The sequence below is a fragment of the Leptodactylus fuscus genome, chromosome 7 (assembly GCF_031893055.1).
Source record: "Leptodactylus fuscus isolate aLepFus1 chromosome 7, aLepFus1.hap2, whole genome shotgun sequence".
NCBI lineage: Eukaryota > Metazoa > Chordata > Amphibia > Anura > Leptodactylidae > Leptodactylus > Leptodactylus fuscus.
Window position 1 is genome coordinate 58,496,128 of NC_134271.1, and position 104,930 is coordinate 58,601,057.

Consider the following 104,930-nt stretch of genomic DNA (forward strand, 5'->3'; position numbering starts at 1 on the left):
AGCTACCCCAATGTTCCAGAGCTACTGGTGAAAGTGCGGCGCATGTGCGCCCACTTTCGCAAGTCGACAGTAGCCGCTGCTAGCTTAAAATCTCTCCAGCAACGCCTGCATGTGCCACAACACCGGCTTTTGTGCGACGTCCCCACACGCTGGAACTCAACGTTTCAGATGTTGAATAGAGTGGTTGAGCAGCAGAGACCTTTGATGGAATACCAGCTACAAAACCCTAGGGTGCCACAAAGTCAGCTGCCTCAGTTTCACATCCATGAGTGGCCATGGATGAGAGACCTTTGTGACATCCTACGGGTCTTTGAGGAGTCCACAAGGAGGGTGAGCTCTGAGGATGCGATGGTGAGCCTTACAATCCCGCTCTTGTGTGTTCTGAGAGAATCCCTGATTGACATCAGGGATAACTCAGATCACACAGAGGAGTTAGGGATAGCATCCGATCCGTCACAGCTGGAGAGTAGGTCCACACATCTGTCCGCTTCACTGCGTTTAATGGAGGAGGAGGAGGAGGAGGAGGAGGAGGAGGAAGAAGAGTTGTCCGATGATGTGATGGTGATACAGGAGGCTTCCGGGCAACTTCGAATCGTCCCATTGTTGCAGCGCGGATGGGTAGACATGGAGGATGAGGAGGAAATGGAGATTGAACTTTCCGGTGGGGCCAGAGGAGTCATGCCAACTAACACTGTGGCAGACATGGCTGAGTTCATGTTGGGGTGCTTTACAACCGACAAGCGTATTGTCAAAATCATGGAGGACAACCAGTACTGGATCTTTGCTATCCTTGACCCCCGGTATAAAAACAACATCTCGTCTTTTATTCCGGTAGAGGGGAGGGCCAATCGCATCAATGCTTGCCACAGGCAATTGGTGCAGAATATGATGGAGATGTTTCCAGCATGTGACAGTGGCGGCAGGGAGGGCAGTTCCTCCAGTAGGCAACCAAGTTCTCACCGGTCCACACAAACGAGGGGCACACTGTCTAAGGTCTGGGACACCTTGATGGCACCCCCTCGCCAAAGTGCCGCCACGGAGGGTCCTAGTGTCACCAGGCGTGAGAAGTATAGGCGCATGTTGCGGGAATACCTTTCTGACCACAGCCCTGTCCTCTCCGACCCCTCTGCGCCCTACACGTATTGGGTGTCGAAGTTGGACCTGTGGCTTGAACTTGCCCTATATGCCTTGGAGGTGCTGTCCTGTCCTGCCGCCAGCGTCCTATCTGAGAGGGTGTTCAGTGCAGCCGGTGGCATCATCACTGACAAGCGCACCCGTCTGTCAGCTGAGAGTGCCGACCGGCTCACTTTGATAAAAATGAACCACCACTGGATAGAGCCTTCATTTTTGTGCCCACCTGTGTAAAGCACCCCAACATGAAACTCCATGTCTGTACTCAACCTCTCCAATTCCTCCGCATCCTCATACTCATCCACCATAAGCGTTGCACAATTCTGCTAATACTAGGCTCCCTCCAACATGATTTCCCCCAACTCTGCTGGTTAGAGGCTCCCTCCACCCTGATTTCCACCAACTCTGCTGGTTAGAGGCTCCCTCCACCCTGCTTTCCCACAACTCTGCTGGTTAGAGGCTCCTTCCACCATGAATTTGCCCAAACTGGGCTGTTTAGAGGCTCCCTCCACCATGAATTGGTCCAAACTGGGCTGGTTAGAGGCTCCCTCCACCATTAATTGGTCCAAACTGGGCTGGTTAGAGGCTCCCTCCACCATGAATTTGCCCAAACTGGGCTGTTTAGAGGCTCCCTCCACCATGAATTTGCCCAAACTGGGCTGTTTAGAGGCTCCCTCCACCATGAATTTGCCCAAACTGGGCTGGTTAGAGGCTCCCTCCACCATGAATTGGTCCAAACTGGGGTTTTTAGAGGCTCCCTCCACCATGAATTGGTCCAAACTGGGGTGGTTAGAGGCTCCCTCCACCATTAATTGGTCCAAACTGGGCTGGTTAGAGGCTCCCTCCACCATTAATTGGTCCAAACTGGGCTGGTTAGAGGCTCCCTCCACCATGAATTTGCCCAAACTGGGCTGTTTAGAGGCTCCCTCCACCATGAATTTGCCCAAACTGGGCTGGTTAGAGGCTCCCTCCACCATGAATTGGTCCAAACTGGGGTTTTTAGAGGCTCCCTCCACCATGAATTGGTCCAAACTTGGCTGTTTAGAGGCTCCCTCCACCATGAATTGGTCCAAACTGGGGTGGTTAGAGGCTCCCTCCACCATTAATTGGTCCAAACTGGGCTGGTTAGAGGCTCCCTCCACCATTAATTGGTCCAAACTGGGCTGGTTAGAGGCTCCCTCCACCATGAATTTGCCCAAACTGGGCTGTTTAGAGGCTCCCTCCACCATGAATTTGCCCAAACTGGGCTGGTTAGAGGCTCCCTCCACCATGAATTGGTCCAAACTGGGGTTTTTAGAGGCTCCCTCCACCATGAATTGGTCCAAACTGGGGTGGTTAGAGGCTCCCTCCACCATTAATTGGTCCAAACTGGGCTGGTTAGAGGCTCCCTCCACCATTAATTGGTCCAAACTGGGCTGGTTAGAGGCTCCCTCCACCATGAATTTGCCCAAACTGGGCTGTTTAGAGGCTCCCTCCACCATGAATTTGCCCAAACTGGGCTGGTTAGAGGCTCCCTCCACCATGAATTGGTCCAAACTGGGGTTTTTAGAGGCTCCCTCCACCATGAATTGGTCCAAACTGGGGTTTTTAGAGGCTCCCTCCACCATGAATTGGTCCAAACTGGGGTGGTTAGAGGCTCCCTCCACCATTAATTGGTCCAAACTGGGCTGGTTAGAGGCTCCCTCCACCATTAATTGGTCCAAACTGGGCTGGTTAGAGGCTCCCTCCACCATGAATTTGCCCAAACTGGGCTGTTTAGAGGCTCCCTCCACCATGAATTTGCCCAAACTGGGCTGGTTAGAGGCTCCCTCCACCATGAATTGGTCCAAACTGGGGTTTTTAGAGGCTCCCTCCACCATGAATTGGTCCAAACTGGGGTGGTTAGAGGCTCCCTCCACCATTAATTGGTCCAAACTGGGCTGGTTAGAGGCTCCCTCCACCATTAATTGGTCCAAACTGGGCTGGTTAGAGGCTCCCTCCACCATGAATTTGCCCAAACTGGGCTGTTTAGAGGCTCCCTCCACCATGAATTTGCCCAAACTGGGCTGGTTAGAGGCTCCCTCCACCATGAATTGGTCCAAACTGGGGTTTTTAGAGGCTCCCTCCACCATGAATTGGTCCAAACTGGGGTTTTTAGAGGCTCCCTCCACCATGAATTGGTCCAAACTGGGGTGGTTAGAGGCTCCCTCCACCATTAATTGGTCCAAACTGGGCTGGTTAGAGGCTCCCTCCACCATTAATTGGTCCAAACTGGGCTGGTTAGAGGCTCCCTCCACCATGAATTTGCCCAAACTGGGCTGTTTAGAGGCTCCCTCCACCATGAATTTGCCCAAACTGGGCTGGTTAGAGGCTCCCTCCACCATGAATTGGTCCAAACTGGGGTTTTTAGAGGCTCCCTCCACCATGAATTGGTCCAAACTGGGGTGGTTAGAGGCTCCCTCCACCATTAATTGGTCCAAACTGGGCTGGTTAGAGGCTCCCTCCACCATGAATTGGTCCAAACTGGGGTTTTTAGAGGCTCCCTCCACCATGAATTGGTCCAAACTTGGCTGTTTAGAGGCTCCCTCCACCATTAATTGGTCCAAACTGGGCTGGTTAGAGGCTCCCTCCACCATGAATTGGTCCAAACTGGGTTTTTTAGAGGCTCCCTCCACCATGAATTTGCCCAAACTGGGCTGTTTAGAGGCTCCCTCCACCATGAATTGGTCCAAACTGGGTTTTTTAGAGGCTCCCTCCACCATGAATTGGTCCAAACTTGGCTGTTTAGAGGCTCCCTCCACCATTAATTGGTCCAAACTGGGCTGGTTAGAGGCTCCCTCCACCATGAATTGGTCCAAACTGGGTTTTTTAGAGGCTCCCTCCACCATGAATTTGCCCAAACTGGGCTGTTTAGAGGCTCCCTCCACCATGAATTGGTCCAAACTGGGTTTTTTAGAGGCTCCCTCCACCATGAATTGGTCCAAACTGGGCTGGTTAGAGGCTCCCTCCACCATGAATTGGTCCAAACTGGGGTGGTTAGAGGCTCCCTCCACCATTAATTGGTCCAAACTGGGCTGGTTAGAGGCTCCCTCCACCATTAATTGGTCCAAACTGGGCTGGTTAGAGGCTCCCTCCACCATGAATTTGCCCAAACTGGGCTGGTTAGAGGCTCCCTCCACCATGAATTGGTCCAAACTGGGTTTTTTAGAGGCTCCCTCCACCATGAATTTGCCCAAACTGGGCTGGTTAGAGGCTCCCTCCACCATGAATTGGTCCAAACTGGGGTTTTTAGAGGCTCCCTCCACCATGAATTTGCCCAAACTCTGCTGGTTAGAGGCTCAATCCACCCTGATTTTCAAAACAAATGTTGGTGCCAACCTCAACTTACTACAAGGGCCAAATTCACTGCTGGTGACAAGCTCTCCTCACTGCAAGTGCCAAATACACATGTTTCAAGGTGTTTTCCTACTGTCAGAGAGGTGGTATTGAGTGTGTAAAGTGTGTAGTTGTTAGGCTGTGATGTTGGGGTAATAGAGGGTCTTTGGTGTGTTAGATGCCCCCAGACATGCTTCCCCTGCTGTCCCAGTGTCATTCCAGAGGTGTTGGCATCATTTCCTGGGGTGTCATAGTGGACTTGGTGACCCTCCAGACACGGATTTGGGTTTCCCCCTTAACGAGTATCTGTTCCCCATAGACTATAATGGGGTTCGAAACCCGTTCGAACACACGAACATTGAGCGGCTGTTCGAATCGAATTTCGAACCTCGAACATTTTAGTGTTCGCTCATCTCTACTAATTAATAAAGAGGCTCTGGACACTTCACAAATCAGGTACATGCCCATGCACCAGAATGGAAATCTATGTTAGTTAGAAACTAGCGTAGATTTTCTGTATAAATCAAGCCATAAAACTGGTGATCAGATTTTGTCCTGGCCCCTCAGTATCCATCTCACTCCGCTCAAATTTGTGGAAAATGGTGAGCAAGGCACAGAATATGGAACGTGTGCACATTTGGTGCAATAAAGGACCTCGTGCCAAATATGTGTCATGTTATCACCCATCAATGCCACAAATACTGATAAATTTCCCCAATGGTTAAATAGGTATCTGTGTAATTTAAAAGGGTATTTTCTTCTCCAGGATCATATTTAAATGTATAGCTTAAAGGGGTTGTCTGGACAAAAATTTTATATTTTAAATTGGCCAGGGGAGGGGAAAATACATGTAAAAAGAAAATCATACAGTACTCCTTTCCTTGGCGCTCCAGGGCCTCGCATTGCGGTCCAGTCCTTATTACACAGAACCCGGTATCACATCGGCACATTACACAGAACAGGGTATCACATCAGTATATTACACAGAACCGGGTATCACATCAGTATATTACACAGAACCAGGTATCATATTAGTATATTACACAGAATCGGGTATCACATTAGTACATAACACAGAACCGGGTATCACATCATCTTATTACACAGAACCCGGTATCACATCAGCACATTACACCGAACCGGGTATCACATCAGCACATTACAAAGAACCGGGTATCACATCAACACATTACACAGAAACGGGTATCATATTAGTATATGACACAGAACCAGGTATCACATCATCTTATTACACAGAACCGGGTATCATTAGTATATTACACAGAATCGGGTATCATTAGTATATTACACAGAATCGGGTATCACATTAGTATATTACACAGAACCAGGTATCACATTAGTATATTACACAGAATCGGGTATCACATTAGTATATTACACAGATCCAGGTATCATTTTAGTATATTACACAGAATCAGTTATCACATTAGTACATAACACAGAACCGGGTATCACATCATCTTATTATACAGAACCAGGCTTATACTGTGGTTAATAAAATAGACATGGTACTGTACAGAGGTCAGTACAACCCACACATACATAACCTTTCTTACTTCCCCCGATGAAGTGCACATTTCCTACTTCAGGATAGCCCCATCATGTCTTTTCTCTTGTCCCTATCAGCCAACATGACTCCACCTCTCATTTCTGGTCCCCATCATGGTATCCCTGTCAATAATGGTCCTCAGTCTGGTCCCCCAGCATTGTAACCCTTTAACTCATGGTTTCTCAGCATGGTCCCCCTCTCATTCCTAGTCCTCAGTGTGATATCCCTTCACATATTGTTCCTCAGCATGGTTCTCCTCCTATACCCCAGCATGATTAACCATCTTATTCTTGGTTGCTAGCATAGCCCAACATGGCTCCCTTTTCATTTTCTACTACATTGCTGACCTTGGCCATACTTGCAAGCATTTCATAGGCCAAAATCTGAACTTTAAAGCCCATCTGGGAATGCCTCAACAGTGACCATTTTAGTGTGGGATATACATAAAATCCATTCCTTTTTATGACCCAGTTCCCAAGATTGTCCTGACAAAACTGGAATTGTTGGCATGTATGCTGGGCACCTCAGTGGCAGATTGCATTGACTATGACATGGGCTCTCTTCTCCAGTGTGATGCTGGCTATTATGGAAGTGCAAACAGCACTTTTCTCTCTGCATGATTCGTATGGAAACCGAGTGGAAACCACAAGGACCCCATTTTCAGTCTATGGGGTCTGTGTGGTTTCTTAGCTAACTGCTTTTTAATGCATATAGGTTCCCATTCACGGGGTCCCCAAGTGGACTCCCCAAACAGAATGCCGAACACAGATGTGAACCAGGCCTTACTGTATGAATTTGAACATAATGTGTCTATTTTACTACAGTACCTATCAAATGCCAGTCACTTGCTTATCAGACCGTAAGAGAAGTGACGGTCACATTATCCCCCTTCCTCATAAACATTAAGGCCAGGATCGCAGAGGTGAAAGTGAGAAGAAATTTGACATAGCCTTCCACCTCTGATTCCTCTTCATATTCTGGCCCTGCGCATTACGCAGTGGAAAGCTGAAGCAGATTTGGCTTTTGGCTGAGGCTTTACTCGCTGATTAGCCCCAGACACAATAGAGTTATTCAGACTGAGCCTCATGCTGCAGTTTTTGCGACTGAATAAACCCTGAAATATTCAGGAAGATCAAGCATGGTGTCATGGGCCCAATTCCTACATTAACCTAAGCCTAATAAAACTATATCTACCATATAAATAACTAAATAATCATAAATGAATGACACAACCCAAATTTTGGATAAATAAGGCCGCAATGTTTATTAAGGGTTAAATTTCCAAATATTAATTTGGTAATCAATCAAATTAATAATCAATAAATATAATAACCAAATATCAATAATGAATAACCAAATAGATAAGATATAACCAAGTTAACCATAACCAATCATACCAGAATCACCAATTAACCTAGTCCACCTAGCATTAGCTGGGTGACCATTTCCCTCTAACAAAGCATCGCGACAGTTCATAAAGTTTATACAAAAAAGGGGGCTGGGTGGGCGGGAGCTCAGAAGTTTTAAAGCTTCTTTTGCTGACTGCTGGACCACGGCGAAATCCCTCTTATTTATATTTGAATTTCCCGCCATTTCAGACCAACGGACCAATCAGCTGATTCTTCTTTTCACATCTGCCCGGAGATAGAAGCTTCCAGAAGGTTGAGACCACTAGCCACGCAGACCACAGGGGTAGCCCCTTGGTAAGTACCATCTTGAAACCTGAGGAGAAAAAAGGGGGGAGAAAGGCGCAGAATCTATCCCAGGAAATAACAAAATTACCTCAAAATTATTAATTAAAAATTACCCCGTCCTCTAGGGCCATGACACCATGTGTACCCCAAGCTAACAGCTCCGGGGGCCCTTTTTTCAGGATGCTTGAAAAAATGGGAGGCAGATTCTGGCTGGAATTCGCAGCTGATTCTGAGGCAGAATTTGCCTTCAAATCATCTTCATCATCAGTCATGAATATACCCTAACAGTCACACAGTCCTACCCTATAAGCACTAACAGTTATGGTGCCCTACCCTATAAGCACTAACAGCCATGGTTACCTACCCTATAAGCACTAACAGTTATGGCTACCTACCCTATAAGCACTAACAGTCATGGTGCCCTACCCTATAAGCACTAACAGCCATGGTTGCCCTACCCTATAAGCACTAACAGTCAAGGTGCCCTACCCTATAAGCACTAACAGTCATGGTGCCCTATCCTATAAACACTAACAGTCATGGTGCCTACCCTATAAGCACTAACAGCCATGGTTACCTACCCTATAAGCACTAACAGTCATGGTGCCCTACCCTATAAGCACTAACAGCCATGGTTACCTACCCTATAAACACTAAAAGTCATGGTGCCCTATCCTATAAGCACTAACAGCCATGGTTACCTACCCTATAAGCACTAACAGTCATGGTGCCCTACCCTATAAGCACTAACAGTCATGGTGCCCTATCCTATAAACACTAACAGTCATGGTGCCCTACCCTATAAGCACTAACAGCCATGGTTGCCCTACCCTATAATCACGAACAGTCAAGGTGCCCTACCCTATAAGCACTAACAGTCATGGTGCCCTATCCTATAAACACTAACAGTCATGGTGCCCTACCCTATAAGCACTAACAGCCATGGTTGCCCTACCCTATAAGCATGAACAGTCATGGTGCCCTATCCTATAAACACTAACAGTCATGGTGCCCTGCCCTATAAGCACTAACAGTTATGGTGCCCTACCCTATAAGCACTAACAGCCATGGTTACCTACCCTATAAGAACTAACAGTCATGGTGCCCTACCCTATAAGCACTAACAGTCATGGTGCCCTATCCTATAAACACTAACAGCCATGGTTACCTACCCTATAAGCACTAACAGTCATGGTACCCCTATAATCACTAACAGTCATGGTTACCTACCCTATAAGCACTAACAGTCATGGTGCCCTACCCTATAAGCACTAACAGTCATGGTGCCCTACCCTATAAGCACTAACAGCCATGGTGCCCTATCCTATAAGCACTAACAGCCATGGTTACCTACCCTATAAGCACTAACAGCCATGGTGCCCTACCCTATAAGCACTAACAGTCATGGTGCCCTACCCTATAAGCACTAACAGTCATGGTGCCCTACCCTATAAGCACTAACAGTCATGGTGCCCTACCCTATAAGCACTATCAGTCATGGTGCCCAATCCTATAAGCACTAACAGTCATGGTGCCCTATCTTATAAGCACTAACAGTCATGGTGCCCTATCCTATAAGCAATAACAGTTATGGTTACCTACCCTATAAGCACTAACAGTCATGGTGCCCTACCCTATAAGCACTAACAGCCATGATACCCTACCCTATAAGCACTAACAGTCATGGTGCCCTACCCTATAAGCACTAACAGCCATGGTTGCCCTACCCTATAAGCACTAACAGTCATGGTGCCCTATCCTATAAGCACTAACAGTCATGGTGCCCTATCCTATAAGCACTAACAGCCATGGTTACCTACCCTATAAGCACTAACAGCCAAGGTACCCTACCCTATAAGCACTAACAGTCATGGTGCCCTATCCTATAAGCACTAACAGCCATGGTTACCTACCCTATAAACACTAACAGCCATGGTGCCCTACCCTATAAGCACTACCAGTCATGGTGCCCTACCCTATAAGCACTAACAGTCATAGTGCCCTACCCTATAAGCACTAACAGCCATGGTTACCTACCCTATAAGCACTAACAGTCATGGTGCCCTACCCTATAAGCACTAACAGTCATGGTGCCCTACCCTATAAGCACTACCAGTCATGGTGCCCTACCCTATAAGCACTAACAGTCATGGTGCCCTACCCTATAAGCACTAACAGCCATGGTTACCTACCCTATAAGCACTAACAGTCATGGTACCCCTATAAGCACTAACAGTCATGGTTACCTACCCTATAAGCACTAACAGTCATGGTGCCCTACCCTATAAGCACTAACAGTCATGGTGCCCTACCCTATAAGCACTAACAGCCATGGTGCCCTATCCTATATGCACTAACAGCCATGGTTACCTACCCTATAAGCACTATCAGTCATGGTGCCCTATCCTATAAGCACTAACAGTCATGGTGCCCTATCTTATAAGCACTAACAGTCATGGTGCCCTACCCTATAAGCACTAACAGTCATGGTGCCCTACCCTATAAGCACTAACAGCCATGATACCCTACCCTATAAGCACTAACAGTCATGGTGCCCTACCCTATAAGCACTAACAGTCATGGTGCCCTACCCTATAAGCACTAACAATCATGGTGCCCTATCCTATAAGCACTAACAGCCATGGTTACCTACCCTATAAGCACTAACAGCCATGGTTACCTACCCTATAAGCACTATCAGTCATGGTGCCCTATCCTATAAGCACTAACAGTCATGGTGCCCTATCTTATAAGCACTAACAGTCATGGTGCCCTACCCTATAAGCACTACCAGTCATCGTGCCCTACCCTATAAGCACTACCAGTCATAGTGCCCTACCCTATAAGCACTAACAGTCATGGTGCCCTACCCTATAAGCACTAACAGCCATGGTTACCTACCCTATAAGCACTAACAGTCATGGTGCCCTACTTTATAAGCACTACCAGTCATGGTGCCCTACCCTATAAGCACTAACAGTCATGGTGCCCTACCCTATAAGCACTAACAGCCATGGTACCTTACCCTATAAGCACTAACAATCATGGTGCCCTACCCTATAAGCACTAACAGTCATGGTGCCCTATCCTATAAGCACTAACAGCCATGGTGCCCTACCCTATAAGCAATAACAGTTATGGTTACCTACCCTATAAGCACTAACAGCCATGGTGCCCTACCCTATAAGCACTAACAGCCATGGTACCCTACCCTATAAGCACTAACAGTCACAGAAACACAAGAAAAGATGTTCTAGTAGTTATGTGTTATGGAAAATATTTAATAATTAAAAAAAAAAACAATTAAGTATGTACTAAAACAGAAATATTAAGAGATCCGGCGTGATCAATTACAGAAATATAAGGGATTATTATTGTGCATCTGTTGTCCTGTCCATACTGTCCACTGCAGTGGCGTATCTAGGAATGGCAGGGCCGCGTGACAAACTTTTAACATGGCCCCCCCCTCGACTGACGCCAAAGCCCTCGACCAACTGACCCCTACCCCCCCCCCCCCGCACATTTCTGCGCACACAATAATGCCCCATAGTGACCCCTGCACACAGTATTATGCCCCATAGTGGCTCCTGCACACAGTATTATGCCCCATAGTGGCCCCTGCACACAGTATTATGCCCCATAGTGGCCCCTGCACACAGTATTATGCCCCATAGTGACCCTTACACACAGTATTATGCCCCATAGTGCCCCTGCACACAGTATTATGCCCCATAGTGCCCCCTGCACACAGTATTATGCCCCATAGTGACCCTTACTCACAGTATTATGCCCCATAGTAGCCCCTGCACACAGTATTATGCCCCATAGTGGCCCCTGCACACAGTATTATGCCCCATAGTGGCCCCTGCACACAGTATTATGCCCCATAGTGACCCTTACACACAGTATTATGCTCCATTGTGGACACCCATGAACAATTATTACACTCTGGGGTCTTGTCAGACCCCAGAGTATAATAATCGGAGACCCAGGGGGGATAAAAACATAAAAAAATACTGTTACTTAAATACCTCACGGCCCCTGCCGCATTCTCCACCGCTGTCGGCCATCTTCTGAGATGCCATGTGACCGGGGGGCCTGCGTCGGGACACATATGGACACAGTTCCCAGTCATGTGACTTCACGCAAATAGGCCCAAAGCATGCCCAGAGTGTGGAGAGGTAAGTAACACTGTTTTTTATGTTCCGTTACCTCTTCTGGGCCTCCGATCATTATACTTGGGGGTCCGAATAGACCCCTGAGTATAATAGTGCTTGTGGGTCCCGCAGTGTCACTTACCGATCCCGGCCCCTGCCAGGATCGGTAAATAAGTAGGGTCCGTTACTGGCTGGAGTAACTCCAACTGGTAATGGCCTATTAAAAAAACAAAAATGCAGCAGTAGCGGATGTCGCCGGGCCCCCAATGTCCCGAGCCCTGTGGCAGCTGCTACTCCTACTACCCCCGTAGTTACGCCACTGATCCACTGTATATTGTTGCAACTAACCAGCCAAAAAGCTCAACAGATCAGTCTCGTCCATCTTGGCCTCTCAGTAGACAGTCAAACTAGATGTTCTTAATAGTAATGAGACTATCTCACTCCCAGCTAACTCTGCAATGATATCTTGCAAGCTTCAACTAGAGGTCCAATAAGCATCACCAATTGCTTTATAGATTTAATTACATATAATTAAATCCATTACTATATGGAACTACTCACTTCTATATTATCTATGCCTTCCTTCTTCTCTAGACATAATGTGATCAAGTACCTTAAATAACTGACAGCTATTCCTCCTGATCCCCCATACACATGCATACAAAGACTGACCAGGCATACATTTGTTCTGAATGAAGGATGGGAGTAAAATGTCACTATACCCATTGGCATTAGATTACCTTCCCTGAAAGCAAAAGAATCAGGCATGTAAAACTGATCATGCCAAATGCTTCTTCCCCCAACATTATCTGTAGGGAATAAATCCTATTTACTGGATAGTTGTTTCTATGCCACTGTTACTCTAATGTGTATCAGTACAGAAAGGCTTGGCAGAAATCAAAGGGAACCTAACATGTAATAATGATATAACAAATAATTATTTTATAGTTTGGTTTTTTTTCTTACACCCCATATGTAACCTCCAAATCTCTGAAGCCATTAGCTCTAGTTCTGTATGTGGTAATGCATCAGGAATTATGGTGAAAAGAAGACCCGTAAACAATCACACCCACCATTCTCAGAGGAGAGCTGGCCGAGTTACCATGCATTTTGGTTTAATGTTGCACATCTCCAACCACCTGTCTGTAACCAGGTTAGACATCAAGTCCAGATAATTTTAGAGGTTGCTTGGACAATAATTCTACCAATCACAATATATCACTATGAAATCTATACCGCTGACTAATGGATAAAATAGGATGAAACCAAAGTATCTGCCACATGAAAGCAGGAAGAAGCCAACAGCTTTGTGGATAGAAACTCTGCCATAGAAATACAACAAATAATTTCAAGAACTACCACATTACCACATACCACTGCCACGTTGGCAGAAAATGCTGTTCTCTATTTGTTCAGGGTACGTGCACTCTAATGCAGAACAAGGTTTGACCTACAGCAATGCAGCTGGGGTGCTGGGAGCAGGGAGATGAAAAGGCCGCAAGCTCGGGGAAGCCCAAGGTTGGATAAGCTAAGATGCCCCCCTGTGAGAAGCCCTGTGTTCACACCCCAGACGCTTCATTATCATCATTAAAAGTGCAACCGAGTTTTTAGGCTGGGGATTAGGTGTGAGAAGGAAGGGGGTGGGGGGGCAGAGGGTTCTCCAGATGGCACTGGGCCAAAACAGAAGGGGCCCAGTCACAGTGGAGTTAATTTGTTAACTCATTCCCAACCAAAGCCTGTCAAAAATCAGATCAAAAACCATAGCTGAACAAAAATATGGTTTGTAAGCTTTACAAGGTCATGGCTATTTGTTATTAGTTGTTATTATTATTATTATTATTATTATTATTAATAACCACTTTTCTTGACTATAAAAATTAGCAAAATATATCAGTGGCATAACATAACTAAAATAACTTTATTATTTGTATAGTATTATTAATAGAATAATATCGATAGAATTATTAAATATTATCTAACATAAAGGAGGATATTTTATAAGATTATATTTTTCATCATTAAATGTATTGAGTAATATTTGTTCATAATAAACAAATGAGATATTTATCCACATATTAGTGCAAATTATTACTATTATTATTTTGATTAAACTTTTTCTTTTTTATTACAAAGTATAACAAATACAGCACAGAAGTGAATAGGTAAAGATTTTCTTACTAAAATCATGCAATATTTTAGCAATTTGCTGCTATCTAAATTTTGTATGACAAAGATTGTATGACACTGTGCCCATATATATATATATATATATATATATATATATATATATATATATATAAACAAAAAACAATCCGGTCTGTCAGCACCTTGTATAGATGGAAAATGAAGCAGTACACCACATATCGGTCCACACTGGGACCTTTCTCAAGTGCAAATAGTATTATATATATATATATATATATATATATATATATATATATTTATTTCTTTCAAGGTCTATTTCAAGGTTTCCAACTGTATAAAATGAATAATGCATCTCGTATACCGTATACCTCATATACCAGTTCCAGCACAGCACGGCAAACCTTATAGTGGGCCTTTTGATTGTAAGCTCATATAAGCTCTTTCCCAGCTTGTCTTCGACTGCTATATATTATAATGGAGTAATTCTTATAATTCCCCTGTAAGTAATTCTGACTTAGTACAGCGCTACAGGAGACGACGGAGCTATAGCAATCAATAATAATAAATAGTAATGTGTATAGTCTATATGAGTGAGGCTGAGGCCCTTCTGTCAGATGCAGGGTTTAGAGTGAATGAATTGAAGAGGGAGGGGTACTGTGGAGACACTGCAGATGGCTACGACCTATAAGTGCATCTAGGGATAAAGCCACGGACTGGGGGGGGGGGGAGGGTTGGAGGACACTTAGGCCGGACATCTGCTCGGAGAGTAAGCTTAGCTGCCGAGTTGAACTGTTAAAAAAATCCTACATTAACCCAGGACTTCGGATACATTTTGTGTAGAATTCTTTAACTATAAAACAGTATTTCTAGAGTCAATACCAGTATACATAACCAAAATCTAGATTTTTCTGAGATACCTGGAATTTTTTTCCTTCACGTGATTATTTTGAGCAATCTCAGGTATTAGTAATTATTCCTAAAAAAAAACCCTCCATAGACGAATCATCTACATTTGGATGGAATATTGATGTTGCTCTTGCAATACCACGTTGTAATACTGTAATGACGGTGATGATAGCTGGCTGCAATCGCTGTGTGTAAATCCACCCAAAGACATTACTATAATTCAGGACTGAACAGACATCATTAAAGCTGATCCTGTGTCAATGTAATCCGGTCCCCCCCCAAGGAGGCAAGACAACAGTGCACCAGATCACACTTGCTGCTTAAAAGCAAGTCTATCGTATTGTCTCATTTCACAGTCAATGAATAATAACACCCCGCACCCACAAAGAATATAATAAAAAAAAAAAACTTGACAACTGCCCTAACTCCCCCCCTCCCGCTCTAGAGACTTGAGGACAGATGGCATGTAAAGCGAGGACAAGCGATGCAGAGAGTGACAGCTGTCAGTGAGGTTACACTGACACACGTCACCTCGCTGTCCTGGGCTTATGTTAGTTCACTGAGATGCTCAGCCCTGGACAAATACAGCAGAGAGAGTGACAGCTGTAGGGCTGCCTATATGCCCCCTGTTGGCCAGAAGAGCTGATAATCCATTCTGATCACTGTACAAAAGTACCGAGAGATAGGGGAAGCAAAATATTTAGAATTTTTTTCCAACAAACAGTATATTTTAATGGGGTGGTATCATTTTTATATCTAAGGTAGAAATAGCCGGGTATAATCCAGTCTGCGGCCAGTTACAGGCTCAACATGTCATGTGACCTCACATGCCCGTCTGAGCCACAAAAAATGTGATGGGTCAGAGATTCCACTGAAGCTCCAGACTCATTCACAAATTTCTGTAAAATGCAATAAAAACTTAAAAATATTACATTGTAGACATTATCTAAATAATTCCTCCCACTAGAATATGTCTTTGTTCAGGAAAAACCATTATGGTTTACAATATTTTTCATGCTATTTAAATTCAATGCAGAACTTACCCAAAAAGGAAGTCTATCACCTCCCCCAAGCATATCAATTTTCCACCAATTTACTGAGAATATTATACAGTAGTAATCTACAACATACCATTACTATACCTTTGTCACTTTTGTAGGTTTGGAGAAAGACAGCTTTGGAGCTTCATGTAAATGAGTAAGCACTGGAAGCACTGCTCTTGCTGCTTAAAGGAGTATTCACATCTCAAGGATTTTATCTAAACTGGTAGCTTATGCAAATTGAAGACTATTCCTAAATATATTGCTTTGGAAATGTTGCTTTGTTTGCCTGCTAAGTGAACTTATTCCTCCCATTGCTTACACATCGTTACCATAACTACAGACTTGTGTGACATGTGATGTCACGGCTCTGCTCTGGCAGGACAATCAATTCAGCTAATTGCAGTTTCTCATAAAACCTGGTCTGTTATCGCTCTATATAAACACACAGTTAACAATGGGTCCCTTCTCTACAAGCATTTGCATATTATCTGATCTTCATAAGTACAGTCCTATGAAAAAGTTTGGGCACCCCTATTAATCTTAATCATTTTTAGTTCTAAATATTTTGGTATTTGCTACAGCCATTTCAGTTTGATATATCTAATAACTGATGGACACAGTAATATTTCAGGATTGAAATGAGGTTTATTGTACTAACAGAAAATGTGCAATATGCATTAAACCAAAATTTGACCGGTGCAAAAGTATGGGCACCTCAACAGAAAAGTGACATTAATATTTAGTAGATCCTCCTTTTGCAAAGATAACAGCCTCTAGTCGCTTCCTGTAGCTTTTAATCAGTTCCTGGATCCTGGATAAAGGTATTTTGGACAAACAATTCGCGTTCAGTTCAGTTTGATGGTCGCCGAGCATGGACAGCCCGCTTCAAATCATCCCACAGATGTTCAATGATATTCAGGTCTGGGGACTGGGATGGCCATTCCAGAACATTGTCATTGTTCCTCTGCATGAATGCCTGAGTTGATTTGGAGCAGTGTTTTGGATCATTGTCTTGCTGAAATATCCATCCCCGGCGTAACTTCAACTTCGTCACTGATTCTTGAACATTATTCTCAAGAATCTGCTGATACTGAGTGGAATCCATGCGACCCTCAACTTTACCAAGATTCCCGATGCCGGCATTGGCTACACAGCCCCAAAGCATGATGGAACCTCCACCAAATTTTACAGTGGGTAGCAAGTGTTTTTCTTGGAATGCTGTTTCTTTTTGGACGCCATGCATAACGCCTTTTTGTATGACCAAACAACTCAATCTTTGTTTCCAAAATGAAGTTGGCTTCTCCAAATGTGCTTTTGCATACCTCAGGCAACTCTATTTGTGGCGTGCTTGCAGAAACGGCTTCTTTCTCATCACTCTCCCATACAGCTTCTCCTTGTGCAAAGTGCGCTGTATTGTTACCGATGCACAGTGACACCATCTGCAGCAAGATGATGCTGCAGCTCTTTGGAGGTGGTCTGTGGATTGTCCTTGACTGTTCTCACCATTCTTCTTCTCTGCCTTTCTGATATTTTTCTTGGCCTGCCACTTCTAGGCTTAACAAGAACTGTCCCTGTGGTCTTCCATTTCCTTACTATGTTCCTCACAGTGGAAACTGACAGGTTAAATCTCTGAGACAACGTTTTGTATCCTTCCCCTGAACAACTATGTTGAACAATCTTTGTTTTCAGATCATTTGAGAGCGGGCTGCCCATGTTCGGCGACCATCAAACTTAACTGAACTTGAATTGTTTTGTAGAAAGAAATGGTCCAAAATACCTTCATCCAGGATTAAAAGCTACAGGAAGCGACTAGAGGCTGTTATCTTTGCAAAAGGAGGATGTACTAAATATTAATGTCACTTTTCTGTTGAGGTGCCCATATTTTTGCACCGGTCAAATTTTGGTTTAATGCATATTGCGCATTTTCTGTTAGTACAATAAACCTCATTTCAATCCTGAAATATTACTGTGTCCATCAGTTATTAGATATATCAAACTGAAATGGCTGCTGCAAACACCAAAATATTTAGAACTAAAAATGATTAAGATTAATAGGGGTGCCCAAACTTTTTCATAGGACTGTATTGTGATACTTCATAGTGTCCTGTTCAGCAGGAGGGGTAGAAATAGAGGAAGTGAGAAGAAGAGACAGCAGGCAAACTGCTGAAACACTGAGATGGGAAAACTCTTTCAAGGAGAATGGGTGATGTCATAACAATGGGAGGATCAACTCTCACTGCACAGAGTGGCTCAGGCAGGAGATGTTAGAGGTCTGAGTTGTAAGAACAGTGTTCCAAGGAGCTGAAGGTCCGCCCCCAGTGCACCAACTGCCTCATTTGCATAAGACTGAAAAGTTGTTTTTCTGAAAATGTGATATACATAAGAGAAGTATATTGTTTATCACTGTAATTTGTATTTTATCACTGTAATCTGACTGTTAAAGAGGACCTTGCGCTGAATTCAGTGCACTATCTACTTTCACATTCTGTGCCCCGGGTGAAGAGCTATCAGTGCTGGTACCGTAGCTCTTCACTGTCCGAAGGGCATTTCTGACAGTCAGTCATGAACGCCCTTCCTCACAGCAGCGTCTATAGCATTGTACTGTGAGAGCAGTGAGGACAGATGGCATGAAAATTCCGCTAGTGGGAATAAAAAGCTAGCGGCACCCATTGAAGTCAATGGGAGGCTTTTTTTTCAGCGCTGAAAATTCAGCGTCAAATAAAGCGCCATTTTCCTCCGTGTGAATGTACCCTTAGGGTATCTTCACACTGAGTTTTTTGCAGGCTGGAAAAATCTTCTTCAGGACTAGGAAACTTTTTAACTTTTTTTGACCCATTTTTTATATGATGCGTTTTTTGCCGCATTTGTTTGATGCGTTTTTTTGTTTTTTTTGCTCCAGCACGCTGTAGGGACCTGGAAACCACACTTAAAAATGCTAGTGGTTTTCGTTGTGGTTTTTTCTATAAATGAATAAAATATAAATAAAATGAGTTGCCTTTTTTTCCGCCTCCATTGATTTCACTGGATTTTTCAAGTTGGAATGCACCTGAATACAGGTCTTGTCGCTACTAAATCTGTTACTGACTCCTATTGAAATGAATGGAAGGTGTTTTTTGAGCTAGGTTTTGAGGCAGATTCCGCCTCAAAATCCTCCTGCAAAAATCTTAGTGTAAAGCTAAAGGGGTTATACCATGAGGCAAGAATGGGAGATCCTTTCTCCTGATGAATATTGAGCCTGACTGCAGACAGGCTGAATGTGGTCACTACATGTGGTGGACCATTGAAATGAATGGGACAACCAGAGATAGCTGAGGGTTTTACTTCGGCTGTCTCCAGTGCCCTCATTGAAATGAATGGTGGGAGCGCCGTCCACCATCAATCACGCCTAAATGTGCGGTTGGGGGTGGGGGGTTGGAAAGAACCCTCTGTTCTTGGGATCGGTGGGTCAGGTATCTATCCTCTATACTGTGGAAAGAGGATAAATACTTTTTGTGGCATTTCCTCTTTAAGGCAGAAGACTTCGAAGTACAAGCTTGACAGTGGTGCGTTTACATAAAGAACTGACAAAAAACGCATTATATAGGGAATAATATCTGTATAATTCAATAAATATGCATTTATGTATAAGCAAGGGCAGCTGTCCATTACTCCAGTTCTTCCTTGCCTGTACTAGACGGCATGTAAGGGATTGTATTCATCGTTCTCTTGTGATCTAGCAGAGAAATTAACATCCTGTTGAAGCATTTGTTAGAGAGCGATGAGCTCTGTGAAGATCATCTTGTTCTTGACTAATCCATTGCTGCAATGCCATAGACCCACACACTGTTCCTACCCAGCTTGCCTGTGTAAGACTATCTTATACATTTAACATTACATTTGCAACTTGTTTTATCGCATCGACAGGAAGCAAATTACAAATATAACACCAAAAACCAAAATAGGTGGAAGGATGTAAGGTTGGAAAGTCTGCAGATGTTTTGCTTGGCAGCTCACACCCTGTTGATTTCGGGGAATCCCTGAAATAAAACTGAAGGTTATTCACAAAGCAGACACACCTCAGCTTCAGGCTGCTGCATGGGGTCTTAGGTGTTGTTTGGCTAGAACGGATGTGTACTGTAAGTTGTACCCCACCTCTACACACATCGTATCTGCCTCTGTACTGCGTCTGCAGGTTTTATGGTTTGCAAAGAATTCTAAGATAAGGAAAAGAATTGCAGAATTAACATATGAAGATATTGCATATGAGGTCTTTAGAAGCAGAAACGTTGCATTTCAGTTACTGACCTCATCTACGCTATGGTCATTTTTTTTTGTCTGTAAAAATGTAACTGAGTACTGAGCTTTTATGCAAACAGTTATTAGTTATAGTTATTATTATAAAACCAGATTAAGATTTTGTGCTCATGGACTCATGAGACAATCTAGTTTCCTCCACCCATGTTCTATAATTTATAGATGATTTCTGTATAAATGAGACAGGAATGGACTGTTGTGAATGAAGCTGTACAATTACAAAAGAGTTACTTTTACGGTGCAGCCCAGGTTACTCTAGATCTGTATAGTAATGTGGCTGCATAATACAAAGTGATGATGATGGGTCATATTAGATGAAAACGCATAACCAATGCAAGAGATATATATCTGAGATATGGCAAGATTATTACAGACTGGTATACACTGTGATCATATGTTATATCCCTCTGTCTTAAAGGAGATGCAGCCACAGTAATGGTACCCAGGAAAACAGGCCAAAATATCAGCCCAAATGCAATATTTATTATTCCTCCCATATTTGTTACACAAATTGCAACTGATTTACACATTTTTGTCCCATCTGACTGTGCAGATAATATCTGGAAAACCTTCTGCACCCCTCAATAAGAGTATTGTGGAATGTAGGCCTGTTCCATTGGCATACTACAGAGAACAAGAATCAAACAAGCTTTATTGGCACATCCAAATAGATAATTGGCATTGCCAAAGCTAGTAAAGTGTGTGTGTGTGTGTGTGTGTGGGGGGGGGGGGGGGGGGGGGGGTTGGGAGAGTTGGGGTTGGGGGGAGAGTGTTGGGTATGGGGGGGTGATTTGGGGTATAACAGTCCTTGGGGTCTCATCTTCCTCTTAGTTGGTGACGGCTGTATGGGGGTGGGTGATTTGGTGTATAACAGTCCGTGGGGTCTCATCTTCCTTTTAGTTGGTGATGGCTGTATGGTGGTGGTGGTGGGGTGATTTGGTGTATAACAGTCTGTGGGGTCTCATCTTCCTCTTAGTTGGTGACAGCTGGACACGTATTGGGCAGCAATCTCCACAGTGGCTCCTCTTCTTCCAGTAGGATGTAGAGTTTCCTCTTCTCATCTGCAGATGTGAATTCTGGGATATGGGCAGAGAGTCTTTGGAAGTAGACGGCCCTCACAGCTGAGTATTTGGTGCAGTGTAGCTCTGCCCGGCATTCCATGTTGGAGGTGCTGCAATGGACATGGAGGAGGTACTTGCAGAACTCCAGGTGGAAGGTCTCTGTTGGTCTGGAATACCACTTTGACTGGTCTGGGTAGGTGGCTGGGCCCCAAACTTCACTGCCATAGAGAAGGATCGGAGCGATGACTGCGTAGAATATCTTCAGCTAGACCCTCACCGATGGTTTGAGGAGGTACAGTTGTCTTCTGATGGCGTAGAAGGTTCTGCAGGCTTTTGCTTTCAGGGTTTCTATTGCTGCTTTGAAGCTTCCTGATTGGCTGAGCTCCAGCCCCAGGTAGGTGTAGCTGTTGGTTTTCTCCAGTGTGGAGCCGTTCAGTGTGATTTGTGGGGTGGGGGCTTTGTTGTGGCCCTTCCTCTGAAATACCATGACTTTGGTCTTCTTGTGGTTGATGGGTAGAGCCCATGTGCTGCTGAATTTTTTCAGCACTGACAGGCTTTCTTGGAGGTCTTTCTCGGTGGGGGACAGGAGTAGGAGGTCGTCGGCGTATAGAGAACTGTTAGTAAATACACCTCTCTCAAATGCTGTTCCAGGTTGCATGTCTTGACTTCAATTCTATCTCCAATTTTTGACAACCCCATAGAAGTGAATGGCTCAGTTGCTCGTCACAGCTCCATTTAAGCAGACCCCGCAGGGGTACTTGCCATCCCCCATTTCCTTGATCCCTGGAAATCCCAGTGCTTGGACCCAGAGCAGTAAGACACTGATTCCCTCATCTATGCATTAGGGATAAATGACTAAAGGGGAAAATCTCTTTTAAAAATGGGAGCAGCGTCTATCACTGTTTTGGGGGCACTTGCTATAATAGTTTGGGTGTTGTTACTGTATGTACGGTTGGCCCTTTTGCAAAGGCTGGTAAAGTGCCCTGAAAAGACATCAAAACATGCTGTATATCATTTACACCTGCTCCCTTCTGTGCCACCCAAAAGTTGTAAGGCATACATACATACCATGCACATAACCATTTTCTAGCATACTGCAAATATTAAAACCGCAATGTAAGTCTTGAAAATGTTGAAGGGTGACCTGCGTAGGCTCCATCTATATTGTTGAAACAAGATTGCTAAATTCCACAGCCTGCGTCTCTTACAGAAACAGACTTTAAAGAGGAGTGTATCACACCCACACCATAAAGAAGAAACCTAAAGATGGGCTCATGTTTGGTGGAGGGGGGGGGGGGATGCAGTTTTTGTCATTTCTAAAAGGGTTAATGTCAACCTGTCACATGAATGTAACAAAAATACAGTCCTCAGGGACTTCACTCTACAGTCAACTAGAGGGGGGCACCAATTACGGGTTAACACCCACTCCAGAGACCAGGACAACTTGTCAATGTTCAGTGGCGAGTGGGCAATTATCACGATCCCTAGACAGCAATGCCCACAGGCTGGAGAGAGGGGGGAACAGTGTGATTGAGGAGTAAGTATTAAAAAAAACCAGCCCCAAAACTAGACATAAGGAAACCAGTTGTACCTACCAAAATCTAGCTCTTTGGCACAGGTGCTTGTGGCATATTAGTAAGGATTATATATGAAAACGGATTTAATGACGAAGTGAAACACTTACTAATAGCGTAATAGAGAGTCAAGAATAAATGAAGATTACAAAGACATTAATGCTAACATTTCGGAATTATTTTGGCATGGCAAAAAAGTCTGAGAATAGACTATTACTTTTAGTAACACAAAACCCCTTTTTCCACAAAAAAATGTAATTTCAGAATTTAATAATCAGAATCTGATTCTGGCACAGTTGGAATTTTATTTCTCGCCCCCACCATTCATGAGCAATCAATGCTGTTATTTTTGGTGTCTGATATACTATTTGGGCTCTGTACTGTCAAGAAGGCAATGTCAGGCAGGAGCTGGCAAGGGAAAACAAAAAAAGAAAAAGAAAAAAAGTGCACTGAAATTTAAGTTTTATTAATAGTCATTAAAAGCTAGCTATCCATATGATAAAAATGGTAGAAAAAGGGCTAAACTGTGTGTGTGACAAACAGGCTGCTATACTAAACTAGTGGTTTAGGAAATATCTTAGGTACTAGGTAACCTCCTATCACTTTGGTGAATCCATTGCCTAGATACTAGTTAGCATGATTCCCTAGAAGGAGACCCCCTTTCACCCATAGAACTCTTTCCCCTTTCCTCTTTCACCCATAGAACTCCAATACACCACACAAACTACTAGCACTGAGTCCAATACAGCAGACCCAGTGCTACATGCAGCTGTAGTCAAGACAGAGTAGACTGACACATAGGCCTAAACTACTCCGCCTAATGCGTTTCCCCGGCTATTCCATATCATCAGAGGCATTGGATGGTTAACTAAAGGCCCCCCAGCGTACCCAATTCATGGGTTAACACCAGAAAACAAAAAAGATGTACTATATGTGTTGAGCGCTTGGTCGGCTGTGATGTTTAGCCACACTAAGGGTGGGACCCGCCAGGACCTGCCCTTTCACAGTGACAGCCGCCTTACCTGTGAGCGTGCATATTAAATCGCTCCTGCCCACAGGTCCTAGCGCAGACTAATCACCGCCGTTCCACCACGGACGTGCCTCAAAAAAGCCACGCCCCCACAGCTGACAGGAATAGCGATGTCATAGGGAAGTGCCGATATGTGGCTACCTCCCCCAATACATGAGACGCCGCGCTGCGTCTCTGTGGTAACAGCAGACAAACATCACAGATATATATAAGGTCCGTAAAAAGACCAAAATCCATGAACAATGGCTAACAAAAACCAAGGTAAGTATGCCAGATAAACCTGCAGAACACATGAGAACCAATGAAACAAATACCTCTGGCGTAAGAATCTTAAGTATATAAATATTAATATATAAAATTCTTACTAAAATACAGATATGAGATATGATTAAATCTACATTGTTGATTGCTGTAACTCTGAATATGGCCTAGTAACAGGAGTAGTTAGAACAGGCCATACAGCATTACCGTATTTGTTTTGTTACATGCTCTATTAGTCCGATTCGAGCCACTAGATGGCAGCACAATCTTCATATGGATATTCCAATAATTCCTGTAATACAGAAATAAAACAAAGAATATTTTTCTGTTTACAGAAAGTCATTAATAATAATATTTGTATTCAGTATAGTTGTTCTAATCAATCCAAAAGTACATTAAAAATACAAGTTGACTACCTCTTGAATTCAGGCAAGATTGTGTTTTAATGGGATGTGTTATCACCAACTACTGTACATTAAGAATCTTGTTGTTTTTCTCAACAGCACCAATATGCTTGTTTTTGTAAGGCCTTCCAGATAGATGGCTCCTACTAGTCTGAACAATGCAAAATATATTTACAACCAGGTTCTGACCTTGAATTTTTTAATTTTCTTTTTTTTTTTTAAAAGAGGATTATTATTTCTCACATTACTGATGTAACAAATACATAACGGTTTCTCCTTCAGTATTATTGAAAAGTGAATGTTGTAATGACCTTTAGATTCTAGCTTTAACTTTATGTACAGTGTATGCTACTTTTAGTTGTCGCGCTTCTATTCACCTGTACTTTGGTCCTTGTGCTGTTTCTGTGCACAATAGACTGCACATAAACTCAACATATTGCAATTCACAAAGCCATTTTTAACACATAAACCTATTGTCTGTGTAAAAAAAAAATTACAGCATGCACTATTTTAGTCTGTATTCTTGATGGCAAGGACTTGGAGACCATGAGAGTCAATTGTCTCTCATCGACTCTGGTCTGTCTCCTCCGTGGACATACACGCTGCACACACATATGAAAAATCATCCTTTTGTTGCAGATATAACACAGATGATTTTCTTTCATACACTTGTGTGAACCTGGCCTTAGCAGTCTAACACTTTCTACTAAAGACCCTTTATAAAAAAAAAAAAAAATCACTTTTCAGTTAAGGCACCACGTTGCAGAAGCACAGCTTTTTTTGCTGCAGATTTTGTAGTGGTTTTTTGAGCCAAAGCCAAGAAAGGCTACAAGATGAATGGGAGATATGTATAAAGTACTTATGTACTTCTACCTTTTGCTCAATCCACTCCTGGCTTTGGCTCAAAAAAACGCAACAAAATCTGCAACAAAAAAAGCTGTGTTTCCGCAATGTGGGGCCTTAGTCTCCAGTAGTTATTTCCATTTAAATAGTCATATAATGACTTGATTTTTGCATGACAAGCTGTACCTCAAAATAGTACCATTTATTATTTTGTAAAATGTACTGGGAAGCAGTACGCAGTACCGCCTTTTTCTTAAGTCTTTTTTTTTTACGGTTTTCACTCTGCAGTAAACGCAGTACAGAATCAGAATTCAAGAGAATAGTCAAAGGGTAAGCCAGAGGTCAGAAATACAATAGTAGCAGAAGAGGAGCTTAGCAGGGACAAAGTCATAATAGCCAGCAAGCCTATGAGGGCCGATCTCCAGTATATAGAAAGCCCAAGACCCGCCCTAGGCTTGATTGGAAGACAGGCTGTCAATTACACAGGCAAGGCCAGAATTAATTATTTGATGGACATAGGAAACATGGTGCATGAGATCAGTGTGGTGGAAATTCAATTACAGAGATAGATAGAGGAGTGTTCACACAGTGCAACGAAAAACACTAAGCAAGGAATCAAACTGAACTTGCCTCCTCCGCCTCAATGTGTGAACAGAGGGTGGCGCAGAGACCCGAACAGGCAGAGACGTCACAGTAACTATTGATCGCACCCTGGGATGGGGGGATTTCTTTCAGCGCTGAAATTCAGCACCAAATTCAGCGCCATTTTCCTCTGTGTGAATGGACACACTGCAAACTGGTGAGAGCCCAGTTTGAACTGTTGTCTTTACTTTGCTGTGTGTTGACCATGTGGCTGAAGCAAGCCACAAATACTGTTAGAATATTTGCTGTGTAGTTAGTAGCTCAGACGAGCAGGATTTCTGTTATTGTTTTGCCTGAAGTTAAGGCTTATTTTGTTTTGCTGTTTTTTTGCAAAATAAACATACAGGGTAAATCCTGTTTGCACCTGAATTTGTGAGTTTGTATCTGACTCTCTGGGTCCGCTGCTATCACTGAGCCTTTCCTCCTACAGTATCCACATATCTCATTTGCTCAATCCAACTTCCCCAGCTGTTTTACGTCCCATACTAATATAAGACAATCAATCCACCGCTTTTCTCCATTAATTGCACTAGGTACAGACGCTAACAACACGTCACTTGCTATATACAATGCTCTTAAAATATTATTTTGGTAGCTCCATCAATTTTTGACTCTACAAATTGGTTATCCCTATTACTTCTGCCCAATATGTCTTCAATAGTTCCATAATAGATGAATCATATCCCCAGAGCCAACAAGACATTTTGGGCAATGACCTGCATTACTCAGACGCATCATAATAATCTGTGTGGGGTATTTAGGATCGGTCATCAATACCAGATGGTGGAGCTGCAGCTGGACCTGCACAGTGTGGAGTTGGAAGTAGACATCACATCTCTGTACATTTAGTAGGGGTTGTGCAGCATTAGTGCAAATCAGAAACTGAGCAGCAGTACCATAGCATGGCCGCTATACAGTGTACAGAGCTGCCTGCTTCTGACTCTTTTGATGGCTACTATCTGAAATGGATTTACTTATCCTAAGAATAGACCATCAAAATCTAGTGTTTAATGCTTTAAAGACGCAGGGTAGCCTGCACATGAAGCGACTTTTTTTCATATTTTCCTTCCTCCACAGCAACATTTACAACTTTTTTATCTTTCTGTTGACGTAGCTATGTGAGGGCTTATTCTCTGTGTGATGAGTGGTACTTTCATTTGGCACCATTTAGGGGTACAGATGATATATTAACCTTTTTGGGGGATCCATGTAAACCCCCCCACACACACAAATTCTAGCATTACTTTTTGCATTTTGTTCAGCTTTCACTCTGCTTTAGAAATGACATGGCAACTTTGTCTGGCGAGTCATTATGATTATGAAGATACTATTTTAATAATGTTTTTATTATGTTTTACCACATTTACCAGTAAAATATAATTTTTCGAAAATGACGCCCATAACTTTGTTGCTGTTTAATTGGCAGAGCTATACGAGGGCTCTTGATTTGTGGGGCAAGTTGTAGTTTTTATTAGTACTAACTTCTGGTGTGACTTTTTGATGACTTTTTATTGCCATTTTTGAGGTGGTCAATATAATTTGCACATTGCAGTATATTTTTTTTACAGCTTTCACCATACAGGATTAAGTGACGCTATTGTTGGATAGTGCAGACTCAGGGTGCCTTCACACGGAGTTACACTCTGTGCATTTTGTGCGTATTTTTGCGCGCGTTAAAAAAAAGCCATTGAACTCAATGGCTAACTACATTTTACACATGTATTTTTACACGTGTAAAATGGACAAAATGCACGGAGCGTAACTCCGTGTGAAGGCACCCTTACACGTACATGAGATAGTTAACATGTTTGTTTACTTTACGTGTTTTGGAAAGTAAAAGTTTTTTTAAAAAATAATTTGTATTAGGGCTAGTTCACACGTGGGCAAAGGGGCGGATTTTGACAGCGGATTTCGCTTCAAAATCCGCCCCTTTACAATGGTAGTCTATGTAGACCGCCGGGCTTTTTTTTCCCGCTAGCGGCGGGCTGCCGCTAGCGGAGAAAAGAAGCGACCTGCCCTATCTTCAGGCAGAAGCCATGCGGCCGGTAGCTCTCTACTATGTCGGCTCATTCATTTGAGCCGACAGCGGAGGGGAAAGCTGCGACCGCGATGGTCGCGGAAGGCGGGTTTTGAAAAGAGAGAGACACGGCTCGCCGCGGCTCTCTCGGTGTCAAAACCCGCGCGGGCAGTTCACGTGTGAACTGACCCTTACCAGTTTTTTTTTATTATTACTTTCTTTTTAAACTTATTTTTTATGCTTTTTTTCCTGTCCCACAAGGGGACTTAAATCTGGAATCTGCTAAGCTTCTGTGCAATGTACATCGCATTACAGTATACTGGACATAGGCTTCCTATGCACAATAGTGATAGGGAGCCAGGAGGTTGAGCAACAGCCTCCCTTGACCATGCATTTTCATCAGGGTATCCAAGGCTCGAAAGGAGGAGCAATTGTGCACTCCGACTACCCAGATTCTGTGATCTATTGATCATGATATGTGAGAGGTTAAAGAGGACCTTTCATCAGATTGGGCACAGGCGGTTCTATATACTGCTGGAAAGCTGACAGTGTGCTGAATTCAGCGCACTGTCGGCTTTCACGATCTGTGCCCCGGGTAAAGCGCTATCGGTCCCGTTACCGTAGCACTTTAGTGTCAGAAGGGCATTCCTGACAGTTAGCCAGGGACGTCCTTCTGCCCAGCAGTGCCTATCGCGCTTTACTGTGTGAGCGGGGAGGAACGCCCCCTCCCTCTGCTCACACAGCTCGTCCATAGACGAGTTTCTCCCCGCTCCACAGTACAGCGCGATAGGCGCTGCTGGCCAGAAGGGCGTCCCTGGCTAAGTGTCAGAAACGCCCTTCTGACTGTAAAGCGCTACTTTACCGGGACCGATAGCGCTTTACACTGGGCACAGATCGGGAAAGCCAACAGTGCGCTGAATTCAGCGCACTGTCAGCTTTCCAGCAGTATATAAAACTGCATGCGCCCGATCTGATGAAAGGTCCTCTTTAAACCACCAGATTTGGGGTATTTTCTGGCTGCTAGACCTGTGCAATATGGTCTGACGTCATGCTGCAGGCGTAGCTCCTGTTTCTGCAGCATGAAAGTGCCATACTATTACAGCATTGAACATTGACTATACACCAAGCGCAATGTAATAGTATGGGGCAGAGCAGGTAAGGGTTACATTCCAGTTTGAGATGCTGCATGCCTTAACACTATCATGACTTACTGCAAAAACTTCATGTGATCTCACAAGATTGCTGAGATACTTGGGTTGGTCTTGGTGTGAGGTGGATGAAACCATTATTGTGGATACATGGTGAAGAAAGTAATCATTCCAAAAATAGGAGTTTGAGTCCTGTACTAGGTTTCAGCAAATAAATGTAACCATTTGTATACTGAAATGCTATACAATATTACAGTATACTTTCTGTATCAATTCCGCAGTTGTCTGTCTCTTCTTGCTGTGATTGTTTATTTCAAGTGGATAAAAATCAGTCCATGGTCATGTGATAGTCCATGATCATGTGATAGACAGTCCATGATAGAAAGTACATGGTCATGTGATATACCGTCCATGATAGAAAGTACATGGTCATGTGATAGACCATCCATGATAGCCAGTCTATGGTCTTGCGATAGACAGTCTATGGTCATGTGATAGACACATAGGTGCACAGCTCGTTACAAGACAGTTGTCTGATTACTCTGCTGTGGTGTACATGAAAATGGGGCTCTGAAGATGAATGACTGATCAGGTTGGTTACCAATTTACTGCTGTCAGGCTCCCTTTAAATCTATCTAAAAGCCATGCTTTGTTGCCCATAGCAGGCGATCACAGCACAACTTTCATTTTGTATTTTGAGCCTGAGAAATGAAAGCTGCATTGTGATTGGTTGCCATGGGCAACTACAACAAGGTCGCTTTTAGATATTTTAAGAAATCTTACTCAATATGTTGTCCATAGCAATCGGTCACATGCATCTTTAATTTCTTATTATGCTTTCCAAATATGAAAGTAGTTCTGTGGTTGCTATGGTAAATATAAACAACTATTCTTTACTGCATTGGTGGGGAACCAACACCCGGCACCACCACTGATCAGCTGTTTACGGTACATTGGCAATCTTCATAACCCTGAAGCAGACAGAACAGCTGCCTATTTCTATGGAGGTTCATGGCTCTTCATATATTCAGCGCTCCTCTTCTGGAATCTATGCTAGCTTGCACTGGTTGCAAATAAGATATTTATATGTCGTTGAATAATATATATGAGAAAAATATCCCAATCCCAACTGTGCTTTCAACCAGCGATATCTCTGGAAATAGTATAACTGCATATGACACCAGAAGCACGTTTCTACATTTTATAATGCTGAGATATAACTGTTTGACGCAATTCCCTCTCCATTATTTTCTCTTCTTTACAAACAAATCCATACACAGTGAGAAGAAGGGGACAGCTCTCAATAGAGATGCAACGGAAAGAGCATAGAAATGCAGGATTTCACAGAAAGGAGTCAAAATTTGTTAATAAAGTATATTGCGAAATGCAATAATGACACAAATACTGCCAGAAAAACAAGTTGTTCAAAAGTTTAGTTATACTTTAAAATCCTGGAAAACCTCCAGAATACACTCCTAGGGGCATAATTATTATTTAGCGTATGCCAGGTATATAGGCACAATACTTGGGTTTGCAACTTTTAAATGTCAGTTGTGACAATAGTTGTTACAAATTGGCATTCTTGTGTCCCCCAATCGTGAAAGTGGTATAGTAGCTGCGCTACTTTTAAGATCATTTACACCAGTATGCTGGCACAAATAATCACTAAAAGCTACACTAGCCTTTAGTGGGCCTAGATTCCAGGATAGGGGCACAGCCCACCGGAGGTGCTGCTGCTTTGATGAAAAGGCTGATGTGTGTAAATGAGTCAGCTCTTCCACCAGTGCCACGGATAGGAATATTTTTGTTCTATGTGTCAGTCTTGCTAAATATGCCTCATAGTACTTACTCATCTACTGTATGAGAAAATACTTAGGCAACATTGAGCTTGAGTGATATTTGTAAGATCCATAGCTTCCGATATCTTGTAGTGTGTACTTCTTCAACCATCAACTTCTCTACAATGAAAGAGTGAGGACTATTGTTGGATCCATGGCTAAATTGTCCCATCTGTTGGATCTTAGCGTTACCATAGATTAAATTAAAAATGGGGTTGGAATATTTCTTTTAATACTGAAAAGGGGTGGACAGTCATCCTTTCTGCAACCAAACACAAACCATTAAAAATCCATGAGTTGTCTCCATGGCAGCCATTAAGTGTCCCTAAAAACTGTCACTTGTTTTTTAACAGCAGCTGTATTCTACCTTCCTCCTACCAATGTGTCACAGCAGTTGTGAATACAAGAGGTGTATCGTGTTGGTCTTGCAGAGAGCGGTAGATGGTAGTAGTGGTAGTTTGTATCAGTCTTGGGAAAATCATTGCAGCTGTTCTACCACCTAATGTTATCAGCATAAGGGCTGGCGTGTATACTTATGCAATGTTTACATAAGGAAGACAGTAATCGAAAGCTACAGGTAGGTGACACAATCATCCGTGCTGAGATAATAACACCACACATATTTTTGTGTGCCAACACATGGCGCAGCTGCTATCGGAAGAGGCAGATGTGCCCGACATGTTCTGTGTGCCAAGTAGATTGTCATCTTAAAAAGCTGTGCGCTGTGCCAAGTGCTTGCTCATCTGCTGCTGACACATGCTATGGTACTCACACGGTTTCCTCTTCCCAACCTGGTTTCCACATTGTTACACATGTCAGAGGCTGGGAAAACCCTGGCATCCCCACAGGGAGCAGCTGGAGTTGGGGAGCCTTGCAGAATTCTAGTTTCAGTCTATAGTTCAATATCATGATGTATTAAAGTTATTTTTGTGTATGGTTTCCATCCAAAAGAAAGTGCCTATTACTAAACTTTACTGAATTAAAATGGATATAAACCCGCAAAATTCCCTTCACAGGATCTCACTTACTCTTGAATAATTCTTGAATAATTCTGGTAGAGTGGTACATTGAGACCATGGCTCTAATCAGTTTTTAGCAACATACCATCAGCATTCCCATTGACTCTTACGTTTCATTGTACAATAGCATGCTTGCAAATCAACCAGTTTCCTAAAGACAATTCCTACTGGTAGATCCAACTTCGATTGGTGGGATCTGTTGTAGCGTACGGGGGTTCCTCAAGTTGTTAAAATGGCCTCAGAATACAATATTTTCAGGATACAATGGTCTTGCTGAACTACTAGAACTTGATAAATAATTTCAATAAAGAGAAAAAAAGTCTAATATTGCTCACCCTTTCCAAACGAACAAGGTACACCATCCAATGCCTCCGGGACTGAGGACCAAGGTAATTCCTGTTCCAACTTGTAGTAAATAATAGAAGGATCTGCAACACTTGTCCGGTAAATTAAAATCCAGTGATTTTATTCATAACTTTTTCTTTAAAAAAAATTCACGACAAACACTCCATAAAGGTAGAAAAAACACACAAAGGATAGTGGGACAGGACAATATAAAAACCGCTGTCAGTAACGCATAACTGTAGCTAAAGCACCAATGTTGCACCAATGTTGCAGATCCTTCTATTATTTACTACAAGTTGGTACTAGAACTTGAATCTGGGCTCAGCATAAAACGCTTGGCTAAACGTGCCAACACATCAGCATGGTCATTTCACTGGCAAAGCCCTTGTATTACTTAAGTGTGTGCACTGGCTCTCTGACTAACATGAAGTCACTCCTTTGGACACCATACAAGAATTGCTCCATGTTATTTTTCAGGTGCTCCTGTCACTAACATAGATGGTGATTTACGGCTTCTCTTTCGGTCTTTTACATGTAAAGATTTGCTATATCTATAATAATCTGATGCTTTTTATTTCATCTTAAGTTTACAGATTTTTGGGTCTTCAGAACCAGTTTTGACTTTTCTCTATATACTCAAGTTACTATGTTTGAACTTACAATTTTCGTTCCTGAAACAATTATTATTGTAACTTGGAGCTTCCAAGATCCTTGGCTGTTTACTCTGGAAGTAGACATTACATTGAACATGTTGGATTGATCTTATTATTACCTTTGCTTCTCATTCATTCCCATTGCCTCCAGTGAAATTAGAATGCACATTTGCTGAGTTGAACTTGCAAGCTAATGGTAGAATTCACATATATCTGTGGTTTATTTATTAATCTTTTACTTGTTTTTAAGATTTCTATATACATGAATATATATATTTTTATCATATATTCTTGAGTGTTCTTATAACGTTTTGTATTTTTATATATTATTTTTTTATTTTGATTATATGTATTTTTATGATTCTGTACATGCATTTATATATCTTGCAAATATATATATATACATATATATATATATATATATATTTATGTTATGCCAATTCATGAACTTTAAGTCACAATGAGTAGTTTTATCTCTGAATATCAATTTATCAGATGAAAGCCCATGCAATATTTTTTTATATACCGTATTTTCCGCACATAAAATCCTACGATTTCCTCAGAAATCGAAAGTGCGCCTTATAGTCCGGTGCGCCTTATATATGGATGGATGCGGCGGCACGCGAGGAGTTAAGCGGCGGCCGCCGGCAAAGTCTGCGAATAGTATTCGCTCATCTCTAACTTCAATTGTAACTTCTTACAATTGAAGTTAGAGATGAGTGAATACTATTCGATTGGCACGCTCCCATTGCAATGTATGGAAGCGGCACGCAGACTTTGCCGGCGGCCGCCGCTTAACTGCTCGCGTGCCGAGCGCTTCCATTCATTTCAATGGAAGCGTGCCATTGAAATGAATAGAAGCGGTTGGCACGCGGCGGGTTAAGCGTACGCCGGCAAAGTCTGCGTGCCGCCGCTTTCAATCACATATAAGGCGCACCGGACAGCGCTGCACCTTATAGTCCGGTGTGCCTTATATATGAACCTAGACAGGACTATAAGGCGCTCATGGGTAATGTGCCTTATAGTCCAGTGCGCCTTATAGTCCGCAAAATACGGTATATTGCTGATTATTTATCCATCTATTTATACAAGAGTATCTTCAAATGGTTGTTTCCTCTAAGAATCTCTCCCCTTCAGGATCTCTTTATGTGTTTGTATATCCATAGTAGAGCATCTCATATATAGGAGACTGAGTATTTGATAACACCAATGGCCCGTATTAACTGCATCCTGTATGCGCTACCAGATAGAGAGATCGCACGCTCTCCAAGCCAGACAGTGAATACATGGATAAGTGCGCAAATGACTATACATACGTGTGGTGCTCTCCATACTATACCGATACGGGACTTCCCTTGCACAGGTGCAGTCCTAAAGAGACCACGCCGAAATGGGAAAATGGCAAGTTCATTCACAGATAAGTGAGCCACTATCCCAACTATCTAGGTAGCATAGAAGAAAATGTAAATATAAATAAGATATTTATTGTATGACATGTATTATGCTTATTTTATCCTAGAATATATTGTTATTTTTGCTCTGCACTTGGCCCTTCCCTGGGGGAGTTCCCCAAACTGGCCAGTTGGTATATATACCTGGGGGGCTCAACAACACATATGCAGTCATCCTCTTACTTTTTACACTTGAAAATGAGGATGAAATGCGTTGTGTGCTACGTTGGATATTTTTATTCTGGATGTCAATAAATAATATCCTTAACCAGTTTGTGCACACAGAGTTTTTTCAGAGTTTTAAGTGAGTCATTCTTTTGATCACTGACAACAGTATATAGCTGGACAGCTGATGACGTGGATGCCTCTGCTGCCACCCTCATAAGGTGTATTTAGTTGTTGAGGTTTTCACAACCACATATTATTAACCATATTTACCTTGCCCATACGGGTTTTACGCTATGTGCTGCTTGTTTTTATCTCTAAGTAAATAGCATATCAGGCACCAAAAATAACTGTATTAATTGCTCAGGAATGGTGAGAGGTAGAGAAAAAATTCCAACTGTGCCAGAATCAGGTGAGCAGCACCTAATAACTAGAGTTGGTGGAGATGATGAAAAGTCCTCTTTAAACATCACTGAGTGTTGGGGCCATTATATTATATGTGGGGTCACTGTGGAGTGGCATTTTATTATATTACTATATGTGAGGGTCATTAGTTGACATGAGGAGGTAGTATGAGAACGATTATATTACATGTTGGGCCATTATACTACTGTTGGAGCACCTAGGAGGTCATTACATTGCTAAAGACTCCAAACAAGGCCTTATTTTAATAACAATTCTAAATGACCACTACTTTGGGGGTACTCGGTTGGAATATTTTCTCAGTACGTAGTACTTTGCTTAAAAAGGTTGAGAAATACTGGTCCAGAGCATCAGCCCTAGTGATCTTGTAAGTGAGGTCTTCAACCCATGGAGGTCCATTTCTTCTACCCACAAAAACCTAGAAACAAGAAAACAACCCATTTAACACTACTTTAATTTTTTGAGTCCGAGTTAAAACAAACAAAAAATAAAGATCTTAACCAGAGGAAAGTCTAGAATTCCATATGACACCCATAAATGTAACACCCGTGAATGTGACAGCCTTGCGGCAACAGTGAAGGTTGTCCACGTATTTTAAATATTCCGCTTATCAGACTTCCCCCATTTGTCACACAACCTGCACCCGCATGTCCCCCTATTTATGACACACAGCCTGCACTCCCATGTCCCCCTATTTTTCACACCAAGCCTGCACCCCCCATCATTGCCTCCAGCCCATACAGGTTGTACCCCATGTGCCCTATTTCTTACATAGCCTACACCCCCAGATCCCGCTCTTGCTCACACACAGTCTATACCCACATGCCCCCCTCTTGCTCATACACAGTCTGCACCCCCAGATCCCCCTGTTGCTCACACACAGCCTGCACCCTAATATCCCCTATTTCACACACAGCCTGCGCCCCCATGTCTCCCTCACACATCGGCTCTCCGCTCCCAGCAGTTGACTCTTGCTGTTTACACCGCACTGACCTGTACACTCCAGAATAGCTCCGCCCACGCAAGAGTCTGATCACATGGTCATGACGTCATCAGAGGTCCTTTAGCCGACTAGGAAATAACTTCTAGCACAAGGTTAGCGCGTCTTCAGTGTTGTGTGTGTGGAGGACTGGTCGGGTGTTGAGCTCACACTGACAGGCTACAGGCTGTGTCTGCTGTACATACAATATTAGCTACTACTGTAACCCAAGTCACTGCCTGTATAGTCACTGCTGGGGTGCAGGGCTGCGGTGTCTATGGCTAGTGCAGGGACGTGCACTGGGTCTGTGTCTATGGCTAATGTTATAGAGGAGGTAGCATCACACAACCAGGGTTTTCTGCATTGGATCAGCTTGTAGAAATACTTGCTCTTCCATAACAGTTGTCTTCAGTGAGGGCAGAATTGATTCACACGCAGTGGGAAGAAAACGCAATATGTCAGTGTTCAGGCTTTGCCTTGATGTCAGAAATTGTGTCTGGTGGCCACGTACTGCTTAAGTGGGTGTTCACGCTTGTGCCCGTGTCCGTCCGCCAGGTCTCCGTCCTACTCCCCAGGGAAACTGGATAGGAGACGGCTTCCAGGCTTCCATTTGTATAGATTTTTAAAGCAAACCCGCCGGTGCCTGTATGCAGCTTCTCCACAGGGAAACCTTTTTTTTTTTTTTTTTGGACAGACACAAAGTCCTGCATGTCCGACTTTGTGTCTGTCCAAAAAAAAAAAACCTGTTTCCCCGCAGAGAGGCTGCATACGGACACCGGCGGGTTGTTTTAAAAACCCATTCAAATGAATGGGTTTTAAAACTGACCATAGGGAAGCCGTCCCCTATCCAGTTTCCCCGGGGAATAGGATGGAGACCTGGCTGGTGGACACGAGCGCAAATGTGAACGCCCCCTTAGCCCCATGGAATAGAGCCATGAGTGCATGTGGAGCCATGGCTGGTAAAATCAGCAGTGTGGACCTTAAAGCAGTTTGGCCCTTTATCCAGATCGCAGACGGACCCCTAATGTCTAGTGTCTAACCCTCCCCGGCATCCGCCTCTCTATTACAGCGGATGCCGGGTTTGTATTGGCGGCCCCTTCCCCCCAAAGGGTAAACTACCCCCCCCCCCCCGGCTCACTCATGTGCACTTAGCCCTTCCTCCCTCCCCCCTGAGAGCAGCAGATACATCACTTGACTTATGACCAGATAAGTCAAGGGATGTGTAAAAAAAAAAAAGAATAAAGTACGATAGTGGACAAACAAAGCAGTTTTGCTGAAGCAATGTATTTAGGAAAAGTCTTACATTCACATTAACAAGCAGTATAGATAGGATCCTTGTGATGGGACAACCCCTTTAAATTAACCCCCCATGGCTTACAGCTCTAGTTAAGAGGGCAAGTGTTAAAAAAAACCCAGGCATTTTAAAAAATATAAATTTGAAGGATCAGCTGTAGCCTTTGAGAATTACAGAGCGCTTAAAGGGGTATTCCCACGTCGCATACTCACCAGTCTTCGTTGCTGTAAATTCTTCTTTCTTTCGGCTTTGTTGCGTCATTGGTGGACGGGGTCACATATGCAAAGCCAGCGGCAAGATGCCGCTGGCCCTGCATGCATGCTCATAGACCAGTCTAGCCTTCACAATGCGAATACAAACCCGGCATCCGCCTCTCTCTATTACAGCGGATGCCGGGTCTGTATTCACATTGTGAAGGCTAGACTGGTCTATGAGCGTGCACCCAGGGCCAGCGGCATCTTGCCGCTTGGCTTTGCATATGTGAATACAGACCCGGCAACCGCTAATAGAGAGGCGGATGCCAGGGAGTGTAGACGCCTGCCCAGATGCCCTCAGATAAGCAGATACATCACTTGACTTATGACCAGATAAGTCAAGGGATGTGTCAAAAAAAAAATGAATAAAGTAAGATAGTGGACAAACAAAGCAGTTTTGCTGAAGTAATGTATTTAGGAAAAGTCTTACATTCACATTAACAAGCAGTATAGATAGGATCCTTGTGATGGGACAACCCCTTTAATACAAACTGTAAAAGGGAAATAAAATCAGCTGAAATACATAATGAAAGATAGGTGGCTATAGAAAGCAAAACTAACCCCAAATAATAATTAATAATAACCCCAAATAAGGCACAAAGAAGAAGTCAGGATGGACACAGGAACAGGATGGACACAGGAACAAGTTGGCATCCCTCACAACACCAAGCTACTAAGTACAGTGCAGTCTACAGAGGATGTATATAGGTTACAAGCAGTCTTTGACAGACTGAAAGTTTGAGCTTTCACAAGGCAAATGAGGTTCAATGTGGATAAATGTAAAACGATGCATCTGGGTAAAAATAATCTGCGTGCAATGTCCTAGGGGGTGTAAAGCCAAAGGATTCACTGATGCAGAAGGACCTGGGTGAGCTTGTAGATCATAGGTTAAACGACTGCATGCCAATGTCAATCAGCTGCTTTAAAGGCCAGCAGGATATTGTCATGTATTAAAAGGGGTATCAACTCATGGGACAGGGATGTACTATTACCACTTTATTGTGTCATTGGTGTGGCCTATCTGCATTATGCTCCTGGCTTTGGCTAAGAAAAAAACACAGCAAAATCTGCAACAAAAAAAAAACTGTTTCGACAACGTGGGACCTCAACCTAAATAAATATACCTTTAACAAAATAGTCCTACATCAATATGGATTTAAATCTGAATAAAATAATCTATTCAATGTCCTAATTTTATGGTGTGTGACTAAAAAAAACTCAGTGTTATTATCTGCTTTATTGGTTTATATAGTTGTTTGATATATTATGATATGATTTTTTATTTTTGTTATAGTGCGAATGAATCCACCTTCAATTGCTCATCATGGTTCATGGGTGAAATGAACTTGCTCTGCTGTTCTTCTTGATTTAAGCCTGTGTTCCATTGTAAGAAGTTGGTTGAAATGGCTACAAGATGTCGGCTCTTATTATCCACAGTAAGATTACATTGTCTTCGTACTCTTTCCTACTCTCTTCATACGCCTGTATCCGGCCAGACACAGCCTTGTGCTCCAGTGTTCTACAGGGCACCAGCCTATGGTAACAGAACAGCATTGATTGACCAATATGGACCTCATAGTTACCAGGATTTATATCTAAGAAGTATTGCTCTGTCAAGAGAAATAACACTTCTCCTGGGGAACCCTCAAAATGACGTTCCCCCAGAAAGAGTGTCCTTCCTTTGTCCTAATGATGCCTCCTATGTGGTGTGTCAATGGGCAGCCTGGATGAGTGGTGCCATTGCAGTGCCACTTTATAAAAATCACCCGCCTCTTGAGATAGAATACATTTTGAAGGATTCCCAGAGTGCACTGGTTCTTGCAGAGACTAAATACACAGATGTGATTGCTCCTCTGGCAGAGAAGTTGGGGATTGCAAATATTACTGTACCAACTTTTGTGGAACAGCACAACACTACAGAACAAGTGGAAGGTTTGGAAGCCCACATTGAGCTGGATTGGAAAGACAGGGGAGCTATGATTATTTATACCAGCGGAACCACTGGAAGACCTAAAGGTGTCCTCAGCACCCACCAAAACCTAAGTGCTATGGTAAGAACAGAAAATCACCGTGCACATCAGATAGGTCACCCCATGCAGTCATGACAAAGCTTGCTGCAAGAAGGACATCTGCTCTTGTAATGGGGCACCATATTGTGTCTAAATCTTTGTATGGCTAAGGCCCCACGTTGCAGAAACGCATCTTCTTTTGTTGCAGATTTTGCTGCATTTTTTGGAGCCAAAGCCAAGAATGGCTATAGAGGGAATGGGATTATTCTTATACTTCTCCCTTCTGCTCAATCCACTCCTGGCTTTGGCTCAAAAAAAAGCAGCAAAATTTGAATAAAAAAAAGCTGCGTTTCTGCAACGTGGGGTCTCAGCCTATCTCTTGTGCCTGGACAAACAACATCTATGGAGTTGTTGAAAAATGGCTCCATAGAAATTATAGGGGTTTTACTCAACGTCTTTCTTTTCCAGTTAAGATATTTAGCAATATTTTCTCTATCATGTGATCGTGTGGCATAATCAGGTGACTACTTGTCTACCAAATCTGGCCTGTACATGCTGTGCAGAGGAGAACCAAAGCCCTAAGTGATAAAATGGTTATGTCATGTGACCACAAGGATAACATATCACAGTTGTTTGCCCTACAGAGAACTGGAATTGAATCTCAATGGGGCTACACTTATGAGTATAGTCTATTATATGCAAAATATCTTCCTTTATAGTGACCACCAAAGGCCTAAATTCGATTTCCAAGATTTTAAGACATTTGCTTATGAGCAGGGAAACAAAACAAAACTTGTACTCGCCCATTATATCTGCCCATCCTGCAGCAATGATATAATGTGCTTCAGTCATTTGCTGCTGCTGCCAGCCACTGGCCTCGTTTTTCATGCTTGCTTGTGTTGTGAACAATGTACATGGTGTCATTGCTGCAGGAGTGGCACAGGCCACAGGAGTGGTGGAGGGGATTCACATATTTCTTAAATTCCCAGAAAGCCTATATGAACACTGAGACAACTGATTGTCTTCAGTGTTAGGCTCCGTTTCCTCGGAGTAATGCGCTGCACATTCAGGCACATATACACGTGTCAGAGTGTGAGCGCTCAAAACAGATCCCATTCACTTCAATGTGTGCCGGCTTACAGGCGCTACACATTGAAATCAATGGGAGGCTTTCTAACCCATTGATTTCAATGTATAGTGGGCATGAGCCGGCACACATTGAAGTGAATGGGATCTGTTTTGAGCGCTCACACTCTGACACGTGTATACATGTCTGAATGCGTGGCGTGTTACTCCGTGGGAACAGAGCCTTATGTGAGCCTCTCCGCTTCCGCCCCACTGAGTTGGCGTGGGAGGGAAAAGGAACTGGACCTAATAGTCCTGGGGTTAGATGAATACCTAATTTGAGAAATCCTTCTGTTAACTCTGGATTCCTATGTAAGGTATGTGAAAATGGGTTTCTAAACCAAACAACCACTTGAAAGTTTCCCAATTGGTCAACTGGAAGAGGTTGTCACCTAGCTTTTTACATGCTTCTGAGTGGTCCGTGTGCCAAGTTCTATAGTTGATATATGGCAATTGATCGCTTATTAACTGCTGTGGCGGGGTTGTCATTCAGATGTCTGGAAAAGGTCAGTTCCAATCATTTTACAGAAGAAAAAAGATTTTAGGTAGAACTCACTCTTGGAGATATGTGTCTTCTTACTACATGTTGATACGGATGTTATTTTAGACACTTATTATTCTGGAAGTTGAAAATATTGTCTTATTTTTAGTAATTCTCCACTTTTGACCCTGACTCTGTTTCTGTTATGTAGGTAACTGCTCTGGTCGATGAATGGTCATGGACTAAATCTGATTGTATTTTGCATGTGCTGCCACTGCATCATGTTCACGGAGTTGTCAACAAATTGCTTTGTCCTCTTTGGGTAGGAGCTACTTGTATTATGCTGCCTGAATTCTCTCCAGAGAAGGTAAGAAGAACTGAGTGTTGGGTAGACCTTAGATGTTCTACTCAGTTCTACTTTGGCTCCGTCCCCTCTATATTTCCACACCTCAGCTCCAGCTGTAACTCTGTCCTTCATAAGAGCCTGCCAGGTCTTCTCATACATTATTGTGTATAGCAAAAGCAAAAAAGAGATACTTACCACCAATCTTTTCTGACCAAAGTGATGAGAAATAGGGCTTATGTTACTGGAGGGATTTGTAACATGGAGAAAAGATTTAGTTTCGCTAGATAATTAGTTCAAACAATGGAAACTGCAGATCAATGTTTCCTAATGTAAAATAATTCAAATTAGCAGTTCTTTGTTAGCCAGGATTTCAGAAGAGAAGGATCTAGGAGTTGTGATATCAGACAGCTTCAAAATGATGCTTGAATGTAATACCTAGAGAAATATACAGGTTGGAAGAATAGAGATAGTGATCATATCTGGAACGCTTTTTCCAGTTTTGAGACCCCACCTCCAAAATGATATAGAGAAAATAGAATGGCTGCAAAGGCAGACTACAAAAATGGTTGATGGACCGAAACCAAATATTTCAGAAGAAACTAAAGGAACTTAAAGGGAACCTGTCAGTGTGATTTGGTACACTATACCACCCACCAGCCCTTATGGACCAGGGATTTAGTGTCCCAGATCACCCAGTTCTAAAGCCAAAAATAAAAAAACCTATACACATCCTGCTGCTGTACTCCAAGTGCTGGTGTAATTCTTCAGTGAAGCCTGAGAACACCTCAGCTTCAGTGTGCATGTGCCAGACCTCCAGCGCATACGCAGTGAAGGACAGCATAGGTGACGGGACCACCAGGGATGGGTTTGATGAGATCAGCAGGGAGTCTTGAGCTGCAGACTCCACGGCAAGTTCAGCAGAACGCTAATTTTTTCAGTGGCTTTACAAGTAAGGATTATGGTAAGAATGAGTCCATTGCTCAAGCCATATTACAGACACTTCAGGTTGGAGAAATTGACCTGTTCCATGGCAGTATGGAAGCTAGGAGAACAGGCTCAGTTAGCAGCAGCAAAGCTCCTATAATTCAGGGGGAAAAAGTTAGCGATTCTGAAAAAAAACATTTTTCCAGACTTTCCCTTTAGTAGAAAGGTTGGAAATCACTGTCAGACTGCGCTGAAGTCCTTTACAGGTGGATGCACAATGTTTGGCTATGTTCACACTACTGTTGTAAGTCCGCTGTGATAGGGTCTGTTAAAAAAAGGATTAAAAGAAAATACTGTAGTAAAAGCAGACAAAAATCAATCTGTTAATGTCCAATGTTATATGATCTGTGTTTTTTTTGTTATGATTCCTGCACATAATAGAAATCCATCATAAATGTATTTGCCATAGACGGTAATATTGGTAATATTAAAGAAATAAAGGACACTTAACCTCCTGTTATTTTCAATAGAGCCAAAAGTCCTGCTCCCCCCAGTATTGTGTCTGCCAAAACTACTCACCTATGATGTATTTCCAATGAAAATGGATGACAGAACAAATCTCATTGAAATCAATGGGATTTTTAACGGATGAGTTAGATAATAACAATGATATCACACCAGACAGCCACTGTAAATTTCATTTGGGGTAAATGTTTGTAGGACGAACACATGACTGTCTCTCACATGTATAATAGCGTTATTATTTTACTTTGACATCTACAGTCTACAACGTTTCTTATTTTTCATCCTTTGATGGTATTGCATAAGTTAAGACTAGAAAACTGTTCCAAGGCTTGTGCGTGTGAGTCCATATGTGCGAGTGTGTCTGCTTGTACAGTACTGCGTCTTCCTTGTAATGCTGAGTTAAGTTGACTTGTTCTGTCAATTAAAGGCTTTGGTCTGGCCTTGATCTGTGAGATGACCATTACGTGTGGTCTAAACACTCAGCATAGATTTTCCAGCATCCGTCTTGTCGTCCAGCTGCGCTGAATTAAGAGGTTTCTTGGCGGTTTTGATGTCTCTCTCAGCTGCAGTAAAGCACGTTAATACTTGCAGTGTTTTAGAGAGAATTGTTCTGGAGCAGCGGTGTGAAGAACAAGGAGGAGGGGAAGGTGATGGAGGTTCGGGAGGGGAACTCTGGGGAATATAAAGCCTGGAGTTTTATACAAGAACACTGAGGGCGTCCATGTGCTGAGGCGGGAGAGATTCACCTTTAATCAGTCCCTGTGAAGACTTCTGCTCCTGGCACGGCGCAGGAATGGCTTGGCCTGTCAGCCTCTGTTAGCTATCACATATGTTAGTGGCATGAGAGGAGGAGTGGCAAGGGGTTTATGAATGTACTAAACATATTTGGTCAGCCTATACATATACACCCTACAGCTATACTATCTTCATGTATTACCTTGTCTTTGTCCATAAAGTGTTTATTCCTTGCTCACATTAGCAGTACATTTGCTAAGCTTATGGCAAAATGGACATTTTATGCATCAGTGATGCCTTTCATCTTCTATAGCAGACTCCTACTCTAACTGTTTAAAGGGCTTGCCCAATAAGAGCAGCGTGCTTCCTGTAGTATATTAGGTGAGCACTAGTTATGCCATTCCACTTGACTAACTTTCCTTTACTCTATGAGCATGCAGCCAAAGTAGATCTGAATTGATGACACCATAGAAAGTCAGAGCAGCAGCAGAGGAGGCTGAGCATGGAGACTTCCAACCCGTGGATGTGTTCTGCAAAGTTAAAGTGCGCGCTGCTTTGGGACCAAGGGTAGATTATAATAACGGCAAAATGACTTGTAGCCTTTGTGTCCGAGTCTGAAAGAGGGCTCAATGGCAAGTTATTACCCATTTGCCCCCATTATAATACAAACTCATAATCAACCGTAGCAGCATCCACCAATACAATTGATTTCTTTTGCAGGACATGGGAGTATTTGTTGGGCGAACTTTGCAACATTCTTCTTACAAATATTTCCAAGGTAAACCCAGCAGTTTCATTCAGAACAAACGTCAGAACCAGAACTGCAGCTACTATAATCTTGGGTCATTACAGACCCCGCATTAGAATTAGCTGAGGCCCAAGAGAAGTAAATAAACATAAAATTGTTACCTCTATTGGGCTCCAACATGGACATCCCATTTTCTTCAGGCCTTTTCTGGCCGCCTGAATGAGATCACAGCCCGCTGAGGGCTGTGTTTGGGCATGTGGTTGTTAAAGCCATTCAGGAGGCCTGATGAGGACAGGGAACTACACCAGAGCTCAGGAAAGGCAAGTAACATTTTATGTTGCCTGGTCCTCTACTAATTATACTCTGGGATCTGCAAATTTTAACATTATGCTATGTGGAAGTCAGCTATGGGACATTATACTATGTGAAAGGACCACTATGGGACATTATACTGTGTTTGGGGCTACTATGGGATATTATACTGTGTGTGGGGCTACTATGGGACATTACACTGTGTTTGGGGTACTATGGGATATTATACTGTGTGTGGGGCTACTATGGTATATTATACTACATGGAGGGCTGCTATGGGATATTATACTGTGTGTGGGGCTACTATGGGATATTATACTACAAGGAGGGCTGCTATGGAAAATTATTCTGTCACTTGGCTCTTTATTGTGTTTTCCTTTCTGAACATCTCGGAGCCCATCGTACCCTTAATCTGCCTCTGCATGGGTCCATCATCTACAGTATACATTAAAATGTTTATACAATGTAGTGAATGGTTTTGTATAGCCGTTAATTTATTGTATAACTTATAACTTCTTTTGTGTTATAAAACTTGTGGTATTTCTGTGAACCAAATGCCAAAGACAAAAACTCAATGTGTCTGAAGTAGATATGCCAGCTTTCTTGTTCCTGTGTCATGGGTGCTCCTTCATGCTGCGCAAAATAACTATTAGTGGCCATAGCTTATTGGGTCTATTACATGTATAGACATTGTCATAAGTGAAAGCTATCCCGTAACTTATAAATTCATTACTGCTATCATGAAAGTACCTACATGAGACTGGAAGATCAGTATATAAACATATAATTGAAAAGAGAAATGATGAATATACCTATAAATTGTTCTTCTTTTCTGTAGGTATGGGAACACTTTCTAAGCGTGGATTCACCCTCTATCAATGTTTTCATGGCTGTGCCGACTATCTACAGTAAACTGATTGAATACTACGACAGTCATCTCACTAAGCCAGGCGTTAGGGACTTTGTGAAGGCGATGTGCCAGCAAAAGATCAGGTTAGTATAGTAAGTTATTATTGGTATATCAGTATCAGTAGTATATGTCATAAATATTTGACAACCCAAAATGGAAGCTGAGGAAGAGCGAGTAAGGATCCTTACTATACTATGAATACACTATGACTGTTTATGGATGGACTTCTCCTTTGGGTTGTATTCTATATCCTAAAGGAAATATCTTGGGATTTGTATGTTAATTATACAGTAATGTTAATAGTGGTCGTGTGACATTTGGGTTCCGCATTGATCACATTGTTTCTTTCATTCTATTTATTGGCTATTACTCTAACCATATGTACATTTATATAAAAAAAATAAAAATAATTTTTTTTTGTAAATATAACATTTCCAGAATTTTAAAGGTTTTCTCTAACCATCTTATAGGTGTTTGGTCTTGATTGGTTACCAATGGATAAACCACTTACTATGGTATGGCAGTTGTCATGATTTCCTTATTGTGGACAGGTTATCTTCTCATACATGTAGTGTCCCTGTTTGATAACTCGCCCACAATAAGTAAATAATGGCTAGGTTTTTGGCAAGTCCCAGATCACATAAAGTTTCTGCGTTATCCATTTGACAATTGATGAAGACAAAAGTCTGTCACCTCTAAGGGCTAGTTCACACGGGAATTCTGCAGTGCAGACGGGATGCTGGTGCAATGCACGCTATCCCATCATGGCTTTCCGCTCCGGATTAGGCCTAAATGAATGGGCCTAGTCCGGAGGGGGCTGTCGCGAGGCGGACGCTGCGGCTGAAACAGCCGCGGAATCCGCCTGAAGAAAGGGCAGCTCGCTTCTTTTTTCAGTGAGCGGCATGTTGCCGCTCACGGAAAAAAGAGTGCTATTCGTCTACATAGACCGCTATTGTGAGGGGCGGATTAAGACGTGGATTCAGCGCCAAAATCCGCCCCCTCTTGTCTCGTGTGATGGATAGAGAACATATTTTAACCCCTTCAAAAATTTTATTTATTTATATTTGTAAAAATGTTTAACTTTTAATTGTCTATAAACTTAAATATGATTATGTTAATTGGAAAACCCTTTTAAGGTCAATGCATAGTAGAATTGGTTATGAATTTAAACCTACTGTGAATAATATACTGTATGTTCTCAGGTTAATGGTCTCTGGGTCATCAGCTCTGCCGGTGCCAGTTTTGGAGCGGTGGAGAACAATCACTGGCCACACTCTTCTGGAGAGATACGGTATGACTGAAATCGGCATGGCTCTAACAAACCCACTCAATGGACCACGTGTACCAGGTAACTAACCATGTTCTCATATTGAGGGCGACTGCAAGATGTTAAATATCTTTCAGCTTGTACATGTCTGTATCTATACACGGTATGTTCTTTACCGTTTTTGTAAGGTGAACTGTTACAGTAAGTTTAAACACAGTTTTTAGGGCAGATTTTTGAGGCAGAATCGTCTTGAAATCTGCCTCGAAAAGCATCTCCCAACTCAGCAGGAGTCAGACAGATGTTTTACTCTAGCTGATTTTTGCCGCTAAAAGGGAAAAAAACTATCCTGATCTATAATCAGGTGAATTCTGCGTTGCAAATCCCATTGAAGTGAATGGGAGGCAGAAAATAAACGCTAGCATTTTTTTTCCAGCGATTTTTGCAAAAAACGCTTCAAAGAAGCCTTAGTTCAGCCTGATTGGGATGTGTTTGGTCCAAACAAAACTGTAGATGAACCTCACAAATATTGTAATAACTGGAATGAAATAACCTATATGAACAAAGTCATGTTGAGTATCCATATTGATGTTCGGTTATTTTTCGATTAATCGTCCAGCCCTTATACCTTCCCTTTGGGTTTGCAAGGAGAAGAAAATGACCTACAAGTCAAAATCAATACAAAAAAAATAGTTATTACAAAGTCTGGTTTTAATGTAGCGTTTAGCTCTGAAATGTTGTCCATCATCTTCCTATGCAGATAACCTCACTTTTGAGATATTTAGGGATGGCATGTTTGTTTGCACTCAGTATTCCAGCTCTCCTGCGCTCCACAAGCACTAGACTGATTAAAGTATCATTAAACCTAGCATCAACACATTATAAAATGCAACATTATACAATGAGCTGCTCGAATCAGGTACACGGATCTATAGAAATGATATGCGAATATGTGACATCAAGTAGTGATCATGTGAGGCTGCCAGTTTTCTGGACTTATTGTCAGTAATGCCATTGAAGAACACAACAGTCAGCCTCTTCCCAACCTGTGATAGCTGATATGTAGACCATATACTTCCTGATTGCCTCTTTTGAGGGGATTGTCAAGTTAAAGGGAACCTGCCTGGTGTTTTTTTTCCTTCCATATTGGTTCCAACATGTGCAGCATCAAGTGATGACCTTTCCTTTGGTGACCCCCACTAAGATTTCTGTTCTTGAAAAGTCAAGTTATAAGCTTTTAAAATCTTAGATTGGCAAATGAAAATTTACCTTAAAAGGGTGGTCCAGGAATTGGACAAACTACGGAGGCCAGAGGAGATATATCATATTCACTTGTCTTGGCTCTCTGTTGTTGGCTGCTGCTGTCCCTTCAATCTTGCACTGTTCCCTCATCGCTAGAAGCCCTGCACCCCTTATGACCAACCTGGATAGGAGATGGTGAGGTCAATGGTTGCTCTCCAGTGACCGCTGAGGAACTGATTAACCTCTACGGTCATGCAGGGCACAGATCTTCTGGCAACAAGGGCACGACATGAGACAGAACGCACAGCAGCACTGGAGGTTTCTTACCTCCCTCCGTTATTTGTCCAATTCCTAGTCACTGTGCAGGGAGCAGCTTCATCTTGTCTGTAGCTCTGGAGGACCTGTCCTGTATTGCACTGATTTGAATAAACACTGTGTAATGCTTGTTTTCTCCTGTGGTGGCACTGCAGGGAAATCAATCACTCACAGCTTTACCCCCAGATAACTGCTGGTCTCTGGAGTTCATAGCAGACATTTTGTGAACAGCTTACTGTTACAAGACTCTTCTAACAAGTGGAGATCTCCTTTAACATAACTTTTAAATAATTTGACTAATAAAGGATTCGCAGCTGCCGTGTACGTCTAGTGATTCTTGTCTCCAAAAGAAGCAAAAGAAAAGCAATATTTACCTTCCCTGGTCCTTGTTTCCCATTATGCTGGCTTTAAGCTGCGTGGTCCCATATGTGTAAAGTTCTAAGCTGGCTATACACCTTAGTTTTTTGATGGTCACCATGTGGTTGTTTGATGGTAGGATCATCCACATGAATGATTCCACTCTGAACTTTATCGTCTACACTTCTGTATCAGGGGGTAGCGTAAGAGAGAATAAAAACAAAAACGGTGTGAGTCTGTGAAAATTGGCTGATCATATCAAACGCTACTATTTTTGGCTGACTGTCTGCCGAAAATATCTAACACAGTTGATCTTCTTTTAGTAGACAGATGTCTGGCTTTGGCTGTCGCGAACAGTCGCTTGCGGCATTTTCATCGTTGATTTTCAGCCGAAATACCCCAAATTGGCCATTTCTGCTGACGACAGTCTGCTGTGTGTGGCTGGGGGCATCTTTCTGTTTTTTTAAAAAATTTTTTTATACCAATGCTCACCATGTTGTCGATACTATAAAATACAATAGGTCTCTCAGCAGTCCTGTTTTGTAAGTGAGCTGTCGATAGGGTTAATTCTGCTGCATTTGCCTGAGTTTCTTTTCTTTCTCTCTCTCTTTCTTCACGCACAGAGCGATGAATTATTCATGGGTAGCTCACGCCTCGCCGGGTCTAATCAGCGCTTTAATTGGAGGTTTAGATCACAGTTGGCTAATGGCTGCTCCAGCGGGGACCTGGCGCATTGTGACAGGCGGATCGCAGTGTGTCTTATCACCGGCCTGTCTCAATCCTCCCAGGGCCCCTCCGTACACAGCAGCATGTGGACCCCCCTGAGCCTAGCACATGCAGCATCCTCAATTACACAGCTCTGCTCTCACAAGCAGCCTCCATATAGGGGGGTGGGGGGACGTGTGCATCAAGGGCGCACGGCTGCTGGGTTTACTGAGAGTATAGGAACAGAGTGCTTTCCAGTTTTAGTTTAGCGATGTATTAGATATGTATCAATATCATGCTTCCTTTTCCTTAATTTAAGTTATAGTAATATGAATTATACAGAAATTTGGACATCCTGCAGTTGTGTGCATAAATGAGGTGCAACATGAGCAGTAGAATCCCCGTACTTATCAGTTCAATATTACATATACATACCCTTGACCATAACACAATGTTAAAGACTTATCTGGTCATACAAATGCATGCTACATAGTTGAAACATATTTAAAAATGATGATGTAAGTCCCTGTCTGTATTAGTAGATTTTATTAACCATTACAACAGTGTCCTGTGTTGTCCGGTGCCATGTGGTGAATATGTGCTGGTATCTGAAGAGTTTAGAGGGGTTTTCCAGGGTAAAAATATTGATGACCTATCCTAAGGATAGGTCATCAATATCAGATCGCAAAGGGGGGGGGGGGTACCCAACACCAGACACCTTCACCAATCATCTAATAGCAGCTGATACACAGAGAATGGAGCAGGAAGCAGACAGCTCTGTTTTTTCTGTAGTGGCTAAACCAGGTTTCTGTAGCTTGGTTCCCGTTCATATTGATGTGTAATCATATGCAGTAACCTGGCTTGGCCACTACACAGAACATAGCTGTCTGTCTTCTGCACCATTCTCTGTGTATCAGCTGCTGCTATCAGCAAATTGGTGGGAGTTCTGGGTTGGACCCCCGCTAGTCCTCAGAATATTTAGTATGGAAAACCCTTTTAACCTTATGTTTTCACAATGCAAAACCCACATAGTGGTAATAAGGTCACAAAATCCAACACCAAAGTAGCTACATTCTTGCACCTGAGTTCACCCATCAGTTGTCCTCTCCCACACTATTTGCCATGGCTAGACTTATGCCCATAAGGAACTACAACATGCAATATATGGATCATATATGTTAACACTCCACTATTTATCTACTTGCCAGGGTCAGTGGGTAACCCGTTACCAGAAGTAGATGTCCGTATAGCCAATGAGAACCCCCAGAAAGAAGGAAGCTGCTATACTGTTCTCGCTCAAGGGAATGCTGCTGGCACAAAGGTAATGGCATAATGGGGGGCATCGGCAGAAGTTTTCAGTGCGTCATCTATGATCTACCCCATCTCCTCCTGTAGTCACTTGATCACTTTCTGGGAATCTGTGGATGAAATAGCAGATTATGAGAAAGAGAGTTCAGTTGAGGTTAATACCAAACAGTTTCTCAGGAGAGATGAATATTCGGTAATTTTTTTTTTTGTTAATTATTTTTCTTTCTTTCCACATTTCCTGTAACTTCGTAAGGCGTGTAAAAATCAGCAGGGAATGATATCGCTTCTTGATTTTATTTATTCTTTCAACAGATGGCTTTAAATGAAATGACACCATCGCAACTTGTTGATTTTTTTTACTCCCTGCAGAAATATATTACCAGACACGGAATCAGTTCTGGAATAATTCCTTGCAGGAGTGTAGCGTTTGCAGGTTGCAAAAACAAATATGTATAAAAATTTGTGCACAGTCATTTTACACAGACTCTTAAATGTAGACAGTAAGAAACAAGCAGAAGTCCCTGTTTATTTTATTTATTTATTTTTTCCACTGCCATTGAATGGGTTTTTCACGCCAACACAAGCAAACAGACATACAGGATGCAAGTTTTGTGTTATTGTTTCTCGCCTTTTCTCTTCAAACCCCCTCCTTCCACCCTCACCCTTCTATTTCTGCCAACTGGCGCCAGTCTGTGCCAAGACTCCCAACTGGCAGATGCCGTGCGCAGCAGATGTTTTCCTAAAGATGTGGGAGCGTTACCAAAACTGTAGAAATTGTGCAAGGTCAACACCAGCTGCACATATGGAGTTATTTTTGAAGGTTGGGGGGCATATCTGTCTTACCTGGCATTGGTTAATTTCAAGTGTTGCTTTCAAGGTCTCCCCAGGTTTTGAGGACAGAGAAGGAGAGCTGCAGGTACAAGGCCCGGCTGTTTTTAGAGAATACTGGAACAAACCACAGGAGACAAGAGAGGCTTTTACTCCAGATGGCTGGTTCAAGACAGGTAGGAGAAATGCTTGGAGATATACAGTAAGACCAGAAAAAGAAAATTACAATAGTAAATGCTACAAATATTCTGAAAAAATAAATAAATATATATTTATTTATTTATTTAGATTTTTACTTCTTCAATTAAGTTCATTAACAAAGTGTACAACTGTTCAACTGTTTGGAGAAATTAACCAAGAACAATTTACGTAACTCAACACCTCCACTCTAGCAAGTGGTTTCTACAAATGTAACAGAAAATGTCACTTTTAGTGACTACATCAGTCTCAGAATTATTCAACCCCCTGAATAGAGTGCTAAGTGCAGCTCAGTGGTTCGGTAGTTAGCACTATTGTCTTGCAGTGCTGCAGTCCCGGTCTAAGATTCCTCTTGGAGTTTGTATGTTCTCCCTGTGTTTCGGTGGGTTTCTTTTAGGTACTCCAGTTTCCTCCCACACTGCAAAGACATACTGATATGGAACTTCTATGGTGGTCCCTTCAGTGAGTGATGAGAATATTTGTAAAGCACTGCAGAATACTTTTGTGCAATATAAGTAAGCAAAATAAATAAATACACATTTTGTACACATGTACAAATCAGATGTTACATAGTTTGCTTGAAAAAGGACGTGACGCTATTAAGCCCAACTAAAGCAACTAAACAAGGGCTTCATTAGTTACATCAAGTGAGTGAAAGATAAAACACATCAAAGATTAGGATTGGTTAAGTCAATACAGTGGTCCAGAAACATAAGAGAAGAGTTCACTGCCTTGCATAAACAAGGCAAAGGCTACAAAAACATAGCAAAGGTACTAAATGTTCCTATAAAACATAGTTTGCAAGTTCAAGATTAAAGGAACACTGGCTATACTACACAGGTATAGCAGAAAGGAAGCTATCACTGGCTGCCACCAGATTCCTTAGGAGGTGGGTGATCAAAGACCCTTGAGTAACTGCAAAACACCTGCAATAAGATTTGATGGTAGTAGAATACACAGGAAGGTGTATTCTATACACTGAAGGTCTTCAAGCCTGAACTCTAAGACATACACCACTACTGATCTTAAAGCATAAGAATAGTTGGCTCCAATATGCTCAGAACCATATAAATAAGCTACAGAAGTTTTGGTATCCTGTTTTCTGCATCAATTAAACAAATAGACCATTTAGGTCTATGGATCAGCAGTGTCTCCAGAGGAGTATGAATGAAACATAAACTGAAAAGAATATTTTGCCGTCATAAAGCATTGCCATGGTTTGGTGATGCTCTGGAGCTTGTTGGATTTCTGTGACACTGGAAACCTGCGGCTTGTGGCGGGCAAGATGGGTTCAATCAATTAACAGGAAATCCTAGGAGAAAGTATTATGCCTTCTGTGAGGAAGCTGAAGCTTGGACATCATTGAACCTTTCAACAGAACAGTGATCCCAAGCATACCTCCAAGATTTAGTTACAGAAGTAGTCCTGGAAGATTGTGAAGTTGCCCTCACAGTCTCCTGAAAAGTCTAGAATGTCTTTGGTGGTGTTTGGAGAAGATGTCTGCAGTTCACAGACCCAAGAGTATTAGTTAAACAGAGGTCATTTTTCATAAGGAGTGCCATAAGCTGGTGTCTGTCTATGCATCACATTTCCAGTAGCTCACTGTTATGAGGTGTTCAAAAGGGGTGTTCTACTTTTCATAAGGGGTTGAATAATTCTGAAATGCAGTAGTCAGTTAAGTGGCATTTTGGAGAAAATACTTGTTAGATTAGTTGTTTTGGGTTAATTAACCCCTTAGTGACCAGCCTATTTTGGACCTTAATGACCAAGCCAAATTTTGGAAATTTGCCCTGTGTGACTTTATCAGTGAATAATTCTGTAACAGTATAGCGCATCCAAGCGATTCTGATATTGTTTTTTCGTGACATGTTGTACTTTACTGAGAAGGTAAAATTAGACTGATATAACTTGCGTAAATTTATTTAAAAACTCGCAAATGCTGAAAATTTTAAAAATTTTTCAATGTTTTCCATTTTTAGCTGCGATATCTCACATATACACAATAATACAGGGCAAAAAAGTTAGTAGTTATATACTTCCAAATGTTCCTTTTGTGTTTCAAGCATATTTGAAATAATTTTAGCATATTTGAGTAACTTAGACAATTTACAAGTTTATCAAGTTTATAAGCAAATTTTGGAAATTTTGAGTTTGTCATTTTTTCCTGTACCAAGCTCTGTTTGCAGACAGGAATTGGTGGAATAATGACAGAACCTCCCATTAAATGACCCAATTTGGAAAACTAGACCCCTTCAGGTATTCTTTGAGGGGTTTAGTGAGTATTTTGATCAAATAAATATTCTTTTGCAAGAATTATTACAAATGATGAAAAAAATGACATTTTCATTTTCTTCAAATATATGTCATTTTAAAGCCAGTTTTTTTGCACACAACACATCAAAAAGAAGAAACACACCCCAAAATATATCACCCCACTTCTCCCGTGTTAAAATATGTCCATTTTGTGGCCTTAGTCCTATGTACGCACATATAGTAGGGCCTAAGAGGTAAGGAGGGCCAATTGGATTTCAAAACACAAATTTTGCTTGCAGATATTTTAGGCCCATTGCACATTCAAACAAGATTTGAGTTACCAAAGCAATTGAAAACCCCCATAAATGACCCCATTTTTATAAACTAGACCCCTTAGGGTATTTATTGAGGGGTATAGAGAGTACTTTGACCCCATAAGTTTTGAGAAAATGTGCGTCAAACAAAAAAAAAATCATATTTTTTACACAAGTGTCATTTTATAGGCAGTTTTTTTGCACATAACACATGAAAATGAAGAAAAACACCCCAAAATAGATGACCCCATTTCTCCTGTGTTCAAAAACGTACACTTTGTGGCCTTAATCCTATGTACGGATGCACGGTAGGGCCCAAAAAGAAGGGAGCACCAACTGGATTTCAAGACACAATTTTTGCTTCTAAATGTTTCAGGCCCATTGCTCATTTAAACAAGATTTGAGTTACCAAAATAATTGAAAACCCCCATAAATGACCCCATTTTATAAACTAGACCCCTTGAGGTATTCATTGAGGGGTATAGTGAGTATTTTGACCCCATAGGTTTTAAAAGAATTTGCGTCAAACAAAAAATTCTCATATTTTTTTACACAAAAGAGTCATTTTAAAGGCAGTTTTTTTGCACACAAGGCATGAAAATAAAGAAAAACACCCCAAAATAGATGACCCCATTTCTCCTGTGTTCAAAAACGTACACTTTGTGGCCTTAATCCTATGTACGGATGCACGGTAGGGCCCAAAAAGATGGGAGCACCAACTGGATTTCAAGACACAAATTTTGCTTGCAGATATTTCAGGCCCATTGCACATTCAAACAAGATTTGAGTTACCAAAACAATTGAAAACCCCCATAAATGACCCCATTTTATAAACTAGACCCCTTAAGGTATTCATTGAGGGGTATAGTGAGCATTTTGACCCTATAGCCATTTCACAGATTTTACTAACCTTGGGATGTGTAGGTTAAAAATTACTAAAATGTCCCTTTATCCCCAAAGTTTTCATTTTCACAAGGGGTTAAAAGAGAAAAATCCCCCCACAGTTTGCATTTTTAACCCTTGAGTGTTGCATTTATTTGGTTTCCAGAAATGAAATTGCGGCTGATAATGAGAAGTTAAAAATGAAGTTTTCCAGAGGTTCGCCATTTCAGTATCTGATATGTTGTGCCCGACTTATGTCAGCAGAGATACACACTCCAAACACTGGTAAGCGGGTATCCCGGGCACAACAGCTTTCAGAGCGTTCATCTCTGATACAAGGTGGGCACAATATATTATGCACTGAAATGACAGATTCCTGGAAAAATGGTCATTTTCACCTTTCACAATCATCTGTGTATTCATTTATGGATAATAAGTTATAGCAACATTTGGGGGTTAAAAATGCTCTCTGTACCCCTGGATAAATCCTTCAGGGGTGTAGTTTCCAAAATAAGGTCTCATATCAGGGGATTCCACTTTACTGACGCTTCAGCTCTGCAAAAGTGTCATGGCATCCAAAAACCAAACCGTCTGTGCTCCAAAAACCCAATAACCCTTCTTCCCTTCTGTGTCCGGCTGTGCCCTAATATCAGTTTATACCCACATATGACATTACGTACGTTATCCCGGGTACACCAGTGTCATACATGTGTCATACATGGGGCATAATCTGCAGTTTGGGCGCACAGCAGGGCGCAGAATGGAAGGAGCGCGATGAGGCTTTTGGAGTACAGATTCAAATGTTTGGTATCTGGACACCATGTCATGTTTGTAGAGCCTGTAAGGTACCAGAAAATTGGATTCCCCAAAGGAGTGACCCCATTTTGAAAACTGCACCCCTCAAAGAATTTATCAGGGGGGTGTAGTGAGTATTAGTATCCCAGACGTGACTGCACAGCGGATGACGAAGAGGGAATATATAAGCTGTGCGAAGAACATTGCAGACACCAAATTCCCTACTATGTCCCAGTAGCTCCTATGATTGGGGGAGTCACTCTGGGGGTCACTTCTGGTGTCTTTTCGCTCATAAGCTTTAAATCTGGGGTGTCCCCTGATATTCGCTCGCACAGATTATATATTCCCTACCTGCCGCAGCCAGTTGTGTTCTAATGATTTGGCGATTTTGGGGTTGTTTGTCTTCACATTACTAGATGCTATATTTTCTTTATTTTTCTGGTTACATGGCCATATAAGGGCTTGTTGTTTGCGGGATGAGATGCATTTTGTAATGACACCATGTTTGGGTGCCTACAACTTATTGAATACATTTTATTAACTCTTTTTTTGCTGGATTTTCTAAAGAAAAATCAATTCTGGCATTGCATTCTACCTTTTAAATTTTTCGCCATGCAGCGTACAGTATAAGTAACATGTGTCCTTTATTCTGCGGGTCGGTACGGTTACGGCGATACCTCATTTATGTTATTTTTTAATGCGATACTAATTCTGTAGAATAAAAACACATTTAGGGACATAAATCAATGTTTTTTGTATCACCATCTTCTGAGAGGCGTAACATTTTTATTTTTTGGTTGACAGAGTTGGTTGAGGGCTTATTTTTTGCGGGACAATGTGCGCTTTTTATTGGTACTATTGTGCGGTGATTATGACTTTTTGATCACTTTTTATAGCATATTTTGTAAGGTGAGATGGCGAAAAATCACTACTTCCGGCGGGTTTTTTCCGTTTTTTTTTTTCCGACGTTCACCGTATACATTAAATATTGTTGCAGTTTTATTGTTCAGATTGTTACGGACGCGACGATACCAAATATGTATTGTTTTTATTAACTTGTAGGTTTTTTTTAATATAATTCATTTTCTATAGAAAAAAGGGAATTTTGGGGCTTTATAAGTTTATTAATTTTTATCAGACACTTTATTTATTTATTTTTCACTTTTTTTCTCTTACTTTTTCATGTGTCCCTTTAGGACACTTGGATTAGTGATGCTTTGATAAAAGCATCACTAATTCTCTATTAGACGCTGCAAGACACAGCTGTCAGTGTCTTGCAGCGTCTGGAGGAAGTCAGACGCAGGGGCTGCCTGCGTCTGACTTCCTCTTCCCCGGGCAGGATCAACCAGGTATTGGGGGTCTCTTGGAGCTTGGGGTCACTGGCCAGACCCCAGGCTCCATGTTAGAGACATCGGCACCCCTCGATCTCGCTGCGGGGGTGCCGATTCAGCCGGCACCGTCATGGAACCGCTTCAATTCCGTGATCATGTTTGATCACGGGACTGAAGGGGTTAAAAAACCCCGATCGGAGACCCCTCCGATGGGGGGTTATGGAATGGGGTCTTAGCTGTTAGATACAGCTAAAATCCCATCCAATTATGTCGGCACTTACAGGGAATCCTTCCCTGACTGCCCGACGTAGTTTTCCTATAGGGCAGTCAGGAAGGACCTGCAAGTGCCGACGTAGATTCCCTATGGGCCGGTCGTTAAGGGGTTAAATTAATTTGGTTTTATTGTTTTATGTAATGCAGCTTCAGCTTGACCCTTCTTCCTACTTGTGATACTTTTCTTCCTGTTACCTCTTAGAGCAGGAGAAAGGAGGACCAATGAGAAGCTGTGTTTTGTAGAAATATACTGGAGAATCTGCACACAGCACTCACAGATAGCAATGACAGTGTCAGGGGATAAGTATATCTACAGCTAATTATTTTATGTGCTCACCTACTTTATCATTGCACTCCCTATCCCTTACATAGAGCTGATATACCGGTATTATGTTTAGCAGCATTCCATAAATGGGACACAAAAAAGTAACAATGAGGGTGGACCTTGAAGGTCGGGAAGGGATGTGCTTGAGAGGTTTGAAGAGGACTATGATAGATGCAGATGTAATCCTGTAGTTCATAGGAAGGCAGCCGTACAGTGGAGACTGGTAAAACACAGAAGCTCTTAATGAAAGGGATTAGGTGAGCTGAAATACTCTGAGTTACTGAAGCTAGAAGACTTTTCAACATTGTTGAAAAACTGAAATATTTAATTAAAATGCTGTATATGAAAAGTTGGAGAACCAAGCAGCATCTCTTAAAGAATGACAGAGGGCCTTCGTCGTAATGCTGATAATTATTGATGTGCGGAGACCTCAAGAATTCACTGTAGGGATGAAATAAGGGGTCCCAGACAAAAGATTACACCAGGAGCCCACAATACTTTAGTTACACCACTGACTCTGACTTGCTGTGTTCTATTTATAATACTATTGTCATTGTACTTTAATGGACCCCTTCATTCTCCAGGCTCGGTGGCAACTGCTACCTCTAAAACCTCTATAGGTCCGCCTCTGGAGCTAGTAGGCAATCCTAACGGAGCACTATGCAGGCTTCTTAAGAGAAGACAGAAGTGGTTATAATCCTTAGGGTCCTTGACTATACATAACAGGCTGCTGACCTCTTCTTTCTAACTTACAGCTTTAATGCAACCACACCAACCAACCTGCCCCTTCAAAAGATGGTAGGTGGCCTTTAAGGGGATATATTGTATCAAGTCACCTACCAGTTTTGAAGATTTCTATCTGCAGTGATTAAGTAGGAACCTTCAATGTTTACTTAAAGTGGATACAAATCTGCCCTGGTCATGTGGTAGAAGAGGTGCAGGGCTTGTTACAGTACAGTTATCACAGCTCTGTACTTGTGTGCCAATCACATGATCAGAGCAGATTTTACATGCTGGAAATAAACAAAGTGCCTACTGAATGACAACAAGCAGAGGTCTGATCGCCAAGTATCATGCTACTTACTGTAGTATATAATACTCTACATACTAATTTACAGGAATAATTACCTTCTTCTTTCCATGTCTGAGTCATGAGTTGTCAAGTGTACACTTAAACCCAAAGTAATACTTGATATATATGTGTTCATTACATTTTACTCTGTTGACTACATTATTCTTCTTGCCTCCACCTGCGCTCTGCCTGTTCACTCGCTTTAAACAACTGCCACTCACTTCTCTTTTAATACTGCGTACCTTGTAGATTCCTGTACAGTGCTGGTCGGCCAGGGTCCCTAGAGCTGTTGCCCCCTGTGTCCCTCTATGAGCAGATTCCAGCACTGTATCAATCTTGTTTAATAGAGTGAAAGGGTTATTGGCGGGTGGCAGGTCTCCGGGAGCGGGTGTGAGATGGATGGCTCGTCTTCCCCCGCCGGTCTCGCTGATGTACAATGAAATATTTATGATTTATTCCGGCTAATAAACTGAGATGAAGAGTGTGATGTATGCGAGCAGATGGAGGACTATTGATGCGGCTCCTTATGTGTGTGAGAGGGGAGGGGGGGAAACTGGGGGATACCACACGCGCATATGCAAGAGAAATACAGTCAAACACAATCTTGCTCCCCACTGAGAAGACACAGAGGGCGAGAACCCCCTTAGTGTATTCCCAAATTTAAGAGGAAAAAAAAGTTGTCTATGGCCAATCAGTGAAGTACAAAAAAAAAAAAGTGAAAAGCAGATATGTTCTTCCACAATGCACCAGGAAAGTACACCTGGGTATAGGTTAAATAATTCATCACTGTGAAAAATGCTGCATCATTATCATTGTCATAATTGATAGCAATATTTCTTACAGTTTTGGAAGGGCGCCAAATACTTTGTTTTTTATATTTGCTGAGTTTTAAAGTGCTTTTATATTAATGCACGCAGATCTTTAACTTGGAAATGTTTTATGTTTACATACACGAGATATGCAGCATGAAAACTACAGTAAAGATTATCTTCTGGCAAGCAAGGAACTATGGTGAAAAGTCTCACTGCAACAAAAATCTAACTTTTATTATTAAATACACTAAAATACCAATGGAAAAATATGTTCCCCATCAAAACCGATCAATAATATTCTTGTAAGGGAATTGCTAGTTGTGTAATTCCCTAGTGCTGCTGCTGGAACAATGGAAGAAGGGAAAGACAGAGACAGTGAGTCCTAAACTCAACCCAGCTCCTGTCCCTGCCTACTTGGCTGAACTGTCCTAGGAGACAGAAGACAACTGGGTGGCAAAACCCTTCATAGAAATAAGTGTCACACAGAACAAGACAGGACAAAACATCACAGAGCAAAGTCAGCAAATCAAGGGTCAAAGCCAGAGAGACAAAGCAGTACAAAATCGTCATCCAAAAGACTAGTCACAAGGGTAGCCAAAGATCAGAGGTCAGTAATACAATTTACATACTAATTTACAGGAATAATTACCTTCTTCTCTCCATGTCTGAGTCATGAGTTGTCAAGTGTACACTTAAACCCAAAGTAAGAGCAAGTAGGAAGCTAGAAAGGACAAAGGCACAGGACAGAGTCAAAATAGCCAGCAAACCTGTGTGGGCTGATGACCTATGCATAGGAAGTCCAGGACCTGCTCCAGACTTGATTGGTAGATAGGCTGTCAATCACACAGGCATGGCTAAGATTAACTATTTGATGAACAGAGAGAAAAAAGGTGCAGGAGATGGGTGTGGTGGAAATGCAATTATAGAGGAGAGGTAATAGAGCAGTGTTCACACAGACCAACAAAAAACTGTAAGCAAACAATCAAATTGAACAAGCCTCCTGTGCCGCAGCGTTCAAGCGGAGGGTGGTGTAGAGACCCAAACAGGCAGAGACATTACAATTCTAGACCATAGGCCACGTTTCAATAGGCTAAAAAACAAAACAAATAACAGAGATAGACACCATAAACTTACATTGAGGGAAGACCCCTTGTAAAATGAGCTCATCAATGGACCTTTAAATGGGTTGTCCAGTAATAAGGACAAATTCACGGGACAGGTGTGTAACATTAAAAGAAACCTGACTCATCATGGGTGTCTGCCGCTGAAGTCCGTTTGGTAGTGCATAGTGCCAGAGTAGGAGCTGCTGCTATAGGGCAACACTTTATTATGGCATATAGGGTGGGGATGCTGTTCCAACTGGGGAACATCCATATCCATGATGTACCTATGTCCTTATAGAGTTTGTAGGTTTGTAGGGTTTGGATAACTGTTGAAAAGGCCCACTGGCATTAAGCTCATCATTAAGACCATCCGATATCCCTCCATGATCACCTGTTAGAATCCTCAATGTGTGAACATGGTCTAATAGCTTTTAGGCACAGACTCTGCACCTAAAGTCTGAGAATTAGATAGTATTCCATCGGATTGGCAATGCATGTAATGTTACATATACTAAACAGTTCGGAAAGGTGAACGCATCATGGATTAGAAATATCCCAGGATGAATGTAGTGGATTATGTCCATTAAATTACAATGAGGCCATTCCACAGCAGAAATCCAAGTTTGTCTTACAAATCCATAGTAGATTTCTATAGTACAAATCCTTCCCATATGAGATAGTAAGCAGTTGGCAAATCCTTGCTGTAATCCAAATGTGCCCTTACACATCATCTACAGTAATGGATAATATGTTTGTATAATTCATGGCTGTGCTAGATGCTCCAAGTGAGAGGCCCACTATGTCTGATAGAGAAGGGCTGCACTCAAAAACACCAAAAAGGGCACTAGTGAAAGCATTGTCTAAGCAGATAATTATATGATGCTCATATTGCCCAAATCTGAAATAGAATATGCCATGACAGGCCATTTGATTAAGTCTGACGCTGGCGATTTGGCCCTTCAGACCCTGTTGAAATTTTCTCTAATGTGCAGTCCACATGGACTTAGGTGCAGTAAAAGCCAATCTCTGAGTCTCTAGACTTCAGCCTTAGGTAATGATTGGATGGCAGTCTAAGATGGATGCAAGAGAAGAATCAGGTCTACTCTTCACCAAGGGGGTTCCATTTGTTTCTAACACTTACATTGGCTTTTGACTTAAATGGTTTAAAAACAGGCTGTGGGCCCCTCCTCCTTTTAGAGAAGGTTTATGTGCTATTTTTATACTTTTTTGTGATACTTGGGTGAAAAAATCAAAAAATGTCCCAATTTAAACTATTGTTATTTTCTACATCCCCAATTCATAAAAAGTTGGGACGTTGTGTAACTCTCATATGACCATATTTTATTCACATTACAACATATTACACATATCAGAACATGACATTTAGACATTTTTCCATTTCATTTGAACAAAATAACTCCTATAGAAATAGATGGCAGTAAAAAGGTTGGAAAAGCGCCATGTCATTGTGTAGACATGCCCTCTACTTTTTACATCAGTCTGTAAATGTATGGGAAGTGAGAAAACAATTCTGGATTGTGTTCTTTGCATGACACAGCTTTAACTTGCATTTGTGGATTGCATAGTGACTGTATTAACAACAGTGATTTCTGGAAGTAAGCCCTTTGCATTGCCGATTCATGCCTATTTTTAATGCAGTGCTGTCTGAGGGATAAAAAGAAAAATTGTGAAAAGAAAAAATGTGCCATGTGTCTTTATTTGAGGTACGTAACCATGTGCTCTAAAAACGCTAAAAATCAGCGCTAGTGTATACGGGGGTAATGGTGTGTAGACAGATATCATCTAATTCCAATATCAAGCTAAAACCAATATCCAACTTACATCTAGATGTGTCTATGTCCAACACTCATCCCCTAAAGGGTTAACGCAGCATTGGCAAAGTAACCCCCCCAAAAAAATGAACCACCACCCTGCAACATTCAAGGGAAGGATATATGGGGCTTTGATTTACACTGATTCCTGCATTAATTACCCAAAATGCGCTCACATCTATCATAGGATATTAAATGTTGAAAAGGACTGGTACACTATAAAAGCGTTATAGTGAATCTTGGATCACATGAAAAAGGCTATATGTTAGCGGATAGGCGTCAGATACTGTCATCGGTGTATCCCTAACGAGGAAGGTAGTTGTCAGCACTCCATCAGGGGTACCTGATCTATATCTCAGAACCCTTGTATCCGCCAGCTTAGATATTATATACACCCTGTCTAACCCGCATTTCAGTGTCCGACAGTTTAAGTGCTGTATCTCCGCTGCCTACTAGTCATGTAGATCAATCTGCGCTACATATTCCTATCACAAAGGTTCCCTATCCCGGGTGATACCAACTACCACTATAGCGCTTTTATAGTGTACCAGTCCTTTGCAACATTTAATATCCTATGATGTGAGCGCATTTTGGGTAATTAATGCAGGAATCAGTGTATATCAAAGCCCCATATATCCTTCCCCTGAATGTTGCAGGGTGGTGGTTAATTTTTTTGGGGGGTTACTTTGCCAATGCTGAGTAAACCCTTCAGGGGATATGAGTGTTGGACATAGACACATCTAGATGTAAGTAGGATATTGGTTTTAGCTTGACATTGGAATTAGATGGCATCTGTCTAGACACCATTACCCCACGTATACCCTAGCTCTGATTTTTAGCGTTTTTAGAGCACGAGGTTACGTACCTCAAATAAATAGGGATACAGTATTGGTCCTGTATACATGAAGTCAGGGTCCCAACCCTCAACTTGTATCAGATAGAGAGACTTCACAAGTAGTAGTGTTCAAACTTCATATTTTATTTTGCGTAAAGTTGAGCAAAACATTTTTCGGTCAAACGACCTTCCTCAGACTCTACAATAAAGCGTAATAATCCAGTGTCAAAAGCTTATTCACAAGTGGTTGTGTATCATATATACAATATTTACAAAATAAACATATAGACAAACATGAGAAACAAGGTTGAACAGCACAAAAAACAAACAAACATGAAAATAAGCCATGTCCAGAATAGCCAGTTGTATCAGCAGATGAAATGCCGGTATATACGTTATGGAGTAGATAAGGATACATCCATATAAATTCTCAGAAGTGCAATCTTAACCCATTCCCGCCGATGGCATTTTTTGATTTTCGTTTTTCGTTTTTGACTCCCCTCCTTCTAAACCCCATAACTTTTTTATTTCTCCGCTCCCAGAGCCATATGAGGTCTTAATTTTTGCGGGACAAATTTTTCTTCATGATGCTACCATTAATTATTCTATATAATGTACTGGGAAGCAGGAAAAAAATTCAGAATGGGGTGGATTTGAAGAAAAAATGCATTTCTGCGACTTTCTTACGGGCTTTGGTTTTACGGCGTTCACTGTGCAGCCAAAATGACATGTCCCCTATATTCTGTGTTTCGGTACGGTTCCAGGGATACCAAATTTATATGGTTTTATTTACATTTTGACCCCTAAAAAAATTTCCAAAACTGTTAAAATTTTTTTTTTTGAAAAGTCGCCATATTCTGACGGCCGTAACTTTTTTATACGTAAGTGTACGGGGATGCATAGGGCGTCTTTTTTTGCGGGGTCGGGTGTACTTTTAATTCTACCATTTTCGGGAAATGTTTTTGCTTTGATCACTTTTTATTCAAATTTTTATCAGAATCAAAACAGTGAAAAAACGGCGGTTTGGCACTTTCGACTATTTTTCCTGCTACGGCGTTTACCGAACAGGAAAAATATTTTTATAGATTTGTAGAGCGGGCGATTTCGGACGCGGCGATACCTAACATGTATATGTTTCACAGTTTTTAACTACTTTTATATGTGTTCTAGGGAAAGGGGGGTGATTTGAACTTTTAATTCTTTTTATATTTTTTTTATATTTTTTTTTTAACTTTTTTTTTTGCATTTATTAGACCCCCTAGTAGTGTTGAACCCCAGGGGGTCTGATCACTAATGCAATGCATTACAATGCTAATGCATTGTAATGCATTGCAAAAAAGCATCCTTTCTTTTGCAGGCTGCATAGACCAGCCTGCAAAAGAGAGGATTTTGCAGACAAGCCTGGGAGCCTGTACAAGTCTCCCGGCTGTCATGGCAACGGGACGTCAGCCCTGGAGCATGCTCCAGGAGCCGGCGATCCCGGCCAAAATGGCGGCGCCCATGCTCCGCCGGGAAAATGGCGCCTCCGGCGCCTTTGACCGCGGCGCCGGAGGGGTTAATGCCTCCGATCGGTCCGGGGACCGATTGGAGGCATTAGAGCCGGTTGTCTACTGCTTAAAGCAGTAGACACCCGGCGGCTATGGCGGCCGCCCGGCTCCCAGGCGGTCGCCATAGTTACAGACCCGACATGCGCCGTACTATTACGGCGCATGTCGGGAAGGGGTTAAAACATGTTGTACGAATACATAGCCAAAGGTATAGCAAACAATGAAATACATTCACCTGTATTGAATGAGGTATGTATATGAATTCCAGCACTGTGGTGATCTTTAGGCAAAAGTGCCTGATGTAGCCTGAAGTAGAATTGAAAACACAACATAAGTTGTGATATCTCATTGTTTAAAGACTAAGTATACATGCTCGTTGTCCAGGGGTCCTTACCTCCAGGATCGCCGTCCCAGGCCCGCAAAGAAGAGTGGGGGAAGAAGTAATGGATTACGACTGTAGCCGCTCCATTACTTCTTCCCCCACTCTTCTTTAAACAATGAGATATCACAACTTATGTTGTGTTTTCAGTTCTACTTCAGGCTACATCAGGCACTTTTGCCTAAAGATCACCACAGTTCTGGAATTCTTATACATACCTCATTCAATACAGGTGAATGTATTTCATTGTTTGCTATACCTTTGGCTATGTATTCGTACAACATGTTTTAAGATTGCACTTCTGAGAATTTATATGGATGTATCCTTATCTACTCCATAACGTATATACCGGCATTTCATCTGCTGATACAACTGGCTATTCTGGACATGGCTTATTTTCATGTTTGTTTGTTTTTTGTGCTGTTCAACCTTGTCTCTCATGTTTGTCTATATGTTTATTTTGTAAATATTGTATATATGATACACAACCACTTGTGAATAAGCGTTTTGCTCAACTTTACGCAAAATAAAATATGAAGTTTGAACACTACTACTTGTGAAGTCTCTCTATCTGGTACCTCAAATAAAGACACATGGCACATTTTTTCTTTTCACAATTTTTCTTTTTATTAATCAATTTTTGAAAAGATATTAGAGTGGCAGACGTTCCCATGTTCTTGAGTGCTGTCTGAGGGCCCATAAATCACAAGCATTCAATATTGACCATCAGCCATATCCCTTGTGCACATCGATTTCTCAAGATTCTCTGACTCTTTTAATGACATTATGTATCATAGATGGTGGGACATTCAAATTCTTTGCTGATTTATGTTGAGGAACATTTATCAGCAATTGTTCTACAATTCCTAGATGCAGTTATTCCCAGATTGGTGAACTTCTGACTATCTTTGCTTCTGATGGACTCGCCTCTCTAACATACTCTTTTAATACACAGTCATGTGACCTAGTTGAAAATTGACCCTCCAGTTGTTTTCCTTTTAGTCCCATTTTTTCAGCTCTTTTTTAACGTCACATCTTTTTTGAGATCTGTTACTGTCATCAATTTTAAGTGAGTTTATTTTTCACATGAAAAGGAGAAATGTCTAACTTTTTTCCTCCGATACTTTGTATGTTCTATTATGAATAAAATATGGTTATACTAGCTGGTACCCGCGACTTCGTCTGCGGTGATTGTAGCAGTGGGTATATACAGGCGCGGGTAAGGTTTTCGTACTGTGTATAAGGTATGGGATATGAAATGTAACTTTGTATCTTGTTGTTGCTATAATTCAGAGAATACGTGAGACTTTTGTGTTGGATGTAATTTGTATTTGAGCTGCTATACGGTGTTGTGAGAAACTTTACATAGTGACTTTGGGACAGAGGTATTTGAAGTTAACCCTTTCCCGCCGATGGCATTTTTTGATTTTGGTTTTTCGTTTTTGACTCCCCTCCTTCTAAACCCCATAACTTTTTTATTTCTCCGCTCCCAGAGCCATATGAGGTCTTAATTTTTCTGGGACAAATTTTTCTTCATGATGCCGCCATTATTTATTCTATATAATGTACTGGGAAGTAGGGAAAAAATTCAGAATGGGGTGGATTTGAAGAAAAAATGCATTTCTGCGACTTTCTTACGGGCTTTGGTTTTACGGCGTTCACTGTGCAACCAAATTGACATGTCGCCTGTATTCTGTGTTTCGTTACGATTTCGGGGATACCAAATTTATATGGTTTTATTTACATTTTGACCCCTTTAAAAAATCCAAAACTATGTTAAAAAATTTTTTTTTGAAAAGTCGCCATATTCTGACAGGCGTAACTTTTTTATACGTCCGTGTACGGGGATGCATAGGGCGTCTTTTTTGCGGGACCGGGTGTACTTTGTAGTTCTACCATTTTCGGGAAATGTTATTTCTTTGATCACTTTTTATTCAAATTTTTATCAGAATCAAAACAGTGAAAAAACGGCGGTTTGGCACTTTTGACCATTTTTCCCGCTACAGCGTTTACCGAACAGGAAAAATATTTGTATAGCTTTGTAGAGTGGACGATTTCGGACGTGGGGATACCTAACATGTATGTGTTTCACAGTTTTTAACTACTTTTATATGTGTTCTAGGGAAAGGGGGGTGATTTGAATTTTTAATCCTTTTTATTTGTTTTTATTTTTTTTTTTACTTTTTTTTAAACTTTTTTTTTTGCATTTATTAGACAAACAATAAGTAGACCCATAATTCAGTACTGGACCGTACCCAATTCAGTCCAGCACGAACACAAAAACCCCAGGATATACAAATCAATAATATATACATGAGAGTATCTTACCTTCACCGCTGGGAGAATGGGTTCACAGCCCAGCGGAAGGCACAGTGATTTAAATCATTGGTGGGAGTGGATAGAGGAAGCTGCTGCTTCCCGCGCGGGCGCACGCGCTCTAAGGTGCACGTGTGCCCGTATCAATCTGTGGCAGCGCGTCTCATAATGCAGAGTGTGCATGCGTCCGCTCGGCCGGCCCGCGCATGCTCAGATTTGTATGCCGGTCCGAGAAGCTCCGAGCTGTAACAGAGCTGTACTCTCATGTATATATTATTGATTTGTATATCCTGGGGTTTTTGTGTTCGTGCTGGACTGAATTGGGTACGGTCCAGTACTGAATTATGGGTCTACTTATTGTTTGTTTTTGAAGCCTCCATAACCCCCTTGTAAGTATATTGGGGAGTATTATGTCAAGCAAATGTTAATAGAACAAGTAAAAGGGACCGGTTAGTATATAAAAGAATTTCTTGAAGGCCAGTGTATTTGGGACACTTACTTAAAAGATAGAGACTGTCATCTCCTAACACTATCATGTACACAACATGGGTCTATGATTTTTTTGAACGTTTAAATGTGTTCTGTGGCGCAAATATGCATATAGATGCTGGGTATACTTCTCTTGTTTGTTTGTTGATGTTACATTACATTGTATTTTATGATTTGATTGTAGAAACTATTACACCTGAAGAAGGGCGTGGTTATACGCCCGAAACGCGTTGTGTGTGAGTTTGATGCCAATAAATCTGTATTTGCCAATAAGAAGAGCGCAGTTCCTTGTTTGCCGGATTTGTCCGGATTGGTCCTTTGTGTATACGCTTATACACCCATGTGGTGTTAGGAACATGCTGCCTCAACCCGAAGATTAACCCTTCGGTTTCCTTGTATTGCGATTTCAGAGTTGTGACTTGGGTTCACAACCCTACAAGGTGAGCGTCATTCCTCTGTTTCACGTCCTAAACGTTTTAAAAATACTACACTACGGTCTGCTCGGTGTCCATATTCCCTTTTGTTTTTGAGATTCTTGTTTTCTTTACCTCTTACATAGTATCCCTACTTGTTATTTGGAATTAGGGTTCTACACTGAAGACCGTACTTTACCTCTGCTCTTGTTCTCCATTTTTGTCTTGAATGTTTTAAAGGGAGTCTTCTACCTCCTCCAAGCACACTACGCTGCCACCATTGTGTTACACAGCAGATTACAGTGATATACAACATAATGTACTTTTATTATGTATGTCACTTTAGATTTGGAGAAAAAAAACTTAATTTTTTTGTGCAAATTGGGCAGTAGGTGCACTGGGGATGGGTCTTCAGCTTCCTAGAGCTCTGCTCTTGTCACTTAGACCCCTACCATCTACTACCTGCCACCCCTTGCACTGGGAGTTGGCATGTTCCATTCTACTAAAGCAGCAAGAGCAGTGCTCCCAAGGCCGCAGACCCACCCTCCGTACACCAAGAGCCTTATTTGCCTAGGAATTTAAAGTTGTTTTTCTGCAAATCTCCAAATGTGGCATACGTAACAAAGGTATGATGTTTATCCGTGTAATTTGTTCTGTAACATGGTGGGAGCAGTTGAATATGCCTGGGGGAGGTGACAGACTTGTTTTAAGCATTTTCTAAAAAGCCATGATTTTTACCCTGACTTGGCAATATTGCAGTATTCAAGGACAATAAAAAGTAATAATCCTTGTGGCCATTTATTTCAGGTGTGAGACATATAAATAGTAAAATGCATAACTATTCATCCTCTGCATTTAGTATTACATGGAGTCACCTATAGCAATTTCTGCCTTGCACCTTTGTTAATAGGTCTCTATAAGCCACATATATCCCGTGAGCTGCCATTTTATACTCTTCTACTCTTTTTCTGTTAATCAATTTTAATAAAGACACTTAAGTAACTAAATCCTCTGTGATTTATATTATTACATATTACAAGATGATAAAGTCCAAAGGGGTGAATATATCTACTATTTATGTAAAGATTTATCTATGCTGAGTTTTTCAGCTTGATAGAGTACCAACAACCATTGGAGTCATATATATTATGTACATTGGGCTATTGATACATGATTTTCAGAATGATAGATTCCCATCTATTTACTTGCAGATAAGATAAATCTAATCTTCATTCATCCATTCCTCCCTCACAGATCAGATTTCTCAGTTACTTCTCATATCACAGGTCTTGCTTTTTGTCCGGTGTATTTTTTGCACAAGCTACAGTAAGGCTCTTTCTTTCCCCAGACCCATCCCAGTGATTGTATATCCAGTCCCAAGTTACACGGACAACTCCGGGAAATAGATGATGTGAAAGTCTCTTAATTCCTCCTGATCCTCCTCCCTCCCTGCTACCCTGGGGAGCACTGCTGTGTTTACTACCTAAGAGACATGATGCTTGAGGCTGGGGATAGATTATCTTGATGCCTTTTACAGGCTGGGATGGATAGCTGTGTACATTACAGGGTAGACTGGGAGCAACTGCTGTTCACAGGAAAGCCAGCGACCAATGTCTGTGAATAGCACATAAGGAGATGGCCATGGTCAGACAGCTCTGAACTGGGCAACTATTGATATACAGGGAAAAGGGGAACATATATGGGGTCAGCCACAGTAAAAGTAGTCTTTAATCTGTGGGCACCATGTACAGAGTAGAAGGTGAGCAGATTAATATGTACACCAATTGGCCACTTTATTCTAGATACCTGCCCTTTCACAGTATGGAGATGACAGATGTCACCATGATTCAGTTTCAGAGTGAATCCATATTAAAAAAAGACAAATGGAGTGATCTGAGCGACACCAAACAAGGTATGGTCCCCAGTGCTAGACTAGCCAGGGACAGGATTTCAGACACTTCTAATTTTGTATGGACCACATATTTATACATGGGTTTCTATGAAACTTGGTAACATTGTCTGTTGACTAAAAAGACATGTCTGATAAAAAAAAACATTAGTGACCTGCATGTATGAGCCAACTGCTGTAAAAAATGTCATGTTCAGGCAGACCTGCCTTGTTCTGCGTGGCACAGCTTGTGGATTTCACTGGATAGTTGTGCTTCTTCATTTCCACTGTTTCGGTGCTGCCGGAGAATTCTTGCTGCTCTGCCTGCTGAACTGGCGGTCCTGAGATCAACTTGTAACTTAGAGGTATAGCCCAAAGTAGACAAGCCCTTTAAAGAGGTTGTATAATGAAGATACCTCTGTCTATATGTTATACTAGAGAATATACACATCATGGGGTGGGAATCTAGCAAATGTGAGTCTCCTTTATATTAAAAGGATGGCCATTAATCTGAATGAAGGCCATATTATACAACATTTTTTTTTCAGCAAATGCTCCATGGAAAATGCCTGGTTGGCTGCAGCTTTCCTCATCAAAAAAAGATGTTCACTATTTTTTCATTTCTCTTTTATAGCAATAACATATTCTTCAGTGCTTTACAGATATTGTTGGTCACTGTCCTGTATAGGGCTCACAATATAAAATTCCTATGAGAATGTCTGTCTTTTTTTTTATTATATAAATATTGTGATTAGATATAGGATACAGACAGTGATATCTAAATGCAAAAAAAAAAAATTTGGGGTGTGTGGACCAAACCATTACTAGTCATAAAACACCTGTAGCACTGCAAGTGGCATATATATATATATATATATATATATATATATATATATATATATATATATATATATATATCGTATTTTTCGGACTATAAGACGCACCGGACTATAAGTCGCACCCAGGTTTTAGAGGAGAAAAATAGGGGAAAAAAAATTTCAGGCAAAAAATGGTAAAATATTTAATATATGGGATTTGTAGTTTTGGAACAGCTGCAAGACCACATTGACAGGTGACCCTGCAGCTGTACGGGGATGTATAGGGCGTTTTTTTTTTGTGGGGCCAGGTGTACTTTTTAGTTATACCATTTTGGGAAATGTTTATTGCTTAGATCACCTTTTATTTAATGCAGAGGCAAAACAGAGAGAAAAACCCGGCAGTTTAGCACTTTTGATTTTGACGTTCACTGTACATAAAACTATTAGTAGACCGGGCATTTTCAGACACAGGGATACCTATTGTATATGTTTCACAGTAATGTTATACTTTTATATGTATTCTAGGGAAAGGAGGTGAACTTTTATTTATTTTATTTTTTTATTATATTTTTTTAAGTGGGTTTTTTTTTTTTTTTTTTACTATTTTAATATCCCCCGCCTAGGGGGCTTGAACCTGCAATCATTTGATTGCAAGTCCCATAGACGGCAATACAAGTGTATTGCCGTCTATGGGAGATTCTATACATTACTATCGCGGAGGGTCATAGACCAGCCGCGATAGTAATATATATCTATGACAGGCCTGGGAGCCTTCATTAGGCTCCCAGCTGTCATCGGAACAGGTTTTCCTGCATCACTAAAGGTATGGGGCCGGTGGGGGGGGCTAACTGACTGCCGGGACCTGTGGAGGAGGAGCGGATTTGCAGCATGGCCGCGCTACTGCCACCGCTGGTTTTCTTCAGCGGCAGTAGCGCGGCAATCTGCAGGCCCCGGCAGCTAAGACACTCCCCGGCATCCGCCGGTCTATTACAGCAGATGCCGGGGACTGTCTTAGCTGCCGGGGCCTGCAGATTGCCGCGCTACTGCCGCTGAAGAAAACCAGCGGTGGCAGTAGCGCGGCCATGCTGCAAACCCACATTCAGACTATAAGACGCACCCTCATTTTCCTCCGAAATTTGGGGGGAAAAAAGTGCGTCTTATAGTCCGAAAAATACGGATTTATATATATGTATATAAAATGTTGTTCTCAAAGCTTGCCAATCATTTAATGGGAACTTGATATGTGTTTGTATCTTCTCAGGTGACACTGCAGTCTATAAGGATAATTCTTACTGGATTCTTGGCAGAACCTCTGTGGACATCATAAAGAGTGGAGGGTACAAAATCAGCGCCTTAGAAGTTGAGCGCCACCTCTTGGCTCATCCTAGCATTACAGGTGTGTAAAATATCTCTAGAAATGAAATGCTTTGGACACTTTTACACATGTTATGATTGATGTAGTAAACACATGTTTTTTAAATTGACCTGAATAAACTGAACACTGTGCTGTTACCTGCCTGTGAGATACCAGGGTTTTCCTTTCCCCACACTGTGCTGTTAGTTGATATATATGATTTTACCCCTACACTGTGCTTTAAGCTTCTATAGATGATCTATTCCCTACACTGTGCCGAGATCTGCTGTAGAAAATCCTCTTTTTATACTGTTCTGTGAGCAATATGGGTGAATATTCCCCTACACTGGGCTGTGAGCTGCTGTATATGATCTTCTCTCTACACTACGTTGAGAGCTGCTGTAGACAATCCTTCTATTACACTGAGCTGTGAGCAATGTGGGTGATCTTTCCCCCCGTACGGTTCTGTGAGATGCTATATTTGATCTCACCCCCTACACTGTGCTCTAAATGGCTATTTTTGACCTTACCCCCTACACTATGCTATAAGCTTCTGTAGATGATCTTCTCCCTACGCTGTGTTGAGAGCTGACTATGTTCTGCTGTAGACAGTCATCTCACCAATCTATGATATCAGCTGCAGTGAACAATATTTCCTCTACACTGTGTTTTGAGCTGCTCTAAGTAATCTTTCTCCAAGCTGCTGACGGTGATCTACCCCTATAATATGCTATGAACTGCTATTGACAATTTCTCTGCAATGTGATGTAAGCTGCTGTAGACAATGTTCTGGTTAAGAAATGACTGGTTAAGAAATGAATTAATATTGGATGGATATTCTTGAGTGAGAGAGAAACTGCAGTGTAACCCATCAAAGATTGTGCACAGTAAGGAATAGAGCAGCTTGCAATGTATGGAAATTCATGCAGAAGTAAGACAAAATAAAAGTACAGTAAATGTTTTATACAAATCAATTACATATATGTTTTATTTTCTAAAATACATACAGTGGACTGAGAAAACGTAGCCTTTCCCTAGACTTTAAATGGCCTCTATAATTGTGAAAAGTCATTTTTAACTAATCACATCCTTGCACATCCTTTAGAAAGGCTATTCCACACCTATGTTTAGTATGAATAAAAATGGACTTATTCAAAAACCACTGAGACAATCTACATACTAAAGGTAGGTGTGGAATAGCCTTTCTAAGGGCTATGCAAGGATGTGATTAGTTAAAAATTGCTTTTCCCAGTGATAGAGCCCCTTTAAGTGCAATAATCTTCAAAGGGAGTCTGGCAGGTCATAAATGTCCCCCATGCCAATAATGGTGTATCATATAGGGCCTTTAATACCTGTAGAAGCATACCGTCATGGCCAGAGACTGGTTAAACAATATAGACATAATAATCTTTTATGGACATGTAAAGCAGCCTGCAAGTGCAGCAGGGGTGGGGCTTAATTTGTCAGCGTGGCTTCTCTTAAAGGTGTATACACAACATTCTTATTTGTTTAGGAGGCACTGTAGACCCAACAGACCTTTAAAATGAAGTTTCCTTGCTGTGTTCCTAGATGTAGCAGTGATCGGAGCTCCAGATGCGACTTGGGGGCAGCGTGTATCAGCCATTGTGAAACTGCGTGACGGGCATACGCTATCCTTAAAGGAACTAAAGGAATGGGGACGGTGAGTAGAGTACAGAAAAGAGAGAAAGGTGTAAGATCCCTAAAGTGGATGTGTTTTCTGACAGTTCCTTATAATTATTATCTGTCTCAACTTTATGAGTGCCCCAATAAATGGTCAGCAAAACGCATTATTGTATAGGAAGATGAGTGCTGTGAGTAATACAAAGAACATACCTGTAATCCTGTAAAAGTATCGGCTAGTAAAGGCAGCAGGTTCACCATTAGCAGTGTCTGCTGGTTATCTATAATCTCTGGTAAGTTTTGCCCCACGAGGAACAACAGGGAAAAGCACAATATTCATAAACCTGTTTTATTTGTTTCCTTCACTGGACAGGATGTGTAAATTGTGATTTTTCTTTCGTTGTTCATCAAAACCTGCAGATTTCTTCCTTGTGGTTGTGTCTTTCATTGTATTACCGATAGATGGGGAGGGGGTATAAAACAAACTTTCTGAAAGGATATTGCCTTGATCTCATTTTTCTTTTTGGCGAATCTGCCTACATTGCTCTGCAGTAACCATTCACTTTATTTCTTGCAATATTTCTCACTACAGCTGTAAAGTTTGTCTCTCCTGTCAATCTCACTGCACTGGTTAGTGCAGTGCAGTGAGATTATATATATATTTTTATACATGAGCAAAAAACAGATATATGTACCCCATTTTGTATTTCCTATTCCACTCAAATCCACTATGCCAAGAAATTGCTTCCAGATTTTAGTGGCATTTTTAATATGCTGTGTGTGAAACCACCTTTATCTGTGCATTGAGGACTTGGCATAGGAATAACAGCCATGGCGCTTCATGTGCCATCCATGTAGATGCTAATGACATTGCAGGATGTGGGCTGACACAACGCATTGTCTCTTTGGTGTCAGGCAGCGGTACCCTCCTACAGCTGGATGTATAGTTCTGAGTTAAAAGTTTAATATCACAGCATGACAAAATGTCAGCCTTGTCGATGAATGTATAAATCATAGAGGAAAGTATTGGGAAGGGTGGGAATGTAGTTGTGAATAATTGAGTTGCACCAACCTCACATGAGCTGTAAATATTCTGTCTTGGACGCCTATACATTTTCTACAAGATATATTGCCTGTTCCTCATAATGGGCAGAAATGTGTCCAAATAAGGCTGCAATTAGGTAATATGTGATTGTGCTGATACTTGTAGTCCTACAGCAGTGGTTGTTTTTTATTATCTGCTCACATGTTTGCGTATTTATATCCTTGGCTCTGATACAGCATCAGCTTACCTGAAGTAGGTTCCTAGTTTTTCTACAGATGACTCGATTCCTTGTAGTTCCAGCACATACGTTATGCAACTAAGCCCTGTTCCTTTCTCTTATTTAGGGCAGTCATGGCCCCGTACTGCATTCCTGCCGAGCTCATCCGGGTGGAAGAAATTCCCCGAAACCAGATGGGAAAAATCAATAAAAAACAACTGCTGGCTCTCTTCTATTCACAGTGAGAAGGAAGGGGTAGGGGAGCAGAATATACCTGTCTGAATACACTGAGGACACACCAAGCACTCTACCTTTCACTCACTGCACTTCAAGGAATGCATACATGGGTGTTTGCAGAACACTCTATAAAGAGAATATACTAATGTAGCAAAGCTAAACTTGCTGTTCAGCTGTAGTGTTATCGGTAACACTATGGAAATGCAGAGCAAACATCATAATATCAGCAAGCTTTGTGCCAAGTGACACTTGGCTTTGCATCTTCTGTACCGCCTTGATCAGACAGTGAGTGCCGTGTTTTTATGCTAAACTCAGGGAGCTATGAGATTTTTTTTTTTCTTTTATCCAAATGACAACGTTGGATTTTAACTAGTTATGTGAAAGTGATCTTTTAAAAGTCAGCTCTATTTGTTCTTCTAGTCCGCTCTATAAACTTCGAGTTTACCTTATTAAATTTATTTCAACATTATAGTTGAATGTATCCACGTACTGAAATCTGATGTAATTGATAGAAATCATGTGCAGGCTACTCCTATTCAAGTGATAAGAGCAGAGCAGCAGCCCCATCCACTGTATAGTAGTGGTTTCTGGGAATTGTAGTTCTGCTCTGCAGCCTGCACGCAGACCCCCTTTACTGCACCAGCTTCCAGTGGCTAATAAGACCTATGAAGGGGGGTTTCTAGGAGATGATAAATACATTTGCACAAACTCACAGTCCAATGCAGCAGCTTCCGGCACCTGGAGGCAACCAGTACAGCTAATCTGTGCTGGGTCCAGATGTCAGACTCCCACAGATCACAAACTTATCACCTATCCTGTGTATAGATCATCAGTATGAAAAATCCATTTGGGGTCGCAAGAAACCTTTAAGCTAATGACAAGTTTCAAATGCAGAGTTGGTAGAAGAGAATTGCTCATTCAAGACCACCATCTCTTGTCCCTAGAAGAGAACAACTACAAAGAGAATCGCTCACTCTGGAGGACCAGGCACATCAATGAATTACATGGACATTTTTATTTCATTTGGCACCACGTGATACCTTTTATTTCTCTTAGGTGGTGCTGCAGGGGAGTTGAACACTTGCTGTCAAATTCTTCAACAGATTACAGCATATTACTCTACATCCCAGCAATGGGACACTCCTTGATCAGTCTATTTTCAGACAACCCATTTAATAAAAAGGGGTAGTCACCAGCAGTCAGCCACTTCAATTGGTTTACTGTATGCTAACATAACATAACTATACTTACAGAAATGAGGTCACCTTGAAATAGGGTTACGTCATGGTGGTCCCGTGGACTCCCTGTGTAACAGCTAAGGTTGGCAATAACCGTTTCAGAAGTGTATCAAAACATATGATCACATTGTGATGTCCTCTCGCGGGACAAAAGTAAATTATTGCAAAAATTTAAATAAAGTTAAAGAAATTTCTGCACAATGGCAAAAAAGATTTTTTTCATATAAAAAGTGGCTATGCTTTGTAAATGTGTTGCAGATGCTGCAAACCACACAATAGAGTTAAAATGTTATTTTATCCGTGCGGTAAGGCCTAAAAACACCAGAAAATGAATTTTTATTTTCCATCTATCCATCTCCACCCTCAAAGTTAAAAATTAAAAGTGCAATGTTATTGGTACCACATGGCACACCATTTAAAATACAATGTTTTTTTTTTTTTTTTTTTTATAACATCTCACATAAATGGTTAATAAAAGTTATTCAATACATTATATCTACTGCAAAATGATACAACTGAAAAATTCAAGTTGTCCTGTAAAAACAAATCCTCATACAACTATGCTAACTGAAATAAAGTTATGGGTCTTTGAATGTAACACCGAAAAACAAAATAAGAAAAAAAATAGCTTTGTCCAATTGATTAAAAAGTAAGCTATCCTAAAGGGATTAAAAAGGGTATGTCAAAGGTCTCTCTAGCAACACTCTATGTAACAAATGTCAAAGGATGGCATCACTATAAATAGCTCCTTTTTTCAGCACCTAGAATAGCGCTTCTGGTGCTGTTTGAAAGCTGAGAGCCTACAAGATTACAGCTCTACTACAGAAGCAGTTGTGAATGTGATTTTTATATACTGCAGCTATGAAGTAGCTTACACCATAGTCATACAATATGATATTTTTATACCATAATTACCCACAGAGCAGTTATATAATGTGGGGTACATTATACAATAATTATCATTACAGGGGGCATATTACAGTGCAGCATGTTATAACATAATGCACTGCAGAACAGTCATATACTATGGTATACATCATACATTAAATACCATAACTGTCTGTAGAGCATTGAAATAATGTATAGTACATTGTACTGTAATTTCCTACGGCACAGTCATTGTAGTATGCTTTACCATAATTTCTTCAGAGCAGACACTTTGCATGATGCATTTTTGCTGTAATACATGCAGAGTAGTTATGTCATATGGAGGACAATATATCGTAATTATCTGGAGAGAAGTAATATAACATGAGGCACATTATACTGTTATTATCTGCAGGGCAGTTATGTAAGAGTACATTATGCCACAATTATTTACTTAACAGTTATATTCTATGTAGTACATTTAATACCATAATTTAAAACAGTTGTATAATATGGAATACATTATATCGTAATCACCTACAAAACAGTCATATTACATGGAGTACATAATACTGTAATTACCTATAAACCAGTCATATTACATGGAATACATAATACTGTGATTACCTATAAAAGTCATATTACATGGAGTACATAATACTGTGATTACCTATAAAAGTCATATTACATGGAGTACATAATACTGTAATTACCAATAAACTAGTCATATTACATGGAATACATAATACTGTAATTACCTATAAAAGTTATATTACATGGCGTACATTATATTGTACCTATAAAATAGTCATATTACATGGACTACATAATACCATAATTACCTATAAAAGTCATATTACATGGAGTGCATTATACAGTAAGTTGCTATAAAAGAGTCATACAACATGGAGTACATTAGAGTATAATTACCTGCAGAGCGGTTACATAACATGGTCCACATTATACCCTAATTACTTACACAACAGTTGTATAACATGGATGACATTATACCGTAATTACCTGCAGAGCAGTCATACAACATGCAGTACATTATACCATAATTACCTGCAGAGCATTTCTCTACTGTAATTATCCTGGACTTGTATTGGAATTATTCACTGTGCTGTCATGTTGTATACTACAGCAGAGCATATATACAGTATACACACCATAAATCAGGCATGTAACTTACGGAATACAATGCTGTAATCACTCATAGAATAGTCATATTACACGCTTAACATGATGGTTGGGGGAATTTTATCAACTGATGCACTTCAAAATTGTTTTTGAGTTGATGTGCAACAACATTTTGGATTTTTACACCACTCTTCCCATGTTTGACAAACTGATTTCTAGGTTAAGGCTACTGTAGGTTTACCTGCAGTCAAATGTAAAACCACAGATAACTGCTTGTCATATCAAAATATGTTGTGCCAGATGACAAACACAGCTCTACTATATTCTTTATGTAGAAAAAAAGAAAATCATGTATACTTCATAGCTTATATGTAATATTAGTCCCCTGCCTTGACTACTTGCATGAGCACCACGAAGAGTTAATTCCTTGGCTTTGGTCTCCAGCGTGGCCCTGATTTTGGTGACATCTCCTGGACTTGGCAGTCTGATCAATACAGAGCAGCAGAGGCTCATTCATAACTGCTTCAGTGACAGGCAGGACCCAGCAGGGAATAAATAGCAGGCCGGCCGCTAACGATCCATCTCTGGGCCAGTTCAGCCGTAGGTAATGAAGGGGAATATGTGTGTTTCTTTGTATGTTGTGTGGGGGGTGACTGGGGTCTGAATCATTAGTATAATTCCACAGGAATCTGTTGTGATAAATGGGATCTAAAATGGGAGTGTTTGGCCCGCCATGCTACAATTAACCCCCTGACCTAGCCACAAGACTGGTGACATGCCACTTATATTAGTGACAGGATTAATACTTGCTAGAGTAATGACATGCACAGTCCAGGGCCAATGAATCCCATAAAACAGTGTATGGGGACTTTCACACCTCCGCTCATTCTCCGGTTTATGCATTCGGGTTTCCGTCTTCAGAATCGGAGAAACTGAATGGTCTTGTAAAGGTGACTGTGTAAGCCTTCTGCCTGTCTGTGGGGAAACCGTTATATTTAGCCGGACACAAAGTCAGACATGCAGGACTTTGTGTCTGGCTAAAAAAACGGTTTCCCGCAGACTGGCAGAAGGCGCACATGGGCGGTCATCTTTACAAACCCATTCAAATAAACGGGATTTAAAACTGACTGCCAGGTTTCCATCTCCTGTCCAGTTTCACCGGTGCTGAAGATGGAAACCTGGCGGAATGCACAAGACGGAAACCCGGCAGAATGCACAAACTGGAGAACAAGCGCAGGTGTGAAAGCCCCCTCTTAATAGTTTACAGATTCACTACAGTACCCAATGTATAAGTATAACTTGTTCTCTTGGAGTTTTTTGCAGGTCTCCAGCAGTGAAATAGCTTTTTTTCTCTGAAATTAAATATATCACCAGTAAATTCTCTTTTTTTGTCGATTTTAAGGGGACACTCAAATGCCAAATGTTTCATGCCTAGTGCAGGTCCACAAGATATGTTTAAAGGAAACTAAAGAGCAAATACCTGTCCTACATCACCACCCTCTCATGCCCTGCTATATGTATAAAGTGGTGGAAGCCATCCACTTCCAACAGTTGTACCATAAAGGAGTTTTGAGGTCTCAGGATTTCACTTGCTCTCCTGTGTCCTCTCCCTCAAATGCCCTGATTTCAATGACAACTAAGCATTGAGCTTAGCCTGTGTGATGTACAGTTAAGGTCAGTGCTCCTGAGACCTTCAGGGATAACGGAAACACTGATCAGCACTGCTCTAGCCATTATTAGGACTTAACTACAAAATGCACTTTAGCCCTTTCCCACTAGTACGGCGGATGTCAAGTATTTAAATATGGCGGCCGCTCAGGAGCTGATCATGGGCATTATATAACATGGGGTGTGGAAGGTGGAAAGTCAAAAACGTAAATTGAAAAATGCCTGTGACTGTGTTAATGAGTTGACAGAAGGCTCCATTACCTGTCAATCACAATAAAGAGAAGAGAATAGTAGTAGACAGACTATCCTTACAGTGATTCCCCCATAGGCAGAATGTTGTTCCACCTATAGGTCCTGCTGCGGGCTGTGTTGTACACACTGCTCTTGGTACAGCCTAGGTAAGCTGCAGCATGATGTTTCTGTCATGTTGGGGTAGTAGTACTGTCTATAAATAAGATTGTTACTGCACCTTTTGGGAGTCCTTTTCCAGGAATCAGCTCAGCAGAAGTCAGAGCCATGTCCAATTCTGAGCTTCCGAATCCCATCTCAAAAGCTTGCAGTTCAATATGTAGCGATAGCGTTGAGTTGTAGAGTCTGTTTGTGAGCTTGGTGTTCATTCCCTGTGCAAACAGGGATGTAGCTGACATTGCGGGCTTTGCAATTCTTTATCGCTGCTCACTGCATCTTCTTCCTATGTTAGACTCTTTTCACATTGCATTTGGTGTTCCCAGTGCATAAGTTAAAACAAATGCCTAACCATAACTTATAGGGAACCATGTTTACAAAATATTGTATACAGCAACATATACATATTGTTTTCTGGATTCTATATGGTTAAAAAATGCACAGAAAATGCAACATGAAGAGAACCTAAGCCATTTATGCCCCCTCCTGTACCCCTTTCAGTTAGGTGGTTTAGGTGGTTTAGGCACTATTTTACAGCATCTAGTTTTAACAGAAAAAGCTATCATATGGTGAAGGAGTCACTCAGACTTTGTAATGCATAACCACTGTTGCCTCCCTCCCTTCTCTTCTTTCTTAGATTTCTGATAAATTTTACAATGCATTATCTGATCTATGGGTGTAATGAGCTGGAAAAAAAAAGAAGGACATCAGGATCGAATGGAACGGAGATGACAAATCTTTGTACTTTCCAATGACAGTATATGAGTCTTGGAGTCTGTATTAGATCATGGCCCATATTGCCATTTATTGATCTCAACTGGTTGTGACTCTTCATTTATTTATCACTTTTGGATCCCATACATGGCCAAACTCTGCAGTCTATGGAGTGTTTCCCATCATTTCTCTCAATCCATGGTCAGAAAAGGGCAAGTGTCTTGACTCACCTGTAAGAAATCTGCCCACTGACAACATGACTTGTGACCCAAAGACAAGGTTGTGTGTCATTATTGGTATTGGTCATAGCAATCAGACATTAGTTGGCCAAAATGGCCTTTTTTTGCCATTCTGACTGACGATTCTTTAAAAAACAGCACACTTCTGTCTACCTGACCTGTTGAATATTTTCAGATCATTTGCCATACTGCTCAGACTCAAAAATAAAAATGGAAATGGCCTACTAGCTCCCATGAATATATTTGTAATAGGTCTCGACCTAATACACATAAATAATTATGTATTTTATACTGCAGCACAAAAGTATCGCAGTATATGGTACAAGTGATCAAGTTACCTCAGGTTCAAGTCCCCTTGTGACATAAAAAAAAAAAAAAAAAGTAGTGTAAAAAGTTTCAAAAAGTATAAAAATAAATATTTACGTTTTCAAAAATAACAATTCTCCATTTCAATAAAGTTATTTATCTTGTACAGTTAACGCTGTAAAACAAAATAACTGCAATTAGCAAATTAATGTGTTTTACTCACCTCTCCTGCAAAAAAAGTGATCAAAAACTTGTACATACCAAAAAATTTAAATTTTCACCTAAAAAAAAGCCCATGTTGGAGAATCCATCTGAGTGTCTGTCTGAGATCGGCCAAACAACCGACACTCAATGGATTATGGTGTATAGTCAATGGTGTTCACCAGGCTCTGTGTAACTGTTATCACATAAGTCCTCCTATCCATCAGTGCGAACCTAATGTAACTCGTAATGTAACAAAATGGTAAAAAAAAAATTATGGACAGCAGAATATATTGTTCCCGTGCAAATCGTGTATTTTCACAGTATGCATTTTATTCATTAATAACTGTAAAACATAATGAAACCAATAAAAATAAGGTCCTGCTATAGTCATAATGACCTGCTGGAAATGCCATAAAAACAAACACAAAAATTAATGATAGAATTGGATGGGGGGGGGGGGGGGGTCATGTAGAATCCCAATATGCTAAAAGCTAATAAAACATTATATGTACCCCAAAATGGTGCCAGCTAAGTGTACAATTTGTTGTGCAAAGAATAAGTCCTCATATGGCAGAAAAATTAAAAATTCTGAAGCAAATATGAAATCACTTAGCCTTAATGCCCAACTATCCTACATCCTTAAACGGTATTACATTTAGCTTCTCCTAGTCTGGATTGTCTGATAACATTGTATGGATTGGTATCCATCCATAGTACAGACAAGTTGCATGGGGCTTCAGTAGTCCTGGCCAAGGTATAGCCCATGAGTTATATGGCAAGTGTTACCCGCAGTGTCCTGTGTGCCTATGCCATGGTGGCATCATTTGTGTGTTATGAACGTCCATGTCCTGGTAGATGACATTATTTTGCCCTTGTTGTATTCATTAGCATTCCTGTGTAGCGTTCTTTTAAGCTAGTGACGCTTGTCTTGTGCTGTGGCCATACTCTGTTTTTTTATACTATACCTCCTCCCCAGTAAAGAGTCTGTTGGGCATTGTGTTCTGCAATCTGTAGCTCTGCACTCCTCATGCTATTATGTGTCCATTGTGCTCACTGTGTCCTAGTCGTCTGTTGAAATGAACACTTAGCTCTCAGAGGTTATGCCATTTTTGCTCCCATTGCTTTTTGCCCTCTGTACTATGTGCCCAGTATATTGTTGTGTGCTCCCTGTATTCTGCTGTGCGAACTCCCAGTGCTATGCCCGTGCTGTGTTTGCAGCAATCAGCAGACGGTGGAATGTGTGCCCGGGGGGTGCTGGGCTTCCAAGTTTCTTTATAGCTGACATTATCTTTTATTGCCAGATAAAAATTCCAGGCTCGGCTGGTTTTATTACTGCTATATGTGCAGCTCATCCTATCCTCTCAGGATTCTTTCCCTTGACAACACTCGGTACACTTCTGATACTTTGCGAGGGGGAAGGGGATTAATGTCCCTCTTCTGCGTTTTCTTAGGGTACATGTCTTCATATATTTGTCTGTACATCCCAGTATAATACATGAAGAATAACATCCCCCCCCCCTGCTCCTTAAACCACCAAGGCCCTAGTATTAAAATAGGTGGTCTCATAACATTACACGATAACAGTCATGCTTTGTATACGAGTCTCATGTCGCAAAGTGTGATAGTCAAAATGCAGGATTACTTGTTAAGGTTTAGTTCTCATTCAATATCTTATAAAATTATATTTTGGGGGGAAAATGACAACTTATCTAAAACCGGATTTATCAATGATGGCCTATTCTTAGGGTAGTCGTAAAATCTTACACCTGCACCCCCTCCACTCTGCAGAAAGAAGGGGCGGCAGCACTACTTTTGCTGTGTATAGTACTGCAGCTAAGCCCAGCATATCAACCCAGACCCTCAGATAGATGGTTAGGGGTGACCAGAATTAAACTGTGTTTTCCTCCCTTGTAAAGCGGGGCTTCCATTTTGAATATATTACTGTTTTTGTCACATGAACTCTTCACAGTGAGAGTATTGGCATTGCTTCAAGGAAGTAAGTGGTGACAGACTCCCATTAAAGGGAATCAGTCACATGTAAGTGAAGTCCAAGGTACAGGCAGGATGCTACAGAGTAGGAGCTGAGCAGATTGATGTATGGTGCTGTGGGAAAAGATCTGGCCTATCCTGTACGAATACATTACCATCTACCTGGAGTTCCCATTGGAGACTGTTGAAGTGTCCACCTGAAATTGACAGACAAAAAAATTCCTCTACGCATGGCTTTTTCATCCATCGGTTTAAGTTTAAAAACAGTGGCCATCCGACAGACCCCTTTATAGTCAGTAGGGTCCATCGGGTTCTGTATGTGAGTGCAATTTTAGTGGGCGGTCTGTCCATTGTTCTGGTCTTCTGGCAGATCCGAACAACAGTTAGCTAACACTATTGTGAACCTAACACCAATTATTAATTTATATCACTGCTCTTCAGCCATACATGGAGGGGAACAGTCAGTCACTGATAGGGCCTCTCCTTTATAAATGATAAGTTATTCTGAATCTTTTCTTACAAGTACATATATGTCTGGTCAACGCCTTCTGCTCTATAACACATTGCTTGCATTTTCCACGTGATAGGTTTGCATTAAAGGTGTTGTCCTTAGGATAAGGTCATCGCAGTGGCGTAACTAGGAATGGCGGGGCCCCGTGGCAAACTTTTGACATAGGGCCCCCCACGACCAACGCAGGAGACCTTGACCAACCCCTTCCTACGCATTCCTGCGCGCTATATTATGCCCCATAGTTCCGCTGCACACAGTATTATACCCCATAGTGGCCCCTGCACACAGTATTATGTCCCTTAGTGGCCCCTGCACACAGTATTATGTCCCTTAGTGGCACCTGCACACACTATTATGTCCCTTAGTGGCCCCTACACACAGTATTATCCCCCATAGTGGCTCCTGCACACAGTATTATGCCCCACTGTGGACACAAAATAAACAATTATTATACTCTGGAGTCTTTTCATAGGTATTAATATGGAGTTACTCCCCCCTTCCCCGCAGCTAAAACAGCTTCCACTCTTTTGGTTTTCTTTATAATTTAGGGGGGCGTCTCTGTGAATTTTGCCCATTTATCCAGAATAACATTTCTGAGGTCAGACACTAATGTTGGATGAAAGGGCCTGGCTCACAATCTCCATTCTAGTTCATATCAAAGCTTGATAAGGTTAGGCCAGGGCTCTGTGTAGGTTCTTCCACAGCAAACTCACTCAACTATGCCATTATGAGCTATGTTTGAGCACTGGGACATAGTCATGTAAGAACAAAAAAGGGCTTTCCCCAAACGGTTCTGACAAGGTTGCATACAATTGTCCAAAATGTCTTGGTATGCTGAAACCAGTTTCTGACTGGGGTGCCTAGAGCCCACCAGTAAAATTCATTCTGGGGTCCACTATATAGCTACTTCAAAATACTACTTGACATTTGTTTGCAAATACCTAAAATGTTGCTGAAATATTTTTTTTCCAATAGTAGCTTTCCTAAATAATTTACCCAGTATATTATACTGATGCATAGCCTGTTTGAGATACTCTATGATGAGTATCTGTATGAACTACGATAAGTGTACTGTACTATGCCAGGGTGAGCCTAGGGGCCCACCTTGGGATAGTCCTATGGGCCAGTATGAGCCTGGCTGAAACACAGGAAGGATCTTTTCCAAACTGTTTCCACAAAGTTGGCACACAAGCATACAATTGTCCAAAATGCCCATAGAACAAGGCGGAATACTACAGTCAGGCAGGTAATGTTATTCTAGCATACACCAGACGCAGACTCATCCATTGGACTGCCATATAAAGTAGTGGAGTCCATGGTGCCATGCTTTACACCGCTCAATCTTACGTGTTGTGCTTGATGATGTAAGGTTTATATGGAAACCCAAGCCATGAAGCCCCCAGCACACTGTTTTTACACTGATGTTAATGCCAGAGGAGGTTTGGCGCTCTGCAGTTATTGAGTTAGCAGAGCATTGGTGGACCTCAGTATTTGGCAACCCATTCTTTAAGTTATCTGCCACTTGTTGGCAGAATTTCTGGTGTTCCCAATCTCTTCCACTTTTTACCACTCACAGTTAATTGTGTCATGTCTGCAAAGGAAGAAATTTCATGAACAGATTTGTTTCAGCGGCAACATCCTATTACAGTACAAACTGGTACTCAGTGAGCTCTTTAGAATTGCCCATTCTTTCATAAATGTTTCTATGGGCAAACTTCATGGCTAGGGCTAGATGCTGGATTTTATCGATCTTATACACCTGTGGCAATGAGACTGAATGAAACACCCAAATTCAGTGATTAAGAGCTGCGTCCTAATACTTTCCTCCATATAGGGCTTTTCGCTCAAGGTTATATCTGCTGTTACCATTAGTTCATAGGCTGAATTGCTTTTTCTGTTGTTTAGCATTACTTATTATACACAGCATCAGTCACATCCAGGGTCAGAAAGTTTGTCAGGTATTGGTATTGGCCTAACCTGAAGCTGTGTGCCTCTGTGTGTAATACACTGGTGATAGACAACTAGCTGAATCTCTCATTGGATCTGTATAGAGAATAAAGTGTACCTTAGAGTCCTTGCAAGATCAGTAGATGAAGTTTTGTGACATTTCATGTAGATTCTTCTGGGAAAATGAAAATGTTAAAATGTGATGTTGTGTTAAAGGGCACCAGTCTGTAGGATATAGAATGCCCTACTGCTACATAGGGTGCAGAAGGACTGATATCTAGAAGCTTTGGAGGCGTACGAAGTCTTGGCTGTTATTCTCACCTTAACTGTTGTGTTTACTTACATCTAGATGTATCGGAACTACCCTGGAAGTATTGTAATGTTATCTTCATGTTATGGAGTACTGAGGGTGTAGCGTGTGCCATCTGGACTCCAATGCAAATACCTCCCTTCTAATAGGCCATGGCTTTATGCCACCATACCTAATAATGTATGTGCTATATAGTAGAATCTGTATATTACATATTGCCATTTATGTAGTGAAATGATCCAGTATACCACCATTACATCATTTTATATTTAGTACATTTTGGTACTACTTTTTAATGTGGTGAGGTGTACTGTGGGTTTATGTAATTTTTACATAGGAAGGCTGCAAAGGACAATGCCTTGATAATACCAGAGAAACATGGGGCACCTAAATGCTCCCAGGAAACTCGCCACCATATGTCCATAGCGTAAAGAGAGAATTTATAAGGTGCACTAGACCTTGTGTGGCATCCACAGTGTTATTACAGAGGCAGGAGGAATTGGCATCCAAGGTTTTACTTATGAATAAACTCTCATCCATGAAGATAGTATTGGGTTTCTTTATAGAGGTTATGTACATGAGGTGAGCTGATGCATTCATTTCACTATTATGGCAGTGGGGGTGGAGAGTTTCAGCCCCTGTCGCTCCCTTTGTAGAATTAGTGCCCAGGGCAACGTGAATCCTTCAGCTGGTGTGGAGGACAGACAGAATATGCTTTGTGCTGCTCTGGAATAATGTGATGTGATGTGGCTATGCCCAGACTAGAGAGTGCCAGTGGCAGGCAACATCTGCTCAGCTGCCCCTGTCCTGCATGGCATCAGGCAGGTCAGAGAGTGGAATAAGGGTGCTGCCTATGGGTATAGGATGTGCACTCATGTGAACCACACAGAGGGGGTGGACTGCTGCTCTGGTTCAACTGTCTAGTCTTTTAGCACGATAAACAATATCTGTCAGTGACATTTGTCAAGGACACAAAGACAGTAAAGGAAAGACATACAGACAGCTCTGATGACAGGAGAAGCAATGTCACAGAAAGTGACAGCTACTATGACAGTCAGGGAAGTGACGGGAATGAGCAGCGAAATTTTCTGAGGTCCACTCCCTCATTCTTAACAGAAATCTTCTGCATGTGCCTCTACATACAAAGTTTACCTTGTATGTATTGTATGACTTTACTAAATTGACCTGAACTGTAGTTAATTGTCTTAATTAATTAGTTAATATTTTTAATTAGTTCAGTTTGCGGCATTTCTTGCTTTGTGTATGTCCAGCTTTACACACAGCAGATTTTGCTTTGGTGAAGATTTCTTTCTTCCATTATATTATAGAGCCTTTCTATCTAAAAGACTTCTCTTGTGCTGCACCTGGATTCTTCCTTTCCAGTATTCTTCCATGTTTTTCCATAGACTGTACTTTATAGCTTCAGATTATCCCTAAAACTTGTCATTTCAAGATAAAGATATAACATCCCCAAATGTTCCACCATGAACAAAATGTTAAAAATCGTGTTAATGCCATAGTTTGTTGATCCCTTCAGAACACCTCCACCATGATACTATAATGGCAGTTTCTGGTATGTTCTTGCCTATCGCACTGATAAATGTTTCCATTTTATGATTTGTACCTTTGATTCCTATAAGACAGTGGCATGGCCGCTCTATCCTCCTTCTACTGAGAGCTTTTTATATTAGGTTGGTCTAATATGGCTTTGCGAGTGTAGTGAATAGTTCTTGTCTCCTTTCTACATATGACTGTATATTAGGAAATGACTATAGTAGCAATTTCCAATATCTCTAAGTGCCTATTGCTCTGGCTTCCCTTCCAGGTGATAGACATGTCTGGCACTTTGCTAAAGTGAAACACGGTCCTGGACCAGATATAAATATTCCTGTAGGGCATACTTGTGTGCCTCCAATAAGGCTTTGATACAATGTGGGGATATTGTTGCATCTTTTCTATACATTTAACTAAAGTGAAATGACGTTTAAAACCAGCACCTTTGTACGTGTATGCCATTACTTTATATAATATTACTGGATGAATGCTGATACTCATTTACTAAGAGGATTCACATTGTATCCTATATTGTCTATGCAAAGTCCAGCCACTAATGACTGGTGCATGCATTAAGACTGGTGTGGAAATGCCTAATTCATTGTGTATCCATCAAGCCACATCCACACATAACTAGTCCTATATGTGTGCAGGACAGTTAACACCTCCGTGCATAGCATCCTGCACTCACCTCCATCACTCTGCACTCAGCATTGCTGAACCATTAACACTTTAATACACTCAGCATCTAATTCCCATCCCCACATCTGTACACACGCCATATTATCCCCAGTGGTGGAATAAAGTTGTAAACTTAATGCCAGCTCTCTCCTACCCGCATTATTGTATCACAGGAGCCCTGTGTGTTCTCAGCCATATCTGAAGATAAGGCTGACTGTGTGTACACTGCTGTGGAGCTGACATTCCCACAGGGAGACTGCAGGGGTCTGTGAAGGCAGCTTTTCTTACTCTTTTCTGCAGTGTGGTACAAACAGCTGCCAACCTTTACCCAGCAAATAGTGTGCCAGCTCAAGTACTCCCTCTGCTGGACACTGATGGACCTGCTGAAGGAATGGCAAGGAAAGGGCTTTTCTAAGACCACACAGATAGTATCAGGACATATACAAGAGATTAAAGATGAGTGAGTAGTATTCGATCGAATACCTCTCCTGCATAGTTATTGGTGTACTCGGTGGAATACCACGCGGTAAATGCAGTAAAATTCGATACCCCTCCCACCTTCCCTGGCGCTTTTTTACACCAATAACTATGTAGGGGAATACTACTCACTCATCTCTACAAGAGATGTCATTGGGTGCGCCTACATAAATTATATATATACATACTGTATATATTCACACACACACACACAATATTTTTTTCATTTTATTTAGTTGTACAACGCCAGCATATTCTGTACTCCTCAACACTGAAACTGCAACGCCAAGAAGGACGAGCAAATCAAGGAAGTACCAGGTGTCACTGAGATCTGCAAATAATCAAATTCTCAAGCACCTAGCTCCAATCTATGGCATGTGGGAAGGTCATAAAAACCAGATTGAAAGCAATGTTTTTAGCCACATGAAGCCCGAAAGTGATTGGAATGATTTTGTGATGCCTCCTGTTCATTGACATGCCACTTGTTCGAAACTGAGAGGGACAGAATCCTTAGACCTATGTGCCTAGGCAGAAAGAGCTACATGGAGGTGAAGCTCTGCGAGGACAGATAATCTGAAAGGAAGAATGGCACGTAGTAATCCATTCCGGACTGCAAGTGAAATTGGACATCACATCCCAAGTTTAGGGCTGCAGTGTCAGCATAAAACATGGAAGGGTGTTCCAGTGTTTCAGCTACGGGGATTCTATTGACTCCATGCCACCACCCTCAAACGCTATTATGGTGCACAAGATGGGAATGGAGCCTTATCATCTTCAGAGATGAGTCCAGCTTTTGTCTTTGTCTTTAGTTTTGTAGGAAAAGATTCATTGAAAATTATTTCAATTGTTTAGATCTCGGTTAAAGGGACTCTATCATTAGATTTTGGCCATTTGAGATAATCATATGCCTGATTAGCCTTTAAAAAGGCTATTCAGGTGCTGCTAATCGTTTTTTCAAAGAACCCCCATTTTTATGATTTACCGGTAAAACAGATATGCTAATGAGTCCCTCCGTGCATCTCCCCAGCGTCATACCTTCCTCACGCCCACCGCTATTGCTTGTGCTCTAAGTCGTCCTCCTCCTCACTGCGAGTAACTGCCTCCAGCGTCTGTATTCTCGGCGGTATGCACATTCATACCTGGAAGCATGTCTATTAGAGATGAGCGAACACTGTTCGGATCAGCCGTTCCGAACAGCACGCTCCCATAGAAATGAATGGAAGCACCTGGCACACAGACTTTGCCGGCGGCCGGCCGCTTAACCCCCCGCATGCCAGCCGCTTCCATTCATTTCTATGGGAGCGTGCTGTTTGGAACGGCTGTTCCCGAACAGTGTTCGCTCATCTCTAATGTCTATCATTGACTAAGAATGCCCATTTGATGCCTTATTTTAATACATTTATTGTCACCTACCAAGTTTGTACTGAAACATAGGCATTTACCAGATGGTCATGGGTGGCGGAAGTCCTGAGAGTCACGTGTCTCCTGAGACCAATCCGTGGCATCACTGGTCACTGGTGGAGAATGTAGAGTATTTTTTTCCTTCCTTTGTTGTTTTTTTTTTTTTTTAAACACCTTTTCCAGTTGATCCACTTCCTAGAAACCCCTTTAAGTACGTGGCTTAGTTTAATACTAATGGATGCAGACCTTTTTTTTTAAGCTACGTTCACACGGGGATCTTTGGACCAGATTTTGAAGCAGAGGCCGCCTAAGAATCCGGTCCTAAAAACGGCTAGATGTAATGCACCAGCATCCAGTCGCAGCATTCCGCTCTGGATTAGGCCCAAATGAATGGCCCTAGTAGGTAGGGAGTGTTCGTGCCACGGACTTCCGCGACAAGGAAGTGCAGGTTGCTTCTTTTTTTCCGCGAGCGGTGCAAAACCATTAGCGGAAAAAATAAGTGAATGGGACCCATTGAAGTCAATGGGAGCAGGTTTTTTGAGCCAGATTCTGACGTGGATTCCATGTGAAAATCCGGTCCAAAAAAAACCCCCCATGTGAACCCAGCTTTAAGGTTTCTCATTATTGCATCCCAAGAGCTATAACTTTTGGATAAATGAGGGTTTGTTTTTTGCAGGATGAGTTACTTGTTCAGTGATGTTATTGATTACCCTTAAAATATACCTGATTTTTCATTTTACAGTTCAGGATAAGCTGTTATGTGTGGGCAAATAAAGAGTAAAACTATTTTTGGTTTTGACAGATATTCTGCGGTTTCTAGTTTCTTGCATGCTGTAGCTGGAGATTGTACTTCTTGCTGGTATCTGGACACTATCTGCAATACGCTGCTCACAATAAGTACAGAAGATCTGCTCTACAACTATATCTCACTTACAGTCCAGGACCATGCAGGACATATATAGAGAAGAACTGACGGGTACCAACATGAATAAAGTGCTTTGCTTGTGATAGAAAGCTTGTATCTAGTAGCTTTCCTGTCTTACCTCTTTCACTTACCACTTACTCTTCTCCATAGACTTCTGTAGTGATAAGACATTTGAGTCATGTCACCTGCAGTCAGTCTTGAGACGAATTGAGCAGCTGATAAATGTTACCATGTTCACAACTTATCAACCTAGATCCCAGTCATTACTATGGCACTCAGTCTTATTATGCTGGGAGTCAGTTTAGAATAAAAAATTATCCTGCATGTAAATGCAAGTGTTACTCTAAGTTAAGAAGTGTGTCTGTCATATACTGTATCTTTTGCCACGTTTCTTCTATGTATATGTTTACTGGTCCTTTAAATATGCTAAGAACAAGATTGTTTTTATTGTATGTGAATTCTTCTATGTAAAACATGCCATGTGTGCCAGTCTAGTTCCCCGTCTAGCACTTTGTAGAACTCCCAATTGCTGACCGAGTCAAAGAGATGACAGAGACCGGGGCCAGTCAGGTGGGATGAACGTGCACAGTATATGTGTGTTGTAGACACTGCCTCTTACCTCCAGCTGCTGTCATATGAGCTGAGCATATGTGGGCTGACAAGATGGCACAGCCTGCGGGTATCCTGTGTGGCACAGCTTCTGTGACTATATGAGCTGTGACAGCAGGAGCCAGGAGGGCCTCTACTGCGCCACAGCCTGCGGCAGCAACTCTCCCGCCTCTGTATGTTTATTCGCACAATACATGCTGATTAAATAAGTTATTTGAAGTAAGTCTCACTGACAGAATCACATACAAGTGGAGGTGAATATCATCTCAATAATCCTGTGGCTGCCATAGAGGACTGTAGAAGGTGCAGGGATGGCCCATACTGCATAATGAGGTCTAGAGAAAGTCGCAAAGTCAAACTATCAGACAATTCTGCTATTTAATACAGATTATTTCATTACTTAACTTGCTCTCTTAGGCCTCATGCACATGACCGTCTACAATTTGTACTGATCAGTATTCAATTTTTGCTGTCAAATTGCATTAATGTTTCTTCAGCATCAGTGCTTGCGTCCAGGAAAACATTCAGTATTGCATCAGGGTGTTATTCGTGTTTGCGGATCCATAACACAAAAAACACGGAGCACAACAAATGATGTCACTTGCTCGTCCCTACCCCTGGAAAAGTTCACATGATCGCTCCAACGCCATTTTTTTATTTTTTTTTGATGAATAGTCTGTAAACACTTTGACCTCTCTAGGACAATAGCCTCCTCCTAAAACCGTGTGACTACTATTGTTTCCCATAGGCTTCTATGCGCCAGTGCATTTCACAAATACTGAGCAGAATAGGACATGCTCTGAGATCCGTGGCACAAGATTCTGCCCTGAACATAGAACTGTGGAAAACATTTACGTGGACCCATTGAAATGGAAGGGTGAGCATACTATCCAGGAAAAACTGGAATAGCACACTGACTTACTTGGGTTTGCAATACTAAATCATAGCCTCTATTGAACCAGGAAGCTCAGGATGAACAGTTCTCATAGAATAAATATTACATTGTACACACCTGTTTGAAAGTGAATTAAAGGGGCTCTATCATTGGCAAAAGTCATTTTTAACTAAGCACTTACTTGCATAGCCTTTAGAAAGTCTATTCCACACATATCTTTTGTATGTAAATCGCCTCAATAGTTTTTGAATTAGTCAGTTTTTATTCATATGCTAATTAGTCTTCTCTGTGCACCCGGAAGTCTCAGCGAGCATTGTCTCTCTGTTATGTGTACAGCACAGGCTGCTGCTGCTGATGACTCATCTCCCTGCTCTTACTTAGCAGAGAGAGTGCTCGCTGAGACTTCCGGTGCTCGCTAGAGGCTAATTAGCATATGAATAAAACTGTCTCATTCAAAAACTACTGAGGCAATTTACATACAAAGGTATGTGTGGAATAGACTTTGTAAAGGCTATGCAAGGATGTGCTTAGCTAAAAATAACTTTTCCCAATGATAGAGCCCTTTTAAAAGCAGATCTGTCACCCCTCCTCACGTGTCTTATTTTGTTTCAGTACATACTTGTATTCCTCTTGAGATAACAATTTTGGAGCATCATTTCTTAGAACACTGTGGTGTAGCATTCCTCTATTTTTCCTTCTACAATGTTATGAATCAATTGACAACTGGGCGTAACCTTTCCCCTGACACTGGCAGCACTGATTGGACATAGTCAGGGTATAAAAGACATTGATACTCCCAACTGGTAGCACCAAGTTATTAATTATTTATACATGTCTAGGGGGGAATAACTGGCCCTCGGTTCACACCTGTGTTCGGGTTTCTGTTCTTAGGGGACCATAAAAACGGAAACCCAATCAGCTTAAAAAACACCTGTGGAAATGTGTGGACCTCATAGACTATAATGGGGTCCCCTGGGTTTCTGCCCAAAAACTGCAGAGACAAAAGTCTTAATAGCAGGACTTTTCTCTCTACACCTTTCAAGTGGATTCGGGGACAGAAACCAGGCACAGATATGAACCTAGCCTTAGGAACAGCACAACACTCATTTTATTTACTGCTTATCTGTCATAGGGGCCGGCCATAACTTTTAGAAATGCTCCTCAATTGAATTCTGCCTCTGTATTCCCTCCTCTGTTAAAAGCTCCCTTGTGTCCAAGGAAAGTATAATTTTATGACATATTACTGAACACAGAACTCAGTGTTACAATAATCCAGACTTTTCTTTTGCAAAATCACATATCCTCAAAACTTCATTCAGCATTAGAGATGAGCGAACAGTGTTCTATCGAACACATGTTCGATCGGATATCAGGGTGTTCGCCATGTTCGAATCGAATCGAACACCGCGTGGTAAAGTGCGCCAAAATTCGATTCCCCTCCCACCTTCCCTGGCGCCTTTTTTGCACCAATAACAGCGCAGGGGAGGTGGGACAGGAACTACGACACCGGGGGCATTGAAAAAAATTGGAAAAAGTCATTGGCTGCCGAAATCAGGTGACCTCCATTTTAGACGAATAGTGGATTTCAAATCCGGGTCATATGAGAATGTGAACTTTGTGACTATGAGACAGGGATAGCTGTACAGGCAGGGATAGCTAGGGATAACCTTTATTTAGGGGGGAATGTTATTAAAAATAACTTTTTGGGGCTCTATCGGGTGTGTAATTGTGATTTTTGTGAGATAAACTTTTTCCCATAGAGATGCATTGGCCAGCGCTGATTGGCCGAATTCCGTACTCTGGCCAATCAGTGCTGGCCAATGCATTCTATTGGCGTGATGAAGCAGTGCTGAATGTGTGTGTTTAGCTCAACTACACCGGTGGAGTAGTTGAGCTAAGCACACAGATTCAGCTCTGCTTCAATCAGCGCTGGCCAATGCATTCTATTAGCTTGATGAAGCAGAGTGTGCACAAGGGTTCAAGCGCACCCTCGGCTCTGATGTAGCAGAGCCGAGGCTGCACAAGGGTTCAAGCGCACCCTCGGCTCTGATGTAGCAGAGCCGAGGGTGCACTTGAACCCTTGTGCACCCTCGGCTCTGCTACATCAGAGCCGAGGGTGCGCTTGAACCCTTGTGCACACTCTGCTTCATCAAGCTAATAGAATGCATTGGCCAGCGCTGATTGGCTCTGCTGGAGGAGGCGGAGTCTAAGATCGCTCCACACCAGTCTCCATTCAGGTCCGACCTTAGACGACCTTAGGCTCTGCTACATCAGAGCCGAGGGTGCGCTTGAACCCTTGTGCAGCCTCGGCTCTGCTACATCAGAGCCGAGGGTGCGCTTGAACCCTTGTGCACACTCTGCTTCATCAAGCTAATAGAATGCATTGGCCAGCGCTGATTGAAGCAGAGCTGAATCTGTGTGCTTAGCTCAACTACTCCACCGGTGTAGTTGAGCTAAACACACACATTCAGCACTGCTTCATCGCGCCAACAGAATGCATTGGCCAGCACTGATTGGCCAGAGTACGGAATTCGGTCAATCAGCGCTGGCTCTGCTGGAGGAGGCGGAGTCTAAGGTCGGACCTGAATGGAGACTGGTGTGGAGCGATCATAGACTCTGCCTCCTCCAGCAGAGCCAGCGCTGATTGGTCGAGTTCCGTACTCTGGCCAATCAGCGCTGGCCAATGCATTCTATTAGCCCGATGAAGTAGAGCTGAATGTGTGTGCTTAGCACACACATTCAGCTCTACTTCATCGGGCTAATAGAATGCATTGGCCAATCAGCGCTGGCCAATGCATTCTATTAGCGTGAACTGAGTTTGCACAGGGGTTCTAGTGCACCCTCGGCTCTGCTACATCAGATTGCTACATCTGATGTAGTAGTGCCGAGTGTGCATCAGATATGTAGTTGAGCAGAACTGGCTCAGCACTGCTAAGTCTCTGCATTCGCATAGGAATGCATTGGCCAGCCTTCGGCCAATCAGCGCTGGCTCTGCCGGAGGAGGCGGAGTCTAAGGTCGGACCTGAATGGAGACTGGTGTGGAGCGATCTAGACTCCGCCTCCTCCAGCAGAGCCAGCGCTGATTGGTCGAGTTCCGTACTCTGGCCAATCAGCGCTGGCCAATGCATTTCTATGGGGAAAAGTTAGCTTGCGAAAATCGCAAGCTGACAGGGATTTCCATGAAATAAAGTGACTTTTATGCCCCCAGACATGCTTCCCCTGCTGTCCCAGTGTCATTCCAGGGAGTTGGTATCATTTCCTGGGGTGTCATAGTGGACTTGGTGACCCTCTAGACACGAATTTGGGTTTCCCCCTTAACGAGTATATGTTCCCCATAGACTATAATGGGGTTCGAAACCCATTCGAACACTCGAACAGTGAGCGGCTGTTCGAATCGAATTTCGAACCTCGAACATTTTAGTGTTCGCTCATCTCTAATGAGTAACACAAGTTGAGTGAAGTGAAGTATCTCATGTCTAAGGCCAAGGGATGAGAACATTATATAACCAGTAGTTCAGTTTCTGCCACACAGTGTATTATGTCGCCATCTTGTGGTTGTGTTTGGTACCAAGTTCCCACCTTATCGTTATTTTTAAAACAACTATTGTTCTTTGATTGTATTTAGTTTATAATATTAAATGCTGAAATAACTTTGTTAACTGTTTCGGTTAGGACGCAGTATTTGTAACAACCTATAGGTGGTGCTATGCATTGGACTGTTTTGAATTATGTTTTTCTTTGGAGGGTGAACCACACAAGAATCATAATTTTGACTGCCATAAACATCTATGGTCCAGTGAACCCACAGTCCAGTTTGGGGTCCTCATCAGGGCAAAGCTATAGAGGGTTCAGAGGTAGCAGTCACCGCCAGGTTACTGCTATATAAAATATTCCACTGATTTAAACAGCACAAGGTAGATAGAGGCTCCAATACAGATTTTGTATTGGGGATCAGGAACTTCAAATTATGAGTCTGGTCCCTATGATACATCTATATGAAGCACTATCACTTTGGGAATATCACACATGATCAGCTGTGATACCCTGTTTCCCCGAAAATAAGACCCCCCCCCCTTCACCTTCTGGATCACATACAACCGGCAGTCATGCCGGCGCTCCGCTAAGGAAGCATCAGCATGACTGCCGATTGTTCCCCGCTCCAGCCGCTGCATAAGACATCCCCCGAAAATAAGAAAGGTCATATATTTCGTTAGATAATTAATTATAAGAAACTGTCTTATTTTCGGGGAGACAGGGTAGTACTGTATAAACCAGTCGGGGGGGCAGGAGGGGGGTGCTGTTTTGGTTTGTGTGCTATGTGGCTTTTTTCCAGGGGCTAGCCAAGTGACAGACGCTACTATGTTCCTATATTGTGCTTGGCATTGATGACATTTTCCTTCCGCTCCATGGTGGGAATTAAATTCCCAGGCTAGAAGATGCATTATGGTCCCAAATTAAGCAAATATTGCATTTATTGGGCCAATCAGCAGACGTGCATCCATTATTATTGATTGTATTGAAGTATAAATGTCACTTATGAAAATGCGCCTTTTACACCATTTGTTTTTCCTAACCCAAATGTGAACCTAAAATCATCCTGTAAAAAGTAATGGTCTGCTGATCACTATGACTAATGCTGGTAATATATTGATAGTGATTGTACACACTCCAGACCTGAGCGCTGCCAGCTGCTGTTATAATGACTTACAGAAATGAACAAAAGCCATGACAGCATGTTAACTATTTATGGTCAAACATTTATATTGTTTCTTTTAAGTCAATTGTAAAAAAAAAAAAAACATTATGAAAAAATTGACTCTTGTATTCGTCGTTACAGCAGAAGGGTCTTGAACCCTGGCACAATAGTTTAGCTTGAGCATCCTTTTACACAATAATCCCCCTGTTTTCATTTTATGTTGCTGCATTCAAAGATCCAGAGCATTGTTTTTTTTCGTTAGTGGGGCTGTGCAGAGTCCTATTTTTTCCATTTTGAGGACATGCAACTTTTTCTAAATATAATACAACAAATGTATAAAGTTGATCATATAGGATAAGTAATATAATAATTGATTTAAATAGAAGGCTAAACCTTAATATTTATTGACATTTTTTTTATATGTATATATAAATATATGTATATAAATTGTAAACCTACAAGACTTTCTAGAAGCACCTTAGAGATGCAGAGAAATAGTGAGCTGTGAGGGGAATTTATTAAGACTGGCACTTAAACAAGTCTTCTGGTATGAATTACAATAAATGTGATCAGCTGAGACGTCCCTGTCCTGGCCCACCTAGATTCTTGGGCTGGTGAGCAGGAAGAGACAACACTAATATGACACATGTTAGGTGCACATCAGGACCATATGTCAAAGATGCGTCAAAGTCATATCCATTTTCTGCCTTAAAAGCAGTGAGGTGAGAGAAAAAAAAAGGAGAAGCCAGGGGCTCAAGGGAAGTAGGACATGCAAAAAGTCCAACAAACAGAGAAAGCTCTAGGGGCAACAAATACTCAACTATATTCTGCCCTATGGGGGGACCGACACAGAGACCTCCGCCTGGTGGTGCAGGCAGGTCAGAGGGGCAGAAGGGGAACGGTCAGCAGGTGGAACAGACAGTATTGGGTGGTCAAGCCAGTCCAGGAGAGACAATTCAGGCAAGTCCAGGAATTGCGCCAATGGAGTCGCTTGATCTGGAGAATGGAGGGTGAACATCGCCCCGTTACGGTGGATCTGAAGGTGGAAGGGGTGACCCCATCGGTATGTGACCCCCGAGTCCAAGATAAGCTGGAGAAAAGGCTTCAGGAGACGCCACATGGCCAGAGTGCGACGGGAGATATCAGGGAGGAGGGTCACCAAGCTGTCCATGAAAGGAACTGATCCGTGCCGCCAAGCAGCTTGAAGAATGTCCTGCTTCTCTCTGTAGAAGTGCACCCTGCAGAGGACGTCATGGGAATCTGTGGAGGCCGCCCGCTTGGGGCCAAGCACATGGTGCACCCTGTCAATGTTAATTCCTGTGTCTAGCAGGCGAGAGAGAACTGTGTTAAAAATGGAGGTAGCAACAGCTCGGAAGCTCAGCAGTGGGGACAGTGTCAGGGATGCCACGTAGCTTAATATGGTACGGCCTCTGTTCTCCTGGTCATCCACCTGGAGCAGGATGTGTTGGTTAAATGTGTGCTGGGTAGCCAGGGACTGTTCAACTACCACCAGACGTTGATCAATAGAAGCGGTATATTGCTTTTGAGCTATGACCTGCGTAGACAGGGACTGGAGCTTGGATTTAAACTCAGACACAATCTGTTCCTCCCTCTCTTCAGCTCTGTGAACCAATGCCTCCAAGTCCGTTTTAGTGGGCATAGTGTGAAGGAGACGCCAAATATCAGACACTTTAGGATGTTTGGAGCGGTGGGAAGAAGCGTGTTGTTGAGAAGAGTCGGAAGAGAGTGAGGCATGCAGGGCTGTCGGGGTAGAGGAAAAGTCCATATTCTGGCCAGAAGGAATGGCCACTGCGGAGCGATATTGAAGAAATGGTGAAGGGAGCTCCGGCTGAGGTGGCGGGTCCAGGGCCCGATGGTGCAGGACAGTTCCTCCCATGGGATGTAGGGAAGGATCAGCCTGAAGGGGCCAAGTGGTAGCACCATTCCTAGTAGCTGAGGGTGGTGTAGTCCTCACAGGAGGCTGGGGGTGTTGCTCTGGAGAATGCAGGGGCACCAGAGCAGGGGAGGCCAAGGGGGGCCGCAGGGAGGAGGAGGCTGTAGAATCCACTGATGTCCTGGCCAGATGAAGAGCAGAGATGGCTGGAGGGAGCTGAAGAGCCACGGGAGCCTGACTGGAAGCCATGAAGGAAGGGAGGGGGGCGGCAGAGTTGGAGCAGCTGCCATCTTGGAGGGCAGAGGAGGAAGTGAGCGGTACCTGAAGGGGAGAAAGAGCTGGTCCCAGCATTGTGGAGGATCACTGAGGAAGCGCTGCAGACGGGGATCGAACTGGGGACTGAGGGTAATGAGCTGGGAGCACAGGCTGAGCCGGCAGGTCTTCGGGCTCTGCTGAAGCGGCTCGCGCCGGTGCCATCTTGGAACTGCCGAGCAGAGAAGAAAAGGACGCGGAGGACAGCAGAAACTTGGCCAGCTGCGGCTCCACACGGGTAGAGGAGTCTGTCTTCCATCCCAGGCGACGTACAATCGCTGGAACGTGCATTGGTAAGGGGTTTTGTATTTGCCCTGTATTGCAGTTCAGAGTTTCTGAATATTATGATCACTTGGGCTTTTCTCTCAGGTTTATACAGCCAAAGAACAGACTGCCAGCAAGACCAACGTTAACTTTTTGTGAAACGTCAGGTAGTTTTTAAGTTTTAATTATTTTTAATAATTCATTATTTTTTTTCCCTGCTTAATGTTTGGTGTATAGAAATATATTTATATAAGCCATTACATAGTATACTTAAAAATATATTTTTTTCAATTAATATGCAATGTACTGGCTTATAGATATGTCTCGCTATATTATGCAGGGACAGAAAAAATACTATTGAAGTGTTTGGTAGGAGAAAAAAAAGCTCAGATTATGATTGATGCCTATAATCCCACCTTTGGGACCAGACCATACCCGACCTCTTAAAGGGGCTCTATAATTGGGAAAAGTCATTTTTAGCTAAACACATACTTGCATAGCCTTTAGAAAGGCTATTCAACACATACCTTTTGTATGTAAATTGCCTCAGTAGTCTTTTAAAAAGTCTGTTTTTATTCATATTTTAATAAGCCTTTTCCGTGCACTCCCGAAGTGTCTGTGATCACAGTCTGCTCTATGTGTATGAGAGCAGGGAGATGAGTTAGCAGCAGCAGCAGCAGCCTATGCTGTACACATAGCAGAGAGAGAGGACTGTTTGCTGAGAGGCTAATTAGCATATGAATAAAAACGGACTCATTCAAAAACTACTGAGGCGATTTACATACTAAAGGTAGGTGTGGAATAGCCTTTCTAAAGGCTATGCAAGTATTTCCTTAGTTAAAAATGGCTTTTCACAATGATAGAATCCCTCTAAAGCAGAGAGCCGACTATAGCCACAGGTCTCTGATGTTCTATAGAGCATCGCTGCTAATATTTTATGGACTCTGATCTTAATCCCTACCATCCCAGGAAGCAGGAACTGTTCTTTCCCTATGACAGCTGAGAGACTTAATGCTCCCAGGCCTGTCTTCATTAGATCTCTATTAAGGCTTGCAAGCATTAATAGATAGGTATTGATTTCACCATAGACTGAATGAATACAGTTTTATGGCAGTCTATGCGACAAGCGATCACGGGTTCAAGCCCACAGTGAAAGCCACAAACACAAAACTAAGAAACATAGAGCAAACATTAGTTTTTCTATAATTCCACCCCATTCAGAATTTTTTTTACAGGTTCCCATTACATCGTATGGTATATTAAAAGGTACCATTATCAAGTACAATTTATCCAGCAAAAAATAAGCCCTAATACAGTTCTGTGAGTGAAAAAATAAAGTTATGGCTTTTGAAAGGCAGGGAGTAAAAAATTAAAATTAAACATGGCTCCAACAGGAAGGGGATAATGCAGACTGACGGTCCTAAAATCAAAATATAAAAAGAATTACTGAATTGTACTTTTCTTTACTCAGATCCCCCAAATTATAAAAGCTAATGAAAACATTATATAAACTCCAAAATGGTGACAAATAAAATCACAATTCTTTTTGCATCAAAATGGCTGTGATGTCAGAAAATTAAAAAAGTTTTGAAGGTTGGAGATGGAAAATATGAAATAAGTCGCCAAGTCTTAATGCAGTAACTAAGTTTCAGGTGTTATAGTGTTAAAAGAGAGCGACATGTATATTTTGATAGGATCACTCATCACCTATCAGGGAAGGTGGTAAATGAGACGCTCCCAATTAATTGCGTTGCCTTACAAAGATGTGTGTCAGAATTTTTCTGTCTCTTTCGTGTCCTCCTCCTTCCCGCTCTAACTGTTTATCCTTGGCTATCTTTGTGCCTGGTAAGTGTGAGTCACTTCAAACAGCTGTCTCGGCCTCTCCCATCTCTTTTATATGTAACTCTCTCATTGCTAGTGAAGGCTATTGTGCCAACAACATTTAAGGAGGTGGATAGATGGTAGTGCCCGTTGCCTGTCTCATGTTGTCTGTTTTTTTTTGTTTGTTTGTTTTTTTTTTAACCCCATGTTGACTTTAAGGAGTCCTGTTAGTGCTGTTCACTATCATTGTGCATCTGTAGCTGGACGTGACTGAGTTAACTGACTGAAAATTACCAGCCATGGTGATATCATCTGAACATCATGGTAATGGCAAAATCCTGTGTTCGTTCTGGATAACATCTGAAATTCCTATTTTCCCTTTAAACTTAAATAACAGGATGTTAACACTTTAAGGGTCAAGGAGGCTTCATCTATCCAGTGATGAAGGAATAGCATCATCATTCCTTAAGATTTTTTTCCCAATTTTTATTTCTAAAAAAAAAAAAAAAATTATATATATTATAATATATATATATATATATATATATATATATAATTATATATATATATATATATATATATATATATATATATATCTGTTATGAAGTGTTAAAAAATGGCAACATATACAGACGTTCACCTCAACCTCTCCAATGTAGACCTGATGGAACCATAGCAATAAGAGATAGCTAAATTATTTTATTTCTATAGCACTACTAGGTGTTTCAACCCTGGAATTGGGTCTTCGTCACTACATTGGCTGCCTATTCATTGTAGAATACAATATATAATATAAACTTATCACCCTCATCCACAAGGCACTCCATAATGCTTCACCTCCCTACGTTTCCTCCCTCAACTCGTCTATCACCCAACCCGTGCTATCTGTTCACTCAATGACCTAAGACAAACATGCTCTATTATCAGAACCTCCTACGCTCGTATACAAGACTTCTCCCACGTTGCACCACTTCTCTGGAATGCTCTATCCCCGACAATCAAATTAACTCCCAATTTCTACAGCTTCAAGCGCACACTAAAGACACATCTTTTCAGACAGGCCTATCCCTATCCCAGACAGTAACCTCTATTACAATATTGTCTGACCATTGTATAGCAATGCCACCTCCAATGTCGCGCCTGCTACCTCTTGTGTCACTCCCTCTACACAATGAGTGTATGACCCATTGACTTCCATTGTTTTAAAAACAGACGTGTGATAGACGTTAGAAAACATCCGTCACATGTCCGTTTTTTACTGTGCATGATGCTTTATATCTACATTGGCCACAAATCGATACAGAGTAATACAGAGAGAATCATCTTTTTATGGATATGCAAATCAGCCTGTAAGTGCACTGGGGGCAGGGCCTGATTTGCCAGATATGTCCACAAAGTGCACTGAATGTCCTTTAAAATAGTTACCCAATGTCACTTTAGCAGTGAATGACATATTTCTGCCTCTGTCCTCGTCACAGCTCTATAGAAAAAAAGTATCAAATTAAACCCCACCCCCAATGCACTTAAGACTGATTTGCATAGCCACAAAAAGATTATCTCTGCATTGCTTCATCATTGTGTAGCCACAAGAGTTATGCGTCTGCTCCTGGTAAAGGCACCTGCAATGCACTGTGATAGTGTTTTGGTTTTTTTTGTTTTTTTTTTA

General features: G+C 41.8%; 1 protein-coding gene across 2 annotated transcripts; it reads left to right on the forward strand.

Annotated features, from left to right (window-relative positions):
- The first annotated feature begins 7,695 nt into the window (after positions 1-7,695).
- On the forward strand, positions 7,696-77,691 carry ACSF3 (acyl-CoA synthetase family member 3). Of its 2 annotated transcripts, none has more exons than XM_075281931.1 (10): positions 7,696-7,758; positions 38,989-39,745; positions 41,521-41,676; positions 45,738-45,892; positions 47,012-47,157; positions 50,901-51,013; positions 51,878-52,004; positions 72,965-73,099; positions 74,627-74,738; positions 76,088-77,691. In XM_075281931.1, exons 2-10 carry the CDS (start codon positions 39,098-39,100, stop codon positions 76,203-76,205), a joined length of 1,710 nt encoding a protein of 569 aa, XP_075138032.1. In that variant the 5' UTR covers positions 7,696-7,758; positions 38,989-39,097; the 3' UTR covers positions 76,206-77,691. The 2 variants fall into 2 exon arrangements, with proteins under 2 accessions (XP_075138032.1, XP_075138030.1); XM_075281929.1 differs by lacking the exon at positions 7,696-7,758 and adding an exon at positions 36,236-36,262.
- The last annotated feature ends 27,239 nt before the right edge of the window (positions 77,692-104,930 follow it).

Bases quoted from the DNA above. Each gene is read 5' to 3' on its own strand.
- ACSF3 (XM_075281931.1), top strand. From the start codon at position 39,098: ATGGCTACAAGATGTCGGCTCTTATTATCCACAGTAAGATTACATTGT. The intron at 45,893-47,011 runs GTTAGTATAGTA...GTATGTTCTCAG, and splicing joins ATGTGCCAGCAAAAGATCAG to GTTAATGGTCTCTGGGTCAT. The intron at 47,158-50,900 runs GTAACTAACCAT...TCTACTTGCCAG, and splicing joins CAATGGACCACGTGTACCAG to GGTCAGTGGGTAACCCGTTA.